We start from the raw sequence: 144179 nt of genomic DNA on the forward strand, positions 1-144179 counted from the left end.
TACCCTGACAACAACCGGTATCCAAAAACAACACCCAAAATGAGCGCAAAAACAGGCAGCCGCGAGGAGACGTCAGCTCTGTGAGGTGGTCCTACTCCGCTCGGTGCACACAGCATCCGAGTTGACGGCGCCCACCGTCCCAGACGGTGTCGGAGCGCCCGGTGCCAGGCCGCAATACCAGTCAGCCCGCAGTGGCACCCGTGGCCCGCGGCCACCCGGCTCCCAGAGCCGCGACTTCATCCGAGTCAAAGAGATAGAAGAAGCTATTTACATAAGAAATTCGGACCACCCACGAGGCTTCCGTACTCACTCGCTTCAGGCATGGCAATGCTCCGCGGGCGCTAAGCGATCGCTCTCCCAGGATGCAGACCACGTGGCTCTCGTACCGACGAATGCCATTAAAAAACACTTGCGAAAAGGCTTAGCATGTTGACATGTTCAAACACACTACAGCCACTGTCGCCTCGCTCAAGAAAGCACGCCGCCAACGCTAGCGATCAAAATCCGCGCTAGCCCTACGCTTCGGTTCAAACAAAGGTCTCGAACGAAGCAAAACTGTTAAATCTGTCGTCCGATGCCCCAAGAGCCCCACGTTGGGCAGCCAGATGTGGGGTTCTCCTCCCGTGCTCTTGGGACAAAGGAACGACAACACAGTAGTGCAAACAATCACCAGGGCATTTATTGCACCTTTCATAGATCAATGCCAGCTAGCCGAGTTGCTATCCACAAAACATGCCGATGGGCGCGCGACAAATCTAGAAGTCCGACAGTATGTGACAGTAATGCAGATTTCACAGTATGTGAAATCTACATTATTTTTTTCGTCCGAGCTTTTGCACTACCATTATGTCTGTTCACAAACTAGCCCAGCAAAGAATTCTGGTAGATGACAACTATAATTGATCCCAAACAGGTGACATCGGAATGTGATTCCTTGCGCAGTCCGGATAGCGAGCGAATATGTTCGCCCCATGCTGGATCCCAACGCCTGGTCGTTCGCGCGTACGGTCACGCGAACGGTGGCGCGTTCGAAGGCGGCCACGCGAGACGGTCTCGCAGAAGCATGGATCGGCGCACGCGCGGCACGTCTGCACTGCTTGCTGTCCCGAACCCAAGAGGAAGCGCCTTGTCTTTCGGCGCCCAAGTAACCCCGCCTGTCGGCGGCGTTAGCAGCGCAACACTCGCGCCATCTCTTGTACTGCGCCTCAACCACTCCGACCGCCGCGGGTGCCAGGCCACGCGAGCCGTGCGGGAAAACAACGTATCAGGGGACGCGTGAGAGTCGCGCATCCCCACAATATATATATATATATATATATATATATATATATATATATAGAGAGAGAGAGAGAGAGAGAGAGTTCCAAAAGCTGGGTAGATAGAAGTTTACTCCGACTTAACAAATTAACAACAAAAGGGTATAGACGTTTCGCCACCTATGCAGGGTGGCATCTTCAATATGAACTGACACAAATGAAGGGAGGTCCATTCTACTCGTCCCACACATCCCTGTAAACGTCCGGAAGGGCACCCCGGTTAGTGTTGCACGCAGATTCGTCACGACGGATGAACCAGGATTCCGGGAGTTTTCCCCCCTTTTATTGTGGGGTCAGCGTCATCGCATTGTCAAGGTCGAAGCTATGGTCTGTCGTCCAGTAGTGTTCGACAAGTTTGGTCTTAGAACGCGTTGCATGGGTGGCCTTGGTAAGGCCACCTATACAACCTAGACAAGAAGACAGGACCTCCTTGTACTTGCTTGTACTTTTTTAAGCAAAACGCCTTATCATTTCCTGTATTCCCAGACGAAGGCCGGACCCCGGCCGAAACGTAGGAAATAAAGCCTGGTTTTTTTTCGTATGTGTGTCCCCAACTTACAAGTGCCTGTTCAACTACCGGATTCAGGCAGACTCTCATATATATATATATATATATATATATATATATATATATATATATATATATATATATATGTGTGTGTGTGAACGAGAAGAAAGTAAACCGAAGGGCCCGATTGTTATTAGTCAAATCATAAGCTAACAAGGACAGCATAGGGGAAATTATTTGTAGTTATTTTTTATTGAAATTGAAGAATGATAAATAAATGTGGAAATGAAAGTGGACGAAAAAGCGACTGGCCGCAGGTGGGGCAGAACCCACGTCTTCGCATTCAGGACCAGGGCATTCAGGACCATTCAAATGTGTCTTATGTCACCAAATAAATAAATAAATAAATACTTAGCCAGTGGCGAGCTCTTTTCGCACACTAAGCCCTACACCAAGCACTCCACCACATCGTGTGACCTCACTCGCGACTGCTTCTCAGAGCGCAGCGATCGATGTGGACATCGCCGAAAATAAAAACCTCTCATTTCTTTAATGCGATTACCATTCCTGGCAGACTTCATGCACTTTCCAGTGCGTCTGAGCATGCGCGTGTGCGTGACAATAGTTGTCCCACAGCGATACTATGACAGGGGCCATCTATTACATCGCTTGTTGCTTGAATATCACGCGCATGTAGCTGCCTCTTCATTTTGAGCTTCGCGAACCTGCAAAACAAGCGCAGCTCTATGCAATGCAGATACCACCAAAATGAGTGCAGGCTGCAAGGAGTCGAACGAAAACAACCTTTGATCACCAGCCATTTTGCTGTCAAAACTTGTGTTCACAGACATTGTACATGGAGATTGAACATAGTATCCCAATTAACAGTCAATAAACATTTAAAAAATCATCAATGAAGCAAAAAGCTTTTCACATAATTTACGCCTTATAGCGCTTTCACCTCTTGAAGTTGAAGAAAGAAAAAAATTTGGCGATGCATACTTCCGTTAAAGATATGATTGGCGACATTAAAGGGACACTAAAGGCAAATAAGTCGACGTGGACTGTTTAGATACCATTCCCGAAACCTCGCAACGCTTGTTTCGGGCCAAGAAAGCACTTGGTTGATGAGGAAATTGCGACTGAAGGGTCTGAATACCTTTTCGAAATTCAAACCTCCCGCCATCCAACTAGGAGAGCGGTGACGTTGCATATGCCATCACCGCCCTTTGCTGTCGTCGGTGAGTAAAACGGTGCCCGACAGATGGCGGCACTGAGCCAAGACAGAGCAGTGAATTTGCCGCTGCAGCTGATTTTTGGTCAAGTGGCGTAGACCGTTTGGGCATCCCGCGAGATCACATGGAAGTTGAATTCTCTGCTAATTGCAGTTTGCGCGAGTTTCGTGAGCCAGCAAAACTAGCACAGCACTACGCGATCAGGAAAGCACTGAAACGCAAATAATAATAATATATGGGGTTTTACATGCCAAAACCACTTTCTGATTATGAGGCACGCCGTAGTGGAGGACTCCGGTAATTTCGACCACCTGGGGTTCTTTAACGTGCACCTAAATCTAAGTACACGGGTGTTTTCGCATTTCGCCCCCATCGAAATGCGGCCGCCGTGGCCGGGATTCGATCCCGCGACCTCGTGCTCAGCAGCCCAACACCATAGCCACTGAGCAACCGCGGCGGGTTGAAACGCAAAAGCGTGGCGACACAGAGTCGAGTGAAAACGAAACATTTCAACCACCTGCATCATTGTCGAGCGTAATTTCAATTAGTTCTTTCTAAAAATGAAATAGAACTGGATAAGGAGCATTTTATTTCGTCTTCTAATACAATACAATGATATTTTTTGCAACGAGTGATTGAGTACTAGTGACAGAATTTAACTGAGGAGTGCTTTTGTCATCGGGCAAGTGCTTGAATGTCCCAGGGGAGTCTCTAATCATGTCCTGCATTTACCTCAGTTTCTCGATTACTAATGCCATGTTCGCAACATTATTGACGCCTTAGAGATTCCCAAGCACTAACCGGCCACTTTAGCTTCACTTAATATTTGTCTTTAGTGTCCGTTTAATGCAATTGGCAATCTATTCAGATTGATGCATAATTTTCGATATTGATACATGCATATTGCGTGTTTCTTGTGGCCAATGCTCGCGGGTGCCCCGACGAAGACAATGAACGCTCTCTGGCTCGAGCTGTCGGCTGAACTGGCCAGCGCTGCAGTTACCCCTTGTAAATTTACTTTGTAAATAGTCTCCAGTCTCAATCCTTCGTTCGCGTAACATTTTGGTGGAGGGTGCCATTCCCCATCGCCGCCATGGAGCTGTGCAGCGGCCGCACTGTCCTGCTTTCCGCCATGGCTCTCGGTGATGACATCTCCTTCTACTCCTGCGACCCCGACAACAACGTACGTTACGGTTACCAATCCCCGCGATCCTGGCATATTCTCCGGCCAAGATAATGTTGGAGTTGAGGACTGGCTCAGCCTGTATGAGCGTTAGCCGAAACAACCACTGGGACCCTACCATTATGCTAGCGAATGTCCCATTCTACTTGAGCGCCACTCCTCGTGTCTGGTTTCAGACACACGAGGACAAGATCTCTAGCTGGGATGCTTTCAAGAAGCTCAGCGACTTCTTTGGCAATCCCAATGGTTGGCAGCTGGTTGTTAGAAAAGAGCTTGCTACCCGAGTTCAGTCTTCTACTGAATCGCATGTCTCGTACATGCAAGACGTGCTCGCTCTTTGCCGAAAAGTCGACGAGAAAATGGCCGAGGTCGACAAAGTCTGCCACGTACTCAAAGGAATCGCGGACGACGCGTTCAACTTGTTGGTTTTCAACAATGTGTCCACCATCGACGTCATTGTCAAGGAATGCCGCCACTTTGAGCTTGCCAAAAGCCGCCGCATCATTCCACAGTTCTCCTGGCTCCCTAACACGGCTGCGACGTCGTCTTGCATTGACCTTACCGCTTTACCACCCTTAAATGAGCACATCACCCGTATCATTCACCGCGAGCTCGAGGCTACAAGTCCTGCGCCGTTCTATCCACGCCCACTTGACCCCACCATCGACCAACCAGCCCCAGGGATCTCTCTCCTTCAGGCAATTGTGCAGTAGAAATTCACAAACATAGGTTTTCTTGCTGCCTGCCCCATCTCCTGACCTGACACCCGACCGGTGCCGACTGCTACGCCTCACGGCGATCTGTATTCCCCTCCCAGATACTGCAACCCTACCGAGTGGAGAACTCCGGACGACAGGCCCATTTGCTGCTATTGCCTCCACATTGGCCATGTCGCTCGCCGCTGCTGCACCTCCTGGATGTCACCACATTCAAGCTCCTTTTCCGTCTTCTCACCCATATACCGACCCATGCCGTTACTCGCCTCAAGCCATATTACTCTCCTGTTATCACCAATATTTAGACATCCTGGGACAGTGCTTCTGCTGCCGGGGGTAATGATACATGCATATTGCATGTTTCTTGTGGCCAATGCTCGCGGGCGCCCTGATGAAGACGACGAAATCTCTCTGGCTCTTGAGCTGTCGGTTGAACTGGCCAGCGCTGCAGTTACCCCTTATAAATATGCTTTGTAGAAGTCTCCAATCTCAATCCTTCGTTCACATGACAATATGTTTCATATGATTATTATTATGAAAAGCAGCTTATACCCAGCGACCTAAGTTTTAGCGTCAAAGCGGTTTATTGAAAAGCGGCACATACCGAGTCGCAGATACCAGTGGCGTAGCCAGGAGATGGCTCACCGGGCGTGTGCACTGACCAAGCCTCAAACGTTAGTAGGCATAGAAAGGTTTGGTTTATTAAAGGAATTGTGCTTTTGATGATGTATATTTGGTGCAATGAGAATGTTTAGTCGTGATTTGTTTTATCACTGAGTGACTCTGTAGAAAACAAGGCCAACAGCCTGAACAGCTATAAGGGTAATAACCATGGTAGTGCTGTCCCACATGCAAACTATTTGGTAATACAGCAGCAGCAACCAGCCAGCAGCCATGGTTGGGAAAGTTGGGGAGGGTTTGCAAAGAAAGCTTGGGTTTAAAATGGCGGCCTTAAAGAAGTGTTTCAGGGCCTTTAAGATGCACATAACAAAACGTTGAAATCGAGAGAAATGTTGAGCCCTATAACGACTTGCGTCTTTTCATTCAGTATGTTCACTGCCCTTACACCCTACCTTCAGACAAGTTGTGCGACCTTGCAACACTCTACAGAATCTCAAACGATAGTAGATAGCCAGCTATCTTGTGAAGTAATTGTGCAACAGTCATTCTCACAGTATGTGAAATCTACATTATTCTTTTCGTCCGAGCTTTTGCACTACCATTATGTCTGTTCACAAACTAGCCCAGCAAAGAATTCTGGTAGATGACAACTATAATTGATCCCAAACAGGTGACATCGGAATGTGATTCCTTGCGCAGCTTGCAGATCAACTTGACGCCAGCTCTGCAGCGGTATTTTTAGAAGCATCAGAGTGGGAACGTCCTTGGTAGAGGCACAATGCAACTTGTCTTATCCAAGCAACACTTGAAAATATGCCACTGGGCTGCCTGACGTTAGTGTCTTCCAAGTCAAATACAATGTTAAAGCAACTGATGGAGTACTTGTTACATGATCATGGAAGCAGCCAGCATAAATTGACAAGGGCCACTGTACTGTGCTCTTGTACAGCTTTGTCTTGTGCAATAAAGAGCACATGGTTGCAGAGACCAGATCAGTGTTTTGCACTTGCAAAGACCCACCACCACCGACACATTGACCTGTGCAGCTAGTCCACGAAATGAGGAACAGAAACTGGTTACTCATTGAATGCCACGACATCATCGTGTCCCAGCGTTAATGCCTGCACAACATTGCAAGGCAGAGAGGAGGGCCAATGCACCTACTGCTTGGTCAAACATGGGTGTGTGTAGATGCTTGCTATCGGAAGTGTTGGCCGACACTCCAGTCACTTTCTTCATTGCACAATGCATTCAAAGCAGCTGTTAAAAAGAAGCCAATCGCCGATCATTACGTACATTGGCAGTCAGAACAAATTCATCGACAGCTGCTTGGACATACTCTTCCAAAGTCAACCGAATGTCTGCTGTAAAGAAATAGACGTAACCTGTTTTCATTGTCTCCTCTGGAAGCTACTTAAGTGTGGTGTCATCATAACTGACCATGCTCCTTGTCATTGTTGTAGGGACGATGCTGTGCCCATCTACGACAGTGCCTATGACACAGGCACTCTTCGCACCAGTAGAAAAGGTTGTTTATCCTACACACTCCCAACATAGCTCACACGTTAGCCTCAACATCTTTCCAAATTTCAGTGCATCCTTACAGCCCCAATGGTTTTCTCAGTGAATTAGCCTTCTTTTTTCCTAAATGCAAAGAGAGCTTGTGCCCTGGCCTCACATGGAGAGGGAGACCTTGCTTGAACTAGTGGAAAACAAAATACATGACTGAAACTGCAAAGCATATTAGTATCTAGTTATTTCTCGCAACTGCCTAACTACTTCTTACTATATCAGCTGCCAAGGATTATCACAGATCAATGGACACACCCAGTGCAAACATGAAATGTCAGTCTGTGCAGTACCAAACAGTGGGAGCACCAACTCGCTCTTTTCAGAATCTTCAGGAAAGTCACTTGCTCCCAACCCCCTTTATGGCTTTGCAAACTGGTACTGCATCCGAGCAGGTGGTAAATGCAAGTAAACATTCACAGTCAACTACAACAGTTTACAGACTGCAGTTTCTAAGAAAACACTGAACACCTCTGCAGCCTGGCATCACAAATTTACAGTTTGTACATGTATACGTATACGCAAACCTATTGCTGTGCAGTTTTACTGGAAATGGTCACACACTGCTTGGAAATTCCACATTTTTACGGATCCTGTGTTCCATGATCTTTTGTTGTTGACTGTAAATCGATTCATAAAGGGACACAAGTAGCACACAGACAAGGTGGAATCTGTTTTTCTAAAAAGTATGTATTTCATCACAAAAGTGCACATGTCAACTGCCACATGCAAACAGTTCTTAAGAGAATGGTCAAAATTTGCTACAGTTACACCTAGCACTGCAGCTTTTTTAAAACAGCATGTACGGCTGACAGTGAAGTTATTCTGCTTCTTGCTAGAATGTAACAGCAAGCAATACTTGTTTTAAATTCGTTCTAAAATGGTTTGTGAAGATCTGGCACGAACCGTGCATAGTAGCTGCTCATTGTTCGATGAGAATGCAGTACCTCAGACATGATACAGAAACATTCAGAGCTTGCAAGCACTGTTTCTTCACCAGAAAACTTAATAGCTTTGTTCAGTGCCAAAGGTGCAAAACCTGTGCATGTCCACTATGGCTCTTTTATGCTTGTAAACCTGTTGCCTGCTCTACAGATGTCAAAGAACTTTCGTTTCACGTCACCTTAGGGTAACAGACAAGAAGCTGGTAATACCAGTCAGAAACTCATAAAAAATTTCTCAACATTAGAAATAAACTAAGCCAAATGTCCTAGTGCAAGTGAATTTATTTGGAGTAATGATGTCAGCAATAAATAGAGAACACTAGTCGCAGCTGATTTCGCTCTTCAAATTCCTATCTTTTGCAAACACTTCTTCCAAAAAACATCAGCTTTTGGTACATGTTATAAAGAACAGCAGCATGAAACCATCTTGTGGCAGATGTCTGAGCACGAAACTTTCTTCCAACTTCAACCAAATTCAATAGTGAACTCTTTGGTATACAACTTCAACAGGCGATAAAAGAACACATCCTCTGCAGAAGTTATCACAAGCAATTTTAAGGTAGCTCCTTTAAATTATGTACCAATAGGCATTGCACAAGGAAAAGTTAAGACAGAATGAAAGTGTTTGGGTGACGTACACAAAGTGCTTACACGGTTTCTCGATTCAGTCGAGCGCCGAAAACAGGTAATAATTTTCCAGCCGATCTTGAGGACTGCAAAGTTTTGAACACTCAAGAGAACCTTGCTTAACACAAGCCAGAACTGTTGACACGACCCTGGATGGCCAGAGCTATGACAACGGTCAACCAATGTCCAGCAGACATTTCACACAATCTAAACATGTTATTTTTCTAGTAGGCACCTCAGTTGTTCAACAACCTTGGAGATAAACATAGTTTGGCTTCCGCTTGCCTTGAAGGCAGTCAGGACGCTCAACACAACTTGTGAGGAACCATCAAATTCCTCCCTGCTGACCTTATTTTTCAAAGCAACAGCCACACGGACGTTTTGGTAGACACGAATCAACACAGGATCTATGTGGCGGTTCAAGAGCAATGCTGCCCAGTTACCGACAGCCTCAGATCCATCCCGGTGGATGTTGCGAATGCTGTACCGATACAGATCATCAATGCTTAACATGATTGGTCCCATTTCCTCTTCATCGAAGCATACATCAAAGAAGTCCGTAGAAGCAAACACCGTGGTTGTGGCCAACTCGCATGTTGCACTAGACAACAGGTCAGCACAGATGTCGGTCAGGAAAACTTCCTCAGCAAAGGTATTCAATTCCCCCTTGTCAAACGGCTGTTCATCATTCTGAAAGATGAAAATATGTTAGGCACAGTGAATACCTCTGCAAGACAGCATGTGGAAACCTGTACAAAACGCAGGCAAGTATGCTGCAGAACTACAGACTACAAGATAATTCTTAAGAAAGGCTATTAAAGGTTACCATGAGCAGATTAAGATGATTATAAACTCACAGACAAATACAGAAAAGCATAGCATGAGAGCATAGCATGAGTGATTCAAGCCTGCAGATTGAAACACTTTCGCTAGGTATACAGTCAAACCTCGATATACTGAACAGTGCGGTGATCGCGAAATAGTTCAATATAGCCAGAATTCTATATATAAAATTACATTAAAAAACATGTCAAAATCTTGTACAAATCAATCAATGAACTGATCGTGGCGTAGTAAGTACTCACTTGAAGCTTTACACAAAGTATTTATTTCTTTGGCTGAAAGTCCTGCAGCAGTGCAGCCTGCTTGTTATTGGCAAATGCGTGCTTAACCACGCATCCTCAACATAGCTTAAACGATCCACAAATGATAGCTAGGTGCCTTCTATTGTGCCGCAGTAGTGGCGTAGAAAGGCCAAAACAGCTACAGCCTCAGTTGAAGTTGGGAGCAAGGCAATATCAGCGCTTGCAGGATCAATCTCGGCAGTGTCTTTGTTTGGCCGCTACTTCCGCTGCAATCTCCTCGTCCGTCAACCGAAGCATTTTGAAACACTGTCAATAAGAAAGTATGAAGTACCACAACCACTGATTAAAAAAAAAAAGGGCGCATTTTCTATGTCGATCCCATAGAGCAGTTTCTGGCTGGCGGCTGCGCCATGGCGGATCACACCATTTTCGATGCACATGGCAGGCCGCACCTTTTGAATGGGCTGTCTTTGTAAATGCGAACCACCATTCCTCACGAGGTGTGGCAGGCGCAGAGAGTGGCACCGAGGAGGAGTCAGTGCGGCAAATGCAATGCGTCGATGTTGAACTAGCGAAGCCGCCGCGTGCGTACACCGCTACATTAAAATGGTGCCCTCGGCGCAATCGATGTGTGCAACTATAGTGCGCAGCAGTTGGAAACGCCCATCGCGTCATCGTGATTATCGAAGGTGTTGCAGGAAAGCTCGCTGCCTGTCAACAGAGCGCACAGGGCCTGGAATGGTGGAGTTCGATATATCCATTTTGCGTCCAACCCCGTTTGAAATAAAAAATTAAGACACATGCGATTTTCCAGGTGATATAGAAAGTGTTCGATGTACACAATAATTTGATATATCTCTGTTCGACATATCGAGGTTTGACCATATATACCCACTTCTAGAGCTCTCTATATCAAGAAAACATGAGAAAACATTTCAAATTTCTTGATGCACAGTGAAAGACCATCCCCCTTTGCATATTCATACTGCACTGTTGGCATAACTTGCATAAGGGAGAGTGAAAGCATTAGATATAGTAAAGTGGAACTTGTTGGCACGTGTCGCTGTTGTGTTTTCCCGGCTATGTTAACTTTTCGCGGTCCCAACCTCAAGCTTGTTGACTCCTATGTATTATGTTCCCATTTGATACGTCCCCATTCTGTAATGTTCCTCCACATTACATTGCATTTGAACGTGGTGGTCACGCAAACTTTTTGGTGTCGACAAATTTGCTCCTGCACGTTGCCGCAAAGACAATAAATGTATACTCACAATTAAGCCTGTTATACCTTGCCTGTGGCCACACCCCAAAATGCCGAAAGCATGCGATCGTCAGTCCGAATAAGTGTGTCTTGGCGCGATTGCATTTTTTTCAGTTCCCTTAAGTTAGCTTCACCGTAGTACAGACATTTATGTGGTGAAGCATATTAAGAATGAAAAGAGGCCCCTGTCGCGGAACACAGTGCGTGTCCCTTAATTATACACATGCACACACTGTCTACGGTCATAGTACAAGCGCCGATACATCTAATAACTGTACGAGTTGTTTTGAAGTTGCAGACCGATTTGGCGCCTTCCTCACTGCTACATCTTCCTAACTGGGAAGTGTTTTTTTCCATAGTACCTTGAAAAACATATCAGCAGGGTTCTACTGTAATCTTACCACGCTTTGCTGACAATAGGTGCCTGTAATAATTACTACCAATAACAGAAATACAAGATTGTATGTCTCATGAAACATCAATCTCATTTTATTTTTCCTTCCTGCTGGCTTATACTTTTCAAAGTGACACCGTATTTAAAGTGAAACCTTGTTACGATGAACACCGCATTACCGAACTTTTCAAAATAACGATAGTTATTCAGTTTCCCTGTGATGTTAACAATGCCCCAGTACTACGAACTAATATTCCGAAATCTTAGATTTCCATGTATCCTTCACAGCAGCTGAAACAGTAGGCTAGCAGATGGCAAGGCGCAGAGAGCGGATGTCGCGGTGCATGCGTTCAGAAAACCTGAGACGATGCCCGAGAAAAATAAATAAAAATATAGGTGATTGAGCAGAGGCAACGACGCATCAGGTTTTGAGAGTGCATGCTCCATCCAGAAAAGTATCACCTAGCAACAGAGGCGCATCTCTTCCTTCTTTCACCTTTCTCTTTGTGCATGCCTTTCTTTCCTGCTTCTTTCTGGGGCTGTACTAGCTATGCGCGCAGTGAAATGTAACCTTCGTACTCGCAGGGATGCCACACGGTCGCACTTTGCACTTTCCACACAGTGTCGTTCACGTGCTCTTGCGCTTCAACTGAGACAACTGTCCGCCTCAACTGAGACAGTTGCGGTGCCCACGGCAAGAAATGCGAAAAACAAATAAAAACAAGAAAACATTGCACTTTAGAGAGGACATGGAGCTACGTTTTTGAAGTTAGTTTTCTCGGCGTCAGCGTCTGTTTTGCACGCGCCACTCTTATTATAACGATGCTTCGGTGGTGCGTGACGGCAGAATCTATGAAAAATAGCAACAGCGTGTGCCAAGAGCCAACTGCAACATTCTCGTGGATAGCTCATATGGTGACAACTTATGAACTGATGGGTTGATGGGTGGAATAGTTAATTTTGGGGCTTTCACTAAATGATCTTTCAGATGAACGAACAATTTACTGCGGTCCCCTGAAGTTCATTATATTGAGATTTCACTGTACTTGCATAGCGAACCCACCAGAGTAATGTACCCACTTCCTTTTCTTGTCCTTGAACCATTTACTTTGTGTAAAAAATGCGCACCTGACCATGAATGTCTATGTAAGTGAATAGCTGAATGCTTTATTTGCTTGGTTAAAGAAATGCTGCACTTAATGGTGCGTAGTAGTGCAGATATGTGCAGATACCTAGGTCGTGCCTGTTGTTTCATTGCATAATTTCTCAGAAGATGGACTCGTTAACCAGCACATCTGTATCAAAAGCATCGGTGGCTTTACTCACAAGCCGATTCAACTTATGCGTGTTGTCTCCAGTGGTGCAAGCCCCACCTTGGAAAGCGACTGCCATCCTCCTCTCACGCCAGAGCCCTATGCCGCAGTCGCCACAGGCAGAGAGGCCAGCTGGAGAAAAGGAAGGGCCAGTCCTTCCCAAGCACTGTAGTACGCCATCTAAACCTTCAGATGCCACAAAGCTCCGGAGCTGGCATTTGGCAATGAATGTGCCCCACAACTCAGCGCATATGTAGAGGCGGTTTTTGTCCTACCCCTAACTGCCAAGTATGAAAACAGGAAGAAGCAGCAAAGAAAGCTATTCACATTAAAAACTGCTCCGGGAGGGTGCATCCCTATTAGCAGATGTCTGATGTATTTTAGATGTGCACTGGTGCGGTCAATCAAATATGTCATTAGAATTGATAAGAACATAGCTAAAAATGCACATATACCTCAGCGTCAAGAGCTGGCATCTGACTAGCCAACATCCAGCTGACCAGACTAGGCACAGCAAGAGCCGGCTCGCAGAGACATGAAAAAAGGCACAGGGCCAGATGAAGTGGGGTCTTTTCCAAAAGTGAGTTTACAGGAAACCCTGGTTCATCTGCAAGCAAGAAGAAAAGGTCACAAGATGCCAACCAAAAACACCCAAAAATTTCCCTCACGAATTTCCTGTCCTTGCAGTAAATGATGTTTATCTTGAAGACTAATACCTGCAGTGGCTAGTATCATTTCACATTAATTTTTTTTACAGCATAGCTTGCATAAGTGATGTCTTTTTAAAACAACATTGCATAGGCACTATAATTGGAGTTACTGTCAGGATAAGACAAAGCAGGTGAAAGTTGAAATAGAAAATGAATTTGACCAACCCTTGGTGGTCAAGAACATTTGCCTCTTTTGAGGTCGTTCCTGTTGGGAACTATTTTGTGCGTTATGGATGCCATGCAGCGAGCACTTGTGCAAACAAACATGGTTTATTTCAGAAGGTTTTCTTTATTGCTGAGGCTCTTGTACAGTGTACAGCCTCCAGCCAGTACTGCATTTTGGGTGATCACCACAAAAACAGTTTTCTCTCAGGCCCTCACTGTCATATTTCAGTGGTTTCATCTGAGGATGCTTGCTGCTCGTCCAAAGGCAGAATATTTCAGATTCACTAAACTCGCACAAATTCTTTTTGTAAAACGCGCTTGAAGGCATAGCCAATGTCTTGGTGTTCCACCATGAAAACCGCACACCAATTCCTTGAAGTGTGCCCGTAAAAATGTGTCGCCCTTGTACACAGACAGTGCTAAGTGTAATTATGAATGATGGAAAGTATTCCTGAAAGGTGCAGCAACAAACAAAAGCATCAAACAAACTGTGTTTGACGCTTTTCAACATCTGACTGGAACCTATAGTTTCGCATGTTAAGAGAGCCCTGACAGATGATTGCAAAAAATTGAAGTGTTGGCAGTCTTATGACCCAAAGCCACTACATGGCTTGTGAAAACCACAGCAATGATAAGATGGGGCTCCGAATTTTGACCAGTCAGGGTTTTAGTGCGCAACCAAAGCATGATACACAAGTTTCTTGCATTTCACCCACATTGGAATGTGTTTGTTGTGAAGAGAAATTGAACCTGTGACTTTATGCTCAGCAGTAGACTGCCATCATGGCCAGCAAAACAAGACGTCCATGGTCCCCATTATGCTAACTTACAATAAACCAAAGGCAAAACTGCTGTCAAATATTCCCATTCCCATAAATGCTGCGGCAACATTTCTTCTCCTTTTGTGTCTCCCGTCAATCCCTGGCATTCTGTAATCGCTGGCATTCTGCAATCCTTGGCGTTCTGCAGGCACGCAGTAGCGGACTCCAGGTTAATTTTGACCACCTGGGGTTTTTTAACGTGCACCCCTGATGCACTGTACACAAGCATTGTTGCATTCCACCCCCATCGAATCAAGTACCTCGAGTTTAGCAGCGCAACACCATAGCCACTAAGCTACAGCAGCGTGTACATTCTGCCTGTATGCTATCCTGTGTTCTGCACAGACCTCATTTATGTACACAGTGCACTATATGAGAACATGTGTCTAGCTATAAGTGGTCATTAAATCAAACAGGTACAGTAAATCCCAAAACTTTACGAACTGCGGGATTTGAGAAAGAACTGAGTATCTTTGCAGCCTCATAATGTAGGTTGGTTCCAGCTTGTGCTAGTAGAGTAGAATCTCATCAATTCGAATCAGTTTAATTTGAACTTCCAGTTTATTTGAACTGATGTTGTGGTCCTGTCATAATTTGATGTATTTCAATATGCTAAAATTGCCAGTAATTAGCACACATGACCGATTACAATGGTTAATTCAGACATACCGTGCTGCCAATTGTGCTCTCAGCAGTGCACCAATTGCTGCAGTGGCGCTTCTGACCTGGGAGTGCAACCGTGCGCTTACTGCTGCTCCTGTTTCTTCTTGCAAGCACTTTAACTTGCGGCTTCACAGTAGCAAAAATTCTGCCTAGCAGTGTGGCTTCACGGCAGCACGTACTGCTTGCCATGGAGCCACGCTTCCAGAACTCATTTTGTGTTAGCTCAGTGGACATGTGTCGCCTAATGCAGTGCTGCACATAGGTCCTCCATTCAGTGAACTTCCTGTAATTCAAATTCCCTTTAATTCAAGCAAATTTTCGGACTCCTTTGAATTTGAATCGTCAAGATGCGACTGCACATGCAAACATGCGATACAGTTCAACTAGCTATGGTCAGAAACTGCATTGAATTTAAATGATTTCCCAGATCTCACATTTTATAAGCAGTTGCAGTTGGCTGTACATTGTGTTTCACAATATGGAAGAACACCGACTACACTGGAACATTTTTCGTCCTTCAATGATAACCACCGTATGTGAGCACTCTACTGCAAATACTCGAAACTGGAATTTCAGCACAGAAGACAACAGATGAGCAAATTTGTTGAGAAATTAAATGTGAAAAGTGTCTTACTCAGCAGCGTGACAAGCTTGGTGACAGCCTTCACACCACCATCTCTCACGCCAGATTCATCGTCCTGAAGGAAGTTGACAAGTGCCCACCAGAACGACACAATGGTACCACCTGAAAAAAAAAACAAGAAAGAGGTTTGTTTAAGAAAGCTTTTAACGTATCTGTCACAGTTGCAACAAGGCCCAAACATTTTTGTCACACACTGAGCTAGTCAGTCTCAATAGCAGAGCGATGAAAAAAAATTTATTATGCAAGGATTTTCCCCCTTGGATTCTATTCATTTGTTATCACCTGCCACAGTAAGTGGCTGATGTTGGCAATAACAAAAGCTTGGTGTAGTGGAGTACCATTTATAGTGCAGACATTTGTAACTCCGGCAACTTATAAATGGTCCATTTCTTTTCACATAAAATGATGCTGCCACTACTTGAGACAAAGCACTTCCCTATAGGGTGGCTGCATAAATAGATTGCATGGAACAACAGTGAAGGAAGCACAAGGCTTAATATATTATTATCATCACCACGGCCCTTACCAGACTGGTACGCTGAAACGATGACTTGTGCAAGAGCAGACATGGCACCGCTTGCCATAAGCCTCCTAGACAGGTCCTCAGTTGGCTCTGACAATTCGAGCAGTTGTAGGATCCAGCGTAGCACAATTGGGTGTTTCCACAGGTCCTGCTGCAATACAGGAGCAACAATGGTTCATCAAACAAAACAAGAAAGAAAAGCACCTAACGAGAATAAATGAAGTGATGTTCAACAGTAAAAAAAAATTTGACATTAAAGAAAAAAATAACTTGAGCTGTAGCCCTAGCATGTTACTCTCAACGCTACCAAAAATAGGCACATCTCACGCACTTTGGGGAATCAATGTAGGCAATGCTTTCAGTAGTGTTTGCATTATTCGACAGTAATTGGCAGAGATGCTGACGGCGAATTTTTAGGTCAATCAACTACAACAGTTACTTACATTTTTCAAGGTAACCAGTTGCTCAGCAACGCTGCATATGAGTTCCAGAAGAGAGCGTTTCGTCTGCTCACTGTTGGGCAAAAGGAAATGTGCAGTCTTTCATACATGCTTAACATTCACTTAAGACGCAAATACTTGAACACACGCAGCCTTCCAGTCTCTCAAATGGCAAGAAGAAAAAGGAGACCTTGAAGACTCATCTACGAAAATATAGACACCATCACCATCAAGAAGTGATTAGAACTGCCCGCCAGTCTCCATTTGTCATTGCAGATTCATCCACTCCACTCATTTATCATTTCCCTACTACGCCGTTAATTCCGTTAATTCGACTTTGATGGGGCAGACGAAACTGGCAGAATTAAACAAAAGACGGAGAAAATGTCGAAACATGCTGTTAATTATCTAGGCAGATGACTTTTAAAGTTTGCTTCGCCACAATAAAACAATGTTATGCGGTGAAGCCTGCCAAGCAAAAAAAAAGTACTATTGTTGCGGGTCATAGCACGTGTTCCTTAATTTACACACGCATATGTGCCATCTCCGGTCACAGTACGAGCAGTGAGATGCCTAATAAGCTTACTGGCAGCCCTTCAGAGTTTTGGATAAACCCCCTCTTTTTCGTTGGCCCTAAATGTCCCCTCCACTTTTCGGAGTTTCCGATCTTTACCGCCTTCCTTCTCGCTAGCTTTCCCAAATTGCAGATGGCTTTTCTCCACTTCTCGGTGCACGGCGCGTGTGCTCGTTATCGGTCTTGTATACGAGACATGCATGGTGGCCGAAATGGGGGCTCAAATGGCCGCAAGAACGTCAGACACAGCTCTGAATGACTGCCAGTATGATTACTTAGCGTCCAGCTGCTTGTACTGTGACCGGAGAGGGCACGTGCTGTAGGAGATATGGGGTTCTCCTCCCGTGCTCTTGGGACAAAGGAACGACAACACAGTAGTGCAAACAGTCACAAGGGCATTTATTGCACCTTTCATAGATCAATGCCTGCTAGCCGAGTTGCTATCCCCAAAACATGCCGATGGGCGTGCGACAAATCTAGAAGTCCGACCTACCGCGACCGCATGGCGAGCGAATATGTTCGCCCCATGCTGGATCCCAACGCCTGGTCATTCGCGTGTACGGTCACGCGGACGGTGGCGCGTTCCAAGGCGGCCACGCGAGGCGGTCTCGCAGAAGCATGGGTCGGCGGCGCGCGGGACGTCCACGCTGTCCCCCGACCCGCCGGGAAAGAGCCCGCGCCTTGTCTGAAGCATGGATTGGCGCACGCGCGGCACGTCCAAGCTGCTTGCCGTACCACCGCCAAAGAGCGAGCGCCTTGTCTTTCCCGCACCCAAGTAACCACGCAGCGGCGCGACGCTCGCGCCATCTCTCGCACCGCGCTTGTACCACTCCGACCGCCGCGGCCCACGCGGCGACGCCGCACGGAGACGGGGGCTATGCGGGAAAACAAGATATCAGGGGAGGCACGACGGTCGCGCATCCCCACAGTGCATGTGTGTATAAGGAGCACTTACTATTTCCTGTGACAGTGGCTCTTTTCTATTCTTGGTAGGCTTCACCACATAACACAGCCGTATAGCGATGAAGCTAACCAATCAAGTTCAAATTGTAAGTCGATGGCCAGTTTTGAGATCGAAATAATGGAAGTTTGAGCCCATATAAGTGCTTGGGTGCCTGCCAGGACCTTAGGTTGGTATCGAATTAACCGGAGTCAAATTAACAGAAGTTTACTGTACTTTATTATATGTTACCAAATATTATGCTATGCAATATTAGTTTCGGTTCGAATGTCAGTATGTGGAATTTTCGAAGCATTCAAAACAATCCATTTGAAAACATGCATAAGCAGTGCTTTCAGTTTGGATGAGCAAGTTGTGTTGCCATTAACATGGCTTAATGCCAAGCCAAAGATGAAGCATTTGTTTTATAGTCGCAGATCAATTTTATTAATCAGTTGGATAATTCAAACATTCCTGCAACACCACATTTTTTTATTGAATTAATGCGTAACCGCCAATGTTCTAAATGCTGCATGGTGTCTCACCCAATTTTTTTAACAGGATCTGCAGGCACCATGCTGTAAAAATGGCGGCCATGAAGAAAGTCAGTGCCACTCGAGCTGACCAACCACACTTTTGCTTTTGTTGGTGAAGTGGTTTAAGTAGTTCCTCAGCTTTCTGAGAACCGTAGAGCTGTTGCGAATAGATTTGTGTCAGCTTGGCACCAAGGCAGTGCAGCTGTAACAAAATTTCGCTGCTAACCTGCATGGTGGCAGGCTGCAAAACCATCATGAGATATTTGACGCTTAGAGAATGATTCGTCAGTGATCAGGCCTGAGATCATGCAAACAACTAAGGCTGAAAAGGCAGAAGCTCTACAGAAGTACACAAGAAAAAAAAAGAAGACTAAAATAAGCCTCACAGCTGCAGTTTCCAGTATAATTGATTTTTAAAAACTGGGTTTGTTAACCCAAAAACAAAACAAAGGAACCCATCGTTTCTTAATTATGGTGCTGAAACCTTGTAAATATATGTGGTTTTATGTGCTTATTTCAATTATCAGATCCATTTTTATCTAATTTTATTATAATTTTATGCATGTTTGCTTTACTTAATTTTTCGAAAAAGTTGCAAGAAGTTAGTCTGATTTCGCGAGACTTAGAAGCAGTCATCCAGAACTTTGAGGTCTCGAAGCCCTTCTTCAAAGGTAAATAGAGCAATAAGGTTGGTCTTATTGGATTTCTCTAATCATGCAGAAGCCACTGTATTAAAAAATTTGAGGAAATGATTTCTTGTAATCTTTTGCAATTTTTTATGGGAAATTAGGCAAGCGAAGTTTACATAAAATTAGACTCGGATGAGATAAACAAAATGGACTTTGCATTCGGACTATGCAGATAAAATTATACATATCTACAAGTGTTCAGTACCATAGGTGGTGTTATAAAGAATTAAAAAGATTTTTGGTTGAACACTCAAAACAGTCACTGAAGTCTGCCACTTTTTATCCCTACTCAAGGCCAGAGATATTTACGAAATCATTCATGTGTCCAATGAGGTCAATGAAATGCTGAAGACATTATGAACACACACTTCAACACTGATGTTAAATCACACATCGCCTCTTACATACATCTTCACCTCTTTTTGCAATGCAAGTGACATGACAAATCAAGTTTTTAAAGAACCAACACTCACTTTTTTATGTTTTCATACCAGTCAAGAAGATAGGACAGCACCTGAAAGATATAGAAGTTTGTATTAGCAAAAAAAACTAACAATGATTGCAAGAAATAAATGTGGTCTACACCGAAGTGCATTGAGAAACAACAGTGGTACCAAGGAAATGAAAGAAGCTATGGGAATTGGCACATACAGAAAAATCTTGGTGATACGAATTTCATGGGGTCATGCAAACTTCGTATAAAAATGCACAAATGAAAAAAAGGTTCATTTATTTGCAGCTGTAAAAATCTCTTAATGTTAATCTTTCTGGGCTTTCTTCTTGCCAAAATCATCAACGACTGCTTTATGGAAGGTGCAAAAATGCGTGCACATGTCCTCTTGGATCTTCTCGCACGCCACTACATGCCTCGGTGCATTGAAAGCAAGGAGTGTTTCGGCTGTAGTGAGCTACTCGTCGTCGCTGCTGCAGCAAATGTCTTCATCCTTGCTGTTCAAAACCTCAGGCTGTGATGTTGAAACTTCCTTCGCAATGTCTTCAATGGTAAGCAAATTGCAGGTCACCAGATTGTCGTCTGTGGCGACTAAATTGGCCTCAGTGCATTGAATGCCGAGCTCATTGAAATATGCAATTGCAACTGCCGGCTTTTGCAGATTCTCTTCAGGTGGGTTGCCAAAGCTTCTAGAGACAGCAATTATTGCCAGAGACGGAGTCCCAGCTCACTGCAATAGTGTATTGCATCTAGCATGCTGATGTTCAGTTCCTTGTTTTTCCGTTATAACTTCACCAGCAAACGATGCATTAGGAGACTCTTAAAATAATACTCGGCATTCTGAATGACAGAAATATCCAATCATCGTAAATGCTTGTCATATGCAAAGGTAAAAAAGTGAGTTTGACATTTTAGAGGCTGGCATCTTTTGGGTAGGCGGCACACTGATCCAAGGCCAAAAAGTTCCATGCCTCCCCTTTAACCAGTACTACATGCAACGCTCGGGGGCTAGCAAGTCCATCATGCCAAGCGAGAGTGCGATGTTGAAAGCCTTCTCGCGCAGCACCTTGCCGTCGACATTCACGCCGACCGCTGTAACCACCTTAAACCATGTTAGAACTTCCTCAAGCGGCACATGATGTGCAGATTTAGCGCTTTAGCATTGACACTGACACTTTGAACGTTTGTCATTATCTGGTTACGTTGAATGGCGATTGTGCACAGGCTGGATGGTGCTATGCCTAACTCCTTGGAGAGGCGAGTCCTTTTTCCCTTCGGATCTTTGTCCACCTTCTGCAGAATGCCTGGCTTCTTGAATGACAAAGGCTTTTACAATGTGATTGTGATGAACAGTGCAAATGGTTCCTTCTAATTCCTGCGTGAGCCAAATCACACAAAGGGAATGTGCAAAATGAACAAACGGAAAAAAAATGTGTGATGTGCACTACCAAAGGGGGGGGAATAGTGAGCCAAGCAAACATTGCATAAGAAAAAAAAAAGTGGTGAGACCAACGTGGTGCAATGGCAAGCGCACACCTGCCCTCGCCTCAGAGAACAAACTTGCGGCCTGATGAAGGCTAGCTTGCCGACATCGTACTCTCTCATGCTTCCTATCTTCCTGCTCTCTGCGTGCGTGCTGGGAATGGTTTGATCTGCTAGACTAGGAGAGAGACTGCAGTCTGTTGATGGCAACTATGGGCGATCGGCATACCACTGCACTGGCCACTCCACTGGCTCTGCCACCACTGTGGCTGTGGCTTGTGTGTTCATATGATCCGCAGTGGTGCAGCAATGTGTTTGGAACAGCCAATGTTCTGTGAATTGTATGCAATATATTTTAGCCGACGAATATCACAAATGTGTCACACCGAATTGCGTACCCATTGTGATTATATCAACAGGGTGTTACTGCAGCTACTACTTCACTTCGGTGCCTCCCAAAATAAAAACCTCGTGCACAATGGAGGCACTCACATCTTCAAATGTTGATCGCCCCTGCCAGTCGAGCTTCTCCAAGTGAGGGCCATTACAGGCTGTAAGCACTGAACAAGCCTGAAAACAAGAGAAATAATACAATAAATCTCATACCTTAGCAACACACATCGATTGAAGTAAGACAGACATTTTTGAAGTCTGCATCATGGACCATCTTTGACAAATTCTACTTATCAGCCATTTACAAGTGATGCTGGAGAATGAGTATGTAATGTTTCACAGTTGAAAACATAAAGAATTTAGACGTTTAAATAAATATACCACTCAATATTAGCAATAAACTGCTCACTTTAGTAGCGGTAGAGACAACCAGCTGTCAATTATCAAGTTTTGTTAAAGAAGTGCACTGAAGCTACTTACTCTACTGCATGCTTTGATTGTGCTTATGTGTAACCTTACAAAATAAGCCCTTATCACAATTTCAGTTTCCAACAAAAATTACTATAGGTAAATTAGGCCCTAGTGCCCACAGAAGGTACAAGAATGGCAATCTCAGAGAGCATGGGAATGATGGGTTACAGGTAGGGGTGCATGAATTCCAAATACAGTTACTAACCACTCATTCGGACATACTTAATTATTCTGGCAGCTCTGCAGCACCACCACTGGTGCCATAGACTTTATGTATAGACGACCAAAATTTCAAGAACCTTACAGCGTGTCATTCGATAATTCGGGCTCCATCTGTGCGACCAAGAGCAGAAATAGCGATATTTTCCTTTTGATAGGTGGCTCGCACCTCCTCGAAACCAAAACTAGTGAAGCCTGGTTGATATACAGTCAAACCTCGATATATCGAACACGGATATATCGAATTATTGTGTATATCGAACAATTTCTATATCACATGGAAAATCGCATGCATTTTTAATTCTTTATTTCGAACGGGGCCGGATGTAAAATGGATATATCGAACTCCGCCGCCCCAGACCAAGTGCGCTCTGTTGACAGGAGGCGAGCTTTCCCGCAACACTCTCGAAGATGGCGGCGGCGCGATCGGCGTACCAGACTGCTGCGTACGACAGCTGCCCACATCTGTTGCGCCGAGGGCGCCATTTGAACGTAGCGGCGTACACACGCGGCGGCTTGGAGCCAGCACGGCCGCCTCGATCACGCGCGCACCTATGCGCGCACGGCGGGGCAAGCCGCCTCGATCACGCGCGCACGGCGAGGCTTGCCCACGCCGTGCGCGCGTGATCGAGGCGGCCGGGGAGCCAGTTGGAGTGCTTTGTCGGTGCTGAGCCACACATCATGTGCATTGCGGACTTCGTTGGCGGTGACGACAGCACCGGAACAGTGGCGGAGTTAACAGAAGTGGATATCGCGGCAGAAGTGACTGCTGAGCGGCCAAACGAAGACGCTGCCGAGGCTGATCCAGCAAGCGCTGATGTTGCCCCGCTCCCGACTGCAACTGAGGCTGTAGCTGCTTTGGCCGTTGTACGCCGCTACTGCGGCGCAATAGAAGGCACTGGACTGTCCCTTGTGGACCGTTTGGACTATGTTGAGGACGCCGTGGTCAAGCACGCGGTTGCCAATATGAAGCAGGCTACGCTGCTTCAGTACTTTCAGCGAACAAAATAAATACTTTGTTTGAAGCTTCATGTGAGTATCTATTGCGCCACGATTGGTTCATTGATTGATTTGCGCTAGTTTTTGACGCGTTTTCTACGTGATTTTATATATCGAATTCCGGCTATATCGAACTATTTTGCGATCACCGCGCTGTTCGATATATCGAGGTTCGACTGTAGTAGTCATCAATGAGAATTCGGTGCATGCATTGACAATAATACCATCTATCTGTAGCAATAGTATGACGACAGGAAAGATACAGGTCGCGATTTTGTAGCAATGTCTTGCGCTCGACGGTTGGTCGATCCCGTAGATAACACATACTACTACTGCTCATACACACATAACACATACGTTTGCTCCGACTACTGACAAAGCATAAAAAGTGTGAAAAGGAATAACATAAAAGGCATTGCTAGAAAATCACGGCCACGAAATGTCTAGGCCAAATACAAGAGTATGTTTGCACACCACAGTGTTAAACATGGGCTGCACTCTTGGACAGTTACTTATGAAGACACTTTCATGTTCGTAATATTTCACGGGGCTTGCACCAGATGCATCGACGGGTGGCAGTGTTTCCATACTGTGATATAAGATATAGTGCTCGGCACTGTGCCAAGGATCTCATTGCTCATAGATACCAATGCGCCTTGGAAGATATCCCCGAAAGTGACGATCTGAGAATATGGCACAACCTTTTAGGCCACTTGTGGAAAAAAAATCACCTCTTTTCCGGCAAGTGCAGCATTTCGGACTTTATATTATGCAGAGCGGAATTTTTGGCAGTCCCCATTGAGTTTGAACTATCGGTCAGCAACAGTATCACCCAAACATTAACAAACCGGCCTGAACAGAATGGGCAGACCCAAACACTGACAACACATCCACAGATGCTATGGATGTGTCGTCAATGTTTGACTGTGGCTGTACAACAGAAGCTTGGATGAGTACAATCACACACATGCGCAACACACAGCCGGAGAAGCACAATATAAGCAGACAGAAGGGAAAAGTGTCTTTCGTCAAGTTTCAACACAGACGCTGAGATGCACAACTGTTAGTCACCTCTGCAAAGCACGCCATGTACTGCTGGTGCTCTCCAGGCCCATCACAGACTGTGCGGATGACACGGTTGAGAACCTGCTGAGCCATCCGGTCGATGTCGTTTCCAGCAGCCAAGCAGCAGCTGCTGCATAGTTGCACGACTGATGTGCGCCTCACAAACTGCAGTGTCATCCAACGGGCCTCAAGTGACATGGAAGACAGTGACCTGAGCACAAAGCCAAAGTATCCATCTGGTCCAGGGAATAGGTCCGGCCAGCGCAGGCCTAGTTCGAGGAGGAAGTCCTGCCGCGTCGTAATAAGAAACTCCTGTCCCGGTTCCTTCCTGAGGCCACCAGAGTGCCTCTGGTCCGACGGGTCTTCCAGCAGCACGGCTGCTATAAGTTTGTATGGCAGTGTACCTTTTGAAGGAGAAGCGAAGGTAAAATTCCTATGAGTTTAGGATCTGCTGTAGGCCTAACTGGTGTACACTTGACAGAGCAGGAAAGCAATAACTTTTGGACAGCATAAAAAAAATAAGGAATAGACAAAGCGCAGCTGTTTCTTTCATTTTGCGGTGTACATGTGCTTGCACATTCTTACTGCTATGTGATGTTAGCTTACAGTCATTCTCTAAGCCATTTCATTTCACATCCTGAAATTGTATGACTGCCTGTGAGAAACTATGCGAATGAGCAGCATGAAAAACAAGAATAATGAAAAAGGGTAAAAGTTTGTATTTCTGCGCAAATTGTGAAGCAACAGTTAATGCAACATAAAGTGCAGTAAGGCATTCACTGCCCTGTACAGTATCAATCGTAGTAAATGGTATTCCTCGTGATACACAGGCAATCTGTACATAAGTTTATTTGAAGTCAAGTTTATTTATGTGGTTAGGGGTGCATGAATACTGGAAAATTTTGCCTACCAGTTGAACATTAAATCTTACTATAGTCAATCCCACATATATCAAACTTGAATGGGATTGCGAAATAGTTCGATATATTGAGAATTCAAAATATAAAATATGCCTCTCTGAAGCTTATTTGAGATATTTGCAAGTATCAGACAGTTTTCTGAGGAAAAGTGGGAACCCACTGATTTGCTTCGCCAAGGCTGTGTTGAAGGCCCGTAAGTTGACTTATTTTTTTGCTCATGAACGTTGCAAGTCGCTCTCACTGTGGGATGGTCTTTGATATACCGACTGCAATGCTAACAAGTTTGCAAAAAGCGAGGGTGCAACTTAGTGCAATAAAAGGGTACGGGGGCAGTTGCTCAAAGAAACTGAACTGCAACTGCAATAAGAATGCTTTTTTGGTGTGTACAGATCTGACGGGCCAATGCACTACATGTCCATGCTGCCTTACTATTCAAACGTGTCAGCTGTCGACCACATGCCCATCTGGCCCCTCAATGCAACACAGAGCAATGGCCGATCTTTTACCATGTGGTGCACTGGAGCAGGATACGGGACTTGTACTGATCCTATGAGCAACTCGCTACGGGCATTACTGCAGCGCATGCGAGCATCGCACTTTGCTAAACGATGCTATTTTATAGACACAAGTATCGGTGTGTTACGTTTTCTTTGCACTAAAGGCTATTTTATAAAATTAATGTTATCTTATATTCAAGTAAAAGTAACTGTACTGCTATAGTCCTGCATGCATGTGGCGCAAAATGTGGACAAAAAGAAAAGACACTGTGTTCTCACTGTTTTTCTCTTTAAGCAGTGGTCACAGCAAAAAGCCTGTTTGTCTCTTATTCCTTTGGTCCTGTGTTTTGTGCTTCATCCTTGACAAACATGCTAAACTACTGATGTATAAATCTCTAATCTAGCCTCTACTAGAACATGCTTCTCCTTGTCTGGAATCTACACAAGCAATGCGACACTAATCAAATCGAGGCCATCCAAGAGAAAGCGATTCACTTCATATGCCCCAGGTTCGACAGAGATTTTTCACCTTCTGCAGTGCCTCCATCCCTAGACTTGCGACCGCTTTCACATCACCGACGCATGATATCGCTAAAGTTTCTGCATTGCATTATTAACTCCCCTTGCTGAATTTCAACAGTTAATTACCTAGACCCTGCTAAACCATCCAATACTAGAAGTCACCATTACCTAAACATTGTGCCTTATTTTGCCCATACAGGCACTTTTAAATACAGTGCTTTTCCCCGTGTTATTGAATATTGGAATTCTTTGCCTGGTAATACTTGTTCTATGCCTCTAAGCTTATTTTTAGAGACATTGAATAGGTAGTTATTTTCATTATGTTTGTATTGTTCAGATCACCTGTGTTATTTGTTATTGTTCTGCTTTTCATATCCACTCCTGCAATAGCCTAATAGGGCTGCAGTACGTACAAATAATTAAACAAACAAACAAATAAATAAATAAATTCTTGACCAACTGGCCCAAAGCACTACTCTTCTAAAGTTCACTATCACTTCATTTTAGTTAGGGGCTAGCACAGCTTCTGCCTTGCTCGTTTGTCATTACATGCTGTGCTACCCACACTCCTGAGCTCATTGCTTGGTGAAAGGTACATCTAGTGGCAGCTGGCACAGGGGCAAATGCCTCAGAGTTAGCTGGCATTCTGATGCTGTATGGTAATGCACAAGTTGGCAACACTAGAATAATATGGGTTACTCAATTTCCTGAATTAACCAAGGGTCATTAAACAAGCTTGCACTGCAACAGCTTTATATTTTTTAATGTTGGCAACATAACTGCAATGTTCTAACATTCTAAACTTGCTAATAAATGCATCTGCATATCATTATTTGATATTCGAAAGTAAGTACTTGTATGTGACTCATATACAAAACTTTTGATGTTCACACCCCTAGTTGCAGTAGGTTATCACATTGTAGCTCGTAGCTGCCTGTTTATAAAATCAAGCAAATGTGTGCCATAATGAATGAATGTTACTTTCCCACTTGCTTTCACAGTCACGGAGACAAGAGGATAACCTAAAGAAACCTAGCACTAAGTATAGTAAATTTACTACTAATTTTTCAGCCACAACACTTTGGAACTCATAAGCGTGTCATATTACTAAGTTACTCTCTCATTTCTACACATTCAAATCAAACCTCCATAAATTTTCGCACTCAATATAATCATTTCATCGTTACCATTATATTAATAATTACTTTGTGTTATTAAAATATTTTACATTGTTAGCTAGTGACTAATTTATACGGTGTCTTGTGTGTTTACATATAGCTGCTTTATATTTACATATCCTACTCATTTCTAATGGGAGGTACCCCGTACAGTCTGTTGAGTATGGGACCTCAGTCTGTATGTATGTATTTATGTGTAATCCCCATTTGTAACCTTATCATTATGCACAAATTAAAAAAAGTAATAATAATAAATAACGTAAAAAAAAAGAAAGAAAGTAAAACCACTTACCCAACTGGCTGGGATCTGAGAGACATTGCAGCCAGGACAAGATAACATCCAAGTACGCTGCCCTTGATACAAAGCACTTGTTCGCCCTACAAGAGATCAAAGTATGAAAAACAGCTAACACTCTATGAAACTAAATAGCTGTATTTACACAAACATAATGGTACTATCAATATAACATGTGGAAGACTGACTGATAGTACAGTAAAACCCCACAACAACGAAAGCCAGAGACAACGAAATTCTCACCCCCACGAAATATTTCCATCACCTCGGCAAATGCTTACAGGATTCAATGCATTTCATTTAGGGGTGTGTGAATATCAAAAATTTTTCATGCAAATGGAATACGGATACTTAATATTGTCACCTGGTGGTGACGCTGAAGAATACAGCAGCAATACTGTGAAGGACAAAACTAACTTTTATCGGGCGAACCTGTGCCCACAAAAACAGGCTACACTTATAGCACAACAATAGCGGCGAACACAGTCGGCGATCGTCGAAAATCTGATCAGCGGGTCAAGCATGTCGCCTTTTATACTTCAGCCGTCGAATGTTCCAGAGTAATCGCTGTGACCCGCCATGCCTTCCACAAAGTTCTACATTATTCGCGTCGCGCACACATGCGATCAGATTACACAAGGTTCAGTCACAGACAGCAGATGGAAGCATCGATAACATTCCAGAAACTTCCGATACATGCAGGCGCGTCCTGCACTGTGCGATAACATTTGTTAGGCGGTGAAACGTGTCGCCCGATAAAAACAAACAAGTACACGTGTCAGTATAGAATATTGAATAATGATATACACATGCATTTATTAGCAAGTTAGTTTATTTTAACATATTGGAACATTGGCAGTTACATTGTAATTGGTAAAACAATTAAACTGGTAAGTTGTTATACTAAAGGATTTTGTATTTGGCTCATGTTAGCTTTGGAAAATTAAATAATTTCTGCTAGTTGTCTGTTCTCGCCAACCTATGCCTTATTATTCTGCATCAATTTCCCTCAAGCTCAGAGGGGTTTAACCCTGTACCAGTCTTCACTCATCACATTTACTTTCAAGCAATAACCTCAGAATTGAGGGTGGAACCTGCAAAAGAGTGCACCCTCGCTATTTGCAGACTCGTGCCCATTGCTACTGAGAGACTCGCTTTTCTGCAAAGCTTAGCTGTCCAGTGGCTAAACGTGTTTTACAGGTTACAGCTTCAAACAAGGCTCGCCAAAGTAGGCAAACATAATTTTGGGAGTAAAGCTTCATTTTGCAGCACATTTCCTGTATGAGCTATCTTATTTCACAGCTCTAAAATTCTGGCCTCTGTGAACAAGCGGCGGAGGCCAGTGGAACACATGGACCGTGTCATCTGGTACAAAGTTGGGCCCTTAGCAGCTTGGTTCAACAACCATCAAACACAAACATGTACAGTAAGCACAAATAAAAAAATACCAATGAATGCTTATCATTGCTTTTTCTGCAAGAATGCAAAGCATTTGTACATGTCCATAGTAAAAGCAGATGAAAAATAATGTTGTGCAAAAAGGCTTGACAGAACTACTGATTTTTCACACTGAAGTGAATCACGGTCACTGTTTGAAGAATGACGTTTCAGAACCGCATACGGGTTCATTATTCACCAAGTAGAACATGCAAACATTGTTACTTACTGTTCGCAACATACGACGTAATGAGCATGCACATACGGATGCATTTTTCCTGCTGTCCGGTTTATCATAGCTAACATGAACTGAACAATTAGCGATTCCAGCAGCCATGGGGATGATACATTCTTTTCCTTTGCTACGACGGTGGCATTGTCCCAGTCAATCTTGTGAGTATGCTTCTGGGCATGCTCAGAAATGGTGTTTGACGTATGAATATTATTTCTGATATCATGTTTGTGCTCACTGAGTAGTATTGAAAACTTTCCTGTTTCACCAATGTAAACTTGATGACAATCGGTGCATGAATTTTTGTAAATGGCTCCTGGGAATGCTTAAACTGGCAACCTATTTTTCCTGTTCATGACCGGCTTTCAGAGCTTCCTGGTCAGGACATGGGCGACGTGCACATTCCATTTTGAAAATATGTGCGATAGTGCCTCGCCGAATCCACTGATGTTATGGATGGCTGCAAGTGCACGAAGTCTTGCTGTGCTCTGTTCCTGGCCCCACTACACTCTTCTCAGTTTTGTGAATAAGATGACCGTAGCAGCCATTACTGGTTAGCTCACAGTGAATTGTCCTCAATTTATTTTTTAGTGCATCACCATCTGAACAGATGTGTACGGCACACATTATCAAGGATGACACTACGAACATCCTGTGGCCAACCGGATGACAAGAAATAAACTTCAGGTAACGACCTGTGTATGTAGGCTTGCTCTGTACTGAAAAGGTGAGATTGCACTCGCTCTGGCGGACCAGGGCGAGTGTAACAAGATGTGTTGATACTCTTGTTTGAGTACACAGAACAGCAAAACAGGAAATAGTGAATGTTTTGTCGTCGTCATCATCATCATCACCCTGGCTACGCCCTCTGCAGGGCAAAGGCCTCTTCTATACTTCTCCAACTACCCCGGTCATGTGCTAATTGTGGCCATGTTGTCCCTGCAAACTTCTTAATCTCATCCACCCACCTAACTTTCTGCCACCCCCTGCTATGCTTTTCTTCTCTTGGAATCCAGACCATAAATAGCCCTTAATGGCCATCGGTTATCTTCCGTCTTCATTACATGCCCTGCCCATGCCCATTTCTTTTCCTTAATTTAGACCAAGATGTCATTAACTCGCGTTTGTTCCCTCACCCAATCTGCTCTCTTCTTATATCTTAATGCTACACCCATCATTCTTCTTTCTATAGCTTCGTTGCGTTGTCCTTGATTTAGGTAGACCCCTTTTTGTAAGCCTCCAGGTTTCTGCCCCGTAGGTGAGTACTGGTAAGACACAGCTGTTATACATTTTTCTCTTGAGGGATAATGGCAACCTGCTGTTCATGGTATGAGAATGCCTGCCAAACGCACCCCAGCCCATTCTTATTCTTCCGATTATTTCAGTCTCGTGATCCGGATCCGCGGTCACTACCTGCCCTAAGTAGATGTATTCCCTTACCACTTCCAGTGCCTCGCTACCTATCATAAACTGCTGTTCTCTTCCGAGACTGTTAAACATTACTTTAGAGTTTTCTGCAAATTAATTTTTAGACCCACCCTTCTGCTTTGCCTCTCCAGGTCAGTGAGCATGCATTGCAATTGGTCCCCTGAGTTACTAAGCAAGGCAATATCATCAGTGAATCACAAGTTACTAAGGTATTCGCCATTAACTATTATCCCCAATTCTTACCAATCCAGGTCTCTGAATACCTCCTGTGAACATGCTGTGAATAGCATTAGAGAGATCGTATCTTTCTGCCTGATGCCCTTCTTTATTGGGATTTTGTTGCTTTCTTTATGGAGGACTACGGCAGCTGTGGAGCCGCTATAGATATGTTTCAGTATTTTTACATATGGCTCGCCTACACCCTGTTTTCGTAATGCCTGCATGACTGCTGAGGTTTTGACTGAATCAAACGCTTTCTTGTAATGAATGAAAGCTATATATAAGGGTTGGTTATATTCCGCACATTTTTCTATCACCCGATTGATAGTGTAAATATGCTCTATTGTTGAGTGCTTTTACGAAATCCTGCCTGTTTTGTGTTTGGCTGTAAACCCAGGTATGTCAAAGAACGGGATAAATTTTCTCTCTCCGTGGAACCACATGATCAGCAGCTGCTACACCAGTGGCGACAGAAAATTCCTGGAAGTAAGCGACCAACTAAAGCAAAATAGAAAATATTTGCACAACACTTCGAGAAGTACATAATTTTTTATATGTAGTTCAGTGAACACAAGGCACGTGTCCTACTAGACGAAAAGAAAGTCCCTCAAATTCGAAAGGGACAATGTCTGAGGAAAGTAAGATGCAATGTGGCAATGCTCAAGACAGCCTTCCTAGTTGTTTCTGTCCTAGTTTCCTTTCTTAGTTAGTTCACTTTCTGTGGGTTTCCTGCTCCTGTAGCTTGTACAAATCCACATAGAACCCCCCACTAAATGCCCTGCATTGAACCTGTAAGGTTGATTAAATGAAATAAAACGAAATAAACACATGCTTCGTATACTAATGTCTCTGCACAAGGTGTGAGAAGCAAGAACTGCACCCTACCGGCGTCAGGGCATCCCAAGGAGACAACAAATCGGATGTGCAAGCAGGTGCTGAACCATGTCCAAGCACGGCTGTGTGCCACTGCTATAATGGCAGAGAGACCACAGCTTGGTCTGGCCTTGCGTCTGCTTCTTCAATTGGTCAAAGCAACTCCCCTCCACCCCACTCCCCTTCAAATTTTTTTTCTTGCGCATAGCGCTGTCTCAGGAACGCGCTGTGAAGCGGCAACCAGTGTTTCAGGATCTGTCCTTTCCAGATGAGCAGAGTCGGCACTCCTATATATCTTACTGCACAGAACAACTCCAGTCCAACGACAACGAAGATACAACTTCCAAGACGAGTGAGAGAGTGCCACAAGCGAATTGTGGAAGCTGCAGGGAAGGTCACTCACTTTCTAGGCATGTCTCTAGAAGCAGTACAGTGTAAAGGGTCAGATTTTACAATGTTGCTATCAGGAGATTGCAGTTCATCAACGCTTCGTTGGGCGGATGACAATTTTCCCTTTCATGGACGCTTTGTTTACATTGTTGCCTATTATCAATGACTAGCAATGATGTTCTGCCTCTTGAACTTCGTAATTTTGTGGCTGAAGCAAGAGAGAAAACTTGACTTCACAGCTTCCAGGCATCAGGTACTGTTTAAAACAGTCATTATAAATGGGTTTGGCTGCATTACTTCCCCAAAATGAGCCTTTTCAGTTAATGCCTAGTTAAGGTGAGATGGACTATGCAGTATACAGCTAAATTTGTGGCTCATACACACAGCTAATGATTTAAAAGGTTGAAACACAAACTTACGAGCTGGCTAGCCAGACTTTTTCTTCCAGCTTGGCTGAGAACAAGGCGACGAATGATGGCTCCATGCAAGACTGCCTTGTGTAGCCAATCACTTGCAGCACCTACATGGTGGCACAAAAACAGCAACCCACACATTCACTTTGTACACAAATTTCTTGATTTTTTGAGGTGGGATACATGCATGAAGATATTTCACCTATAGCTACTGTAATCATATGGTACTTAAACAAACAATATGAGAATGGTAGATGGCAAAATGCTTGGCAATGCTCAGCAAGTCTGGGACACTTAATGGGACACCAAAATGATTTGGTTCGCTAATGCATTTGATTCTAAGAAGGCTGTGCCAAGGATTCATCCCAACTGCATCTTAAACGTGAATAAGGATTCGTCCCAACTGCCTCTTAACCATTATTATGTTTTAAGAAGTACATAACAGCAAGGCTTTACTGCACAAGCCAAACCTAAGCTTGTGCAAATATTCAATATTTTCAATAACCAAGTGAATATTATGCTATTAAATATTAACTTAGGTTTGAGTATCAGTACAGTCACCAACCAATAATTCTACCTTGTTGGAGACCGCCATTCGGTCTGAATAATAGAGAATTAGAAATACCAGGTTCACCTGAATATAAGTGACTATATTCCACAAGCAGCAAGAAAAGGTGCGCCATATTCTCGGATGGTCAGTTTCGGGGTATATCTTCCATTTCGCGTGACTAGCACAAGAGATACACTGGTGTCAAGCAGCTACAGTATTGTTGGCACAGTTGCCAAGCATGCTATCTTTTACGTCACTAACACAAGCTGCATCGGTGTCTATGAGCGACAGCATTGTTGCACAGTGCTAAGCATGCTATCGTTTGCACCACTAGCACGTTCATGTTCTGCATAAGGTACAAGTGCGATAAGATCCTATTGCTTCCCATGCACTGTGTGCTTTGGGTGCGAGTGAAAGTGCGCGAGGGTGAGGCAAGAAAGATGGTGGCTTCACGAATGCCACCTTCCCATGCGAGCAAAGGGAAGGATGGGGAGGAAAGCGAGCTCGCGAAAACGCGATCAAGTGCACGCGAGGGCAGAGTGGGGGGTAAGTTGGCGCGTGTCTCGATTTCTGGTGTGCGTCTTGGCCGTGGCTGCACATAGCCGTAAGCATCGCTGAGGGCATGTGTGGTCCCACACCTTGCTTTAGAGGTAATATGCCACACGTGAAAAAGTGATGTGCCGAGAAGGCGTTAAGCCTGGTATGCTGCCTGGTCAGGCTAGCATGCGGGAACAACACTCCATCTTCAACACCAGCTTCCTGTGCCTATTTGGGAGGGCCCCTCACCTGATTTGGGCCTTATAAATAAACAAGCGCAGCTCTTAGACTACACAACCGTGATCGTGTGGGCAAAGTATGAAACAGCTGTGTGGTGCGAGAATGGCCAAAATTTCAAATGGAAGGCCGCGTGCCCTTCCCTTCGAGGAAGCCACGCTTCGAGTGAGAGTCACACGCACAGATGCCTCTACACTCGATGCACTGCTTGCAGCGTTCCAAACCGTGGCATGCGATTTTAATCATCTAATGCGAGGATCAGTTTGACCGATAGAGAAAGGGATCTGAGCCTGCGGCAGTAACAGGAGAGGACAGTCGAGGGGAGTCTAGTGATGGTGTGTGTCACCTAAGTGAACTCAACGAGCCTCCTGTATATTGAGTGCATACTGAGAGCCTTGCTGCAAATATTATTGCAAATATATATTTTTTTACTAAGAGGTTTCTCGTTATCTTTGGCAGTGACCAAGATCCGCCACCTGCAAGCCTCAACTGGCGAATCTGAATAGCTCATCGTCTCCACATGAGTGGGAGTCATGAGCGAAAGAAGCCACCAGCCTGTGATTTCACTGTAACGATAAATGCTTATGGTGACTCTCGGCAAGCTGGGTATCCTGATGGCCTCACCTGGAGAAGTGTTCCATGGACAGCATTGTGGCTGACGCATTGGTCGGCGGCTCCAGGCAGGGTTGAAATGAGTTGCAGTAGCAGGGTGCGTCGTGCAGAAGGCGCCACCAGCGGCACGAGCGCACGAGCTGCCAGGGCACGCACCTTCCACACGGGGCTGCGGGCGCACCGTGCGACATGTGGCACAAAGTCCTCCAGCCGAAAGCTGCCTTCCACCACAGACGGGAACAGACGTGCCAACAGCAGCAGCACAGGAAATGCATTGGATGACAGAACCCTGGGTGGAAGGTTCATTCTGGGGATTGAACATGTCAAAACAACACTGGAGCTATGAACAAGAAGAAAGGGAGTTAACCGAGGGGACCGATTTTTATTAATCATATCATGAGAAGCCAACAAACAAAGACGCTAAGGAAAACAAAGGGAAATTACTTGTACTTACTAATAGAATGAAATAAATGATAAATTAATGGCAATGAAAGTGGATGAAATAACTTACTGCAAGTGGGGAATGATCAGTCTTTGCATTACACGTGCGATGCTGGGTGCATCGCACGTGTAACACGAAATGAGCCACTGTCACAGGCCCAGCCTTTGTTTCTTAATTTGATAGGCGTGCATGCGCCATTTCCGGTCACAGTACCTTATCAGGCCCTTAGCTGCCTAATAAGCATACTGGCAGCCATTCAGAGCTGTTTCCGATGTTGCTGCATCAATTTGTGCCCTTGTTTCACTTGCCACGCGTGTCTCATATATGAGACCATTAAAGGAACCTAGTATGCATTCCTTAATTATCGGCACACGAAAATGCGCCATGCACTGGGAAGCAAAGAAAAATTATCAGTGTTTTAGGAGAGCTAGCAAAATGGAAGGCTGTAAGATGAAAAAACTCAAAAAGTTGAGTGGACGTTTAAAGCCAACAAAAGAAGCAGCAGTCTATCTAACTCTGAAGGCCTGCCAGTAAACTTATCAGGGGTCTCGGTGCTCGTATTGTGACAGGAGAGGGCACATATGTTTATGTAAGTTAAGGAACACGTACCATGTTTCGCAACAGTGGCACCTTTCAAAGCTTTGTACGCTTCATCGCATAACACAGCTGCGTTGAGGAAAAGCTAACTTGAATGGCACTGTTATGTGAATCATACATACTGTTTATCCACATACATGTTCATCCATACATACTGTTGGGGCGTTTTTTCTGTCTTTTGTTAATACAACCCGCCAGTTTCTTCGACCAGTTTCACCGGTTCCATCAGGATCGAATTAATGGAAGTCGAATGTATAACTGATGGAATGAGTGGTGGGCAAACTGAGCCGAGCCAAGCACTTACAGATCGCGTGAGTAGGTGGCCGACTTGGACAGCTCTTGCAGGAGAAAACGAAAGAGTGGTGGAAAGCGCAAGAAGAAGACATGGCCCGTCAGGCAGTTCTTCCTCTGCGTCTCCTCGCGGCTACGGTTCACGCCGAAGATGCGGGTCATCAGTGTGCTGAAGAGTAGAGTTGCAGAGTTCCTCACCTGCATGCAATGATGGTTTGGTATATAGACCACACGCGTATTCTGCTATAACACAAATTCATGTTTTGAACAGTGCTGTTTGAAACAAATACACAGCTCAAACTAAGAAAGAGCAAAATTATTGCTCCATACTAGTTGAAAAAGGTTCCTCTGACAAACAAAAATCTGCCATGAATTAGTACTTCCATACAAAGCACATTTCTGAAAGAAAAAAAAAGAACAAATTTTGTTTTATTTTTCAAGCAGCAAAGATTAGTTATCTGAAAGAAATTCAATCTCAAGCACATAAAAAATGTTCATGTACAGCTTACAGTATAAAAATCCAGTTCGACAGCACCTAAAGAAAGCAAATCTTTATCTGAAGTGCTATTAACATTATCTGCCCCCCAAAAAAAACCGACACCACACCTTTGCTGGAGCTGCATATAGCACTGCCAGTAAGGTAACCTTAGTAAATCCTTACACAACTCGCACAAACCATGAGAACTGCTCCAAATCTCCATTCCACAGTTGAATCTAAACGTAACAGCAAATGACTAGATTAACTGTAATACTATTATACAGCTCAGGTCCTTTATCATGTATCCGGTTATAGTGCAGGACCAGACATAATTTGGTCTTTTCTGACTCCCACTTATCCTCCCATAGAATTCTGTATATATACATACCGCTTATAGTACACCCAAGCAAGACAAGTACCAATTATAATGCAGTTGCAGGACAAACCCACAGGCAAGCAAAGGCACGCCGGCTAAGGGGAGAACAACGAGGCCAATGTGGAGGAGGAGATGTGGAGGAGGAGATGCAGAAGAGGAGATGCGGAGGAGGAGATGTGGAGCAAGTGAACAAGCAAGAAACAGAAAGGAGGGGGGAATGCAGTGGCAGCATGCTGACTCATTATGCTCGTGGGGTTTGGTTACCTAGGCGACAGAGAAGAATTTTGCTCCGGCCATTTGGCAGCCATGCACAATCCGCATCAAATGCCGGCACATCAGTGCTCTTTCCCTCTTAAGTTAGTATGCAGAAAGTAAACACGGTCACCAACTGATCTGTTTTGGACACGGAAGGGGTTGCAAAAATGTCTGAATTATCGGGGAGGCCAGAAAAATTAATTGCGATGGTAAATTCAATTAGTTGTTTTGGAAACTCCAGCGCGGCAGGAAAATCAGTCGAGGTTGCAAGTGTGTTCTGCATTAAGCCCACCACGATGCACATCATAGCAAAGTGCAGATATTATGCATCCAACCTTAATTTCACAATGCTCTCAGTTTGAACTGTGTTCCATAAATTCGTCAGCTCGGAATGTTGCAAAAGCATCGCAAAATATTGCAAATACAGGCTCCCATGCGCTGCCGTTAGTGCAGCCTGTGCGCATGATCTCGCACAAGATCAACATATATTCGTTTACAGCTACGAAAACATGTCAAGGACAAGCTTCCTGTGACAGCATGACGCCCAACACACCCGCCAACTAGGCCTAACCAGCACCGTCTTGTCGGGAGTTGGTGGCCAAAGTTGTGGTTTGGTGCCTAGTCATTTAAATACTTTGGAGTGGCTGTACAGCACTAGGGAAAACGGAGGAACCACCTCACTAATGAAAGTGAGGGCACATTCTGGTTGTATGCTTCAATTCCCAGAGACACGCAGCTGTCTGCATGTCCTGCACATACATGCCTCTGAAGAAAATATTGTTTTGGTTATAGTGTGGTACCGCTTATAGTGCAGAAATGCACAACTCCAGCAACTTATGTAATAAGCAGTCTATGCTGCATGAAAACAAGGTGCGGGCATTACACACGTCAAAGCATTTTTTTTTATTATTTAGCTACTTTGCCAAGAGAAACAAGAAATGCAGCTTCAACATCATCCAAAAGCTTGCACTGCTTGCTGACACATAAAAAACGAGTAGAAAAAAATGAGGTACTCACAGACCAAATCTTGGATTCAAACCCAATAATAGCCACCTGAATGCCATCAGCAGCATACGGCATCACTGCATCCCCAAGTCTTGCTTCTCGAAACAGTGCTCGTAGCACATTCATAGCATGAACCTGAAAATGATGGCAGTGCAGTTTTGACAGTTCAAACATTGCCTGGTAAATGTGAGAGATCAGAGATGTCACCATCAGGCAATATTTTTTTTCACCTGAAGGTTGCATCAAAAATCAATCTGAGTAGATTCAGTACCTTTGGTTCAACTGATGCCTCAGTGTCCATGGTTGCCAGCACAAGAAGTTCTCTGATGGCTCGATGGAATGTTGCTAGTGCCCGCACCTCCGGCTCCGACACTAAGATGGCCTGCAGTTAAGCCAAGAGCCTAAAATATCTTGACTCAGCATTACAACAAATCATTTACTTCAATGCAATAATTAACACACGGCTCCTTCATTACCTCGCAGGCCTAGTGATACGAAGGATCACATCAGTTTCACATTCCAGAGACAACTAGCTGAAAGGCCATGAAAAAATTTATATGCAAATTTAGCCTTCACGAGTAAATTTAACGTAATGACGCATTCCATTGAAATCACATAAGGCAAAAGTCACTTAGCTCACAGCTCCATTTGGCGTGTAATTGCTTAGAATTTTTGGGGCATCTTGTACACACGAAAATACACTGCAAGTGTTTAGTTGCAGTGTTTTAGGATATGGAATGTTGCCCATGTGGCTTCTTTCAGTATGACTTTTAAACCTTTCAGTGTCAGGCTTTTTTCAGGTGATGTGCACCCAGCATGAATATATTTTTTTTTTATTACAGAAAACACAATGGTTTATTTTTGGCAATGCAGAAGGAAAAAAAATGACAAACATAATTGCAAATGCTCTCTCGGTAGGGTCCTCGCATTCCTATCTGACAAAAGAAATAAAGAAAGTTGCAGACTCAGAAACACCACCATCCTCAGCACTTTTTCATGGTGTCAGGGTCAGAATCTGCATGGTTTAAATTGCCTCTTTCTCTAACGACAACCTGTTATCTTCTGAGACTGAGCTTGGCTCGCATTTGGAGACGGACGAGCCACCGTTCCAATGAACAGATGAAGTTGCCTTCTGAGCAGCCATCTCAATGTGATCATGTGGCCACGCTCAAAGAAGGAGTGCTTTTGTTTATTCAAACATGACCAGGCAAGTCAAAAGGAGCAACAAATGAAACTGAGTGCAACAGATGAAAGGGATATGACAGAGGCCAGAGCCATGCTGGAAAGCGCACATGAACAGAAGGAGCACCCTCAACACTGGAAAGCAGGTGTGCTGTAGTAGTGAATATAGTGAGAGAAGAGAGAAAGAAAAAGCAACCTTCTATGAACATACAACAGATGGCAAAAACATGCAAGAGCGGTGGCCCTATGTACCAGTGCAAATATATGAATCGACATTCTCTGCCATAGCAGTGTGCCAAGTCTAGGAGCCACCCCTCCTCATCTGAGGACAAGCACATAGTGTGGCACAACCACGTCCACACAGGGGCACGTTCTGCAGCCGCTAACAAAACAAGACCCAGCAAACTCAGAGAAAGAAAAAATATGCTTCTAGAAATACAGTCGACTTCCATTAAGTCGATCCTGATGGGACCGACCAAACTGGTCGAATTATCCGGCGGGTCAAATTAAAAGGCAGAAAAAACGTTGAAACGCGGTTGATTCCCTTAGCTGCATTGTTTCTGAAGTTAGCTTCGCCGCCATACTGCGATATTATGCGGTGAAGCATAAAAAAAAAATGGTGCCACTGTTACAGGGCATAGCATGTGTTCCTTAATTTAGACACGCACACGCACCATGTCCGGTCACAGTACGAGCACTGAGACTTCTAATAAGTTTACTGGCACGCCTCCAGGGTTTTAGATAGATACCTGCTCTTTTGTTGGCTTTAAATGTCTCCTCGACTTTGAGTTTCTTTTTTATTTTATTGCTTTCCTGTTCACTAGCTTCCCCAAAACACAAATGGTTTTTATCCGCTTCTCGGTGCATGCCACGTGAGTGCACATATAATTAAGGAACGTGTACTATGCCCCATTAACAGTCTCATAGAAACACATGGCAAGTGAAACGAGTGCACAAATCATCACAGTAACATCAGGAACAGCTCTGAATGACTGCCAGTATGCTTATTAGGCACGTAAGTGCTTGTACTGTGACCAGAGATGGTGCGTGTGCACCTGTGTAATTAAGAAACAGGTACTGTCTTGCGACAATGGTCCCGTTCCATTCCCGGTATGATTCACTGCATAACACGGCTGTTTTTCAGTGAAGCTGACCAGCCAAGTTCAAAATACAGGCAAAGGCCAATTTTGAGATCGAAGAAATTGCTGGCTCTCCCGTAAATGAGAGCAGATGTAAGCGTGAAATGGCAACCAGCAAAGCCGATTGGTTGGAGATTATACTACAGTAAAACCTCGTCAAACCGTACCCACTTAAACAGTAGTTTCGTTTTAAAAGTAGTAAATCAAATCCCCGACTCAGCGGCCATTGAACATAATGTGTTTTGTATCCGCATAAATCGTACCAGCTTATTGCGTACGCATCGGTTAAAACGTAGCGTTTCAACTTTTCGTCGCGCAAACACGGCGGTGAGCCGTCTCCATTGGGCGGCCCGGCAGAACAAGCCTCAGAGATCGAAACAACGGCCTCCAAGCGCCCTGTGCGTTTGCGCGAAGCTACATCAACATCAACACCATTTCGACGCTGTGCTTTCTCTATGGCCATGCCAGAGAGCGGTATGACGTGCTTTCTCTATGGCCATGCCAGAGAGCGGTATGGTGTCGGGCAAGCGAAGACTCGCGTCGTTCGAAGCTTGGATAAAAAAGACGCCGGGTGCTCAGCATAAAAGAAAAATTAGGCATCGTCCGTGCTGTCGAGCGTGACACGAAGAAGTCGGCGCTGGCACGCAACAGGGATCTGCTGCTGGCTACAGTGGGTGGCACTTGGAATGCTAAGAAGTTGTTCGGCAGCGCTGCTGCGACCGCGAAGACATGTCGGCTACGAGGTTCGACTTTTCACTATCGTTGCCTGTGTTGTTGCCGAAGTGTCGACTAGCGACAGTGATGAGGACAACACGGAAAGCGACAGCACGGGCGATTTTAGCCCGACAGTGGCAGAAGCTGCGCGTTACGTCAGCCTCATGAATGCAATCGTTGCGACGAGAACAGGGGCGCGATAACGTAATTCTATTCCAAATGAAAAGTATTCTAAACTCCAGCATCCGGCAATGAAAAAGGCGCCCCCGGGACTTCTGCAGCACTACTGCGCACGTGCACGGAGAATATGTAACGCCAACGAGGAATCTGCCATGCGAGTGTTTGCCGAGAAGAGGGGGCTGGCTGAAAAGCTGGCACGCAGCTTCAGTAAGTTTGAGGCCGCTGTCGTTGTCGTGCTAGGCCGCTGCGGCATCAAATGAAAATAACAATTTTGTCGCGCGAAGTGAATAAATACTGCATGTTTCTTTTCCACTTTCATCGCACTCTCTCTGAGTTCCGTTTTCGACAGGTAAGTGGGTGTTCTCATGCTATTCGGTTAAACAGTACTACCGTTTAGTACGTACTTTTTCCGAGCTCCGGCCAACTACGGTTTAACGAGGTTTCACTGTAGACACAATCTTAAAATGGGTGTAGTGCATGCTTGCAACGACACAACCCACTGCACCACACCGTACCATGCCATACTGTGCACTGGTCCATATGGACGCTGCCCGGCTAGAAGAAAACTGGTTGAAGGCGACACGAAAGGCAGCGAAATACACCAGGGAGAAAGAGCGCACTGCCTAGCTAGAAGAAAAAGGCAGCTGAAGGAGGCACCACGCAGTTTGGCGCCATCTGTTCAGGTGATGCAAAACCCGCGCTGCGGAACTCACGGATTGCTGACGTTCAAAAGAGCATAGGCAACCCCATCTTAGCACCAAAAGATTACACTCAAGTGTATGGTGCCCTGTATCTGCCTTTTAAGCGTCGTTATTGGAAATTACAAATAAAACTTCAGCGTCCTAGAAATACAGCTTGAATGGTATTGTGAGCAAACATTAGAAAGAAATCGGAAGCAATATTTTTTTCTAACTTGTTCGGGAAGTAACTAGCGTAAGTAATGCAGTCTCGATTGGTTGCCTGGATTATCTCGTTTTGTTCTCACAACTTGCCCGGATGTTCTCATTTGAGTGCCCGGATAAAGGCTCTGGCTTTTGGCTCAAGGTCACTTGAAGGTCGCCGACAATGGGAGCTGAAAGCATTTCATGCTTAGTGATGAAGTTTGGGCTCATAGAAATGCATGGGCACCAGCCGGGACTTTCGGCTGGGATAGAATTAACCAAAAAATCTAATTAACTGGAGTCAAATTAACAGAAGTCTACTGTATACCACAGACAGCAGAGCCACCTCGAAACTTGCCAACTTTGTATAACTATGCACGTCCGAATGAAGGGACTGAAGAACATAAGCTGCCTCAGTGACATGGCGGGACAGAAACGCACGAAAGTACAAGTACGTCAGTGACATTGAAAGGGTTAAGAAATGCCAGCTGCCAGTTATCACTTGGACAACCAGTGGGCTGTCATTAGGTATTGTTTAGTTGGTAAGATGGCACAGTTATGTGGTGGGATAAACTGAGTCCCTGAATTTACAAGGGAGTGCTAGTTTACTGATGGACTGAATATCAACTGCTGGAGAGTGGGCAAAGCCCTTCACCTACCTGAACCATAAAGGGAATGCCAGCACTCCGGCGTGTGGCACAGACACCTTTCTCTTTGATGACCGCCATGATGTTCCCAAGCCAGGTAGAAGGAAGCTTCGCCAACTCTGGGTGTTTGCACCTGGCATGGCAACAAAGAAAGATGCCACAAACAAAAAGAGATTGCATTGGTTTCACAAATGCTTCAGCAGCAAGCGAGCATATTATAGTAATACAGAAGAACCTCGATGATACAAACCCATTTGTACGATTTTCTGGCAGGAATGTTCGCAATTGAGAATACAAAAAGTTATTCAAGTATTAGGGGTGTGCAAATATTCAAAAAGTTCTAATATTATGGAAAATAAAAGTTTTAGTGTTCATATTCGATTTGAAAAATATATATATTTGAAAATGTTTTAATATTCAGTTGGATATGAATGTTCAAATCAGATCGAATACATTTCTGGCTCTGCGGGTGCAAACACGGTTCTTAGCATTTGTTTCTATCTAATCGAAGAATATTGGGGCGATATCGTGCTGAATTTTGCGACACTTTTGTGCTGCTAGCGAAATTTCGCCTATACTGCATACTTACTCACTAAACGTTTTAACGTTGCGGGATAGCCAGCCTCTCAACAAGGGGCACGGGTTTGTGGACAGCAGGGTGCACTTTTTTTTCTTTTTTTGCAGCACCACCCTCAATTCTGAGCTTATTGCTTGACAGCAAGTGCGATGAGTGACAAATGGCACAGGGTGAAATGACTCCGAGTTTACGGGCATTTCATGTGGTATAAGGCACAGTCTGACAAGGACAGCTAGTGGGAATTATAAATTTCCCAAGTTAACATGAGCCAAATACATAATGTTTTAGTATAACAGCTTACTAGTCTAGTTTTTTTAATATTTACAATACAATTACAAGGTTCCAACATAACAAATTAACCCAGCTTGCTAATAAATGCACGTGCATATCATTATTAAATATTCAATTCGATATTTGAACCTAAGTATTTGCATTCTATTGTATTCAAAAATTTTGATATTCACACACCCCTGCCAAATACAGTTATGCTTCTTTTTTAATGAGTTAATATGTTCCAATAAAACATGATCTTTTAGCATCAATGTTCAGTACATCGCCAAACGGTGATCATATGATACATTTTGCAGCCATAGATCCCGTGCAAACAAGAAAAGGTGGGAGGCACACACCATCCAGAACAGTGGCCACCTGCAGCAGCAACTTACCTGCAGTATTCACCCAACCATTCATTTGAAAATGGCGGTGTGCACTCAGTTTCCTACTCCGGTACCAGCAAATTCTCATGTGGCTCGTCACACGCAGCGTTCACAGCTATTGCTGCCAAGCTGACTGCGATCAGCATCTTCACCTATCTCTGACACAGTACACGTAGCATAATGACACTAGAAAGGTACTGCATGCTTTTAAGAGGTGCTAAACCAAATGCACGACCATTCTCTGCTGCAGGAGGCGCAGTATGAGTATTACGTCAGTTCTTGTGGTCCCGTAGTATTCCAGCATTGCCCACGAGCTAGATTTCATTTTTGTTTCCTGTTACTGTCTTATAACACATAATGGGAAAACGACAATGCGTGCCTTATGCCACTCTTACCCCGCACCTCGACATTCGTTGGCATTTCATGCTGCAGCAATATGCGCCGAGTGGGCACATGAAAACTTGCAGCCGAAATGCCCCACTCGAAGAAGCTGCTGGCACAAGCCGAATTCGAGCAGTGCAAATGCAAGCTTGCTAAAGCCGCAGAAACGACAGTTTGCATCTCAGGCCGCACAAGCCCGCACAAGCGTGGACATGTCATGCCATGAACAATTCATGCATCATGTAGATGTGAACTGCAGATGAGCCTGCCAAATTTTTTAGCTACTTTGGATTGCACATTTTCCAGGTTAGTACATTTTTTTCTCGCATTCTTTTACAAACGTATCAACAAGGTTCAACTGTACTAAGCAGTAACATACATACCTCCAAAGCATATGGCAGAGCTTTTGGAAAGCAGTGTAGGCTTGCTCAAAGGCTCCGCGATGCCTCACTGTCGACATCTGCTCCATGAAGAAGTCACCAATGGACAGCACCTGTGGAACACACAAATGAAAAGCAAATTGTATGAGCACATGCCACATTTGACCTGCCTTTGTTATCTGCAACGTGGCAGCAAGTGCAATAAAATACACGGTGTGGGTGTAGCAGGCAACAGAAGGGCACCACATTGAGTACTCCCACCTATGAGTTAACAACACTGTTTTATTAGTGCAGGCCTATAACCCAGGCTTGTAACACATGCAGAGCAAATGCTCCATCCACTTGCTTTCTAAGCCTATTTTATGTCCACTACAGAACAAGGTTAGGAATTGCTTGACCTCTCCATATTATGTAATGAGAGAACCTAAGATTGACAAGAAAAATATGGATCCATTACTGCACCAAGGTGGCCAACTCCTTAGCTCACTGGCTCTCAGAAGGTTTCCTCTTCCTTTATCTTTTTAAAGAAGAGCTTTCTTTTTTTCCTGCTTCCTCAGTGTTTGGTGTTTGTCATCGTTTCTTCACCGAATATATTAGTATATAGACAACTTCGGTGACTTGGCAAGTGCTCGAATTAACCATTTGCTGCTGGCAGCTGTATGGCGTAGACGACCACTTGAATCATTGGGTATGTGCTCGAACAGACAGTTTCAGCACTCAGTATGTGTAACTGGGTACCTGCCGCTAGGTATGCGCCCATTCTCAGCTAATCCCCTAGAATGAATTTACCACTGCGACACGAGCAATGTGAAACCTTAATTATATTTAGATATGTGTCACACTTTTCTGTGCATACACGTCACCTTTGCCCTCGCGATGCAGACAGCTAAAAGCTACAGGCAACAAGGCTGTGCTCATGTCATCCACTAGTGTTGCTGCCTTGCTAACTCAAGCAAGCTTTGCATCATTTAGGTTCAAGCACTGCATTGTATCTGTGCATTTTTGTGCCAGAATCAGTTGCCACTCCCAAGCCCGAAGATGTAGTGGCCAGGACAAGGATTCGAATCGAGGACGAGTACAGGCGTTTCATGCCATCACTCACCTGCTTCAACGACAGGCAAACTCCTGCATTGGCAGGTCCAGCTTCCAGTGGGCACGTCTCACAGATCTCACCAAAGAAGAGGGACACCTCACGGTGTGCACGCCAGCCACAGAGCAGCAACATTTGCGCCACTACAGCGGTGCTCTTAACGACATCCACAGCTGGCCCGTCACCATCCTCAGGCGCCAGCTCAAACCTGCGACCCAGACCTTTTTGCAGCGCAACTTGCATTTGCTCCAGAAGACCTGCGCATGAATTCACAGTTTCAGTGCAATGACATTGCAGAGTAGACCCTGGGCACTGAAAGTTATGCCAACAAAAATTATGCAAGACACCAGCACTTCGCAATGCATTTTAATTCACCCAAGACACCATCCCCATTGTAAAACTCAAAAGAAATGTAAACACATCTTTAAACTTCCATGCTCATCAAGTGCGTGTGAACTCTGCACAATTCAAGCCCACAGCTGTCTAGCGCGCAGCTATAGAGCAATGCAACATCACATTCAGTTAATTTACTCAGTCATGTTTTGCACATGTCTACAACTACAGTACAGTCGATACCGGCTATATCGAATTCGCAAAAAAAAAAACGCCTATCAGTTTGATATAGAGCATAATGTGATATAAGCCTGCTAAATAATTGGGTGTCATAAAAGCACATACCATTTATAATATCACTTTATTGATGAAATTAGCTTAGTTTTGCATGAAATAGTCCTGCATTTTCTTCTGCTTGGGCAATTTCGTTGCCTGTGATGCATGCACTTCTCCACAATGTCTAAGGAGTAGGAGCAGCTTAGGCCACAACCTTCCGCATTCGCGCAGAAGCACCGGACTAGTGCGAGCGCACCAATCACTTCGGAGGATGTGGGCAAAGGACCGTCGTTGCTTTCCTCATTGTGCCCAATTTCACTTGTGCTCGGTATGATGTCGGCAATGTAGTTTTCGTTTTTTGGCTCTCCCGTGGTCGTGACACCATCATTTGCACTCACAAACTTGTCCACCACTGATTCGTCAACAGGTTCCGGAAATTCTGACAGCTCGCTCCAAACTTCAGCAAGACCGGCAACGGCTTCATCGCATTCATCAGAATTTAGAGACATCACCAAGCACGCGGAAGCCGGCACGTCTGAAGCAAATTTGGATGAACCACTCATACACGGCCGTGCGTTCGTATAGAACGCCACGGGCACCGGGTCGTGAGTTTGGCCGCTTTAGTTTTAATCTTCCCCTTATTCTTCAAGATCGCGCTGAGAGTGCTCCTCAGAATCTTGCATGCTGCAGGGACATCCGACTTCTCAACGCATTCGACCCGATTTATGATTTCGAGCTTCACGACGAAAGGCGAATTCTGCCGCTTCATCACGGCAACACTGCAGAAGAAGGCCCACAAGGTGCACACACAATGAACTAGAAAAGCAGCGAGACACCTCGCACTTTCACCATCTTGCACGACGAGGGCACAAAAGCCTCCGATTGGCTGCATGAGCAAGTGCTGCGGGTGGGCCAGGATAACTTTTGCAGGAAGGTGTCGACAGCTCGCTCGACGCAGCGCGGTCATGGTAGGGAGGGCAGTTGGATGGAGCCGCGCTGTCAGGTTTCCCCGCCACCATGAAGGAAAGCTAACTTCTGGGGGCATTTTCCTGCCGCTTGACATTCGATATATCAGGAGTCACTGCTATTTTGTTCGATGTAAGCGTAATATTTGCTATATATATATATATATATATATATATATATATATATATATACTCATTGCAACTATACCTTGTCCAGAAATTGTTCGATATATAGAATAATTAGACGTAAATGGGTTCGATATAGTTGGGTTCGACTGTACTAATGCAGAGAAAAGTGACAAAAGCTGGTCATGCATTTGTTGGGTGGCATCTGTCCTAACTGGAACAAAGATATATATCTCATATATAACAAACCACATGAGCTAAGACTAAAGGAATAAATAAAGAAAAAACAGTGTTGCACACAAGTGTACAGTCGGCGTCACCCTTGTGTAGAGTGCGAGAACGGCGGCCTCTGGGGCGCTCAGTAGCCAGCCAGCGACATTTAACACCTAAGGAAGCTGCTGGGCTGAAACGTGCTCAGCAGCTATTGTTAGATGTCGGGTCCAGCAACTACCGTTAGATGTCACTGGCTGCCTCTGGAGCGCCTTGGAGACCGCCATTCCCGCACTCTACATAAGGGTGATGCAATCTGTACATGTCAACAATCCAATATCTGATGAGCCGTGTACATGACATTAAAGAGGTTGCCTCTACAGAGCAACACTAACTCCTCAGAGCAACAGCTACAAGTAACCAACAAGCAAAAGGTTTCAAAGTTGCAATGATATCTATATCCCTCAAACTACAATACACATTCCTAGTACACATTCTCTGCATATATATATATATATATATATATATATATATATATATATATATATATATATATATATATATATCATCATCATCAGCCTGGTTATGCCCACTGCACGGCAAAGGCCTCTCCCATACTTATCCAACTACCCTGGTCATGTACTAATCGTGGCCATGTTGTCCCTGCAAACTTCTTAATCTCATCCACCCACCTAACTTTCTGCCGCCCTCTGCTACGCTTTCCTTCCCTTGGAATCCATTCCGTAACTCTTAATGACCATCGGTTATCTTCCCTCCTCATTACGTTTTCAATTTTTCAAGTCTTTGGCATCCCCTTTCTTATGGATTAGGATTATGTTAGCATTTTTCCAAGATTCCGGTACGCTCGAAGTCATGAGGAATTGCCTATACAGGGTGGCCAGTTTCTCTAGAACAATCTGCCCACCATCCTTCAACAAATCTGCTGTTACCTGATCCTCCCCAGCTGCCTTCCCCCTTTGCATAGCTCCCAAGGCTTTCTTTACTTCTTCCGGTGTTACCTGTGGAATTTCGAATTCCTCTAGACTATTCTCTCTTCCATTATCGTCGTGGGTGCCACTGGTACTGTATAAATCTCTATAGAACTCCTCAGCCACTTGAACTATCTCATCCATATTAGTAATGATATTGCCGGCTTTGTCTCTTAACGCATACATCTGATTCTTGCCAATTCCTAGTTTCTTCTTCACTGCTTTTAGGCTTCCTCCGTTCCTGAGAGCATGTTCAATTCTATCCATATTATACTTCCTTATGTCAGCTGTTTTACACTAGTCGATTAACTTCGAAAGTTCTGTCAGTTCTATTCTAGCTGTAGCGTTAGAGGCTTTCATACATTGGCGTTTCTTGATCAGATCTTTCGTCTCCTGCGATAGCTTACTGGTATCCTGTCTAACGGAGTTACCACCGACTTCTATTGCACACTCCTTAATGATGCCCACAAGATTGTCGTTCATTGCTTCAACACTAAGGTCTTCTTCCTGAGTTAAAGCCGAATACCTGTTCTGTAGCTTGATCTGGAATTCCTCTATTTTCCCTCTTACCGCTAATTCATTGATCGACTTCTTATGTACCAGTTGCTTTCGTTACCTCCTCAGGTCTAGGCTAATTCGAGTTCTTACCATCCTATGGTCACTGCAGCGCACCTTGCTGAGCACGTCCACATCTTGTATGATGCCAGGGTTAACGCAGAGTATGAAGCCTATTTCATTTCTAGTCTCGCCGTTCGGGCTCCTCCACGTCCACTTTCGGCTATCTCGCTTGCGGAAGAAGGTATTCATTATCTGCATATTATTCTGTTCCGCAAACTCTACTAATAACTCTCCCCTGATATTCCTAGTGGCTATGCCATATTCCCCCACTGCCTTGTCTCCAGCCTGCTTCTTGCCTACCTTGGCATTGAAGTCGCCCATCAGTATACTGTATTTTGTTTTGACTTTACCCAACGCCGATTTTCCACGTCTTCATAGAAGCTTTCGACTTCCTGGTCATCATGACTGGATGTAGGGGCATAGACCTGTATAACCTTCGTTTTGTACCTCTTATTAAGTTTCACAACAAGACCTGCCACTCTCTCATTAACGCTATAGAATTCCTGTATGTTACCAGCTATGTTCTTATTAATCAGGAATCTGACTCCTAGTTCTCGTCTTTCCGCTAAGCCCCGGTAGCACAGGACGTGCCCGCTTTTTAGCACTGTATATGCTTCGTTTGGCCTCCTAACTTCAGTGAGCCCTATTATATCCCATTTACTGCCCTCTAATTCCTCCATTAGCACTGCTATATATATATATATATATATATATATATATATATATATATATATATATATATATACACCTTTTTTTTCCAAACTGCAAATAATGCTGGTGAGACCACCTATCTAGACACATGCCTAACACTGGAGTCACAAATAAAATTTTAAGATAATCCAGGATTTCAAGCCAGAGGTTGAACTCCAGGAATTGATAGGAGCACCTTTTTATACCAGCATGTGCATTCCTATCTTCAGCGATTCCTGAGGAAGCCACACTGCTTGCAGATGATAGCTCTCCTGCTGATTAGCCATTGACAGCAACCAAATTCTTACCTGGATCTCCAGCAATGTCCAGCTGACCTTCAGGAGATGCATTGCTCACTACTGGTCCGACCACAGTAGCCACTTCAAATGCTACCTGCATTGACTGGCACAAAACTGCTTTCCACGAGGCCACATTTTCCTTTGCCAATTGCCTGCAAGAGAAACACAAGGCCAACAACATAATCATAAATATGTAATTGCGGCAAATGTCGGTATTCACCCCATTCTCTTACGATTACCTTCTTCCGGGCACTTTTATTCCATAGCAATAATAATCACAGTGGGCCATGAGGGATGTCATAGCAGAGGGCTTTGGATTATTATGACTATACATGGGGTTCTTAAAAAACTGTACATACAAAGAACAGTACACAATTTTTTGCAATCCACGCCCACCAGAATGTGGCCAACAACCCAATGCTCAACAGCACAATGCCATAGCAACTGAGACGCCGCAGCAGGTAAAATACAGTCACCAAACTTTCAGATTTTTAATGCAATAGTAGCACTTTCAAAATGGCAGTGAACACAGGCCAAGACATATTTTGTGTAGCGGTTAAAAGTACTCACTTCCAATTGACTTTCCTCAGAAGAGCACGAAGTGAGATCAGAGCACCATATAACGGACCTGTTGACGAAGCTTCAAGGAGGTTCTTCTTGGCCACCTTCAACTGGCTTTCCAGCTCAGATAGAACCAGGAATGTCGTCCAGAAGACACCTTCGTCTTCGTCCGGGCTTTTCCGCAGCTTCTTGGCAGTTCCAAGCAATGGAGACAGACCAATGAGTGAATTGCACAGCTTTTGCGAGACTTTTGCAGTCAGGTTCAGCGTGGAGATGAGATCGAGGAAGTATGCAGCTGTGACTGAATCCGGAGGCCGGGCACTTTTTGTTAGCGCCACAGTTGCCAACAGGAGTTCTTCAATCCAGCCCTCATCCTGCAGGGTCAAGAATAAAAAAAAAAAACAGACAATGTGGCACAACAATATTGAAGGTGTACTTCCAAGAAAAACCATGGGAGGCCCTGCAATAAAGCTATGAGCAGCTCTGTTATGTCAAACGTGCCGCACATAAGCAGTGCTGTAAAGCGAAAAGGTTCCTAAGGTTTGTGTGCTGTGCTTGCATAGCCATAAGGCCTGTACTTAAATTCCAAGTTTGGTGAACACATCTGGCTATGCTTTTGCTTACCTGACTGCACATTGGCAGTGGTTCTTAAGCTTTTGCTCGTTGTGAGCACCTATACCTTCCCACAGGTTATTCAGAGGCCTCTTTCCACACATTTTTACCATCCCCACCCCCCCCAACAAAATATATTTCCTGACAAACGTAGGAAAATACATCAATTTCGGGTCAGAAAGAGTTGCATCCTGTCATATGAGATGCTGTCATGATTACTTATTTTTTGGATCCACCAGTGCATTGGATGAAGGAAACCAGGGTGTTGACATTAGCTTTTACAAAATACAGTTGAGGTAACAAATCCTTTTAAACATTAAGCAGTGCTATTGTTTTTGATTTGACCTTATTCAATGTGGTGACTTGCACAAATGTGAATTGATGGCGTGCTTCCGCTTGAAGCCCCCGGGGCTTAAACAATCCCTAGCATAATAAGGTGCAACAGGGGAAAAATATTCAGAAAATGCATAATGCATCTTTTCCAAATACAGTCGCCGACTGATTTTTTGGAATCCGAAAATTCGGACCTGCTCGATTATTCGGTCTGCTTCGCGGCACCGCCATTCTCCCCATAGACCATAATGTATAACAACTGCCGAAAGTTCGGACACCTTGCAACCGCTAGTCTGATTTTTCGGACACTCCTTGAGCCAACTCAATCAAGAGCACCATGCACCGACTCTGACCGGTGTATGGTTCGACTTGCTGAACATTTTTGTTTTGAAAGGAGCCTCCTTGCTGCTTCACAAAGTGGTGCTACTACAAATCCCCACTCATCATCATCATTTCTGCCTGGTTCGATAGAGTGGCTACAGCAGTTTCGGCTTCAGCTTAGTAAGCCATGTCAAGACAATCCAGCAGCTGATTTGTTTCTTTTTTCGTGCACGACGCTGCGAGCAGGCCACATCTTTCGTTTGTACGACTGGTGTTGGCGTGAAGGCGTGGTGATGTTTGCTTTGTGTGCTGTGTCGAGGTTGTGGTGATCCAACGCGGCATACGGAAACACAGCGTCAAGTGTCTAATGACACCAACAGTGCCCGCACAGACTGCGCTGGGGAATGCCGGCAAGCGGGTGTCAGAAGGCCTAGGATTTGTTGCCTTCCGATGTGCTCCGTACTGACGCCGAAAATGTTCTGCCGAGACCTGCGCAGTGGTTGCATTGCGATTCTGGACACCGCCTCATTCATCGGGTTTCTGCTGCACCGCCGGACGATGACTCTGAGTCGGAAGATGATGCACCATGTGCTACGCTGCCATCGCATGCGGAGCACGTACAAGCAGTGACTGTGCTTTCAGCCGCCTATAGTGACCGTATGACCCTCTCCGAGATTCAGGCTTATCTGATTGCGTGTAAAGGGAACAGCGTGCAATGGCGCATTCACGATTTCTTCAAGCCTACTGCTGAGCCCAAATAAGTGCGTGGAAATAAAGAATTATTTTTTTTTTTTTGTTTGTCTTAATCTGCTTTTTTGGACACCTGTTAATTCGAACATTTCCGCAGTGCCGTGAGGTCTGAATAAACGGTCGGCGACTGTAAACCTACGACGTTGGTGCCTCCCTATGCGTTTTAAAGAGCGTTTTTCACAGCCTTATATTGCGAATCGAAATGCCTTTAAAACAAAACAACAAACAGCACCAATACATACCTGAGGTCTCCCCTGCATTCCAGGCAAAACAGCGAGAAGCACCTGGAGCACTGATGTCTTGTTGGCCTCGTAGGGATCTTTGAGGCACTGCATCAGGGTAAGCACCGCTTCCCATGACCACTGCACTGACAGCTGGGCACTCTCCCCTGCAGAATGATGCATGACAAAGCTGACACTACTAAATACCATTTTTTATAATGCAGTCAACTCCAGGTAATTCGAGCTCGGTTAATCAGATTTCTCACTTAATTCAAATGCACAGAAAGTGGTGGTAAGAATCCATGGTAGAGTGTATAAGCGCAACTGGACGAGGACGTAGAAAGAAACAGATACACAGACACAGCGCTTCAGTGTAAGTGGAAGCGCTGTGTCTGTGTATCTGTTTCTTTCTACATCCTCGTCCAGTCGCGCTTATACACTCTACCATGGATTCTAACCAACTAGCCCGTCAACGTGTTTTAACCAAGGTGGTAAGAAACCATACATTGCTATGGAAAGATAACTCGTTTGGTTAAACAGGAAAGCAAGCTGCTTCAGTCAATCTGACCTCCACCAACCTCCCCTGGTGCCATCTCATGCTTGCAGGGGTAACTAAAAGCTTGGAAAAAGAAGAAATTTAGCAGACGCAGCTACTCGTTCCCTAATCAATGGCGGTAATGGCAGCAACTTGTCCTGCAGGGATGATGATGAACTGTGCTGCGCCATGGGCAATGTCTCTTTTGGGGATTTTGTCAGCTCGGACAACAGCGTTGAGGTCTTTCAGCTACTTACTGATGGCAACGCGTATAGTTACCGTATATACTCGTGTAATGGCCACACCCATGTAAAAGCTGCATCCAGAACGTTGTAAAAAAAACCCAGAAATATATTTAAGGATTACCCATGTATAGGCCGCACCCTTGATTTTTGAGAAGGTAGGCAGTGTTATCTGTTGTGTGGTGTGAGAGTTCTGAAGCTTCTCTTTTTTTTTTGTTAATTGGTGGCAAAACAAGACAGCGGTGCCGAGTTTTCAGCACCTCCAGGTAGCAAAAGCACAGCCTCCAAGATTTAGCAGCTACCTCCGAGATGCTGCAGTTGCTGGTCTGTACAGTGTCACCATTTATTCCAACCAGCAGGTAATGTGCTATGGGAATAGCCAAGGATAGCCGGACTCAGTACAAGCAACTACTGTAGTTCAATAAAGGCAAATACCAGCGAAAATATTTTTAAAAAATATATATCTATATAGTCTTTTTCTCTGTGTAATGGCCGTACCTCAACTTTCACCCCAAATATTGGAAAAAAGCCTGCGGGCATTACACGAGTATACAGTCGAACCCACTCAAAACAATATTGAAGTGCCATGAAAATTTCATTGTTATAACCGATAACTGTTGCTATAACCGGGTTGCGAAAAAAAAATCAAAATGGGGTTATGGCGTAGCTGTTCCGAGAAAATTTACTTTTTCGAAGACATATTTAGCTCATTCGATAATGGTTTTCAAACTGACTGCATTCTTCTTGATTTTCAGAAAACTATTATGGCAAGGAGGCCAGTTTTTCTTCCCACCACCTTCCTCCACCGGCTTCTGATAGTGTTGACTTATTTAACTGTAGCTCTGCTTCCTGCTCGCTCTGATCATGTGTTGTTAACAAGCTACGGCTGTAAGCATTCAAGAATGGCCCTGCTATAACAACTGCAAAGAGGGGTCATGGGCGGCAAGTGACATACGAACTCTGCCAAGGCATCACTTTGGTGGCCCCAAAAGGCACACTTTAAAAATGCGGGACGGTTGCCGTGGCAGCATCGCTGCTTGAGAAATCCAGAAGAAATACTGGGACGTGATAACCACAAGCATTTCACCGCCTACTTCCTGCTGGCTTGCACTAGAAAACCACTGTTACGATTTCGATCGGGTAAGGCGGGTCTTCACCGCAAGAATCGAAAAACGACGAAGCCAGGCATCGGTGATGATGAGAAAAAGTAGAAAAGATTGTACTGTATTCACTTCATTGGTACTGTCGGCCAAAAAAGTAAACGGACCACGGCTTAGGTGGCCGGAGCTGTTGCGGGGCCACACAAGGGCGCCGGTATCTCGCTCTACGCTCCGACGGCGAGAGTCCCCCGAGTGACGCCAGACTTCGCCCTCAGTCTCCCACAGGGCCTTGTCACGCTTGATAAATTTCTAGTGCGCTGTTCGGTTGCTCTGGTGCTGATGGCTGTGACAAGGGGGACCGTGCATTGCTGGTAGTCGAGCACACGGCGCTGTCGCAAAGTAGCGGACGGCAGCGGGGCATCAAACCATGGCACTGAGAAGGAACGAAGACTCGTTCTGATCGTTGTTTTGTTTATATTCACCTTGTCTTTCATATTAGTGCATGTCGCCGGCATCCACTGCTGTTCCATTTTAGGCAACATAATGCAAGTAGCTGCAACGGCGACTACGATGACGCACGCTCTTTCATGCCGACGCGGTAAGTTACAGGCGCCAAGCTTTGCTGAGGGTACGGCTTTTCTGACGAAATTACTTTTCCGGCAGCAGTGGGTTTAATACTTATATCAGAGAAGCCTCTGAAAACTGCTTTAATTAGCTACTACAATGTATAGGCCATTACGAAGCTTTACAGACGTACAGCCAGGAAGAGATAATTGGGAAGACGAATCGGAATAACTACAGTTAGTAATGAAAGTTTATTCACAGAAGCATTCCATGACTTCAAGGGGTCCTCAGTGCGATGAAAAGTTGCTGTCGACCGGGATGACTTGGCTTCCTCGCCTTGGCATAGAGAGCGCCGCCACTATAGCTTCGGATGTCCGCTCAGCGCTTCCCACTCTAACTTATCGCGCCGACGTGAAAGAGTGCGCATCACCGTAGCCACAGTTGCAGCTACTTGTATGATTTTTCAGACCAACGTGGTGTTAAATCATCAGTGCTAACATCAGCTTCATTGCCATTAATTTTTGCACATTATTAAGGACAAGTCCACATTTAATTAATACTGAAATAACAACCACTTTTTGCAGAAATACAGTTAAGGGGGGAAGAGGGGATCAGAATTAACTTTTTTGTTTCTTGACAGAAACGGCTGAAATTTGGCACACACACTGCACATTGCAATAAAGAGACAATTCTAAAATTTCATTAGGATATCTTAATTAGTTTTTGTTTTATAAGAATTTATAAGTTCCTTGCTTGTGGAAAGCCTGGCACAGTAACGAAACATGATAGGGAGCTGGAAATACTTTGCATGTTTGCCCAGATGTCTAATCTACATCAAGACAGTGTTTGATTTTTTTTTTAGTGCGCTAATAATTTTTTGCTTAACATAACATGCACATGACTGTGCTTCACTGCATGGAGCCATGTAGTAATTGTGAAATAATTAAATAATGGAAAGATAAAGAAACATTTCAAGACTGTCTTTAAGTACAGCACAGCTTGTGGATCACAGCAAAACAAACTGGACCAAAATCAGTCAAGCCATTGTTGTGCTACGCTTTCCACGAGCGAGGTGATTGACAAAAAAAATGCAATTGAGAAAACTGGCTACAAAGTTTGCAAAGTTTTAAAAGCACTGCAAACTTATTAAAAAGCACCAGGGCTGTAATATTTTGAATCATTGCTGTCAGGCATCTTCTTACACCTTTGCCTCTTTATTTGGTGGGCTTTGGATGCCTTCTTCAGGCGTTCTTCATCCTTTTTTTGCGCCGTTTGCAGTAGTGCATGACCACCATTTTCACTGCCAGGCCGAGCCTGGTAACGCAGTGTACACCCACAGAACGCTGTTGGCATCTTGGGCACAGAGCTTTAGCGATCAAAGAGTTCATCGCGGAAACAGGCATAATAATGAACTCGCAGTCACAAGGGGCCTAAATTTGTTCTTGGCATTGCTGCTTCCGCTCAGTCGCTGACACTGCGCGAAGGGAGTCGCGAACGCTGCATGCCTGCGCTTCTGCAGTCACCGCTGACACAAAACGCAGCTCGAGGTGCGTCTGAATCGTGCGACGATTCGTCTGGTGAGCCTTGAGTCACCATACAGTATGTAGCTCGTCGACGGTTGGGGCTCACTCGCAGGCTGCAGGTCCCTGTCGCACGATGCATCGGAAACGCACACCGTCTCTGCCGGCGATGGAGACCTTCGACCCGCGTCGCCTCCAACAACGCGATCTCGGTTGCTGACTCGCGCGGCCGTACGCACAGTTGCGAGCCTCCCTTGGCACGTCTTCCGGTGGCTTAGTTATCAGTATCGATGTCACAGGGCATTGTCGGCTTCGCTGCTGGAATAGCACGGTGCAAGATAACGCGGCACGTTATCCGCGTGTTCAGTCGGGTTCTCCGCTTCTCCCGCTGGCCGCCGTCTTTTTCTCGCCGTAGGAGGCTTGCGCTTCCGTTTTCCGAAGGCATGCTTCATTTAAAAGTTCTTTTCGAACGAGCGACGATCCATCACTGACCTGGGAGCTTTCATAAATCCGAATTTTGCGAGTGTCAAGCGAAGAACGACGCCGGCGTGGTTTTCAAAGCAGACAACTGCCGTCCGCTGTGGTTGCCAGCTTGCCCGCTGCTGCAGCAGCAACCAATGGCGAGACGCCTTTCAGTACGGCAACCAATCGGAGGCCCGCTTTCATCGCAGGGCCCGTGTGACCGCCTTTAGCAGACCCGCGCTTCTTTTGTGTTTGTGCGTTTGTTACAAGATGGCGACGACCGAAGAATTCAGAAACGGAATGGCGAAACTTCGAGCGTTCGAACGATACCAAGATGGCGGCGTTCGGTGGCGGGAAAGACGAGTTAGGGCTCCGCAAACTGCGGTGATTTTACGTGATTTAAAGCTGTTTTCTCGCCCTACGCACTGATAAATTAATTTTTTTCGGGCACTTTTAGTGCGTTTTCAGTCAAACCATATTGATACAATGTAGATTAGGCATTGCAGATACCGAAACGCATCGTTGCCAAAAATCGATCTTTTTTGCGATTTTCGCGATCTGATCCCCGCGTCCCCCCTTAAACCTCGCTATAACGAAGTTGGTAAAATCGGCTATTTGCTTCGTTATATCGAAATTTCGTTGTGTTGAAATTCGACCTTTTATGCAAATAAGTACAGTTGCCGATCAATTTTTATTGCATGGAAGAGGCCGCAGAATTTTCAGAATTATCGAGCCATGGAAAAAAGCAAGTTTGAATGAGAAAACAGTTCATTTTGATAAATTTGGGTGTCGGTAACAAATGATACAGTTTCATGCCACGCACGTCGACCATACCTTCTCTGCAGTACGAATTAAGCGAAGCCAGCCGCATTTTCGCATGCACTCCAACCCCGCCGCTGATAGCGTCGCCCGCTCTGGGACAACGCTATCAGGAAAAGCGCCGGCAGCGGGGAGCGAATGCTTCGCCTGCCTCTCGTTCCAACGGGTGACCGAAACTTGAGATTACACAACCTCCAATACTAAATGCACGGTAAGACATGTTACATGATGCCGCGCCATCTCAACATGCCCACTCTTTGCACATGCAGCAGATTACTTTTAAAGCAGGGTGCGCGGCTGCGTATGCGCTCAGCCATGCGCCAGGAATTGAGACGTACGCCTACTTACCCCCCACTCCAGCCCCTCGTGCATGCCTGATCGCATTACCGCGAGCTCGCTCCCCCCCCCCTCTTTCCCTTTGCTTGTGTGGTAAAGTGGCATTCATGAAGTCACCATCTTTCTTTCCTCACCCTCGCACACTTTCACTTGCACCTAAAGCACACAGTGCATGGGACGCGATAGGATCTTACTGCACTTGCACCTCATATGGAACAAGATGTGGATCTACTTTGGCGGTCGCTCTTGCTGTGTGGCACGTGATTTTGGAGGTCCGTTTGCAAGCAGCCACTTGTAATTCAATCATTTGACCATCTACGTCCGCGGAAGTTTCCATTTATTGTCTCAGCACTAATTTGCAGCGGCAGTGAAATTTCGTTATATTGATATCACATACAATACAGAGCGGGCGACGCTATCAGCCGCATGGGTGGAGTGCACGCAAGAATGTGGCTGGCTTCGCTTAATTCGTACCGCCGAGAAGGTATCGTCAATGTACGTGGCATGAAACCATATCATTCGTCGCCAACATCCAAATTTATCAAGACGAACCGTTTTCTCATTCAAACTTATTTTTTTCGATCGCCTGATACTTTGGAAAATTCTGTTGCCCCTTTCCATGCAAGAAAAATTGATCGGCAACTGTATTTATTTGCATAAAAATCAAATTTCAATACAACGAAATTTAACGAAGCAAATAGCCAATTTTACCAACTTCACTATATCGAGGTTTAAATGTATTTCCGCAGAAAGTGGTCGTTATTTCAGTGTTCATTAAATGTGCACTTGCCCTTAATCGTGTGCAATAATTAATGGCAATGAGGCTGATGTTAGTACTGATTATTTGACACCATGTTGGTCAGCAAATCATATTTTCGATATCTTCATTTTTGCTCCTGGCAGCTTTCACAACTAGCAGGAAATTTGCTTTGCGTATAACCTAACTTACATGTCATTTAACTAAATATGAAATCCAATGTCAAGATTTTTCAAAACAGTGGCCGGTTTTGATCACCTGTCATTTCAGAACTGTGAGCGCAACCATCATTTTTCTTGAAGAGCTTGCTGTCAGAAGGGTTTGACTGGTCTCTGGATAACAAGAGCAAAGCATTATAGTAGCCTGCAACTGCTGTAGAAAGGAACAAAGGAACAAGCTATCTACGTGCCTGTAACTGCCCAACTACTTCAGCATCCTACCATTATGCAAAAGCGTCACTGTTACGACTGTGCATCAGCCACGTGAATCTGAGCACGCCAAGAGCTGTGAAGTTACATCTTCTCCGACACTCTTGCTGAAAACTACAAAGCTCAAAAGGTACAATGTCAGTAGATCTGCAACGATGTAAATCGACTACTGACAAATATTCATCTCCTGGTAATAGCATATAAACTTCTGCTTCTTTGTGTGCTGGTGGCAGTGCGTCATGCTGTGTCCAGGCTAGGGAGCCTTACTTACACCCACTTACACCCCTTTCTAGCTGCCCGTGTTTTCTCTATAATGTACAAGTACTTTTTTAGAATGTTCGTTTTGTTGCGTTAACATAGTAATCACTCGGGGAGTATGGCTGGAATATTCAATGCTAGACCAACACTCGAACTGCTTCAAATCATCGAAGCACCATGGCAAGCATAAGAGCTTCCAGCAAAATTTCCTAGAGGAAATTCTGACCCTAGCATCTATGGGAGTTGCAAGCATGGCGGTTCAGCCAGCTTGGGAACGATGGGTAATGCATGGATTTCCCTAAACTTTATCCTTCTGGCTTCAAACATCTTTGAGACATAGGAAAGCAGCCACTTTCAACAAAATGTTGCATTTTAAATGGAACAAGTCACAACAAGACCTTATTGCCTTGCAATGCTTATTAGAATGGTACGAGAGCTTGTAAATTCAGAAGGACAAGGTGCAATATGTCAGAAAAAAAAGTCACAAGCATAAATATTACACTAATCTGTGTACCAACCATCATTCCCCTGGTAACTGAACAATCGCACCGCCAGAGTTCTCTCTAATGATGTTTGCGGAAAACTCTACCATCACAGCCACTATAATACCCAAAATGCAATATACATAGACGTCAAGGAGATCTGACCTTTTGAAGCGTGGACAGCAACAAGGACCTCCAGGACAGCAAGTGCCGTGAAGCGGCGGCCAAAGTTTGCGCCTGGGAAAAGCTGCTCCATGCACGCGCCGTGCAGCCAGGTCACAAACTCCTGCATTCAGGAACGGTGCAGTCAGTGCTGCAGTTGAAGTCACTAGGTGGCAGACACACTAGTAGACCAAAATGAAATCACAGGGTTTAATGTCTCAAAAGCAGCACACGGGCTTTGAGAGATCCTGCGATGGAGGCTTCCAGGTCAATTTTGACTGCCATAGGTTATTTAACCTGCTCGCAAATATAACTACCCAAGCGTTCTTGCATTCCGCCTCCATTGTAATGCAGCTACAGTGGGGGGGAATCAAACCCGCGACCTCAAACTCAGCAGCAGAATGTCATTAAAATATAAGCTTGTCTATGAACGTATTACCATTTGCCGGGTTACCGGAGAGATGCACGGCAACAAAAATGTTGGTAGCAACAACTTGTGATGCAGAACTTAACCAGACCGTGCACAATGCTAATACTGTAGTGACAGCAACATAATTGTTAACCTGCAGTCCTTTCATGATTTGCTTTCAACAAGAACACTCACACAACACGAAAAAAAGTCCCAGTTTGCCTCAAAGGAAAAGCATTGATAGTGATAGCCAAGCATTAGACAACAAGTACTCGTAGTAAGATTCGCAGTTTTATTGGCTAGGCACCGGGAACACAGCACGCATGAAGCCACCAGCCATCTTGGCTTGCCTTAACATTTGCGCCCAGAGGAGATTACTTCCAAGGTATGGCGCACAGGCCACATAGGCGATCCCTCCCACTCACAGCCTACAGCACGCACGGCGTGACAGGAACTTATTGCACTTGGACTTAATACGAAACATAATGGCAATGAATGCAAAAATTTGCCTGAAATGCCTATAAAATTTCTATCACAACAAAATGTTTCAAACATGTTTTATGTTCACAAAGTGTCACAAGGTGTTGCTAGCAGCTTAGCTGCTGCCGTCCGCAAATCCAGTAACACAGTAATCCGTATATGATAAGTTTCCAAGCAAACTAAAACTCCTTTTCAGGTCTGAGCAACCGCAGTGGGTACAATGATATGCATACTTATGCTAGGAAGCTTTATGCAAGAGGACAGGATCATCCCTGGTACAGACAAGCACAGCTGTGAGGGCCCAGTGATGAGATAACACAACACTACAACTAAACAGTAGGACAACAGGTTCCTGACAACAGGTTCCCAAGTTTTCTGCTAGCAGCTTTCATGCCCAAACTAGTAATACATTTTCTAATGTACAGCGAACTCCAATTTAACTCGACACCTGTTAGTGCTGCTACACAACTTTTGATGATTCAACTCAGCAGAAACTGAGAGATGTTTGATTAATTCAGATTAAATTAAAAGATGAATGGAGAGGCATTCAAACTTCTTGTTGATCTATCGGTTGAGATAAACCCCAGCCAGCTATACCAATTAATGTCCCCACATGCATTGCCTTCGAAAGGTTCATTGTCTCAGTGAAGCGGGCACGCATTGAGAATAAGCGAGCTTCGCACAAGCACTGTTCTAACTCGATTCTAACAGGCCTTTGATTGTACCGTGCACCCGTTTTCCATGATAAAAAGAAAAAGGAGGGGGGGTCGTCCTATACAGTACCCCGCACCTCACGCTTTCACGCAGAAATAAAACTCTCTCCTTTGGAAAAACAAAGATGTACTCTCAATAAGTTAAAGTTGCGATGAATAAAAAGAAGTCGCAGTTTCACCTGAAAGCAAAGCAGCGATTGCGATGGCAAATTAGTAGACAGCCATACAAAGTAAGGATAGTAGCTTTATCAGTTGCATGTTTCAGGAACACCGAATGCCCATGATGCCGCCCGATTTCAGTCCATCTCCGCACATGTGATCACTTTCTTTTTAAATGCAGCATCATGATGAACTTGGTGTGTTTTCGCAGTTGGCACTTGCATGCTGATAGAGCAAACACAGAAAACGGGAAGACAGACAGTTGACTAACCTAAGCACATGGAGGAAGCTACGGCAGCTAAGCTCGAAGCATGTACAAGGCGGCCATCTTTAAATGCCGATGGCGATATGGGAACGCAGTTTTATGGCTGTACTCGATTCATGTGCACACAATTTTTGGACCAGTTTTATCAGAAAAAAGTGCACGTTAGATTCGAGTAAATACAGTACTCTTGGCATCCATGAAAAAGAGGGCTACTGCGGCACAAGACACTAGAATACCACTCAACGATTTCTTGCCCACCTGATGCGCTTCCAGCTGCGAGGGAATGAGCTGTGCTTGCTCCTCAGGCACCTCTCCTCTCCTCAACTGCCTATTGAGCAGTGTGCTGCTGTCGAAGATCCTGTTCAACACCTGCAGCAGTTGCAGGAAACAAAGCAACAAGGACAGGGGTTTAATAACCTTCTAACAAGCTTTCAAGTCATTGCAGGTCTACCAAGTTTAAGCACCAGGAAAAAAATGCCACATCTGCGCAAGCATAACATGACCTTGGTTACAATGCAGGGACAGAGTCCAAGATGTCCAAAAGCTTAGAAAAAAGTAAAGCGAGGTTAGGGTGTCACTACAGACAACATGGCTTTGAAGTATGTAGAAGTGAGCCTAGTAAATACCTGCAAAACAGGTACAGAAGGGCACAGGGCACATCAGTAGACAGTGGAGAATGCCACCAGAAGCACATAAATCATTTTGTTGAGTACTTCAGGAATCGTCTACAACATTCCTCCTTATGTGGACATATGTACACTGCCCAAACAGGTCAGTCTGTTGATATACGCCTCAAAAAACATCGTGCTTTATTAAACAGTGCGTCATTCTCTTACCTTGCATCACGCTGCCAATCAAGCCAATGTAGAGCCATGTTCAAAAACAACGTACAGTAGAATACAGTTATGTTTTTTAAGGGACCGTGGAAAAAAAATGTACCTAACAGCCAGGAAAACGTAACAGTGAGGAAGAACCAAAATTGCCATAGCAACATCAGAAATAGCTCTCAATGGGTACCAGTACAGTTATTAGATGTCTAGGCACTCATACTTTGCCGAAAGATAGCACATATCAAATGGGAACATAATACATAGAGTTAACATGAGGTCAGGACCTCGGAAAACGCGATGCAGCAGCTGGGCAAACGCAACAGCAAGGAACGTATCAACAGGGTTCTACAGTTCAAATGCCCATGAATTTTTCGGCGGGGATCGAAAAATAGTCCGAAAGATTGAGCAGTCCGAAAAACTCGTTCACCCCCAAAATAAAATTTATTAGGCTTAGAATGGCTAAATATCTCTAATATCTCTAATAACGCCCTGCCTCATACTCTGCTTGGGGGTGATTAGATTTGCTTGGATTTGCACAATAGTGACGTAGTCTCCATATACAGTCGACAAGAGCATCCCCGCGCAGGCGATCTTTGTTGGCGGAGATTGCCATGGAGATTGAAGAAACGAGCCAAGTTACTTTGCACCACTTGGCTATCACAAAGGCACATGAGGTGGTGCCAATAAAAAAAATTCGAAGTCGCAGAAACACACACAAAAATGCGACGTCTCCGAGACAGAGCTGGTTTGTGGATACACCATGTGCAAAACAGCAACCAAAACTTTAAAAAGAGATATGGTTGATCCCTCTTTCATAGAAATCAGTAGAACACAAAAGTGAAATGTGTCTCCACAGAAGCTGCTACATGTCTGCTTTGTGAACTCAAGGTCCGCTGTACGGAAGGCGCACAATTTGCGCTTCGGTGAACGTGTTGCAGGTTTGCTTGGCATGTGGCATCCTGTTGGCAAGCGGCGTCCTGCTGCTGAGTCGCTTCGGTGAAAGTACGAGCATTTTAGTCCGACTCCATAGCGTCTTTGGCAGCCAACTGAATTGCGACGCTCTCAGCTTCAGGAATGCGAGCGGCAGAGTTTGCTGCCTGCGCAGCGAATACGCGAAGGTGTTCTGCTTCATGCTGGCGTGTCTCTCACCAGAGTAAAGCAAGATTCGCCCATTGATGTCATCGCTTGCCTGCGTAGCTTAGTGCAGCAGTTTTCTTAGTTGGTGCCATTGCAAGTGAAGCAGTAGGCAGCGTGCAAGCACTACTAATGCATGTTGCAGCTGCACTCCCAAGGCGACAAAGTATGTCAGGCTAATCGAAGATGCAGGAGAAACCATGTGCGGAAACTGCATTGCCACCTCAGCAGAAGGCCTACACCGCCTACACCAGGCTACACTGCGTTGGAGCCTCTTCTGCACCGAGACTACTGAAGCGCCGACTGCCAGAACTCGTTAGTGTCATGATGCAGTACTTTGCTTCACCATTCCTAGATGGCAGGGTCATCCCTGACAAGAGAACATATTTTATGCGTTTGCAGCGACATCACATCCGTTACAGGAAGTTGCTGGTGGACCTCTGCATAAAACGTGTAAAAGAGAAAACTTGTTCTGCATTATGTGATTATGACGATAGTACTGATCGAAAAAAGAAAGGAAAAGGAAGTGCTGTCCCCTGGAGCATTACGTTCTTTCAGCTGAAGTAGAGCGAGCATGGCCTCCAAGACGAGAGGATGGCACATGCTCTGTATTGATCCCGCATTGATAGTGTGCACCTCCCAATCTTGGAGGCTATAGAACAGGCCACTGGAAGCCAAGCCAGTGGAAAATCCAATACGGCAGTCTCCAAGATTGCGTAGCGTGGTTCGGAATGAGCGATTTGGTCTGGAAAATTGAACTCTGGGGTCTGAATTCATCTGAAAAATTAGTTGTGAAAATTAATTAGCTCTATGGCAAGTCTGATGGTGCATTTACGAAGTCCGGAATATCCATGAAGTCCGAATTTTTGTTAGACAGATGCCCCTGATATTTGTTTTTTAGATCTTCTTGACATGCACCACGTACCAGTATACGTATATTTTTGCCATGCATGTAGTAAAATTAGTTGCAAGTTGAAAACTTGTGTTGTGTGTCACCTTTATCTGTGTTTTGTCGCTCCTGTGCCCTAGGTTATTCCACGAAGGCAATATCAACAACATAAAATCCGCAAACTGTTAACCAAGTCTATCTACCGTTTAAATCTACCACCTCTGCTTAGCTGCCTCATAGTGGCCATTAGCAGCACAACTCAGCAAAGTGGAGGGTGCTGCTTTCACTACCGATCCTTGCATGCATTACCAGCATTTCCCGTGCTGCACATTCACTGTGCATCTCTGGCATGTGGAGAGGCCCACATGTCTTGCTTCTTGCATGTCCAATTACCTCGTCCTGCGCTCCGAGTCTCAGTTATTCACATTCTGTCCTTAGCCTCGTATCACTGTGCCATGGTCTAATCTGCTTTGCAGCCAACCTACCCACTACACCCTATTACAACTCGTCTCAACAAAAATGACATCTGTTGTAAACTGGAGCAACAAGGTACCATGCCTTTCTTGTATGCCAGACAAGTTGCATAACTGGGGGCATTCTTGCTTTTGGTGGCCCGACTGTCGAGGGAAAGGGTTCCAAGAACAATGTGACTTCAATGTTCGGAAACTGGGGACATGTTGGGGGCCTCCAACTGTATAAATAAGCGCCCTCACCCCATTCCCCCCTTTTCTTTCCCTTTCTCATTTCTGACTTTCACTTTGTAAACAAATCGTCAGGTTTTGCTAGGCTGAGCCTCATCACTGCCCAGCTTCTCAATGCCAGGCACTCATGGCCACTTTCCTTTGGCCGCCTACCGCATCATAACTCCCACTCTGTTTTGGAACATACCTTTTTGATGCAGGAAATCATTTGCTGCCTGAATGGTGCTCCCTGCATGTTCACGTTGAGATGCAGGAAGGAGCGCAGCAGCCGTAGGCACAGTGGTTTCACGGGCTCGCACGACTTGGGATGTTCAGTGAGCAGTTGAAGGGTGTCCAGCCGCACCTAAACCGGAGAAGAAACAACGAAACAAAAGCTCACTTTTTCATAGCACTAACTACAGAAGCCCTTGTGGTGGTGTCAGAAATGAGTAATTCTACTGCTGTGCTAGAATTGCTCATTCCTAATGGGATGACATGCCAATTTTAAACTAAGGTGGTGACTACATGCAATGTCTCCTAATGTCACACCTGTCATTTTTTGTTTCAACACTTATTGCGTGACTTTTAGCTTCTTCTCAAGCTGCTTTCTTAGCCTGCAGGTTTCTGCGCTTTAGTATAGCGCTATAATATTGATATAATGCAATGCCTATATGCTTATCAAAAATAGGGATCAGCTGCCAATCATAACTTAGTAATACAGCCAGACCTCAATATAATGGACCTCGGTTTCATGAAATTTGCAATATAACAAACTATTTCCATTTCCCAATTTTAGTTCCCCTGAAAACAGTGTTTGTTTTTTTCGCAACAGAACAAAATAATTTCATGACACCATTTTGATTTAACGAAGTTTTTGGCCATTTCAAGCATGTACTTGGGGTCTGCATGGCTGGTAAATGTAGCAAAACGCCATAAAAATGCTGGCCGGGGCCCTAGTTATTTGCAAAAAAGTTTGTGTAGCAAGAATGCTGTCGAAGCGCACGCACCCTAACACGGTATGCAGAAAACAACTGTTGCGGCATTTGTTGCATTGATAAAACAACTTGTGAAGGCCGCAAGGCAGCTCGGAATGCTAAAAAAAACACCAAGAGTTGACGATTCCTTCCCCATGAAGGAGGTGGTGAGGGGGTGAATGTGTGGCAATGTGATCAAGCGTGCGCGCAGAAGGTGGGGGCGGAGTGGGGGGGGGGGGGGGGGGGGGGGGACAGGACATGCGTGCCTTTCTGCCCCTTCCTTTAGTGCAAGCATCTCCTCCTCTACGTTGCTGTGGCTGCGCTTGGCTGTCCATATGCGGGCCACGCATTGTATCTTGGAGGTAATCTGTGGCAAGTAGAAAGGTCGAGTCGAGATGGCCAGTGCCTTGATGCACACTGTATTTCCGCATGTCTAGTGTTGGTGGTCATGTAATCTCACATTTTCAGGACACGGCATAAAGCATTTGATGATGCAGGTCTTCTACAACTAACTGCAAGGAGTTCATAACCCAAAGGACTGCTCAGCAGCGTTCAATTAGATATTAATGCTTTCGCATTCGCAACTCATAAGAAGTGCTTAGGTGTCCTCGGATGTTTTGTTATTATATTTTTCTTCTTGATTCGTGGTGCGCAGAGGAAACAAAAGTCCGCATCCCACCTAGAGCCTTTCTGGCAGTAATTGAGAATTGTGGCTATATTGAGTCGCTGAAGGTGATCACCTGAGAATATGATCCTTGCTTCAAGAATACTGGTTTCGGTACCACCCAACAGGCATAGCATGCGAATTCAGCATCGTCGGATGTAGATTTGCCCGATGGGGCTGTAATCTCCGTCAATCACTTTCGTACGTGTTGGCGTCTACAGGCAACAGCATTCCTGGCATTGTGCCAAGACAATATGCTTATCAGCGTGGAACAGTGTTGCCTGTGAATGCCAATAATATCTGGTGCCACATCAAGCCGAATCTTGCGAAAGTAGTGCGAAAGTTATCCTGGCGGCCCTAAAAGTTATTGGCTAAGAATATCACTCCATGGCAGAGCTGTCATCCCTGAGTAATGCGTGTGGTGAATTTTGTGCTGTCAACAATGCAGTTCCAGATAGTCTCAGGCTCGCCAAAGGAGGCTGACGAAATGTTGACAGGTAAGTTTAATTTTGCAGTGCATTTCCAGTCTGTTCTGTCTGGTTTCACAAGAACGAAATTCTACCATAGTTTCTTTCGCTTTCCCTACCGACTTCGGTATTGCAGAGTTCAACTGTATACAGTACGCATTAAGATGAGGTGCCGTGACCGTGCATAGTGAACATCTGCCCCCTGTGTGCTTGCCAAGACACGTCGACGTCGAAAAAGTTTGCCTCCATCAAGGAAATGAACTAATGTAACAGGTTCGCATATCTAATCAACTTCTGTTTGACTTGAACTGCAGTGTATTTGCCATTGAATTTTTCAATCTGCCAATCGATAAAGGAATCTTGTGCTGGCAGGCAAACTAAATTCATAGAGTGGTTTAGACTAATGTGCAGCATACATCAATTTGCACTACTTACCATTGCTCGCAACAATTAAGCAATAGCAGACTTCATATCTTACCTGGACATCCCTGTGGGACATCCCTTGAAGAAGGACATGACGCCATCGCTCCAGGTTTCCAGACTCAATGAGTGCCTTGTCAAGCAGCAGACACTTCAGGGTGGCCGGGACAAAATCACCTGCAGTAAGAGTTAGTTGCTGAAATCATGTTTTTGCAGCTAAAATCAGCAATTGGACAACACCTGGTCTAGTTGGCAAGTAAATTTATATTACAAAGTAAAGAACATCTGTGTTTGCTAAGGAAAAGAACAGGCTGCAATAGATGCCCTGGCAACATGCTGAATTGCAAACAATACATGCACCAGAAGAAAGGGTAAATAATAATGGGTTTTTACATGCCAAAACCACGATGTGATTATGAGACACACTATAGTGTAGAACTCCAGATCAATTTTAAAAGGTTAAATTGGGATGACTAGAATCTATTCCTGCCTAAAGATGCCCAAGATTGTTGAATTGAACTGATGCTTGGTGCTCTGTAGCTCTTTTCTTAGTAAACAAGGCCACTTTGCTTAAATAAGTGGCAACCAAATATGTCTATTTAACATGCTAACGAAAGGACGGCAAGCAAATTAAACAAAAAACTAGCAATAAGAACGGAAATTTTTTTTGCATGCAGATGACTCTGACGATCACATAAAGTAAGACAACTGAAAAAAATTCCTGTCAGAGAAGTGAACTTGACCAGGAAAAAGAATTCATCAGCCCTTCCATTCTGTGAAGCACTAGCAGTGAAGCTGTGGTGTGCCTTACCTCAATCAACGCATATATGTATACATAGGTATTACGGTCAGCACACGTTCAGTTCATACCAGAGCTCCGTGGAAACTGCCGATAAGGTCGCCTAGGCAACTATGAGGTAACCACAACACACAACGCCCACTAGTGGTAACAGTGTGTATACGACGCAGGTGGAGGTTAAATGGAGCCTTGATGCGAGCGACAATATGTGTTGACCGGAGTGCAGTCAAAGGAGTGCACAAAACAAAACACATTTGTAATTTGCGATTGAGCATACTTCCTAATAACCAGCTGAACGAAACTTGGAAGGACTAGAGTTTTATTCTAGCGAACAAACATGAGGCTGTCTGTTTCCCTCCAGTAGAAACCCATGTATTTACAGCAGACAGGAATTCCACAATATCTACAACATCACTGTGACTACGTAATTAAGAAAAGTAGATGAAACTTGGCATAATGGTAGAGCCGTTTTAGCGGTTAATTGTCATATAATTTGTTTTGGGATAGTTTCGATAAAACAAGAGTTAAAGCCATTTTTCGTAACCATGCTCTCTCCATAGACAGCCATGTAATGACACCAGACAGGAATTCTGTGACGTTTACAACTTCACTGTGAACTAACTAATTATGACAAGTAAATGAAACTCAGCATTATGATAGAGTCGTCTTAGTGGCCAATTTCAGTATAATTTTTTCAAATATACCTACATTAGACTAAGAGCCACAGAGCATTCACGAGAAACTGGAGATAAAAATGTTTTTCTGTCGACGCAACACATAGATGGACAAACATCGACCACTGCTGGAGGGTAGCTATATACACTTTCACTGTAAAAAATGTTTAGACTGTAACAAAAGTGGGCTTCACTGCACACAAGTTGTGTATACTCCCAACATCACATGTAAACGATTTTGATAATCATATAAAGCAAGACCATGCAAGAAATTGGTGAGAAAAGTGAAGTTTATTAAGAAAAAAAATTTTTACACTATCATGAAGGTGGGCTTCATTGCGCACAATTGAGTCAATGCTCCCAATTTAACCCTTCAACAGTTATTTGCACCATCTGACGTTATTTAAAACAAGGACAGAATAAGCCCTTCACAGTCATTTCCATTGCTAAAAAATTATAAAGGTCAATGTTTGCTACGCAGAGTTGGTCAATGTCTGCTATGTAAATATGTTAAATTACAGTGCCATCTACAACCAATGGGTGAGTGCAAATTCTATTATGCTAGCACACAAAAGAAGCAGGAACTGCTTCCTTCAAATAAGAGCTAGCTAAACTGAGTGCCAGTGCAGGGACGAAACAAGCAGAAAGCACATTTCCACTATTTGTTAATAGTTAAACCTCCATACGAAATAGTACAAACATGGATATATAACAAATTATCAGATCAAACAAAGTAAATATAAAATGTTTCTCACCGATATCAGCAGTTGTAATGAATTTACGCTTATAACTAAGGATGTGCAAATATTCGGAAATTTTGAATACTACTATTCAAAAACTTTCGAATGCTATTTGGCTGGATATGAATATTCTAAACTAATTGAATAGGTTGCTCGCTGTGTGGAGGAAAACACAGTTTTTAATGTTTGTTTCTATTTACACTACGTGTCTGATTTTGTACTGAATTTTGTGATAATTTCGACAGCTAGAGAAATTTCGCCTGTAAAGCGCGCTTAGCCAACGGACATCTAAGCTTCGCGGGAAAGTCAGCCTCTCAAGAGCAAGGGGCATGAGTTTGCAGAAGCGAGGGTGCACTTTTTTGCAGCTTATTACTTGACAGCAAATGCGATGAGTGACGGTTTGCACAAGCTGAAACGCCTCTGAATTTACAGGCTTTTGATGTGGTATAATAAGGCACAAGTTGGCGAGAATAGACAGCTAGTGGGCATTGCACAATTTTCAAGTTAACATCAGCCAAATACACTATTTTTTAGTATAACTACTTAATATTTTAATTTTTTTTACCACTGACAATGTAACTGCGATGTACCGACATGTTAAAATAATTCAGCTTGCTAATAAATGAATGTGCATGTCATTATTTGATATTCTATTCAATATTTAATGCTTATTCATATTTTATCTGCAGTAAAGAATTTTAATATTCACACACCTTTACTTAAATGAATGTCTTATATAATGATGAGAAAACACGGGGAAAGCGGGAGATGTAAATTCAAGTCGATGAGCAAAACAAGAACAAGGTGAAAGCAGGAGCGAACGTTTCGACAAATGGACTTGTCTTCTTCAAGGCTGTCTTGAAGAAAGCTGACTTGCCTTGAAGAATACAAGTCCACTTTTCGAAACGTTGGCTCCTGCTTTCACCTTGTTCTCATTTTGCTCATCGTCCTATATAACGATGGTATCTTGCTCATGACGAATGTCTTGTATGATGATGGCATCTTAATTTCATATGCAAGTTTACTATAACAAGGTTAAACTGCAAGACCTGCCAATCGGCCTAAGTTCGCATGCTTCTGAGCTAAATAGATAAGTACTGAACACTTACTCCTGTCCTCCGAAAGCTTGCCAAATACGTATTGTGTAGTCCCAGGGTGAATGGCAGTGAGAACAGGCAAGACATGCTGTCAAAAAAAAGAAACACAGGAGAAAAAAAAGCCGCATTATACAAATTAAAGGAACTTCACCAGGATAAAAGCTTCTGCATACTGGATACATAATGCATATAAGCAGAACATAGCCCAAATCCTCGATAAGGGATTTAAGGCAGCAAGACACACTAACCTGAAACAAAGGTACAAGCAGCTCTCTGGAATGGTTCTTGGTAGCCGAGGAAAACGGCTCTAGCCATGCACGCTCAAACTCAGCTGTGCAGGCTTCCTTCCGATGCAGGGAGGCTAATTTCTGCACTAAGTCTTTAACCTTCAAGAGAAAGAAAAAAAAGAATTACCTGACCACTTTAAACATCACAAAAGTAGAGTGAAAAGGAGTAAGATTGAAAGTAAATAACGCATTACCCTCAGCTGTTGCCCGTGCTTAAACACTAATGATCAATCAAGCAAAGGTTTATTATAGCATCTAGAAACAGCTACTACAGTCGAATCTCGTTAATTCAAACTTTCGGTTTCTTTGAAATGGCGCTGTGGTCGCATCAAGGTTATGTGTATTCCAATGGGCGAAAACGCTCAGTAATTCGAACACGCAAGCGTTTGCGGTGGTTGATTTGAACCTACTGCACTTCGACAATGCTCTCAGCAGCGCGCCAAATCACGAGGCCGTGCCTTTGACCACCAGATCCAGTCGCAGCCATAGGTACACCGCAGCAACGCTAGGCCTAGCTACTTCGACATTCATTTGAAAGTTTATTTAACATATATAGGGTATACAACTACAAAGTACACACTTCTGGAACCCAACAAATTTGTTGAAGGGTTCCTACCGATCGTTATTAGAAAAAAAAAGCACTTCTATGGTAGCTGCTTTTTTATACTGCAAAATCACATAAAACAAAAATAGCTGAAATAAGTATTACAAGAAAATACAGTAGTAGGGAAAATTTCACATGAGATACATTTTTCTAACAATTTCCTTTTTTTACGTGATCGAAAACATGGGCAAAGGAAAAGAAAAAGTGAGAATGTGTACAAGCATGCACAGTGCTACGCATTGTCAATAAGTGAGTGCTTCAATTGTTTAAGAAATGTATGCAATGTTCTTAAAGTGGTTAGGTTACTATGAAGCCTATTCCAAACTGAGGTGCCTGTGAACTGTAGTGTAGAGCGACCGTATTTAGTATTTACCTTAGGCAATAAAAAACAATGGTGAGATGCGTTCCCAACATTGTGAAATAAGGGGTGGAGTGATACTGTTGTCAAGGCTAGTTTTTCATTAACTATTTGATGCATGACGAAGGCGATGTTGTAGGCTGTCAAATCATACATGCTGAGAATGTTCAGGGTTTTAAATAGATCTTCACTCTTGATATGCATATTGTGGGGTGCTATAATGCGAAGACCTCTTTTTTGAAGTGTAAACACCGATGAGACATGAGTTTTGTATGTGCAATCCCAGATCGCTATGCAGTAATTAATGTGAGAGTGAACAAATACGTAGTAAAGATTGCGAAGTTTGTGGAGAGAAAAATAGTTTCTACATTTCGCCAGCACATGCAAGCCATATGAAGCCTTATGAACTACATAACGCACATGAAGGCAGAATTTTGAAAGGTTATTGATAATACCACCAAGAAATTTTGTCTCATTAGATTGTTTTATAGGATCGTTATTGTAAACATCCGCCTGGTTAGCTCACATGGTAGAACGGCTGCCCCGGAAAGGCAGTGGTCCCGGGTTCGAGTCCCGGACCAGGGCGAATTTTTTTTCAACTGCGAGGCTTTTCTTTCAAGGAATCCACATGGGTTTCCTTTGTAGCAATTTCTACAATTGGGTGGATGTCTCATTTTCCCTTAATTAATTACTTCTCTCGACCTTGAGGGTCTCCGCAGAACTATTATGTCAAACTCTCGCCTTTGCTTCGAGTTGTTGACCAATTCGACTTTGCCCTGCCATCTGCTAGCCGCCTAGTTAGCTCATATGGTAGAGTGGCTGCCCCAGAAAGGTGGAGGCTCCGGGTACGAGGCCCGGACCTGGATGAATTTTTCTTGAACTACGAGGCTTTTCTTTCGAGGAACCCATATGGGTTTCCTTTGTAGCAATTGCTACAATTGGGTGGATGTCTTATTTTCCCTTAATGAATCATTGCCTATTATATTTTCTGGAGGATGTTGCTTTATGTCTCGCCCAAGAAAGTGGTTGAGAAGGCACCAGTACTTTTTTTTTAATCCTTCCTGTTCTGTAGAATGCGATTGCTAAAATAAATTTTCTTTGCTGCATAAGTGTTCTATTAAAACCTGCAGGCACCTTCAAAGTGACATTAAAATTAAAAGCACCGCAAATAGTTATACACATGAAGTCAAACCTAGCTTCACTTGTACAAGTTCAGATGTGATTTATATGCTTGAATGCTCCTTCTGTAAGAAACAATATATAGGTGAAACAGGACAATCAATGAACGTCAGATTAAACGGACATCGCACGGACACAGCTAAAAAGCTTCCCAAAGCCGTCGCCGAGCATTTCAACGAACCAGGTCATAACTTTGATGAACTTAAACTCTACATCTTACAGCCAAATTTCCGTTCTGAATGAGAAAGAAAATACAGAGAATCATACCTTATGCATAAGTTCAAGACATTGCAACCAATAGGCATAAACGTTTCAAAGGGAGCTTTAGAATCTATTCGCTATGCTAAATTTCAAGCTACTGTATGGGCAACAACACTTAGTTTGAGTTCTTGGCGTATTCCCCCCCCCCCCTTTTTTTATTCAACCGGCTTGTCAGACGCCCTTGACACCCCAGCTAACACGTGCATTCACAGACCGGGGGGGCCTGGCCTTGGCCTTGTGCACAGCATTTCTTTACTCTCAATTCGACACGCTAACACACCTTCCCTCGTTGCCGCACTTTCCCGCCTTACACCCTCTCCCCTTTGAAGAACCCCACCTATATATACTGTGGCGAGGAAAGCATATGCTGCCTTGAAGAAGACAAGTCCACTTGTCGAAACGTTGGCTCCAGCTTTCACCTTGTTCACGTTTTGGTCATCGTCTTGAATTTCCATCTCCCACATTCCCCGTGTTTTCCTTCAAGAAAGTGTTATAAGGTTGCTTTTTTAATTTTCTATACACGTTATATTTCGTTTTAATAGAATGAAACAATGTGCCCGTTGCCCAAGGATCTCACAGGATTGCATGTCTGTTGCACACACAGTAAGTGGTGGAGGCAGTAGCCATCTCCTCAGTAAACATGCCTAAAAATTGTAACTATTGTTAGAACAATTCAAAGAGTATACATGTGCCCAATCAATTGCGCATACATTATTTGCAAATATGTCAGCATTAAATAATGTCCGGGCAAAACAATGCCTGCTTGATTTCAGGCAGTTTGACATTATAAAAAGCACACGGTAGTAATCAGTATTAACATCTAACACTTGTGCATATTTGCAAACAGGAATGTTAGACAACACATAGTCTATAAGTGTATTACTGTGTTCATTTACACACCTAGGTTTGTCCACAAGCAATAAGTAATCATAACTAGTAAAATAAGAGACATACTCATAACAAGACAAATCAATGTCACCTACATCATGTGATGTAAGTGACGTAAGCTTCTTGCTGTTCAATGGCGTGTTTTTCCTTGAAACAATTCGCCGCTGTTAGCAATGGCACCGACTCCATCTTTGTAATCCTCGCCAATGGTTTTGGAGCGCGGAAAGTATGGTGCATTGAATAATGCCAGTCTCGAAAGTCAGCTTCGCCCCAATACAGAAGTGTTACGCGGTGAAGCATACCATACCAAAAGTTAAAAGGGGCCATTATCACGGGACATGGTACATTTCTTTTAATTATACACGCATTCACCTGCCATCTCCTATCAAAGTAAGACCACTGATACGCCTAATAAGTATACTGGCAGGCTTTTAAAGCTCTTTCGGATGTGCCTGTGGCGATTTGAGTGCTTGGGGAAAGTAAAAGGCATGCATTCATTTTTTCAGACCGCCCAATTTTTCGCACCCCCTAGGGGCCGCGAAAACATCCGAAAAATCGGCCGTTTGACTGTAATTTGTAAATACGTGTGAATAAATCTTCTGGAACTTCCCACCCATGTGTTAGCTCAGTGCGCATGCGCCACTGCAGATAAGTCCTCCATTCAATTAGCTTGCTTTAATTCGAACTTCCTTTAATGCGAACAAATTCTTGGGCCCCTTCGAGTTCGAATTATCGAGATTCAACTGTATAAAGCTTTTGTGCAGGTGCACTTAAAAAAGAACAATGTAAAGAATAGGTAAATGTGATAAACAGAACAACATAAGGTAAAAGAACAAACAAGAAAAAGAATGATGAAGTGGTCTTCAAAGCATGTTGATCATACAACATGGTATTTAGTTTTACACTATACAAATACAAAAAATTAACCACGGAATATGTAAATATAGGAGGAATACATATTGCAGGTTTTTTGAAGCTAAGCCGCAGGACAAAGGCCTCTTGCAAGAACATTTCTAAAGTGTCACAGTTTAGCCTCTTACTGCATGGTGTATCATATACGCTACACATAGAACTTCTAGCATAACAGACTTGAAAAGAAAGAAAAGTCTACATATCCACCCAAAATTTATGTCCTCTCTAGCAATGAAGTATGTACATCATGACTTTAGCACTGGACATAATACTTGAGCTATTTTTCCTTTACAAAATGTATGGCAGCAGCTCATCATGCAATGTGCGAAAGGTTCATAAATAAACATGTTATTTCCATAATTTATACACTTGAAATCAGTGTACAAGAAATATCACGGTCTTTATTAGCTTACTGTGATGGTTTGTTCGAGAAATACATTGGGTGGCTCTGTGAGGCAAGCATTAATTGCTGTATCACATATGATACAGCATGCAGCTATGGGTTGTCTTGCGGAGGGTAGCAGAGATATATTTCTTTGCGAAATAACAAGCCTGGCATCAAAATTTATTATTTGTATGAGCTGATTTTCTCAGAACGATTATTGGGGCAAAATAGTTAAGAAAATGAAAATTCCAGCAGTCCTCATGATGAAGAAAGCAGAGGGCCTGCCATGTTCCAGGAGCTAACAACAGAGGCAACAAATAGAAGAAGAGGAAGGTTTTCTTCTGGCTTGCACCAAACTTGTCAAGACTATGCAAAGCAAAAATGAACATAAAACCAAGGTTTACAAATGATCAGGCCTAGATACTGAAGGTATGAATTAGTCAATCACTGATGACATCATCAAATTTTAATGAAACTTGTGCTATGTGAAGCTGTGACAAGTATGTTCAACCTTTTAAAGCAACATATGGAGTTTCTTCAATAGTATTGATATTTTTTTCAAGTTTCTGCATTTTAAATGTTTATTTTTGATGGTCAAAAATGTACCTGTAACTGCATGGTGTAATATTACATATGATATGTGAAAAACTTTGCTCATACATCCGTAAAAAAGTATTTCTTTATAAAGAGAGGATGGTTTAGGCATATCTGGCCTAAGCAAAGGTTTGTATAATTTTTTCACAAGAAAATAAAAATTCATGCAGTAAGGAATTAGCCCTTGATCACACCCATGGAGAATATCAAGCCCTAGCGACTACTACACGCTGCTCTCCGATTGACCGATAGTAGCGATCTGAGCCCAAACACTCACATATGAGCACATGGTGGGTTCCTCAGCAGCTGACAGGAGGCTAGTGACCAGCGCTGGCCTCAGCCGCAGCAGTGCCGAGCAGCCCATCACCTCGGCCAGGTAGGCAATCGTGTCGTACTTGCCCTTGCGGTGCCATGGCAGGTCAATCAGGAACACAGCCGACTCCTCCAAGAAGGCACGAGCCTCCTGCTCACCTGGCAGCAAGAACAGGCATGATGTTGATCAAGACTTCCTTTAGCCTCGGAATGTCGTCCCATGTAACCGCATGCCTAGAGCACTGTACTTTATGTCTTGCTTGTGTTTCTCCCCACCATTCTAGAAGTGAAGATTTCTTAGTTTTTCTGCCTACCCCTCCTATGTTTGGCATGGCTATCTGGCTAGGTTTCTTGCCATGTAGGCCCAGCGGTGGTGTGTGAAAGATTGACAACACAGAACTCTGTCTCCAGAGATAAATTGGAAGAAAACTTACATTCTGGTTACCAATATACAGGAGAATAAAGGAACATCACAGTGAAAGGTGCAATATGCATTCCATCAGGCCTCTCTAGAATGTCCTTACACACACCCGCAGTTCGCCCCTACTGCAGGCGAAACCTCACATATCCTCCAAGATCCAAACATAACAGATGAGACATGTTGCTCTTTGTCAGGCACTAAAGTCAAAGCTCACTTCTACTGGGATAGGGCTGTCTCCAGTCTTCATTCCGACTGATGAGGAGTCACCTTTACTTTCTCCAGAAAAGCTGTCTGGAGTATGCACATGTGGTTAGAATACAAATACAACAGGGAGCTTGACACTGGCTGTCACTGCATAAAATATTATCGTGATCAACAATGGGACTTGGAACAGGGTTCCCCAGTCCAGCAGCTCAATGCTCCACCCTTTAGGCCACAGATTGTTATGCTTGGCGTATTGACCAATGACCAAATGTAAGGGTCATTGGACTGCTGACAAGACCAGTGTTCCAGCTGTTATGCCTAGATGACAGCAAGGTCAACTTGCAAGGTCAATGTCCATTTGAGGTGTCTACAACTGCCCCATTCTGTGAAACTGGTAACGACCATCAAAACCATGCTCAGCTAATTGCTGCAAGGAGCACCTCCCTTTTTTCGTTGCTGGTGTTGTCTAACGTGTGCTGTGATTGCATTGGGAATGCCCATTTTTGTCAGATATGCAGTTGCCATACTGCAAGTAAAATTGACATTGGCTCTTTTCCAGCACTAGTATAACTAGCGCACAAGATGGTGAGAAAGAAAAAATTGGTATACCTCAATATTGTGAAGAGATTGTATGAAACTACTTTGAATATGACTTCAAGTGTCTTTTCCGCCTGTCTAAGGACACTTGAGGGCCTACTATGAATATTGGCTTCTCTCGGGGACATAGTGACCATCGTTGCTGAATAATGGTGCAATTTCTGTCAGCAGGACGGTCATGTTTTTGTAGCGTCATCTGCTTCATCGTGCCTGCACGACATTGGCACTGACACTCCCAGCAGTGCAGAAAGTTCAGTAACTGGGACCGCTACTTTCGCTGCATTTTTTTAAATTAATGGCACCATGCAGAGGTGCCAGGGTTGCGTGGCTGAACGTCATTGAAACCAATGACAAAGTGCAACACTGTCTGAACTAGTTCACGAAGTGTAGGTGAATCAAAACGGACTTATGGTGTCTGGATTGCAGCTTCAGCGACAGCTCGCTCAAAGATACTGAAGGCCACACGTTCATGTACTGCAAGCTCCAGAACCAATCAATTTTACAAGATAGAAGCCCATGCAAGAGCCGGAGAGACGTGATCGGTGTTATATGTCTGACACCACCTGCAAGGTATGCAAAACTGAAAGCACAATGCAGAGTGCGGGTCTCCGAGGCACAATCAGAAACTAAGAATTATCCGAATGAATGGGTGCAGGGTTTTCAAGTTAACCAGAATCTGCATTGCAAATTACAGTACTATACAAGTTCTACAAATTAACCAAATTTTAAAATAAACAAATCAAATTATCGAGACTTTGCGCCAGGGTGGGCTTTTTGGTTACTACCATGGTGCAGGTGACACAAAGACAAAAAAACAATAAGAACACAAGACAATATGAGCACTAACATCGCCCGTCTTTTTCTCGACCTTCTAACATCTGCGTAGTAGAAGCACAGCCACATACCATGCACAGTACACTTCTGTTAATTCAGCTAATTCAATTATTTGGTTATTTCTATCTCTACCAAAGGTCCCAGCTGATGCCCATACACTTCACTGAGCCCAAACCTCGGTTATTTCAATCTCAATATTGGCCTTCGACGAACAATTCCAACTTGGCTGGTCAGCTGCGCCGCAACACAACCATGCTATGCGGTGAAGCATAAGCATTTTATTGCGGTGAAGTATACAAAGAATGAAAAGGGCCACTGTCAAGGGGTGTAGTACCCATTCCTTAATTATGCAGGCGTGCAAGCAGCATCTCTAGTCACAGTACGAGCACCTAAATGCCTAGTAGGCACACTCGCAGCCATTAAGAGCAATTTTCTGACGTTGCCGTGCCAATTTGAGCCCTTGTTCACCCGCCACACATCTCATTTATAAGACCATTGAACAAATTCCTCAATTACATGTGTGCGCATGTGCCGTGCACTGAGAAATGGAGATAAACCATCTGCATTTTGGGAAAGCTAGAGGTAAGGAAGGCAATAAGATGAAATAGCTACGAAAGTTGAGGGGACATATATAGCCACGAAAGGAGCAGGGGTCTAACATTCTAAAGGCCTGCCAGCAAACTTATTAGACATCTCAGTGCTCATACTATGACCAGAGACAGTGCATGTGTGACTCAAGGAACACATGCTATGTCCTATAACACCTTTACTGACTTAATATGCTTCACTGCATACCTGTATTGCGGCGAAGCTAACCTTAAAGGCAAATACTGCTAGGTAAATCAATGGTATGCTTAGCCATTCTTTAAATCAACTGGCCGGATAATTCGAACAGTTTTATCGGTCCTGTCAGGATCAAATTAACGAAAGTCGGCTTTATAGCTATTTAACTGCATTTTTGTTTTTCAAGTGTTTCCTATTTTGTACACTAAATGACTGCTACTTTTGTTGACATCTGGCAAGTTCGTTCATACAGTATGCTATTGTATCCTCAATATCTCTACTGCTTTGAAGAACAAAAAGAGTACAAAATCTGTCTCAAAAAGAGATGGAAATACAGAGCTATGCACAATACTTACTTGATGCCAGCAGTATGTTCATGTCAACAATGCCCCTGAAGATCAGCCTGGCATGCTGGCTTACCGCCTGAGGATGAATAAAGACAAGCACAGTTACCACTGTCTAAACATTTCCTAACTGTGAGAAAACAGTGTATGCCCTTTATAAATGCTAAAGATATCACACAATTTCATAAATTGCTTCAGTATGCAGCCTTTTATACTAAAAGCATTGTTTCATGATAAACAGTAGAGCCACTGGCATTTTATAACCGTGAACTTTGATAACCAGGTCTGGCTTGTCATTCATGCAAGCTTTCATATTACTGTCAATACTAAACTTCTGCTAACTGCTAGCAGCAACATATTGGCAGTGTGTCTGAACACTTAACTGTAGTAATACAGCATGCAAGGATAACCTTGTTCTCACAGTAAACAGACTCATTCATTCTACAATGACTCACATAATGGGAAAGCTTACCACACTGGTATGGATATGTGGCACTCGAGCTAGCACAACCTCAGAGCAATGCTGAATCAGTGCTTTCACTGCAGAATCAGATGCATAAGACAACTTTCGTAAGCTCTACGATATTTAAATCTAGTGTTTAGTGTGCGCAACATCTGCACCATTCTTTTTTTTTTTTCTTCAATGTACACTAAGGCAAAGACTCACATCAACATAGTGCTCCCAGTACGACCACACAAAGCGAAGGAGTGGCTCTGTCGCTGTATGCCTTTCGCAGAGGAGCTTCCTGGTGAAGGCAACATGGTATTCATTGTGTGACTTGAGCAATTGCCTGAAAAAGAGCCCACAAACAGTAATTGCACACTTAGGTCCTTCAGCATCATCAGCAGCCCATTTTACATCCCCCTCAGGACGAAGGCCTTTCCCAGCAATCTCCAATTAACCCTCCCTTGAGCATACCTGCCAACATGTGAACATTAATATTCATAAAATCCCTGGACACAACACGGAGGAGGGGGAGGAGATTGGGGGCAGTTGCACAGAATTTTTTTTTCTACAAGCTTTCTCGGAGCACACACCTTTTTAGGGATACATATGCACTTCATTAACAATCTTTTACCTTCTTAGAACAGCAAAGACTTAGAACAGCAAAGACTTGAGAGGCAGCACATTATTTTCGGATCACAGTAACTTCACCAGCAAATTTCCTGTAGCTGATTTCAATTGCTTGAGGAACTTGCTTGAAAGGGTTGCCCTCTGGCATCCTTCCACCATCAAAAAACTTTCAATGGCAAGTTGGAAGACAAACGAGTAAACCTTTTTCATGAACAAAATTTATTTTCTGCAATATGTGATGCAAAATTCAAGAAGTCGTAAAACGAACACAAATTTATAAACTTTACAAATAGTTCTGGAGGAAGGGCAAATATGACTGAGTCAACTGACCCAATTCTTTGCATGGAAGTTTCCCAATTTCATCACACCACCTCATTTTCTGTCATCCTTGAGTGCACTTCCCTTCCCTTGATACTTGTTCTCTAACTCTAACAGACCACCATTATCTGCTCCTTGCATTATATGACCTGTAGAACTCCATTTCTTTCTTTTAAACTGAACTAGAATATCAGCTAAACCTGTTAGCCCTTTCTAATCCATACAACTGTCTCCCTGTCATTTAATGTTACACCGCATCATCATCATCAGCAGCAGCAGCCTATTTTATGTCCACTGCAGGACGAAGGCCTCTCCCTGCGGTCTCCAATTAGCCCTGTCTTGCGAAAACCAATTCGAACAAGCACCCGCGAATTTTCCAATTTCGTTGCTCCACCTAGTCTTCCGCTGTCCTCGACTGAGTTTCGCTTCTCTTGGTATCCATTCTGTAACCCTAATGGTCCTACGGCTGTCTAACCTGCGCATTACATGACCTGCCCAGCTCCATTTTTTATCTTAATGCCAATTAGAATATCGGCTATATTGTCCTATTACTGGATCACTCCACTTTGAGTCCAGACTGTATTTTTCTTTTCGCAACTGTGCACAATCACAAGGAAAACTGGGAAAGGCACCACAAGGAAGAGTTGCACTGTTATAAACGAGAAGGCATCAAGCTAATCATTAACTAAAAGCTTAACATAAGCATGAAGGTTCTTCCAGCAAAATCTGCTGGCTGTCTTTATCATGTCTGCACAACTGATTTGCATCCATAAGCTATGCCAAGTTTGTTGAAGCGCAACTTGGTAAAGAGGCTCTGAATTATTTTAAACCCAACCGCTCTTCACCAACTTGTAGGTCTCTGCAAACCTGCTTGCTAGCATCTCTACCAATCTAACCTGATTTACCTCTACTCTTCCCAGTTTAAAAAAAAAACTCCTGCATTGCAGTAAGTTAGTTGCTCTGTTCAGCCAAACCACAAGTACATTTTCGATACCTCAACAACTAAGAAACATCGATGTCAGGTATAGACATGATCCTACATGAACCAAATAAAATTAACCCCGACCAAATATAAGTTAACACTAGTTAACAATAAGTTAAAGAATGCACCTGCACTAACAAAGACACTGTGGAGAATAGATAAAAGCAAAAGGAGCATATACATTTCAAAGGGTTTCTGATGGTTCATTAGCAATTTTTTAGAAGGAAAAAGGGAAACAAAAGCAGTACTTAACTACAGTCAACTCTCGTTACAATGGGCTCTGATAATTCAACAAAAGACGTCCGTCTTAAAATTTCGCTGCGATGTCTACTAACTTTATTGCAAAGAGTGAGTGATGAACATTTAAAGCAAAAAGCAAACAAAAATGTAGCAGTTTCGCCCGAAAGGAAAAGCATCAATAGCGATAGCAAATTAAGCAAGATAAGCATGGCAGCGAGAGAATTGACTTTCGTGCTGTCTCTCGCTTCAACACGAACTAAACATCGAAAGCACAATGCATACAAAGCTAGTACCAGCACTGGGCACACTTTTGTCCACATCGCAGATCGTTTTCAAGATACGGTGCCCGCGCAGGCGAACACTTTGTCCCCATTTCAGATCAAAGCAGTAGCCGCCAGAGTACAACCCCATCTCTCTGGCCTGCCCCACACCACCACCCCCCATGCCTTGTGCGTGAAAAGAAGACGGCGAGTTTCCACCTGGCTTTCCTCCCTCGCGCGTGTGATATTGAGCTGCGATCATCGGCTGACCCTCGCAAGTCAGTTGTTAGCCCGTGTCGACACGGCATAAGTATGTTTTAGATGCCCAATTTTGAAAAAAATTGACGCTAGTTTCGTCCACTGTAGTCAATAGTGTGTCGTAGCACGGTCCATTAAAAGCTAACTTCGTTGCATTAACAAAATAGGCAGAACAAACTAAGGCTGAAATATGGTCTGTTATTCATAGCAAAATATTTAGCACACACAATTGACAAGGACACAGTGAAAGGAGACACACGAGCGCTTGTCGTTGTCAATTGCGCGCGCTAAATATTTTGCTATGAATTCGTACCAACTCACCCAACCATCAGTTCTGCTGATGGCCTGTTATATCCGGTCTGTTGTACACGGGTCCATTGTAATGAGCGTAGACTGTATCACATTGTTACCACACACTGCAGTATACAAACATGGGCAACTTACACTATGCGGTTCACCAACTGAAGAACACTCTTGACGCAGGTTAGCAGAAAGCCAGAGTCCCGAGACCTTGAACATACAAAAAAGGATGATGAAGTTCTGTATGCCATGAACTCACTCATGTTTTCTTTTTTCTTTAGCCTTGTTCAAGCACTCCAAAAAACGCGCAACACAAAAATCAGTACAATATGCATAATGAAGCCAATATTGCAGAATCATCAAAATGATTACAATGCCAATGATGAACACTACAAAATTTACGCTGTTCTTTGTAGTGAGAAATCGGCCCAAAAATATATCAATGTTCCTTGCTCCAGCTTTTTACTTGATTGGACCCCTGTATCCTTTGCCATAACCACCATGAACATGTCAAAAAATGTTTTTCACTATTTTTCCAAGACAGCATTTTGGATGGCGTCCCAATTTTGGAGTAACAATACCTCCAGCTCCATTTATACTATCACAATAATTTTTTTTGTCAGGAAGGTAGACATCGAGAGAGTGAAGTCGGCCTAAAAGATAAATACAGACAACAGCCAATTTTTATGAAGCCCAACTTTTCAGACGGGCCTGATAATTTGGACGCCTTCACAGCACTGCCACGTACCCCATAGAGTGATAGTATAGGGACATCTGAAATTTCAGATGCCGAAACCCTTTGCCGTCTGATTTTTCTAACTTTTTGCTGTGACAGCAGGTCTGAAATGACATTAGTTGAAGCCTCCACAGCCAACATTTTGATTATCTCGCAGCCTCGAACCAGCGCTCTTGCATGCTGGTCTGCTGGCAGTAGTAGTTGTGTGTATCAATAGGCCTAGCTTCTTCGACATTCGATATCAAGCTTCCTGCTGTTCGGCGCCGTGTTTTTCATTTAAAGAATTCTCCACTGTCAGCTATGGTGCTGATTCCACCATCGTCATCTTCATTGATACCATTGAAATGAGGAAAGCATGGCAGTGGTCTAAAGCTTTGCATATGCCGGTTCCCAAAAGTCAGTTTTACCACAATACAGCGGTGTTATGCGATCAAGCAGACAAAATGTATTGCGGTGAAGCATACCAAGAGTGTAAAGGGGCCACTGCCACGGGACATAAAATGAGTTCCTTAATTATGAAGCTGAACATTTTGACAGAATTATCTGTCTGGTTGAGAAATTGATTAGGACTTTCAGACCTGCTCCAACCAAATAAGCGAATTTTATTACCCCAACGTTTCGGAGCCTATTCAGCTCCTTCTTTAGGGGTTATTCTTCGGGGGTGGCAATATGCAGCTTTTGAAGGGTCTTTCGTAAAATGGTGGGGAGAGTAAGAAAGGTGGGGTGACACTTGACAGACAGGAAGGGGGGGGGGGGGCGTCGAAAGGGGGACTGGTGGGGATTATTTGGCTGGGCATCTTTTTCTTCTTTTCGTCATATCACCAAGGTCATGGACATACACCGAGGATAAGTTGCCCTTCACACGGTTTATGTTACCCCCCGTATACTGAATGTGCCATGACAAACCGTGTGTTCGCATAAATTCACGTTCAATGAGAAAAACATGGCTCATTTTAGCCACTATGATAGGGAATCATTCCATCAGTGGAGTTATCTCGATTCATGTTCTGAGTGGTTGTCTGTCCCTTTATCACATTCCTAGAAAACACGGTTTTTTGGCACCAATATTCAGTACATCGGCAACCTGCGACAGTACAATATGTTTTCTGGCTGCTACATTCCATGCAAACAAGAAAAAGCCCAAGGCATGCGTGATTATGAGAAGTAGGCGCCCACCATGTAATCTTCCTCGCAGTACTCATTCACCCGTGTCACGTGAAAATGCCGACATGCACAGTTTCCTTTTCTGGTTATTAAATGTTGCCTTCACAGCTATCGCCACCAACCCTACTGCGATAGGCATCTTCATTCAACAGTTTTAAAGTGCATGTGGAGTAGTGCCATGGAAGTGTACTGTGCACTTAACAGGCGATAACCCAAACGCACTGCCATTCCCTGCTGGAGGTGGTGCAAAGTGAGCATCAAGTGTCGCTATGACAGCATGGTATTACCGCATCAGCCCTGAACTTGATTTCATTTCGGTTTTCTGTCGCAGTCTTAAAACATTACACAACAGGAAAATAGGTATCTCTATGTAGGTGTCTCGTGCTGCAATACAGAGGAGCAGGCATGTAAAACTTCTCACAAAAGACGCCCCCCTTCCACCTCTCCCTCTAAGAAGCTGCTGACAAAGGCACAAACATAAGCTAGCCGAAGCCACAATAATGACCAATGCCAAATTTTCAGTGACTTCCAATCGTATGTCTTCCTGTTCAGTATGTATTTTTTGAATTTTTTCCCAAAACGTATGAATGAAATCCTGCTGTGTATAGGTGTCTGTGAGCCCTTTGCTAGGACCGGGCTTTAACGATGTTATACTTGGGAAAACACACGAACAAGGAACACATCAGTGCTGTTATACTGTATATGGGTTCTTAAGTTCGACATGCTGTAGCTTTCATACAAATCAATCTACTAGAACACTCATTCTCGCAGCCCTTTGAATTCTAATCATTCAACATTTGGTATGCCAGTCTCCTCCATAACAAAAAACATTTAATAGAGAGTTCACCTCAAAATATACCATACAAAAATATAATTTCTTTATATTTTGAAAACTGCTTGTTGCACAAGAATCATTTGCATATTTGAAATCAGCATGTTGAAATAATTAAGTGAGGAAAGTTTGATCAAAATGTACCCATAAATAAAAATAATGTCTTTAACTGCAGTGTTCTGCCTTAAAAGTATCTTTAGGAAGATGAATAAAACTATGAATGCGGAATGCGCAGTTGCCTTTAACAGTTGGCTACTTCACCCCCTATGCATTCAACATAGACTCAAGTTGGCAATGCTTGCCTCTCGTGGACTATGAGAGCCCTCTTGAGCAGGATGTGTAGTAGTACAGTACGATTGTGTTCATCTGTCTGCAGAAGTTCCTCTTCGCTCAGCCCAGAGACAAGGCCACTAAGGAAACAGATTTCAGCCAACGGTGACTCCCGAAACCAATCTTTGGGCCACGGATCAAATGCCTGGGTAGAAAGAAATGCATAACCCATTTATAGATGCACTCCCCCAAAAAAATATGCGGAAGTATTATATGCCTGATTACGTGAAAATCTGTCAGCACTGGTGTAAGTGAAAAATGGTATCAAAGATAGCCAATGGCGCAAACAGTAAAAGCACATCACAGAATGCTGAGATTGATACCAAATTTCTCACGGAGGTTCCTGAAAACAATTGCTTTGAAATTGAAAATTTCAGTCTGAGTGAGAATCGAACCCTGGCCTCCGGGGTGCGGGACAAGCACGCTGCCCCAACGCCACGGTCGCCCCATGGTCCTGGTTGACTGAAGGCATGCCTAGTGCATGCATCATTGCATGCATCATTGCACAGGTCGCATTGAAGTCATCTGACTGACTAAAGGTGCAGCCTAGTCAGTGTGTCTACCAAGCTGACATTTCCAAATTCCCCCGAATTTTCCACGTTTCCCCTGAGTGGCTTTGCAAAATTCCCTAAGTGACACAGAACTTTGTTTTGTGTCAAGACGGGCCAACACCATGTTGCCCGAAGCTGTCACTCTCTAGTAAGCAAGTTAAAAAACAAAAACGACTTAATTCAGTTTTTATAGTAAGGAGTAGTGTTTATTTTATTCATAAAGAAAACTGAAGGGAGGGTTTAGTGCAATGCACAGGAAATAAAACTCGTTCGAAAAAAATGGTAAAACCCATTGTGAATCGAGTCAAACATTCTCAAGTATGAATAAAATAGAGATGCATACAGAAGTAAATATTTTCGAATATGACCTATTTCTATCAATTGACAGCAAGCTCATTGGTATGAGGTATGATTTTTCGGACTTCCTAGGGGCTGCGAGAACGTCAGAAAAATCGAGCAGTTGCTGCTCCAGATTCATTGTTGTGGCTCTTCGTGCCGCAAGTGTGTGATACTGACACGCGAGCAGACGTCTTCCTACATTGACATTGTGCATGACTACCTAAGCGATAGACAACCCTGAAGTGAATTGTGTGTGTTATCGTGTACATTATCCAAGTCCCGTTCCCGTTCTATAAAGCCTCTCTGTGTTCATTGTGCCATCTCGGTGTGTTTGAGGCCTGGGCCCACATCATCCTATCACAGACATGCATGCTTTCAATAGAGAGCGTGCGACATCCTCTAGTCTCGGAGGCCATGCCCTCTCTTCCTTGGTTGACACAATGCTCTAGGGGACGCCACTTTTTCTTGTTTTATTTTTCTTTTTTCGGTCAGCACTGTCATTATAATCACTTATAGGGGATACGTTCTTATTCATTTATTTATTTTAAAGTTTCGATTGCTATTTGCATGTGGTGTATCCACAGAGCAGGTGTGTCTCAAACGCAACACCGGATCTTTGTGTGTGTTTGTGCGGCCTTGCATTTGTGTGATCAGCACCACCTCATGTTGCTTCGCGAGAGCAAAATGTTGCGAAGAAACGTGGCTCGTTTCTTTGATCTCCATGGCAATCTCCAGCAACGGATATTGCAGATCACCAATGCGATGATGCTCATGTCAGACTGTATACGGAGACGCCACTCTTGCACAAATCCAAGCAAATCTGATTGCCTCCCAGCATAGTGTGGGGCAGGGCGTTAAAAACTTTTTTAAGCCGTTCTAAGGCTAATATATATATATATATATATATATATATATATATATATATATATATATATATATATATATATATATATATATTTTGGCTGAACGAGTTTTTCGGACTGTTAGATTATTCGCACTATTCTTTGGTCCCTACAAGGTCCGGAAAATTGGCTGGCGATTGTAGATGACTGTCACTGCAGCAATATCAAGGTACAACGATTACTTAAGGAAATGAAAAAAAAAACTAATTTTTGATTGCCAATGTGGGGGTAGGAGAATTATGCGAGTGCAAACATTATTTATTTATTTATTTATTTCACAATACTGCAGGCCAATGTGGCCCAAGCAGGAGTGGAATTACAATGAAATGCGAAAAGAACAGCACAGAAATAATTTCCAACAACATTTGCACGACAATATAACTGGGACGGTATTTATCATACACACACGTAAAAGAACAGCACATCAATAATTTACAACAGAGCAAATACGATACATGACTCAAGCAATGCAAGGCCACACTCCCATATGTTTGAAATTTTTGCCACAGCTTGAGTGCCAGAACATATGTGACACCGCAATTGCAAAGTATCTTCCAGCATTTGTGCTATGTTGAAACAGGAAAATTTTTTGAACTTGCTAGGTTGATCCTTTGGTTCCTTGAGAATGCAATCTAGACCTCATTTAGTGATAAAGAATAAGCTAGACCAGAGTAAATGCAGTAAAAATCCATGATGCAACGGCAGGCTAGTGTTTTAGGGTGGCAATAGTAGCCATCTTTTTATTTTGGATTTTTTCTGGCTTACGAAACCTTCTCAGCAAAGGAAAGAAGCAATTTAAGAACAGTGCCAGCCAGGGCGTGGCTAATCAGGGCTGCATTAACAAGAATGCACTCAACCATGCAAAATCACCCCTCGCACCGCATCAGCAGCAAAATTTCCATGGTGCCAAGAGCGTACCTTCTGAAGCTGGCCATCATTCCTGACCCTGAGGACCAGTGGGAGGACGGTGCCTGTACTCAGCTTGCAAGTCAGGATTGAAGAGTCTGCAAGAATTTAAAACATTTTGTAGGACTCCCAAAGCTTTGAGATACAATACAGTAGAACCTCATTCATCCGTTTCAGAAAAAAATTCGACAAAATATGTACTATCCGGCAATCGGAAGTAACTAGAAAATTTGACAGAATCAACTAATATTGACTTTTACGTAATGCGAAGTGTCGCACAGATTGTTGTGGCATGAGATGCCGATGTGTGTCGAGGTGGTGGCGCTCCGGTGGCCTGAGACGCGTTTTGTTGTTTTCCTATTACGTGGTGTTTTAAGAGGGCCATGGGAAACCGAAACGAAATGAAGCTAATGAGCGACGTTAGATGCTGCCAAAGCAAAACGTGATGCCCACATCATGCCGCCTGCAGCAGGGAATGGCGGCGTGTTAGGATTATTGCCCACTAAAAGCATGCAGTATGCCACCAATGACACTACACGCTATGTACCACGTGCTGTAAAACAGATAGGTGAAGATGCTAATCACAATAAGTTTGGCAGCGATAGCTGTGAATGCAGCGCATGACCTTCTGGTCGGAGATTTGCTGGTACCACCACAAGAAACTGTGTGCGCCATCGTTTTCATGTGAGACGGGCGGCTGGGTGTTGCACTGAAGCTGCTGTGGCAGGCATCTATATATTGTTATCGATGACTCGTGCCTCGCGCATTTTCTTGCTTACATGGGATCTAGCAGCTGGAAAATGTATAAAAATTTATCATATGATCGCAGTTTGGCGACGTACCAAATGTTGGTGCCGAAAAATCATGTGTTCTGGGAATGTATGAACCGGTAAAAAATTAGCGTAGCTCTACTGGATCATTTTTTGTGTTCTCGATTGCGAATGCTGGTGTCCGGAAAACGTACGCGTCGAGGTCATATCAATGAGGTTCTACTGTATATGCTATTTCCACCTGTCTATATTCGTTCAGCTGATTCCACATGGCACTGCATATTTTTTGAAGATATAAAATACTAGATCACGTTAAAGGACTGGGGCAGACAGGCGGCTGAAAAGCAAGGGTGACAGAGAGTGTGGGGCTGCAGCAGTTTCCACAGCAGTTGCTGCACAAGGGCCTGGAGCTGAGTTGAAAGTTGAACAGTTCATATTGTTATTCTAGGGTCACTTTTTAAAGAAATAAGCTTGTCCTTATTTTTGTGTCCCTGGAATCACAATACGGTGCATACTGCCATGACCAGCACATAATTGCTATCCTTGAAAAGTGTACTATCATTGCATTCTGCCAGTACTAACATATGGGGAAGGAATTTGGAGATTAACAAATCTTGAGGACAAGTTAAGGACAGTGCAAAGAGCACAGAGCAAAGAGAACAAAAAATTATAGGCGTAGAGAAACAGCAAGACAGTCATGTGGATAAGAGGACGAACGGAGAAGTAGGAAATATGTTTTTATTTGTCAAGTTGAGATTACCCAAGAGGAAGGACTAAAGTTCGGACGGTCATGTAATGCATAGAATAGGTAGTCAACGGTCTATTCGAGTAAGTGCAATTGATAATAGCAGAGAGCTACACGGTGTGATGAAATTAAGAAAATATGCAGGCAGAGGGTGGACTCTGCTGATGAGAGATAGTGGTACCATATTTTTCCACATATAACCTGCAAACCCACTTGTAACACCTCAAAGAGGAAAAAAATCTGCTCATATAACCCACAGAAACAACTGTGTATGACACTCAACCCTTTGTAGAAACATTTAAGTATGTTTATCAGCAGAAAGGAATACCATGGAAATGTTCTTGCTTTGAATTTTTAGTCATCACCACTCGCACTGTTGCTCACGCTTAACGTTCCTTGACTGTAGCAATGTCCTGTATCTCAAGTGTGCTCCACTAAAGTGCTTACAGCATTTCTGCGGGATACAGGCCTCAATGAGACACTGCAAATAACCTTTGGACTAGTGCATTTTGCATGCGTTCACGTGTTAGCGCATGTGTGTGCTGTTTGTTTTTTGACAGAGCCATTTCAGCGCAAATAAAATCTAACACAAGACCAGAGACCGCGGACACCGTAGAGCCTGTGGTGTCCCATCCTTGATTAGTTTTCACTTGCACTACAATAGCTTCAAGTATCCACCAACTAGCCCAAGAGCAAGTTATCCTAAGTTTCTGTTTTTATTTCACTCCCTCTCGTTCATCGCTCACCATTTCAGCCAGAGTAGCATGCCAGGCCTGTCACTACACTACGCTAACCTCTCCAGATGTCATTAACGGTACCATCACTACTATTGTAGATAAGATAATCCACAATTTATCTTCTGCCAGAAGCTCTGTTTCCCATCTTCTCACAACGTTGATAATCTTCAGCTTTTGCTGCACTGTAAAGGACTGCTGTTAAATAAATAAAGGTCATCGTGATCCAAGTTCAACAGAGCTCCTTAGCACCGGATTAACTATTCACCAACTACAGCCACACAGTCAGTCCAGAGGGCACATGTGTGCTCCAGTCCAGTCAAGACAGCCAAAACATGAAATGGTGACCCGAAGAGACAAGAATAGGCAGCCATGAAAGAAAGAACAAGGTGTCTACCAAGTTAACATTTTCAAATTCCCCGAGTTTCCCAGGTTTTCCTGAAGTGCCTTTGTAAAATTTCCTGAGTGGCGCAGAACTTTGTCTTATGTCAAGACGGGCTGACACGTCGCCCAATGATGTCACTCTCTAGTAAGCATGATAAAAAAAAAACTTAGTTCAGTTTGAATAGTAAGAAGCAGTGTTTATTTTATGAAAAAAAAAGCAGAAGGGTGGGATTGGTAAAATGCACAGCAAATAAAATCTCTTCTAAAAAAAATGACAAAACCGTTTTCAAATTGAGTCTAACATTCTCAAATGCGAATAAAAGGAGATGCATACAGAAGCAAATATTTTCGAAAATGAGCTATTTCTATCAAGTGATAGGAAGCTCATTGGTATTAGGCCCGAACTTTGTCACAAGTGAGACTCTGTCCAAGCAGCTGGAAAGTCAACTACAGCAGTATTGACATACTCTCAGCATGCGCACAACACCTCAATGTTGCGTTTCATTGCTTTAAAGAGTTTATTTTGGTTTGGATGAGGACACCTGCATCTCGGTATCAGCCAACACTTTGTTTTGTTTTTTGAGCTGAAGCTCATTCAAAGAAGCGGTGGCACACTCTCTTTCATGTTCATACCCCAACGTGTGGGTCCTTCCTGTTCTCATCCTCCTTCCGCCACGCCTTCGCCCCATGGACTATTTGAAGCGTCCTCTTGGTCAGCTTTACAGCCAATGCCTGATTTTTCGGACTCCCCAGGGGCAGCGAAAACGTCCGAAAAATCAGGCAGTTCGAAAAAAATGAATGCATGTCTTTTACTGCCCTTAAGGGCTCAAATCGCCACAGGCACATTTGAAAAAGCTCTGAAGGCCTGTCGGTACACTTATTAGGCATATTGGTGCTCGTACTGTTACATGAGATACCGGGTGCATGCGTGTATAATTAAGGAATACATACTGTGTCCTGTGATAATTGCCCCTTCCTACACTTGTTATGCTTCATCAAAATATTTTCGCGTATGCTTCATCGCATAACATTGCTATACAGAGGCGACACTGACTTTCGGGAACCGCCATTATGCAACGCACCGTGCTTTCTGAGCTTCGAAGCCAATAGCGAGGGCCACAAAGCAGAGTCGGTGCCATTGCTGACAGCAGCGAATTGTTTCAATGAAAAACATGGCACCAAACGGCAAGATGCTTAATAGCGAACATCGAAGCAGCTAGGCCTAGCGTTGCCGTGATGGTGACTATGGCTGCCAGCGGATCTGCGTGTGAGCGCTGGTTCGAGGCGGCAAGGTAATCGAAGTGGCGGCGGTGGTGGCTTTGATTAATGCCATTTCGGACCTGCGATCACGCAACCAAGTCCGGAAAATCGGACAGCGATGGGTTCTTGCAAACAAAATTTCAGACATTCTTATACATTGACTCTACAGGTTACGTGGTGCCGCCGCGAAGCCGTCTGAATTATCAGGCATCAGGAAAGTCGGTCGTTGACTGTACAGTGGAAGCTCCTCCAGCCGACCACAGGGCGTCAAAAACAATTCAATATGATTCATGTCTGTTACTCGAGATAGCATTACCGCGACTTTCGACCCTTTCGATAAAATTACAGCTGATTTTCCCTGATAGAGGCACAAATTCCCTGAGTTTTCCCTGAGTTTTTCCAGACTACTCAAAATCCCTGAGAATTCCCGGTTTTCCCGGTCGGTTGGTTTTTCCTTGAAGAAGGAATCTCCGAAACACAAGGGTAGGGAGAGTGTAGGGTTCCCACGGAGGTAATGAAGTCTTGAAGGGCTGATGTAGAATAATGCAGCACGTGCTACCTTAAAGCCACATTTCAAGACAAAATTTGTTAAACCTACACCTCGACTTGGTTGTTCTTTCTTTATCATTATTTTTTTTCTGCGAGTTATAAGTGCTTAAATTCAATAATTTGAGATTGTCGCTAATGGCCTTGGTCCTTGTAATATGTAAGAAAGGCCGATCATTATGATGATGACACTTCACTATGTTCAACAGTTGCCAAACTAGAATAATCTTTGGTCTTGCTGGAGCACTATTTGATAACCACTGCTCCAGGAAAATTTTGGCATATCGCCATATCGACAGCTGGGAAAGCTCAGGTAGCAAAGGTGCAACAAATCGTGCGATCGCCAACAACGAACCTGATTTGAGAAGGTGGAGTAGAGGTGGAAATATCTCCTCCGTCCAAGCGATGAGTGTCTCTGCGCAGGGTTTTAGCGAGTAGTTCTTGCGCTGCCCTGTGGCAAACTGCACAAGGAGCCCCACTGCTTTAACCACTTTGGCGAGGAGTTGGTAACAATCGCCAACGACTTGAGTGTCACCACAACAAGTCCTGGAAAAGAGCCCGCAAATGAAAGAAAACTGAGCAAGCAAGTCTTATCCACACATTCCTGCAAAAAGAGAAAATACACTCGAACCTCGTTATAACGAAGTTGAAAGGGGAGCGGAAATTGCTTCGTTATATTCATTATTGCCATTTGCTGCAATACGTGCCCAATGGGGTGCACAATTGTAAACCTGGAAATAAGAAAACGGCTTTGCAGCCCGCAGAACTGCTACATGGCCACGCATGCAATGAAATTTGAATAAAACAACAAAAGAATCTTCTGCATGTGCAACATTCAGAGTTCATAGCACCTGATGCGGCAGCCTTTAGATAGCTGATTTCTATTCCATTCTGATGGCCTTTCACATCCACTTTCCACTTTGCTCATCGCAGTCGAGCAGCACATGTCACACAACACAGCGCTCCGTCGTGTGATTGAGTAGCCAAGTGACCTTCACGGCGCCGCCGTGGCTCGGCTGGCTCGTGACCCTCCCCCCCTCCGAGATTACACCGGTGCCAATGTGATTTCGGAGGCCACGACCAGCCGGCAGCCCTCACAGCATGCCACAGGGAGAGGTGAATGCATGGCCTGGATGCGACCTTCGTGATTACACAGGGGAGATGTCGGAGGCCAGACCCAGTTGCGGCTGCCAGAGCGGCACGCCGCAGAGAGCGAGAGAAGTGAATGCGCTAATTTTTCACACCACTGCGCTTCGCTGTGCAGCAGCACGCGTGACCCCAAGATTGCGCTGTGGAGGTCTTGGAGGCGTCACTAAGCTATGCCTGCCTGCTTTGCATGCTGCACAGTAGAAGTGAATGCACTAATCTTATGCACCGCTGCGTGCAGCCACGCATATAGGCACACGCGACAGGTAGAGAGAGTTCAGTGGAGAAGTGCAATAGTGAGACGCTGCTTGTTTGCACGTGTGCAGCTATGCGCAGTGGTGAGAAAGACCAGCATTGCTCGATGGCGAATTCGACGCGGGGAAGTGGGAGTTTTGAACTGCCGTGGCGAACAAGTTCTGAACACTGCGGCAATTGATGCACTCAGCTTGCAACACCAGGTATTTTTGTTTCGGAGATGAATCTAGTTCGTTATATCCATAAACAGGACAATTTCGCTTCGTTAGAACAAGGCTTTAAATACGTCAATCTCTATGAAAAATTCAAGGGAAACTTCATTTACTTCGTTACGGCCATTTTTTTGTTATATCCCATTTCGTTGTAACAAAGTCTGAGTGTATATGCAAATTCATGAGCGTAGCCCTACCACTCTTAACAGAATGGAGGGTTCCTTTTTATGATCAAATAAAAGGATGCCAGCCGAGCCTCACTAGAATAAGTTAGGCTTCCGACAGGAAAATATCTTCAATATACAGTCGAACCCACTTATAACAATATTCAAGTGCCACGGAAATCTCATTGTTACAACCAATAAGTGGTATAACCGGGTTGCATGAAAAAAATCAAAATAGGGGGGTGGCAGAGCTGAAGTGAGAAAACTGTAATGGCGGGGAAGCCAGCACTCTGCCCCACCACCTTCCTCCAACCATATGCCGATTGCCTTCACTCCTGGGCGCTCCGATCACAAGTAACAAGCCACGGCTGTCAGCATTAAAGAATCACGCTGCTATAACAAATGCAAAGAGTGGTCACAGGTGGCAAGCGTTATGCGAGCTCTGCCGAGGCATCGCTTTGTTGGCCCTAAAAGGGGCCTTTTAAAGAATACAAGAAGGTTGCCACAGCAGCCGGTCAGCTTGAGAAATCCAGAAGAAACGCTGAGGCGAGATCGCCACAAGCATCTTGCCACGTACTTCTAACTGGCTTGCATGAGAAAACCCTATGTCCATCAGCCTTGCATGCTTTACACGAAGCTTGCCAACATCCTTTGCCAAGGCATCCAAGTGCTCCACGTAGCACAGAGGAAGGTTCCTGGCAAAAACGAAGCCCCAGAGCGACTGAACCATCTGCCTCGCCTCCTGTGAGGACAATGCTGAGGCAGCTTGCCCGACCGTGTCATCGCTGCTGTCGTCGCCATCACTATCCGATGCAAGCATGTTCTCGACAATCGCCTCATCGGTTAGAAGCACTCAGTTACCATATCTATAGCAGTGCGCTTTCTTTTCACCAGCAACGTTGCGCATTGCCGATGATCAGTAGGGGTTTGATGTAGTAGTTCTGCGGAAACCCGCAAGCTGGAGAGAAGTAATGAATAAAGGGAAAATCAGACATCCACCCGTTCGTAGCAATTGCTACAAAGGGAACCCATATGGGTTCCTCGAAAGAAAAGCCTCATAGTTGAAGAAAAATTCATCCTGGTCTGGGACTCGAACCCGGGACCACCGCCTTTCCGGGGCAGCCGCTCTACCATCTGAGCTAACCAGGCGGCTAGCAGATGGCAGGGCGAAGTCGAATTTGCCGACAACACGAAGCAAAGGCAAGAGTTTGACGTAGTAGTTCTGCGGAAACCCGCAAGGTGGAGAGAAGTAATGAATAAATGGAAAATCAGACATCCACCCGTTCGTAGCAATTGCTTATTCATCATTGCCTTTATTCATCAGCGGGGGGATCAGTCATCTTGTTTCGGCGGCGAGTCAAATGAGGCTGAGAAATCGTGTGGCCAGGAACGATTTCGACACAACCAACAAAGACGAACGGAAGCGATTAAGCTGTTTGCAGAACTGTGCTGAATGAGGAGCCAGCGAGCAATCTTGGAGCAGTGCAGTTGGTGCGGTTCATTCGTGTTTCAGAGGATGGCGCAGCGTAGAGCTATGTGCGCAGCCCATTCGTGTTCGGAGGAGTGGAAGGGCAATGGGAGAGAGGCACAAGGAGAAGGATGGAAAATGAGCGCGCGGCAGCTGTTGGGGAAGCGGGCCATCATGCAGCAGCTTGAATTTCTCATTTATTTTTTATTTTCAAGGATTTCGCATTTCGCTACCTTTCGGCACGGACACGCAGCAGCCAGACTTTATCGTTTTAACTGATAATGCGGCATCATGGCATTGTAGTAAGCGGGCTATTTCGCCATGGAAAACATACAAAAGTTGACGGCACAGCAGCTTCTTATTGTTACAACTGATATATTGTTAAAAGCGGTATTGTTATAAGTGAGTTCGACTATTATCTGATATTTATTATAGGCACATATTCTTGACATGCTGATGTCGGCAACATACATTTTAGATTCACTCCATTATATCAATGTTAGTTATAATTGAGCTTTGTACACAAGCACTGATATCACATATAATTCAATATATTAAAATAAATCTCAGCATCTTTTAGAGCTGTCGAAATTCACACTTGTGGACTGAAAATTTGAAGTTGCTAACCTATTCTTGCCACAGTATATTTTCAATAATGTTGAGAATGTAGGAAACATTTTAAAGCCAAAGTTCTAACAGCGTGCATTAGCACTTGGCAGGGTTCAGCAATGACATGCGGTTTCCTGTCACCAGTTCAACACACCTAAGAACTCACTGAAAAATTCAAGTTCAGTTTGCCCAATGACACTACTGGCAGCCGTAAAATTCACAGCTCAGTAGAATCAGAATGTCTTATAAAGATTCTTGTGTCAATGATATTACTTACCCAATGGTATCAATGCCTAGGTTGAGCACTGACTTGAGATAGAAAAGCACTGAAAAATTGTTAGAAAAATAGAAAAAAAATTACATTTAAGATCGGTTGAGACTCTCATTCTCGTTCCAAAAATCAGAAAAGACACACAATTTATGCAGGCACAAAATCAGTAGCTATGGGTCCAAAAGCGACTTCTTATTAGGCCAACCTCATTTTTATAAAGTACATGACGCCAGACTGTTCACCTGTAGAGGCACACTAAACGGTGATATTAAGTTGAGCTTGACAACATTAAGCTTCTGTAGTAATAAATTCATCATTCGTAGTAAAAACAGAGCCCTTGCGAGCAATAAAATGACGAAAATGAAAAATAGCAGTGGCACCACCCGTTGTGGACTATGGTACCTCTCCCGTGACGTCAGCATTGGCCGATTCACAGGGAGCGGCATAGAGGGAGGTCGCATGGAGATTATGTGAACTTGTCCATTTTGGCACAGGCGGTTCAAATTGAGCAACAGTAGAGCGACCTTCAGCAGTTATTTCCTACACAAGAAAGTGATATCTCGCAGAAAAATATGATAAACTTCTACATGAACAATTTATAGATCTAGTTCAATTTAACATTTTCCTTTATTGTCCCTTTAAAGGAAGTCGAGTGTTGGGCCAGGGAACTTCGAAGAAACTTTCTCTATTGCAATAAAATTGGAAGTTCTCACTTCTAATTACGTTAATTAGTTACAGTGTGAAGTTTAACGTACCAAAACTGCATAGTAGGTTATAAAGGACACTGCAGAAGCGGGCTCCAGACCTAATGCACAGTTCTGACTGCTAGAACTGGTTGACACAAATGAGTTTTAATTATTTCCACCGTGTAATGCATTTCCTCAGCAAAACAGTGCTGCCATCTACGAGTGTTACAGCAAAACACAGCATGCTTGCTAAAAACAGTTACAGACAGTACAGTCACTACATCGATGTGAAAACCTGCATTTTTTATCCAGTACTGCAACAGACAACACACACTTTTGATTCAGTTTCCAAAAGACATGCCTTGCGTGTGTATGATATTTCTTGCATGCATATGCATGTGAAATGTACTACAGTAAACGCTCATTAATTAGACTCCGGTTGAGTTTTTGGTTAATTTGATCCCAACTAAAGGCCCTGGCTGGTGCCCATGCATTTCTATGGGCCCAAACTTTTGTTACTTTGATCCTAAAATTAGCCTTCATCGGATGATTCAAACTTTACCAGTCAGCATGCATGTGCAAAACCCCTATGGTGACCCAATAGCGATTCCTTTAGCGGCAGCTGGTCTCGGCAGCGCTTAAGGAAAAGTGAATACTACATTGAACCCACATAGAATCTCCAGTCGAAAACGCCTGTTTTTGGTCTGTCCTAGGAAGATGTCCAATCAAAAATGGTAGCTCACAATGTCTGATTACGGTATCAACTCGATTCTAACATGCACCATATTTTTCCCCATAGAAACTGGGCTGAGAATTGCCTGCATAGTGCAATCGGACAAAAAACCAAAGCTGTGTTGGTGGCATTTGTGTGCTTTACTGCAAACACTGCTGTATTGAGGTGAAGCTGACTTCAAAAATGTGTGGCAAAGCTGAATTTAGAAAACTGGCTGCCCTCGTGCAACATATATTAGACCTTTCCCATTTTCCTTGCTAAAAAATAGGGTGCCCATTAGATTTCTAATTTATTTAGGAGCTTTAATATAATTTCTGCATTAGTTATTTACTTTGACGCAATGAAGCTGGCGCGTTTGATTCGGGGGGCGCATTAGAATCAGGCAACCAGTGCCAAATGAATCTGTGGTGTGTATAGGCATTTTTTCTGCATCTTGTTTAATTCGACCCGCTGGATAATTCTATCAATTTCGTCGGCACCATCACGGTCGCATTAACAGAAGTCAACTGTATTGCTTGAAAGCATACCAGTTTGTTTTAAGATAGCGGTGTGTGAATGTCTGAAACTATCAAATAATGAATCGAATGTTGTCTTATTTCATTCAAAGAACAAATTGAACAGACACATTCGTAAATGCGGATATTTCTTTATTAGTTCTTGAATATTTCAAATGGCCAAGTGCGCAATTGAGCACAGACACAAAATTGGGGCAAAATGCTGATAAATTTTATCCTAGCAACTACCAGTGACACAAGTGGCAAGGCTTTGGTGCAAAATTTGGGAAGGAAAAGTTTTAACTTCACTTTCTCCAGTAATTAACATGTGTCCACCCTTATTAATGACACCAACGTAGTGAAACAAGTTTATCAGTCCTGATTAAGTTTTTGTCTTAACTATCCCTTTAAGTACTGCACACAAGCCTGGTGTTAGACAAAAAGAGCTCTGAAATGCAAACTCTGCAAATCTGAGCATAAAGGAACCAGTCGTCACCTATCCACAGAAGCCATTCACAGCCGGCTTCCCTAATTCTGTGACCAATTGTACTGCATATTGTTGTGTACTGATATCGCGTGTCACACTGACAATGCATTTTCATGAGTACTGCTTATCAGCCACGCAAGCAGCAGTCGGCTGATCACATGTTCATCACCATATAAAAGGGCACTGCATCAATAAACATTGTCTATTCTACCCTGGCGTCTGGCGTCCGGCCGATACACAACAGTTGGCGACGAGGAAGCTACAGCGATGGCCGTCGGCAGGATCGGTGAGTATCGTCTCGGCACGAACGCGTCGTGGGACGAATACATCGAGAAGCTAGAAATGTTCTGCAAAGCGAACAAGATAGCGAAAGAAGAACAGAAAAAAGCCATCCTTCTGAGTTGTTGCTCTGGTGAAGCCAGCAAGACCGACAGCAGCAACCTACGACGAAATTAAGATAGCAGTTCGCAAGCACCTGCATCCAAGGCCTTCAGAGCTGCACGCAAGGGTTTTGTTCTACAAGAGAAACCAGGCTGCCAAGGAATTGGTTGCGGACTACGTCACGGCGCTTCGGAAGCTAGCTGAAGACTGCGGTTTTGGCGATGAGTAGCTCCCATTGGACATCATGATGCGAGATCATTTCATATGCAGCCTCCAGGACGAAGCATTTCAGCAGCCACTTCTTACAGAACACGACCTTACGTTAAAAGTTACGTACGACATGGCCAAGAAGCGACAGCCAAGCAACAGCGAGACATACGCATGCAAGGCTGAGACGAGACAAAGGACTGCCAGGGCATGATGTAAGCAACCCGCACAAAGCAGGACACCACGGCAGAGGGTTCCAGTTGCTACCGTTGCAACGGTAAGCACGCTCCGCATTTATTAGTTTTAGAAAAGCGCCATGCTTCAAATGCAAAAGGGTTGGACATGTAGCAAGGGCTTGTCGTTCAAAAGGCGCAAGTAGAGCGGCCCGGAAGATGATGCCTGAGCAAGAGAGGAAAGTTGAAAAGAGCAAAGGCGTGTACGAAATTAGTGCATTGTTTTCACTCTGCGAAGTGAAAGAGCAAGAACAGAAGTTTATGGTTAAAGTACAGATACAAGGGCAAGATGGAGGTTGATTTCGGAGCCTCATGCTCAAAAGTGAGTGAAGGTACATTTCGAGTAATCAAGGAAAATCGGGGTGAAATACCACTCCTGGATTCTGGAACAACTCTCGTAACGTGGTCAAAGGAGGCGTTACCGCTGCTGGGTCGAGCGTCTTGGCAGAATTCAAGGGCCGGAAGGCGAAGCTGCCTTTGTTGGTAGTAAAAAATCGGGGCAACAGCCTTGATTCTTTACTACCTACAGCCAACGCAAATAGACAGCTAGTTCGCGCCTTACAAGGTGAGGAAGTCAGAGTTGTCGTTGCATCGTGATTGCATACTGTGGGGGAATCACACTGTAATTCCTAAAGCAGCAAGGAAAAGTGTGCTTCAACTGCTGCATGCAAATCACCCTGGGATGAGTGCCATGAAAGCATCAGCTAGAGGGCTCATGTGGTGGCCAAAAATGGACCACGAAATTGAAGAGTTTGTACGGCACTGTCAGCCATGTCAGAGTAACCGGCAAAGCGATCCCAAGGTTCCAGTGCATTTTTGGATCAAGCCAGATCAACCTTGGAGTCTCCTACACATTGATTTCGCTGGCCCAGTTAATGGAGAAGTATTCTTAATTGTGGTAGATGCGTACAGCAACTGGGCTGAGGTCGAAGTCATGTCATCCATGAAGGCTACAGCTGTCATCACCAGCTTAACGAAGATGTTTGCGACACACGGTGTGCCAGACGTTATCGTTTCAGATAATGGCACAGCATTCACTAGCTTGGAGTTGCAAACGGTTTTAAAGTGTAATGACGTGCATGGTATTTTCACTGCACATTATAATCCTGCCAGTAATGGTAGGGCGAAGAGGATGGTAAGAGAAGTTAAAGAAGCATTAAAGAAGCAACAGGAAGGTTCGACGCAGTGCAAGATTTCGCGGTTCCTGTTTAAACAGCACACAATGCCACATTCGGTCACGGGAAAATCTCCGACAGAATTAATGATCGGACGAAGGCTGAGGACAGCTTTGGACAGACTTCATCCGGACCAGCAACACGCGCCTGAACTGCAATGACCAGAGATTATGAGGTTCTGTGTCAGTGACGCGGTCTTTGTTAAAAGCGTTTGTCCAGGTCCAAGGTGGAAGGTGGCCAGGGTTGTGGCAGTCCGAGGCCCAGTGTCATACATCGTCCAGCTGGAAAACTGTGAGCGCCATCACAGGCACCGGAACCAGTTGAGGAGTGCCTGGATGAAGCTCGAAGCCGATCCAGTCCCAAGTGCAGACTACCCCGTCAGGCTACCTCCTACAGCCAGATGGCCACAACAGCTGCCGGCCAGCACAAAAGCAGCCACAAGGTCAAGTCCGGGGCCAAGCTACCCAAGACACGGTCGAGCCGTAAAGATCAACATGCGTTAGACGGCCTGTCGCACGTTATGGCATTGATGACTAACCAGACATTTTGGAATTGTGTAACGAAGCTTAGGAGAAAGGAACGTTGTGTACTGATATCGCGTGTCACACTGACGCTGCATTTTCATGAGTATTGCTTATCAGCCAGGCAAGCAGCAGTCGGCGGATCACATGTTCATCACCCTATAAAAGGGCACTGCATCAATAAACGTTGTCTGTTCCACCCTGGCGTCCGGCTGATACACAACACAACAGCCGGCTTCCCTAATTCTGTGACCGATTGTATTGCATATGGTAACAGTAAAAGATTGAGTTGAACAACACTGCCAGAGGTGTGCACTTACCATCAGAAAAGCAGCGCTCGACCGATCGCACTCCTGCAATGCAAAGGTCACATTGGGTAGTGAATACAAGCAACAACAATGCAAGAGAACACTATCAGATCCAGAAACCACCACTGACATCAACAGTAAACTGTGAGAGGCAACACTTTATAATAAAGAAAAAGAAAAAAGGGATAAGAAAGAAGAGCGAGAAGGAGAGCATGCATTTTTAGACTTGCAGTTTGTGGGGTTCAGGGCCCACCCAGTCACAGGCGTTTATCTAACAACGGTTATCAGGGGTGCTGTTTCTCACGGACTGCTTTTGTGGCACCAGCATGATAGGCACAAGGGGGGAGGGAGAGAGATATCTCTCAGGGTTAGCATCAGGTGCGTACACGTTTTCTCCTCTCCTCCACTGGCCCTCTTTGTTATGGCCGTCGCTCGGACTTGAGTTCATCTACGGTGCATACCTGGCATTGCTCCTTTTCTGAAAGCTAAGCTAAATAGCAGTGCCTAGTGCTCATGCGTGGTCATACTACGCCGAGCTGCACTTATCAAAAGCCAGAGCTGACATAAATTGTCCTAGCTGCTCTCACAATTAGGCTCATTGCTTATTGAGAGAGTGAACAGCATAGCCGTGGGGACATTTCGCCCTTAGTGGCACTTGGTAGGGAACCATCCTCTGGCGGCGACGTGCTAGCGGCTTCCGTTTCTGGATTTCTGTCCGTGGCACAGGAGCCTTCTTGCTCTGCGCGCCACTATACAGCTGGACGTTTGTGCAGTGTCAAGTGCACCAAAGACAAATAGACCTGTTCCCATTAACTCAGAGCAATGCTGTGTTCCTTGATGCGCAGTGCTGGGTGCCCTTTCCAGGATGAGCACACATACGCAGTAACGTGCTAGACTAAGCGAGGTCACGGCTGACACAGCCCCGAGGCTCACTAAGCCTGAACCTACGGTGGGAAGTGCTCCTGTGAGATACGAGACCTCCACAACTTGCACTCAACAAAAAGGAAATATTATGAGTCAGGAGGATGCCTGGTATGGATGCATGCAAAAAAGTAAAACAATGTGTGGAGATACCGAGTGGCAACGAATGATCACTGTTCTTTTACTGTTACTTTTGCAATGATGTTAAAGGAGCATTGAAATAACTTTAAAGTTGCAGAAACTGTGCCCCCCACTCCTCTCGCACAAAAAAGGATCATACTTTGCTTGTGTGAAGGGTGCGAAACACTTGCAAGATATCATGTGAACTTCATACTTGTCTCAGTAAGCTACACCTGGCATTATCAACATTATCATTGTGTCATGACACAGAGCAAAATTTGGTGACGTCGGTTTAGCAATAAGGTCAGGAATGATAATGCTGATCATAAAAAAATGAACGAGAGCTGCATGTTTCTTCTGAATGTGCTCAAGCATGACAGCTGCAGTGATCACATGAATGGAGCAAGCCTGTGTGCCTTGATGCCATGACGCAGTACTACCTTGACTATCAAAATTGAAAATGGTGAATAGGATAAAGCATATTGGTAAATTATTTAGTGCTCTGGTGCATGTCAGTATTGTTTCTATTTTCTAAGGTATAGAGTTTTTGAAGTGTCACGCTAAAAAAATGAAAAGTGAGAAGTTTCATGTCAGTAGTATTCCTTTAGGTCTCGACACGCATGCAATCATTTCCTGGAAACATCAGCTGCTTACAATATGTATAGTATGAAGCAAATGACCACGCATACATAACCACATGTGATGACAACAAATTTTTTTTAATATACACCGCGAAACAGAGAATTCACATTTTGAGGTATGCAGTTAAAAAAAGGAAAAGAAAGCTTACCTAGCGGTTCAGACAAGCAGTACAAAAGGTTTTCTATATTGTGTGAAATCTTGCCCAAATCCGAATCTGACATAAAGAGAGAGTCCTTCAATGCTGCAGACAGCTGAGGCAGAACAGCAGCAGCAGCAAAACTGGCTCCCAGAACCCTGCAAGAAATAAATTTAAAATTTAAATGAGAATTGGAATGCTATAAACGTTGAAGTTTTGCAGTGGGGTTTCCAGCAAACCAGTTTCAGAATTTCCCACAACTCCAGCTACAAAGTTCAGCTGGATTTCCATGATCGAAAAAGTTGAAAACTCAAGAGAGCCACTATTTTGCTGAGCTCTAAAAGCATATTTTCATAATAAAAAAATTTGTAAAATTCGTTGTTCCAACAGGAAAGTACTGGACACCCATGAGCATAGTGAAGACAACAGGACACATGCTAAACTTTGAACTTTGTTTTGCACGTGGCAAACTTATATTACTCAAACCCAAAGGTAGCTCAGGATCACAATTGCTTTCAATTCAGTTCTTAACCAACTGGTATCATGACAAAATGTAGCACTGTAACACAGAAAAAGAGATTGAGCACCCGTTTGTCGTCACTTTTTCTGCCCGCTATCTGTTAGACAGACACAGCAGAAGCTATTGTTTTCGCTGCTGCTACCATTTAAAAATTATGTTGCAAAGTTGACAAAATGCAAATTTTGTGTTGTTTGATTGCCGAAGTGCTAGGAGCACTAAAGGCTAGTTCTGATGACGCCTTTTGTTGGTGTTTTATTTTTCCAGACTCCAGAATGTGCCAAATATAGTCAAATCTGATGAATAGTTAAAGTGCACTTGTCATTTCATATTTAGCATGGTGTTTTTGAAGGAAGAATTCCAACAGCAATGTTTAACAACCTGCCAAAAAACTGTCAATCAACTTGATTTATTCTTTTGGGCCAGATAAAGGAAGAGTATAAGGGAAGAGTAAGTAAGATGCCACAGTTATAAGTTGAAAGCAGTGTTTTCATGCATGTGAACAAAGTAACCACTCTTTTATGTTTCTGGTTGTGAAAACCATTTTTCATGGTCTAAACACAGAGATGAAGATGTAACTATGTGTGGTACATTGGCTCACTGATGCTGAGCGCGTGGTATTAAAAACACTTTATGGGTGTTTTTCATCGTCTGCGTGGCAACACAATAGTCTATATCAAAGCAGTGTCAGTTTCACAAAAACTGGTGGCAAGAATATGAATAAACCTATTTCTTACAGTTTCACATGTACATGATTTTTTATTCAGGGTGAATTATTTTACGTAATCACTTCCAAGTTAACATTTAGTATTAAAAGAAGACTGAAGAAAACGTGCACAATAATGTACAAGAGGTCTCGCGTGGATATTTTTTAAATCCCCCCTTTGAATGAAACAAGCAATATGAACACAAACAGGTGAAGCTTTTACAACAGCCCCTATGACTGCAGGGCCTTTCAGGATAACGGCAGTGAGTAAACAAGGCCACTTAGAACACTTGTGTATAATGAGGTATAAAACTCTTCTTAATATAATAAATATTTTCACAATGACCATGTCATTCCAAGAAAAGGTCCCAGGATCTGTGTTTCTTTCAAAAACCAAATACAGGCACAAAATACCAACAGCACTGTTAAGCATTCTCACCTTGCACTTCTCAAGCGTCAAAGGTGCTCACTGTTTATTCAGCTTTTTAATACAGCCCATCGTATGGCAAATGTCCTTACACTGCTTACAGGTCCCGTTAAGATCATTTGATTTGCCAATATCTTTGAAACTTTGCAGCACTTTGCAAATTCTGAATCTTTGGGTTGTGCAATGCCACCTTCTTCATTGCAACCACAGGTAGCACTTTGCAGTTAAATCATTGCATTACTGCATCTGTACTGCTGCTTTATGTGTGCACTGCTTTATGTGGTCATTTCTTGCACATTTACTACTGCCTTTTACAGGTGAGCACTCCAATGAACTAAGTACACATGGTTTCAGTCGTAATAGAATAAATACATGTATTTACTAAGTTATTTCGAAAAAGTATGCGATGCTGATGCAAGGGATCAGTGATAATCAAAACATAAGAGTATACAGAACTGTCCACTTTGCTCAGGACAACATTATGAACAGTGTAGACTTCAATACAAACTTTTAGCACAGATATTAACATTTAGAATTACCACAACAAACAATGCAATGTGCACTGCTAATCTGCACTTAACATGTGGCATAACACGGAGACAAGTAACGGAATGTTTCAAATGCTAACAGGCCATTACATTAAGTGTTTGAGTGCCTTCTTTTCATTGTTTCAGTTCCCTTCCGACACAAAAATTTTCTTGCAAACATTATCAACTCGCTCAAAGATACGAACTGCAAAGCAGAACACCAATGCAAACCTGAACGCAGCCTTTTTGACGTGTTGCCCATGGCTGGCCGTGATAACAACATTGGACAGAACTTCCACGGTTAGTTCCTGCAGGACCACATCCTTGCACTGCTGGAGCTCTTGTTCAATCTGGAAGTTGAAAGCTTGGTAAGCTGCACCTAGAACACGCAGAGCAGCTTTTGTATGTGAGCACAACGGCTTTAGTAGTACATAAAGATGAGACAAAACCTTTTTTATGGCAGCCACTTGCTCCACGCCATCAGAGCTGACCAGTGTCTGATAGAGCTCTCCAAGAAGGCTGCTGCTGGGATTCTTTACTAGAAAATCTGCATAGCGACAAGGAAAGATAATGCAATCAATGTTGGGTGACCGGTAAAGAGCCCGCTGTTCATCACTGAAAGGTTAGACATTCTCGCGAGTAACGTGCCGGCCAAGATACATGAACGCATGCCGCTCGTAGTAGTATACTGACAGACCACTGACACGGCGACCTAATACAATGCAATGACGCGCCGCTGACACGAAACGCAAATATGCCGTTTAAGGTCGCTGTGTGCGATCTGAAACTAAATCATTACATCCTTGTATGCGCGTACTCTAAAGCGAGCCATCAAGTTAAATGTTTCATCGCTCCGTTGCTTTCTGACAGAACTGCGGCAGTTGCTCTCGAATGCCGACATTCGATCTCATCCCGTCCCTGTTCAGCTTCATTAAAAACAACAAAAAAACTAGAAGCTTTAACCTGAAAACAAGCCACACATTTCCGCCCGCGGTGACTGTCGATCTGCGTTCACAGAGGTAAATTTGTACCGCGGCGAAGCCAAAAACAACCGTCGCTTCAAAACAAGGACACCTCCCAGCTTCACTATACATATATTCTTAGCAGCCACGCGTAATGTATAAACACTTCGTGAAATAGAGCACAGGTAAGTGAAAAGGAAGAAAATAAACGCGAAGCTTACCATTGAGCCGGTCGAGCACATGCTGAGCCGATTGAACCGGCGCAGGCTTCAGCGTTTCGCCTTTCTTGCGGGCCATATCGCTCTACGCAACGGAAGACTATCGTGTGCTGAAGGCGTCGATGGAAAAGAGATGGGTTCTCATTTGCGTGAGAGCCCTAGGAAGCCTGCGATCGGTGCGAAGATTGACAAGTTCGGCTTCCCATATGACTGACGGCACAGTGCACACGCTCACCATGTGCTCCGACATGGACGAACGCAGATGCTTACGACGAGCCAAGTCGTGCCATACCATTGGCTAATGCCGAGCATGTGATTGTAAAACGCGCTAGAGAGCGCATGCAGGTGCCTTCTTCTTGAGTAGACATTTTTCAGCATTTTTCTCGTAAGCACAAACGTAAAAAATGGTCGCCCTACGTGGCCATTTGTTGGACATTTCCAGGGCGGACACTGAGTTCTGTCATGGAGCGAGCAAAAGAAAAGCTCGCAGAAAATGCCCAAGTGCGCAACCTTGTCATAGTAGCAGGTGGGCTAAATGACGTCCTAAACAGGAAAGGGACAAGAGTAGCCTAGCGCTTGGCGAAGCGGGTGGACGACTTGCGCGAGGTGCAGATCGTGGTGTGCACGGTGCCTGTACGTGACAGTCACGTACAAAGAGCCGTAGTGGCTGCTAATGAGGCAATATGGAAAATGAGCCGAGAGAAAGGCTTCGAGGTTGTCGAAGTAAACAGGGAAGTGAGAAGTTGTGGTTTTAAACGAGACGAGACTCACTTCAATTACGGGTTGGCACGAGAAGTGGGCTGGCGACTTGGTGGTCGCGCTGTTGCTTTTTTAGGGGGCCCGCGGGTGCTCAGGAGGTCAGAGTAGATAGTAATGAAGAAGGTCCCTTAGGGGAACATCAGAAGAGCATCGCCGTCGATAACAGAAAAAGGAGGAAAGCAAGCCATGCCATGCAATAGGCTACTTAAAATTGCAGGGCGGCAGAAGAAAGGAAAAGTGGGCAGAGATTGAGGAGCAGTTACATAGAGAACAAATATGGGTGTATGCGGATACAGAAACGCACCTTAGAGACTCAGAAGAGCCGCCAGTTATTGAGAATTATGTTTGGGAAGGGTGCAACAGAACTATAAAGTCGGAAAGAACTGGAGGGGGGAGAATGCTCATCCATCAGGGAGCCAAATGGAAAAGAGTTAATTCACAATGTCAAGAGCATCTTTGGTTATCAGGTACAATGAGTGGGAAAGAAACTTGGCTGGGCGATACGTATTTAATTTGTGGACCGGAAAAAAATTGTACAGAGAAGAATAAAGAGTTAGTGGTATGCATATAAGCGCTGATATTAAGGGTTTCGGGAATGGTGCTAAAATTGTCCTATTAGGTGACATGAATGCCCACATATAGGATTTAGATGGCTATACCAACAACGGGAAGTCAATGCTAGACAATTGTGAGCAACATAACCTCGTTATCGTGAACACAGGGCCTAAGTGTGAAGGGTAGATCATGTGGGAAGTGGGAAACCGGCAAACGACCATTGATTACTGTCTGATGACAGAAGGAATTCATGGTAAGTTGAGAGAAATAGTCGTTGATGAGGAAGGGCATAGCAGCACAGGGAGGGACCATAAACGCATCATTTTGAAAATGGGATATGTAATTGGGAAAGAGAATAAGGAGCGCAAAATGGCCAGTCCAAATTTGAACGCTGAAAAAATAGCAAATATAGTCACTAGAGTCGAGGAAGAACTTGGCAAATGACCAAGTAAAGAGTGGGAATATGGTGAGCTTCTAAGTGTAATAATGACAGAAATACAGAAAGAGAAACAACATGTTCGTTGGAAAGGAAAAAAAGAAACCGAAAAGCTGGTGGAACAAGGAGATACGAGAAGCGATCGCCGAACGACAGAAAGCATCTCGAGAGCACAGGCAGGCAAAGAAGGCGCAGTTGCCGCATGATGAAGTAACCAGTAAAATATACCGAGAGAAAAAGTCTATGGTTCAAATACTGGTGCAAGCAAAATTAAAAGGTAAAAGTGAACGTTGTTTGTCAGAAATACGTGAGAAAAAGAAGGCCGCACCTAGAATATTTTGGAACCACATAAAATTATTAGGCAGGAAGTCAACTACAATATAACAACATATCCTAGACGAAGATGAAAACAGACTGGAAGGAGAAGGTGAACGTGGAAGGAACGTGAACGTGGAAGTGAACGAAGATGAAAACAGACTGGAAGGAACGTGGAAGAGACGAAGATGAAAACAAACTGGAAGGAGCAGGTGAACGTGGAAGGAAGGTGAACGTGGAAGGAACGTGAACGTGGAAGTGAATGAAGATTAAAACAGACTGGAAGGAACGTGAACGTGGAAGTGAACGAAGATGAAAACAGACTGGAAGGAACGTGGAAGAGTCGAAGATGAAAACAGACTGGAAGGAGAAGGTGAACGTGGAAGGAACGTGAACGTGGAAGTGAACGTGGAAGGAGAAGGTGAACGTTTCAGCACTCAATTCTTGGCCAATCCCCCAGTGTGGGTATGAGCCATAACATGAGGCCATCATCATCATCATCAGGAGAAACATCCGAAAAATAACAGCCGAATCTTTCCAAGGCAATGACGAGGTTGTATCTGAAAAAAAAGAGCATGAAAGAGACCCAGGTGGAAAAGGACCTGGTGCGACAAATTTCAACTGGAAGAAAGCCAAAGAGAAAATTCCTAAGAGCCACAGGGCTAGACGAGGTTCCCGTTAGGCTGATTAATGAACTAGGACCAAAAAGTAAGGAAGCTCTGGTGAAAGCAGTGGAAAAAATTTTAAGAGATATACGAATACCAGACAGTTGGCGACAAAGTAGAATGAATTTAATTTATAAAGGTAAGGGGGAGAAAGACAGAATTCACTCGTATAGACCGTTGACCATTACATCGGTAATATACAGGTTAGCAATGCAGGCAATCAAATTAAAGCTTCAAGCATGGGCAGAGAATAATGGCATTTTGGGAGAGCTTCAGAATGGCTTTAGAATAGGTAGGCGTTTGGATGATAACTTGTTTGTTCTTACTCAGTGTATCGAAATATCAAAAGCAGAAAGCAGACCGTTGTATGTGGCCTTTTTGGACATTACAGGAGCATACGACAACGTAGACCGCAACACATTGTGGGATATTCTGGAAGGGGAAGGCTTAGGTAACGATTGTCTACAGCTTTTGAGAGAGCTTTACTTAGAAAATACAGTTTGCGTTGAATGGGAAGGGATGAGAAGCGCGGAGAAAGTTCAAATCAACAAGGGACTGAGGCAGGGGTGCCCTTTATCCCCGCTGCAGTTTATGATGTACATGGTGAGGATGGAGAGGGAGCTAGAAGGAAGTAATATCGGGTTTAATCTCTCATACAAACAGGCGGGTACAGTAATAGAGCAGCAGCTCCCAGGTTTATTTTATGCGGACTACACTGTGTTGCTAGCTAACAAGCAAAGTGATTTGCAACGTCTGGCTAATATCTGTGGGCAGGAAGGCAACAATTTAGGTTTGAAATTTAGTGTTAGAAAATCAGGTGTTATGGTATCCAACGAAAACATTGAACAGACAGTGGAGATACAGGGCCAGGAAACACCTCGGGTAGCAGCATATAAATATCTTGGTATATGGATAAACGAAGGCAACAGATATGTGGAAACACAGGAAAAAAACAATAACAGTGAAGGGGAAGAGAAATACGTCATAATGAAGCACAGAGCGCTATGGGGATACAATAGGTACGAGGTCCTCCGAGGTATGTGGTAAGGTGTAATGGTTCCAGGACTTAATTTGGGAAATGCGGTTGTTTGCTTTAAATGAGGGGTACAATCAGGACTCGACGGGAACCAAAGGTCAGTGGGTCGCCCCGCATTGGGCACTCACAGAGAGACTACAAATGAAGCTGTTCAGGGTGATATGGGTACTAGTTTTGAAGTGAGGGAAGCTCGCAGTAAAATTGAGTATGAAGAACGGCTGAAGAATATGGAAGAAAGTAAATGGGCTGGGAGAGTGTTGAGGTATCTGTACAGGAAAAACATTGATTCACAGTAGAGCAAAAGAACTAGGAAGCTTACCAGCAAGTATGCGGCCTGTAGGGTGGGCAACACACCAACAAAAGACGTCAAGCGGAAAGTCAGAGAGGCTGAAATAATCTCATGGGTGGCGGCAATGGAAAAGAAACCTGCCATGAGTAACTACTTAAGAGGAAAAAACGAAATCAGGAAAGAAACAATTTATGATAACTGAAAGGGAAGCTCATTACTTTTCGAAGCGAGGTCGGGATGCCTTAGAACACGCACCTATAAAGCGAGATATAAGACGGAAGAAGAAGCATGTGCTTGCTGCGGTAAAGCTAGGGATCGAGACTATGGAGCATGTTTTATTAGAATGTGAAGAAGTCTACCCAGCGGTCGATTTAGGCACCACTGGCCTCCTTGAAGCATTTGGGTTCAGCGAGAGCAGTGGAAAAGTAAACATGTCCGCAATGGGGATTACTAAGAGGCGATTGGAGGATTGGTGGAAGAAAAGTAGGGAAAGGACAAAAAGCGGAGAGGTACAAAAGCAAAGTTCCCAATAGAGGATCTGAAAATTTGGTTGGGGTAGTTCATAGTGTTTTTTTCTCTTTTTTATTGTTTAACCTAGGTAGGACATTAGGCAGTATAATAGCAAGAGCTTGGTGGCGCAACCCACCGCCCCGTTCCAAAGGGGACGCTCATAACATCCATCCATGTTAAACTTGAGAGTGTGCGGGGCCTGAGCTGCCCGCGCAGTAATGTGTAACGTGGTGCGTACGAGAAGTCACAGCAGCATTTATTACATTGGCTGTTGTTTCAAAGCTTGAGGCACTTCCTTGAAAGAGGCTTTTTGGCGAAGTACCTATAGGCATCGTGCTTGTCTGTCACGGAGAATGCATAGTTCGATAGAAGAGGTCGCGGGAACCGCACAGAAATCAGTTCCATGAGTTTCAGCCTCTGCGGCTCGTCACTGTCCTTGCATTTAAACAGGTTGGAGCCAGAGAGCAGGAATTTCACGTTCTACAAGACTAGTGAGGGGTTTCTCAAGGGCATGATTTTCCTTCAGTGCGTGTTCAGCAAACGTCCGCAGGGTGTCAAGGGCAAATGGGAGCTGGTACGAAGGATAAAGCAATCCACCTCGATCTTGGCTGCGAGTGAATATCAGGAGTGGATGATATGTTACTGGCTTTTTGCAAACACCTACACAGTTTTCGCAGTTCATTTGCACTGTTATACCACGAGCAATGTAGCCTCCAATGTACACTGTCGCGGAAATCTGAAGGGAGGGCAAATGCAGAGGCAGGAGCGTAGTGTTCAGTTGTTCTAGAACAGTCATTGCAGTTTTTGCAATTTCTCATCGCGGCTGCACTTGTTCTGCCGGTGTCTTTCGAAGCAATGCTGGAAAGTGCATTTGAGGCAGCAATTCCTGTTTGAAGCACTTTCTCAAGTTCTTAAAGGGCTGCACGGACATCCAAGGTACCATTGCTACCCGAAGACATACGCAATATCCCAAAGAGAGATTCTATGGGGTCACTGTTAAATTTGCGCGTAAGCTCGAATGAAAACTTCTCAATACTCAGCCGGTATTTGCTGCATGCCACAGTTGAACGCGTAGTGGTGAGAAATGCTTCATATGTTTCCTTGGTCAAAAACTCCTTCGGATGGCTACATATTTTTTTCAAATCCTCCAAGTAGAACGGCATAGTAGCTTCAAGCCACTCGAGCCGGTCATCATCAACATCATCATAATGCCGGGCATCTGCAAAGTTCTGACGACGGTGCTAAGTTGTGTTGCTTGTATCATGAAAAACAAAACAAGGGTAAATGTACTTCATGAATGTAACACTAGGGCCTGCGCTAGCAAATGATACGCTGTAAGTGTGACCCGTTTGTTCTTTCAGGTGCTCCAAGGCAGCAGGAGACAGCACCTGCACGGCCCTTCCGACATTCATCTTTTCAATATTGTTTGGGCAGACATGCTTGCGACTGAGGTAGCGCCCTGGTCTTATTGTCAAGTCTTTTTGAAGCCCGTAGACAGCTTTGAGATGCGAAGATGATATTTCTCCTTTGGCCCGATGTCATAGGCCAAGAACTGGGAGCGCAGATTTTTCAGAACATGGCACGGATCAAAGCTTAGGAAAAGGCGTCACTCAGGGTCACAAGTATGTTCAATCCGATAAGTGAGACAGCCATATCCCAGGAGCTTAAACGCATGCACATTTACTTTGTCGTTGTCCGTAACGAGCCTTGTGATGCAAAACCCACAAGTTTCCACTTTCTTCATGATGAAGACAACCAGCTCATGCAGTTGAGCGCCAGTGAGCCCTTTGGTAAAAATGTAGCCTACCGGGATTTTGTAGGACGTGGACAATCCGCTCATCACGAAACACAGGAGCGAGTTTGCTAACACAATATCCTTGTGGTCTGCCGAGCCAAGGTCTATGTGGCCAACAAAACAATCTTGCTGCTTGTGGTACAGGAGTTTGTCTTTCACTCGCATCTCATCAACGATGAGCGAGCACACCTTGGACTGGGGTGCCTGCAAATTCTGGCATTCTGTTCTTAGCCGTGCTTCAACAAGTTTTGTGAAGCCCGTCTCTCCATTCTGAATACCGACATATGCAGATAGAGTGTTTCTGCTATGCCGTTTCAGAAGTTTCTTGCCCCGCATATGCTCGTAGGCCCTTGTTGATAAGTGCCTGAGAACAACACAATGGCGAGTTGTCTCCTCAGACCAAGTTGGTCTTTTCTTCTGGAAGTTCTTGATCTGGTCGAGCAGAAACAACGCAGCAGGTAGTTTCTCTGAGGCTGTCTTTCTTATGTAACAAATTTCATCCGTAAGGCTGTCCTTTTTCAGGCAATTCAGCTCCAGGTTATATTTGTCAACGCTCTGTAGAAGTTGCTGGATCTTTATCTTGAGGTCTCTTTCTTTCCGCTTCCATTTTGTCCTTTCCGCAATCAGCAAGCTTGGTGGCGCCCTGTTATCCACTTAGACGCTTCGATCACGCTTCGCATTGTCTCCGCAATACCGGGCGTCGCACTGGCCCGCCGGCTCATGCGCGCAAAATGACGCCTCCATGGAAGCGTCTTCTTCCACCTCAGCCATCCGTTCGCCAGATATTAAAGATGGCGGCAAGATCGATTGGGACGCGACAGCTTGTGAAGCATCCGTCTGTAGCACGACGGTAACACGTGCTCGCTTGATTACACTGGATAAATTAACTTATCTCCTGTAGAGCTTTTGGCTGAAGATGACGGGGGCAATTGTCGAACACGGACGGCACAGTACCCTTCTTGAGTCTTCGTCTCTTGCCTTCGATAAAATCTTCTTGCTTAAAGTGCCGGCTACAAACCTTTGTGTAGCACGATGAGTCGTTTGGGGTCCATCCGTCCCGCGGGACTGCAGCAAGCCATTTTTCCCTCAACTCCAAGTCCTACGGCACCTCGTGAAACGATATCCCGACGGTTTTCTTTTTCTCGTCAGACTTGCACAGAGGCACACAACGGTATGCCATCTCAGATGAAATGCGCTCATACAGAAAAAAAAATGGCAGTGGCTTAGCTCAGCTATGCCAGGATATACGTAGCGAAAGCTAAGGCATGGCACGGTTTGCCTTGGTTAATCTTGATTGTAACTCCAGGTTAGCCTGGTTGTCTAGCAATGTGCGGCGTTTAGCCAGTCGTTCAGCGCTCTGTTCGTCTGTTTCCTGGGCGATTCGTTTCCTCTCCATCTCGTTCCGATGTCGATTCCAGGCCTCCTCCTGCTTATCAGGATTGTCTCCGTCCAAACTGCCACCGCAACTGTGGTCGCGGCGCACTCGAGCTCTCCTTTTCAATCCTCCGACATGTTATCAGGCATGCGACGCAGCTGACGAAGCGAGCGGAGGCGAGCGCAACGACGAGGAACGCAGTGTGACGTCATACCAAACGGCGACGGCGGAAAGGCGCGGCACTGCGCAGCAGCGGAACACCTGTGGATCGGTGCTACCAGTGGCGCATGCGCAGTAGTGACTAGGGAGCGAGCGAGAGTGAGTGAGTGAGTGAAACAACTTTATTTGGTCCACTATAGACGTAAACAAACTCAACGTCACCTGGCTAGGCCCACTCGGGGACCATCAGGTGAAACCTAGCTGACGGCCCTCTCGCGAGCCCTCTGGACAGCCAGGATTTGAGAGGTGTGATCCTCGGCCCTAATTAGCTTCATAATTTCCTCTTGGGTGAAAGGGGGACTGGCAGAGGCGCAGCCCCAAAGGAAAAGTTCGAAGTCCGCTTAATCACCACCCAAAGGGCAGTCCGGGCTTGGGAACCGTTCGGGGTACATTGTGTGCAGCGCCGCGGGGCTCGGGTAAGTGCTTATTTGCAGAAGTCTGAGAGTGACTGCCTGGGCCCTGCACAGCGAGAAGTGCGGCAAAGGCAGCAGTCTTCTTGACAGATAATAAGCGAGAGAGAAAGAAATATCCGCGTTGTGACGTCATGTGCCTCCTCGGAGCACCGCCACGGCGAAATCGCAAGTTCGCGGCCAGTAAAGCATTCGCTTTAAAAGCGCACAGTGACGCACTCGAACAGAACCAGTGCCTGCTCTGACAATGTATGAGAAAAAAAATGCGAGAGGATAGCGCCAGCGGCGCGAGCTGAATGGATGGATGGAAGGTAGGAGCGTCCCCTTTGAAACGTAGTGATGGCAGTTGCCACCACGCTCAGCATTTATTTTTGTTTAACTGTGTTGTAAGTTATTTAAATTCGCCATTTTCTTTAAGTACGTCTTCCTATACTTTTAACCTTATGTCACCTCTCTGCTTTTGAGCCACCAATCCTCCAATCGCATTTTGCTAATTTCCACCGCATATTTATTTACATGACTATTGTTATCTCTGAACCCTAGAGCTTCAGGAAGCGTCACTGTGCCCGCATCGACACCGGGATGGATACCATCACATTTTAGTATGAGGTGTTCTATTGTTTCTACAGATTTACCACACACAGTACATGTGTCTTCTTCGTTAAATTTATTTTTATAGCTCCGCGTTCTAAGGCCTCCTGACCTAGCTTCAGAGTAGGGCACTGCCTCTTGAGTTAATATAAGACGTTTCCTTCCTGATCTGCTGTTTCCAGTATCGATATAGTTCAACACTATGCTTCTTTTCCATTGAATTTATCCAATTTCTACCTTCCGCGTTTTTAAACTGTCATTTAATGCTCTTTCTCCCGTCCTCACGTCTTGCATACTTACTGGTTAGTTTCCTAGTTCTTTTCCGCCACTGTGAGTCAACGCCCTTTCTGTATAGGTATTTCAATACCATCGCTGCCCACCTGTTATCGTCCATTTTTCTTCAGGCGTTTATCATATAGGATTTTACTCTGAGCTTCCTGTGCTTCGAACGATGCCCAGCCCATATCCCCCTGTACTGCTTCGTTTGTGGTTCTCCCGTGGGCACCTAGTGCTAATCTTCCAACAGCTCTCTGATTTACTTCTAGTCTCTACTGAACTTCTGCCCTTAAGCACAGGACCGCATTCCCGAATGTAAGCCCCTGTTCGCGTGGTGCAAACAGCTACCCTGTTTGCGTGGCGCGCCCGCGCGGCCACCGAGAGCAGTAGAGAGGAGGGAGTACGACCACAGAGTTTCTATGAGTACGACGGCGTTGGGAGAGCGTATTGCCGGACACAAAAGCATAGAGGAGGCAGTGCTCGGACTCACAAACACCCACAAAAAAAAAGGACAGAAGAGGCTGCAGTTTTGACGGAAAGGCGAAGCAGTATTAGCGATAGCGAAGGAAGATTACACCACCGAGAGACGCCAGATTCTTGGTGGTAGAAGAGGACCTAGGCTGTGAAATTTGTCTCCTTATATCATATTAGGCCGACACTTCAGTGAACAATTCTGCGTGGTCACATGAAGTTTCTTCGACTGCAAGAAATATGTGTGTGTATATATATATATATATATATATATATATATATATATATATATATATATATATATATATATATATATCTGGAAAGATGAAAACTTCCCGCCTGTGGCTTACAGGGTTTTATAGAGAATTTATGCCGCAGTATGCTGAAATAGCTGGATCATTGATAGAGTTGACAAGGGGCCAATAATGTAGTGAAGTGGGGCGAAGGTCGCGAAAGAGTGTTTGAAATGCATAGAAAAGCTTAACACATCCACCAGTGCTTTTATCACGAGGCATGCGAAAGGAATTTGTATTACGCACCGATTCCTTGGACAAGACATTAGGGGCAGTACTCCTGCAAGAGAAAGACAAGAGACTCCATCCGGTATTTTATGCTAGTAGGAGACTAAGTAATACAGAACAGAATTACTCAACTGTAATGTCTTGCCCTTGTAAGGGCAGTAAGAAAATTTCACATCTATGTTTCGAAGACAATTCCGGGTGCAAACGGATCACCAGCCCTTAGAATATTTGAGTTCATATAAAGCTAAGCTGACCAATGGCAGCTCTGTAGTATACATGCTGTGGTAAAACTCTACGAGCCTCTCTTCTCTTTCTTTAGTGGCGCTAGTACGCAAGAAAGATTTCTTTCCCAGCCCGTAATAGGAAAGAAACCGCGTGAGACGCAGCTGCCATACTGCCTTCAAACGCGGAGCGGAGCGGTACCGGACGAAGAACGTTTTTTAAAGCGAAATCTTTACTGGCCGCGAACTTGCGATTTCGCCGTGGCCATGCTCCGAGGAGGCACATGACGTCACACTGCGTTGCTCGTCGTTGCGCTCGCCTCCGCTCGCTTCGCCAGCTGCGTCGCATGCCCGATAATATGTCGGAGGACTGAAAAGAAGAGCTCGCGTGCGCCGCGACCACAGTTGAGGTGGCAGTATGGACGGCGACAATTCTTATAAGCAGGAACTCGGAGGCCTGGAATCGACATCGGAACGAGATGACGAGGAAACGAATCGCCCAAGAAACAGACGAACAGCGCGCCGAACGACTGGATAGACGACGCAACGTAGCTAGACAACCTAACCTGGACTTGCAATCAAGATTAACCAAGGCTAACTATGCTATGCCTTAGCTTTCGCTACGTATATCCTGGCATAGCCGAGCTAAGGCACGGCCAATTTTTTTCAAGGGGTGGCAACAAAAGTTGGGCATGTTAGCAACTAAAAAAATGGTTTCGTGGACTGGTTTGTCACCGCGCCCACAATAATCACAGTGTATTTGCGACTTCGTCAGTGAAGCTGAGATACCAGCATCAGAGGAAGGAAGCGTACGCCTCACCTCCTAAAAGAAGTGCCGATTACTGCACCAGTATATAGCGTTTGCTTTCTCCCCCCAGCCCAAACAGCAGCAAGACGCAGCCGCCACACATGGATGCCAAAATATCACTCCACGTTAAAAAAAGAAGAAATGCAACAAATACCGCCAGCTACAAACGAATTCTTACCTCAATCAAGGCCAGTTAAACAGGATCTTCCCAGATGTTCACACTACAAATATATGCGAGATCTGCAGATCGGCCCCGGCCACGATAAATCACTTTTATGGGAGATTATAGGCGATAAGACAGTCACTACACCCGAGACTCTTCCGTCAAGGTAGACCACCGCTCTGCGTAGTTCCAGCCTTGACAGCCAGCTTTGAGCCATCCAGCAGGCCCGATAACCTCAAAAAACCTCAAAAAAGCTGGTTCTTTATTCAATCTAGGCCCGATCGCGTTAAGCCCGGCAGGTCAAAAGAAAAGTTGTTCACCACTACCATGGTAGAAATTTATTTCAGCATACGCAAAACAGTACCGAAAAACGCGTCTGGGTGCATGTCAAACGGTTCATGTCCTCGCCGCTGCCGTCCTTTGTGAAACAGCCGCCACACTTTTATGACCGCACACAACGCTGACAAACTGCCAGGAGTCCGCGCGTTCTGGAACTATTCCTTCGGCGTAGCTGGTTAACTGCTCTTGAGCTGCAGCTATCAAATTATAGCGGTCCTTCACGATCTCGGCAATCGTGTTTCGACCCACTCTTTTGGGAACATCTGTTCCATTTGCGACAAAGATGTTCCAGAGGCTCTGGAGCTCTTCAATCGTTTCAGAGTATTCCGGGAAGTTTAAACTGTCCCCATTGCGCAGAGACGCTGCAGAGACGCTGCGGGGGTTTCCTCAGTCGGCGCGGTCCAACCCAGGCCCAGGTTCAGAGCCATTACGAGCTCGTGCTTGTCCACTTCACCATTTTTCTCGGTGTCAGCAGAGTCGAATGCTGCCTTTAATGTTGCAGGAGGCACTGGGTTAATATTCATCACCCGGTCTCAGATGTCTTTGTCTTGCGAACAGTAAGGCACCGAGGTCAGATAAGCTTGTACCGTGAGCCAAAGTTACCACCAACGTAACGTTGATTACCCCACATTTCTCTCTAGCAACCACTGCTTCTCGCGCATGCGCAGAAAGAGCGGAAAAATCCAATTATGATGCGCTCGTGGGGAGCACCATAGAGTTTCCTACAAAAATTACTAGAGGGAACTCTGGCGCTGCCCGTCGTCGTTGCCCTACTAAAGCCCTACCATGGGAATGATGGGAAGTACATGGATTTGTCTGATCTTCGTGCTTGTGGATTCAAACGTTCTTGTGGCTTTGTATATTACGCTATATAAATCTTATTGTCGTATTTCAGCGCAATCTATATTCTTCGAAGTGCAGAAGACGCCGGGAACGCGTACAATTGCTATGAATTGCAACGATTGAGCTTGTCCAGGTGGCCAAATCGAAACGCGCCAAGCGTCTCAAGGCACTGGCATGCCCGCGATTAATTCATAAGGGCGTTTCATTCGTTTGTGGATACCTGCGTCCGCGGCTTAATGGTTCAATATCAGGCTACTGTGCTAAAGTCCCTGTGTTCGAATCCTGCTTTCGGGCAACTTTAATGACGTTTATTTAATTATTTGTTACGCAATACACTGTTGAAAACACGACCTACTTTATACAGTAGGTCGTGGTTGAAAATTACGAGTTTACAAAGCCGTTTGAAGCCAAAAGGACGAAGTTTAGGCAAATCCATGTACTTCCCATAATTCCCATGCTGGGACAACCACTCCCATTGCAGCTCCCATAGACACTAGCGCCAGAGTTCCCTCTGGTAATTTTTGTAGGGAGCTCTATGGGGAGCACCGCGTTGCACGAGACGCTGCCCCACGCCTTTCGGGCCCCAATGGCGGCTTTGTTTCGGTTCCGTGCGCTCACACGTGTTGCTCCGTAGGTTTCGTTCCGTGGCAAAGGCGCCGTGCGGGCAGGTTTGCATTGGTCTCCGTGTTTTGTTGCGCTGCGTTATCTGGACCGTACTCTCCCGGATGTTGCTGTGGCCAGGTGGGACACGAGGAACTAAAGTTCGTGAAATGAACGCGCATGCAACGCTGTACGCAATGTACCGCACCACGGCAATGGCAACGACGAAGGAATATCCGCGGGAAATATATTGCCCTCTTTTGTGGAATCATGCTAACGTGCCATCGCAGGCCGAAACCGATGCGGTTCAGGATCTGTACAATGAACGCCTTGCAGGTCAGTGATGCGCACGTGGACGTACGTTATGAATGCATAGTTCGTGTGCGGTAGCAACTTGCTTTTGTGCATATTAAAACACGTGTTACTTAACTGTTGCTTGTTCCTCGCAGTACGCGCGACAGCATGAAGTCTTTTAAGCAGAGCGCATTCGAGGTTCATGCACCCCTGCACAGCTGTACCTCAATACACGTGCTGATAGAGCGTTACGCAGACTATATATGTGCGTTTTGCTGCCCTCGGCACTGTGCGCCTGCCAGCCGACGCTTCATCCTGGAAGATGGGAAAGAAACGGTTGCTTTGACTTAAGGAACGAATCCTCCCTACGGCAGGCGTATCTTATCTGTGCGCGCGAGAAGCGCAGGGAAGTGAAGATCAGCGGATGCGCTGCAAGAGTGAGCAACGCTCCACAGAACGTACGCCTGCGAACACATCAAACGGCTGCTCCATGGTCGCACGTAGACCGGTTCTACGCGCTTACTGTTCTGCACCGCGCGCCGGCTATCGCAAAACTTCAGTTACGTGATGCTTCACTTACCGTGGTAAGAAGGCACCTCAGGCGGCAGTCAATGAAACTAAACGCGGAGTCGGGAATGACATTTTGCCTCCTCGCCGGCGCGCTGTCATAGTGATGCGCGGCTACCCGAACCTTGTTCAATAAAGCACGACGATTACTCAAGCGAGAATATGTTTGTGCTCATAAACTCCAAATGGATCGCAAATGGTTCGGTGTGTCGTACGTGTCTCCAGTGCGTTCTTGCAGTGCAGTGAGAATGCGTACATTTTTTTCCGTATCGCCAGGCGTCTAGCTCGCAAGACCGTCTGAGAGCCCCAGGGAGTCCAAGCAGAGAAAAGCAAGTAGAAGGCAGCGATAAAGGTGACCTTCTTTAAAATCGCGCAAAAACTGGACAGCGGCCGGTACCCGCGGTTGATGAGAATAGCTTATTTGGCTGGCCTGATAAAGCATGCTTATTTTCATAAAAGCCGGTAAAAGCAGCCGATTCGACCCACGGCCCAATTTGCGAAGTTCATTATGAACTTCTTTCAACATGACTTCGGCAACGGTAATGCATTGAGACATCGCCATTACATTATTCTTAAATTGCTGCGGAGCGCGCGCGTCCGAGCAGCCCGGTTGCGCGCAGCGCGACGTGGTTTCACGAGAAAGGTAAACACGAGAGGAGAGCTGGCCCGAGAAGCGGAGCAACGCCATGAGCAACGCCAACTTCTGGCTTCACTTCAGGCCACGAGAGCTTTGGGCTCTCAGGGAGTGGGCGTCTCCCACGACGGAACCGGGAGGTTGAGTTTCCTGGCGGCGTCGTGGACCTGCTGGACGGCCCAGAGTTGGGGAGCTAGTTCATTGCTACGGATTGCTTCCTAAAACTTGCGCTTGTCCTGTTCGCACTTTATGTGAGCTTGCGAGCACGGTCAGAGTAAATGATAGACGTTAAGGGATGTATTGCAATTGGTGCAATAAGACTTGTCGTAGAGCTCAGGCATGTAATGGTGTAGTCTGTTTTGCGTGGGATATGTGTCTGTAGCATTCTGAGTGTAACCGCTTGAGATCGAGTGAGCGTGCGGTGTGGCGTGCTATACTCTCTACGTTGTAGGTTGTAGTGTTTCGTGATTTCAGTGTATGTAGTGGGGGCGTCCTTGTTCTCCAAGTGGTCGGGTGAAGCCGCGCGGTTTGTAAGCGTGCGCGCAGCCTCGTACGCCGTCTCGTTAAGGTTGGGGACGTCGCAGATCTTTGGTCCTAAGTGTGCCGGGAACCAGTATATGACGTGTTTTTTCATCTCTTTCTTTGTAAACATTCTGAGGGCCTATGCGCAGACCGTGCCCTTTGGAAAGCTCTGATAGCGGCTGTGGAGTCGCTGTAGATATGGGAAAGATTGTCGTTGGTGAGCGCAACAGCGATCGCAACCTGTTCGGCCTGTTCAGGCTTCCTTGCAATTACCGTGGCTGCATGTCTTGTGGATCCGCGCCCGTCCACAACAGCCACTGCGAAGGCTTTGTTTCCCGCGTATGCAGCCGCGTCCACAAAAGCTTCACTTTAGCTTCACAAAGAGTGACGTCAGGGCCTCTCCTGAGTTTCCTTCCTCCATGGTCACATGATTGCCCATGCTTGTGACGACGGTATCGCCGCCTTGCGCAAGGTTGGATCGCGTTGATGGGTTGTTGAATATTGTAGAAGCCGCTAAAGAGGCTGACGCGCCGTAGTGTTGTGCCTTGGTGTGCGCGTCTTTAAAACCCCTTGATAAGTAGCGACACCCTCCTCCTCACGGCGCTTTCCTCCTCGATTCTCCTCGCCCGCCGGCTGCGCACGGCGCGCTATTCCTCCTGGGCTCCCGCGGACGGGACGCAGGATTCTATGGAGGTGTGTTATTTTGGGCCAGTTGCGCGCCTTAGTGGGGTTGAAAATTTTGAGAAATGCTAATAACAGCATCGATAATGCTGGAGGCAACATTTATGAGGAGGTTGGTTTTTTCTTAAAGCCGTATGAACGGGGTATACTGATTTAAAGGGAGCTTTGAGGCGAGTTCTATACTCCAGACAATTTTTCTGCCTCATGATCAGATGCTTTACTTCGTGCGTCTGGTCTAGTATTGCTTGTGACACATCCCTTTGTGTGTGGCTTATTAAGCAAAAGCCTTAGACCTCTGTTTCAAGGTCCCGTTGTGAGCTACAGAAAATATCACGTGACCGAAGGAAGGCGGGAAGCGAACCAAAGCATGTGCAGCCGCGTCATAGTGAACTCTTCCAGAACACCATAGCCGCGTGTAAGAGATGATTAATGATTACCAAAGTAATGATTGATTAGTGATTGGATTGTTGTTCATGCACCCTAATCAACCCCAATCGGTCTTAATACCCTTTCATAACACTTCACCTTAATCCACCATAATCCGCCTTAATCCACCTCCACGCACCTTAATCTTTATTCATGCATCTTAATCCTTCGTAATGCACTCTAATCCACCTTAATATTCTTTAATACACTCTAATCAACCTTAATCCTCCCTAATCCACCTTATGTCAACCACTATATATAATGATTCATTCATTAACTTGGGTAATCATTCTCTTATACAGGGGTGGACATGCTTTGGGTCCCCTCTGGCCTTCCTTGGGTTACGTGATACTTCCAGTTTACAACGCGACCTTGAAACATAAAGATCTAAAGGCTTTCGCCTTAAAGCTTAAAAAAAAGCTCAATTTTGACTAGTTAACGCTCATCACCTACAATACTACGGGGATACTTGCCTCTAATTTTTTCAGGGCGCAAAGCAGAATCAATAATACTGCGCTTCCGACTGAATAACAACAGTTAGCGACGTGCGAAGTGATGGAGCCGCCCCAGAATATTAAGCATACTGAGGACAACCGCAACAAAAACGCTGGTGAGCAGGCCGGAAGAATGAAAAAAAAAATGCAGCATTACGGGATGCTTTGCTACGAGCTATAAGAAAGACTCATCAGCTCGCAAACAACGCTGTTCTTTGCTAGAACAAAGTTGCTTCGACCAATGTCATGCAGCCACTGCTTCCTACGGAAGCCGTTACGCTTTCGTTGTGGTATCATAAAAACGGCATAACCATCTTCAGGCTTCTTGCTGCAGTTATATGCGCAACAACCCGGCAGAGCGCTGGCACATAGACCAGAAACACTGCGCACAACGTTCGCTACGCCGAGCTAAAGCGCCGAGCCAGCCGTGCTCAGGAGGAAAATGGCGCGAACGAAAAAGAAAAACACAAGCAAAACTCAAGACCCGCGCGTTTCCAAGGGCAACGGCAGGGAGACCAGAGAGAGAGAGAGAGAAGTTTAATGACACGAAATGCTGAGAGGTCGGCCTGAGGTATATTCCTCTAGCCAGCTACTCGGCATTGGGGGAAGGGGAAGAGGGAAAGAAAGAGGGAAGAGGTGCATGAAGAGGTGCAACATATCACAAGCAATTTGGCATGATCAAAGTCTGCAATCCAGGCCCGTAGTTTTTAAAAAAAGTTCAGTAATGCCTGAATGGCCTTGAAACTCGATTGAGCATCTGGCCAAGGGCCTAAAATAACGTCCTCTGACAACGGTGCGCTGTCGAGACGCGTAAGGTAGTTGTCCAACCTTTCACGCTCTTCCACGTACTTAGGGCAGTCACAAAGCACATGACCTATAGTCTCAGTCACATTGCACACCTCACAGTGTGGAGACTCGGTGCGTCGCATGAGGTGCACGTATCCGCGCGTAAACGCTACCCCCAGCCTTAATCTGTGCAGAAGACTGGCACAGCTTCGTTGAATTTTCGGTGGTAGCCTAAAATTCATGGCAGGGTCCAATCTCTGGAGTCGTCTGTGGCGATTATCCGGATTGTCCCAGTGCTTTGCTGTCAATTTTCGGATGACACTGGAGAGGAGACAGTTGGCGTCCGCTCTTGAAAAAGGAATTGAAAGCAGTGACTCTCGTTCTTCGAGTGCTTTCTTCGCTTCGGCGTCGGCCAGTTCGTTGCCCTGTATACCACAGTGACCGGGAATCCACTGAAATGTGATGTGGTGGCCGTTTTCTTGCGCTAAAGTGTAGAGCTCGGCAGTTTGAAGAGCCAACACTCTGTAAGCGCTTTCTTTCAACACCACTCTTAAGTAGTTGAAGAGCCGATTTTGCGTCGCTGAAGACTGTCCATATTTGAGGAGGCTGTCGCGAAATATATTGAACGGCCTCTCTGATTGCCACTAGTTCCGTATATGTTGAAGTAGTCTTGTTATGCAGACGAAACCGTCGAATGACTTGATGCGCAGGCACGACGAAAGCCGCACCAGACGCATACGCCGATACCGATCCGTCTGTATACACGCTCACCGAGGAGTCATATTCTTTCGATATATATTCAAGTGTTAAATGTCTGAGGCCGACGGTACGTATTCGCGATTTTTTCGAAATTCCCGGAATAGATAGACGTGCCGGTATTTTGGACATTACCCATGGGGGCATATGTGGAAGGTCAGCCGGGGCAAAGTATGCTGGTATGGCAGATTCTTGCCATTTAACGGCTCTTGAAAAAGTGGAGTCCGGCTGTATATCGCGTAATGTCGATAAGGGATGGCGTCCATGACGACAAAGCAGTCGCAGGAATACTCGAAGAGGTTCGCATCGTAGATAGACAGGTAAAGGGGTGACGCGAGCCTCCTCAATTGTTCCGTGGGTTGAGGTGCAACGTGGAACACCGAGACATGTTTTCAGTATCTGTGCCTGGGCACTTTCCAGCGTGCGTAAACATGACGGGCTCATACCTGACAAAACTGGCAGGCTATACCGAATGTATCCGACGTAGAGAGCCTGGTACAGCCGGAGTAGCGAACGCTCAGATGGACCCCACTTCATACCGGCCAGAAAGCGAAAAACTTGAGCAAGCCCAGTTAATTTTTTCTTTAACATTGCCAGATGTTTCGACCATGAAACACCGCGGTCAATGACAACGCCGAGGTACTTGTGGTGGGTGACATATGGGATGGCATTTCCATTGATCATAATTGGATACCAACACATAAGCTTCCGTGTGAACGCTATCGCAGCGCACTTGTCTGGGGCCAGTTGCGGTCCTTGGTACTGCAGGTACTGAGACGTTAAAGAAACAGCTCGCTGCAATCTGGCACAAATTTGCGGTCGCGTGACTGCGGATGCCCATATGCATATGTCGTTGAGTTGAGTTGAGTTGAGTGGTTGTAGGCTACTGGTGGGATTAGCCTTGCAGTAGCTGCCGGCAATTGCTCCACCGTAGCGACACTTAAAATACATAAATCATATAAATCAGACACAGACCTCACAACTACACTACACATAGTCACACCTAAGGTCACCATGTGGAGGCCAAATCCGTGTCCTGCAGGTAATTTAAAAGAAGGCGAGAAACCTCCTTCCTATCTAACCGGTTCCCGCGCGGGAAAACAATGTCCTGTATAGAACTGTGGGGAATTCCTGTCCTCTTGAGGGACCCGAATAACACGCTCCTTTCCGCGTCATACAGAGTACAGCACATAAGGTAATGTTCTATGTCACCGCACACACCACACGTTGAACATAATGGTGACAACGCCAGGCCAGTCTTACACATCCACGCAGGGGTACGAGCAGAGCCCGTGCGAATGCGGAGCAGTAAAGTGGCTTGGTTTCTTTTGAGACCCTTAGTCACACATGGCTTGTGAGGTGAGCTCCACAAAGAGTGGAAGTGGCACGACACCGCTTCTCTGAAGAGTCTCTTGTCCTCTTGAGGCACTTTTCTCAAAGGATTCCCAGACAGCGCTCTATGGGCAAGGCTGTCCGCCATCTCGTTGCCTATGATACCTATGTGCGAGGGCACCCATTGGAATCGTATGGAGAAGCCTTTGATAAGGAGAGTGTGCACCGAGCGTAGGGAGCTTAGACATAAAGCATCAGTAGGGAACCCATACTCTAACCTTTGAAGGGCGGATTTCGAATCTGTAAGAATGACTACGGGTTGAGGCGTACAAAGCCGTAGCTTTTTTAGGGCTGCCTCAATGGCAACGCTTTCGGCCGTTGTGGAGGACACGACTGTAGTGAAGCGAACCGACCAATCATACTTTAAAGCGGGAATATGAAAAGCAGCTGCACTAGATCCTCTGACCTTGTCCACAGAGCCATCAGTAAAAATTTGAAGATGACGTGCATATTCAGTTTCAAGATGTTCCAGTACGAGCGAACGTGTTGCCGCCAAAGGAGAACTCCGCTTAGCACGAACGTGAGGAATTGTCAACGAACAATCGAGGCTCGCGAAAGACCAAGGTGGATTCAACCTCTTAGTTCGACCTCTAGCGTCAAGACCCAGGTAACCAATAGTATTAAGGGCCAAGTACGCTCGGGACTCGGATCTCTTTCGAAGGCTCTGTAGAAGGGCTCGACCGGCTATCGTCTGTTTGAGGCGGCCAATTTGCATCAATAGCCTTTGTGAAGCGACTAGGCTAAGAGGTCTCGATAGAGACTCATAAAGTACTGCATTATTAGGAGCAGACTGCGGAACGCCAAGAGCCCTCCTTAGGCCCTTTCTGTGCAAAACCTCAAGTCGTTCCAGCTGTGATAGTGAGGGGGAAATTAAAGGGAGCTGGTACATTATTCGACTCGTCACTAGTGCATCGTGCAGCCTGATCATTGAAGAAGGGTGATTTCCCCATTGCTCACTTGCAACTCTACGGATCACATTGAGACGCGGAGATAGTGATGTCACAATAGAGTCCACAGCTCGTCGCCACTGTAGACGGTAGTCAATAATTACGCCCAAAAAGCGTTTGTACTTCAATTGACGAAGGCAAGATTGATCAATGTCTATCTTCAGCCGCGCATACCGTCTTCCTCTACCTGGAAACATGATGAAGCCAGATTTTTCCACCGAGAGAGTCAACCCTACACCTTGAAGGTAATTTTGAACTGAAAGTAAGGCCTGTCGAGCTATCAGAGCTAAACGTTTGTGTTGATATCCGCTTAACCAAATACAAATGTCGTCCGCGTATATCGACATATGGATATGCCTGCAATGTTTTTGCACTTCAGCGGGAAGACCAGCCATTACAACATTAAACAGCGTCGGGGAAAGAACACTTCCCTGAGGTACACCTCGCGATACCGCCCTTTCGGTGCTTATGGTACTTCCTAACCGCACTTGGATTTTACGATCACTGATAAGTGAGTGAATGAAGCGCAGAAGATAGCCCTGTACGCCTATGTCCATCAAGCTATTTAGTACTGAACTTTGAAGTACGTTGTCATAAGCCTTTGATACGTCTAGGAAAATAGCTAGTGTTGAGAGGCCGAAAGCTCTTTGATGTTCAATGTGGCTTATCAAGTCCAAGACGCTATCTTGCGCGCTTAGACCTGTGCGGAATCCAGTCATGCATGTTGGCAGAGCCCTTCTATCTTCAAGCCACCATGATAAACGCTTACTTGCCAGCTTCTCCATGAGCTTAGCCACACACGACGTCAATGATACAGGTCGATACGAGGCCAAGTCTGTCATTTCTTTGCCGGGTTTCAGCACTGGGACAACACAAGCCACCTTCCATGAAGGAGGGACGTCGCCAGTCTCCCATACTCGATTGAGAAAGCTTAGGAGCATCTTCCGGTGTTCTAGAGGTAGGTTCTGCATCATCTGGTTGGTAATGTCGTCAGGACCTGGTGCACATCGACGCCGCAGGCTGCTGAGTGCTGTCTGTAGCTCTCGAAGTGTGAACGGGGCGTCCATAACAGACGTAGATGTTGCAGGCCGAGCGCACTGATGAATTCCTGAGCTTGCACGTACAAATGCATCTGCAAATTCCTCTGCCAAGCAAGCGAGAGGTTTCTGCTTTAGCAGTGCAAGCGCTTCGAAAGGCTTACGAGGACGAGAATCACCAGCAAGGCTGCCAATGACTCGCCAAATTCTCGTCATTGGTGAAAAAACAGACAAGCTGGCGCAGAAGGACGCCCACTGCGACCTACAGAGCTTGTTCGTATGGCGACGAATGGCAGAGTTAAGCCTGTTATAGGTCGTCTTCAAGGATCTGTCGTCCTTCTTCCGCATCATTTGTCGCTCCGCCCTTCTGCGCGCTGCGCAAAGGTTCCTGAGTTTTAAATCTGGAGTCGGAAAATGATTAGGCAACTTGACCGCCGTGGTAGCTGCCATCTTGCCATAAATCATTTTTTCTATCACATCTCCAGAAACATGTGCAAGTTGCTCCCTGTATTTGTCCCAATTAACAACATGGCTTCTTTTAGTGCCGCGCGTATTGAAGTCGGCAGTAAACACAAAAATTGGGTAGTGATCACTTCCCATGCGGTCAGGTGCAGTTGACCACTTCACACGAATGTCAGGTGAATGCAGAGTGAGGTCTATAGATGTGGCTGAGGCGGGAGGCCGGAAGAAAGTGGGACTTCCGTCATTGGCCACGCACAGGTCCAAACTGTCGATAACTTCTACCAGTTCGCGTCCGCGGGAGTCTGTGTTCCTGTCACCCCAGACCGAGTGATGGGCGTTGAAGTCACCGCAGATAATTCGGGGCGCTGGGCAACGGTCACAAAGCTGCTGGAGAAACAAATCCATTGCTACCTTCTTCCGCGGAGACACGTATACGGATGCAACTGAAAGAGTTCGAAAGCCGAGCCGTATCTTCACAGCCGCTACCTCAATGCTATCGGTGCAAAGATCGGTAACGTTCACAGCCACATGAGGAATCTCTCTTCGTACGTAAAGGGCGGCACTTCCTGTGGGAAATGACTTTATGCTGCAATTCTTGTGCGCAACATATCCAGTCAAAGATCTCCCCCTTGGTAGGCCAGCCTCCGAGAGCGCCAATACTGGAACACAAGTTTCTTTCAAAAATAATTTCAGTTCTGCTAATCGACTTAGAATCCCAGCACAGTTCCATTGCATAATAAACGGCACTTTTCGGTGATTTTTGGTTGCACGAGGTTGAAGAAAACTAGCCATATTATAAGGCAAAGTTCGCTGCGAAGGCGGTAATCATGGACTCAAACGAAAGAACGAGCTGTAGAAAGGTCTTCAGGGTGCCAGCCTGCATCGCTTGAACATAGGAGCGGAGGACTTCAAACAGAACTCGCAGAAGGTCGGACAGATCCCGATTTTTGAGCTCCTTATTTTGTTGAACGCACTGCCTCACCACTTCAACAAAAGGTGCGGACTGGGACTCACTCTTCGTCGCTGCAGCTGGTTTCTTCGTCTCTTTTGAGGCAAGGGAATGTCCTCCTTGTCTTCGAGTCTGGTTGTGATCTGGTCGCTGAGGAACTTGGACAGTTTTGGTTGAAGCAGATCGAACAACCGACTCACTCACAGAGGACTTTGCCGTCTTGCTAGGGTCAGGTCGCTCACTGACGTCGCTTGTTACCAAGCCACGAACTTCCGACTCTAACGCAGGGAACTCAACTTCCGACTCTAACGCAGGGAACTTGTCACTTCCAGGTGTCGGCTTCTCAGTAGGTCGTGGTTTGGGACCACTAATGAAGGACACTCGACGGTGTAAGGCGCTTACACGGAAGGGGCAGCCACCGAAACTCGCTGGATGGTCGCCCCCACAATTAGCGCAAGCAAAATCTGCCTTGCAGGCTTTGTAATCGTGGGCGCCACCACATCGTTTGCAACGTTGATCTTTGATGCAAACTTTGGCTACATGCCCAAAGCGTTGGCACTTAAAGCATCGGGGAGGAGTTTCAACGAATTCTTTGACTGCATGCTTGGTGAAACCGAGGTTAATTTTCTCTGGGCGCTCGGTGTTGGGAGCAAACGTTAGCACAACAGAGGTAGTAGGCTTCGCTGCCCATTCTTTTTCTTGAGTTTCCACCCGGCGCATCAAACGTTTCACGTGCAATACACCTTGCGGTTTCAAGTAGTCAAGAAGGTCGCTTTCTGAATACCACACTGGTACTCCCCTAATAACACATGTGTTCGTCATGTAGGAGTGGGGCAACCGGGCTTTAACTCTTATGTCACAAAGCTGAGAGCACCGGAGAAGAACGTCAACTTGCTCTTCCGTTGCGATATCTAGATGAAGAGCACCTTGCGTAGTGAAGCGACTGCGAATCGGAGCAGATCCCAGCAGCACTTTAATGGCTTCGAAGAGCCTGATAGGGTTCTGCTCTCTAAAATCAGCACCTTTCTCTGTTGGTAAAACTATCACTGGGATTCCGACCGTTCTTTGCTTCCGATGACTCACCACCTTGAAGCCGTCGCTGTCCACTTCCGCCATATCAGCCACTTCCTCGTCAGGGCCGACGATAGTGGAGTCGTCCCCACTGAGCGATAATGACGTACTGGACTGCTGATCGTCCCTGATGACTGGCAGCTCCACGCCTTGCGAGGCCATGGCCGCCTCCGCCACGCTGGCTTCCTTCGGATGGCGCTGTCCCTTTAAAGATGTCGGCGCCGGAGCAGCCGTACCCTTTCCATAGGGACAGTACCGCCTTAAAGATGCGGCCGTCTTCCCAGGATATAAATAACTCACTCAATGAATAGCAAAACTTAGGGAAAATTACAGAGCTGAGGTGACAACAGATCGAACAGCGTCCATATGCATATGTCGTCTGCGTATGTACTGATGCGTACTGTATCAGGAATTATTTCCGCAAGGCCAATAAGGGCAACATTGAAAAGAGTCGGGCTGAGAACTCCTTGAGGCACTCCACGGACCACAGCGTGTCTTGTCGTTTCGCCATCATTCGTGGACATGAAGACTGTACGACCATCTAGGTAATTATCAATCCACATGTAGAAACGGCCGCCGATGCCTAAATTACTGAGGGCATCAAGAATGGCTTCGTGCAGTACATTGTCATAAGTTCCTTTTATGTCTAAGAAAACTGCTCCTACAAGTCGGTGTCGCTTTTTTTCGTGTTCGATCGTGGACACGAGATCAATGACCCCATCTATTGCAGACCGGCCACGCCTAATTCCGGTCATCATTTCAGGATAAAGCTCATTCTTTTCCATGAACCATTCTAATCTAGTGAGCACCATCCGTTCCATCACCTTACCGATACAGCTAGCTAAAGCTACTGGCAGGGAGACCAATCGGGAGACCAATCGCAGGGAGACCAATTGTCGTGCAGAAAAACGGGGGCAAAACTGGTTGCCGCGGGGGAACGCGCAAGGGGCGAGGAGGAGGCGAGGAGGTCACGCGGTGGCGTCAGAGTTCAAAGAGTGTCGCTACTTTCAAATTATCAAGGGACTTTAGCGTCTTGCGTGTCGTGCGCATTGCGCTGTTGTGTGTTCTCTGCTCGTCGGCCATATTGCAAACAGTCGGGCGCCTCGTTGCACGTTTCGTTCAAGCAGGCATCACGAGCAGCGGGACGAGCAATGGCAGCGGGACGGGCACATTGGAGCCAAGCGGAAACGTTTACGCAAATTAGAGTTTGGGAGGACAACCTAAATGACCTGCGTCGTGCCAAAAGGAATCGTAAAGTGTACGCGCACATTGTGGAAGAACTTTTTAAAGCCGGCATCGAAAAGAGTCTGAAGGAAACAAAAACAAAGATTGAAAACCTGGGAAACAAATACAGGCAAGTACGATTTTTATTTTTGACGCTGTGCATGTTCGTTAAATAAGAAAGAAATAACGGGAATATATCGGGCGAAGTAGCGTCGCATGTTGTTTTCTAGAGCGGACGCTAGTATAGTCACTTGGCGTTGTCGAAAGAGCTAATAGACGCGGCGCACTTCTTTTCTTTCACGCAGCGCATACCTTCATCGGACGCATTGTGTAGCTTTTAGCATACTGGACCAGCAGGCGTACAACAATCCGCTGATGGGGACGCTCCGAAATGTGATACACCAGTCCTTCGGGACGCGTTCTGGATCGTGTCCGCTCGAGATTGAAAGTGCCCTGTGTGACTGGTATTTTCGTGCTGCGACGACTTTCATTTCCAAATAGCAAAATAAAAAGAACATTTCTAAGCGAGTATCTCGGTGCGCGTCAGGGAACAGCTAATTTCAAGCAACGACATCTTTTTGCTACGTTGACCTTCAGAGCGTGTGCTGTACCTGTATTGTACTGCTACTGCTATTCGGGTGTTCTATGAACCTATGGCACAAAATATGAACTTGATAACCGACAATGCTGTTGAAACGTGGCTTTGCTTTATTTCTGTTGCAGATACATCAATAAAAAAAAAAGGGCACGGGCTATGGCCAGATAATGTGGCCCTTTTATTGGGATATACACAAATTTCTCCAGGCACACGGCCGGCAAAGGCGGCCATATTGAATATTGCTCTAAAAAAAAAAAAAGCTGCATTTCCGCTTCCTGTTCTTGCAGCGCCTTCTGGCGTCCACCTAGGTAAGTTCCATGCACTGCCGCTGCTTATTTTCGAACCACTGCGAAAGGTACAGTTTCCCTTCTCTAAATTTGGTTCTTTATTCTATGTCGTGCCCTCGAGCGCGATGTTGAGGTGCGGCATCATTTTTTAGTCGTATTCGGTTGTTAAAGTTCGTTTGTATCTCCACGGTTGGCACCACTGGTGTGTGGTTTTGTCAAGAACAGCTACAGCAAAGGGCGGTATGTACAAAGTCAACGACCGATTTTCCGGTCGCCCAATGGAATGGAATGGAAAAACTTTACTGCTATATATCTCGGAGAGATTGGCGGTGGGCCGGTGTCTTCATGTCTTACGTCCTGGCCGCTTCACAAGGTGGGCGCCCCTATTCCAGGGCACCGCTAAGTCTTGCTGCCTCGCAGGCGTGCTGCACAATTGCCCGTTGGGCTGCGAGCTCGCTGCTGGTGAGCAGACCCTCCCATTGTTCCGCACTTGGGTTACTTACGTTATGGAATGCGAAATTACGCTTGCATTCCCACGTGATGTGGTATAACGTGGGGGTTGCCCCGCACCACGGACATGTATCCCTGTACTGGGTAGGGAACATATTGTGTAGTGTGTGCAGCTTGAAGAATGTGCCTGCTTGCAGTCTTCGCCAGCTGACTGCCTCGTGTTGTGTGAGCGATGCGTGGGGCGGGGGGTATTTAAGTCTCCTTCCTCTGTAGTGGTTGAGTATTTCTGCATACGTCGGCTCCACCGTTATTGGTCGCCCAATTTTTCAGAAATGCCCAATAATTCGGACGCCTTTCGCGGTACCATATAGAGTCACTGTATAAGAACGTATGAGCATTCGGATGCAAAAACCCTTCGCCTTTTCGTTTTCTGGACTTTGCCATGACCGCAGGTCCGAAACGGCATTGAGGCCACCACCTCTGCCATTTTGATTTTCTCGCCGTTTCGAACAGGTGCTCTTGTACGCAGATCCACTGGCAGCCGTAGCCACCAATGCGGCAACACTAGGCCTAGCCACTTGACGTTCGCCACCAAGCTTCTTGTTCATCATCAGCATCATCTTGGTTATGCCCACTGCAGGGCAAAGGCCTCTCCCATACATCTCCAACTACCCCGGTCATGTACTAATTGTGGCCATGTTGTTCCTGCAAACTTCCTAATCTCCGCCCACCTAACTTTCTGCCGCCCCCGCTACGCTTCCCTTGGAATCCAGTCCGTAACCCTTAATGACCATCGGTTATCTTCCCTCCTCATTACATGTCCTGCCCATGCCCATTTATTTTCCTTGATTTCAACTAAGATGTCATTAACTCGTGTTTGTTCCCTCAAACAATCTGCTCTTTTCTTATCCCTTAACGTTACACCCATCATGCTTCTTTCCACAGCTCATTGCGTTGTCCTCAATTTAAGTAGAACCCTTTTCGTAAGCCTCCAGGTTTGTGCCCCGTACGTGAGTAGTGGTAAGGCACAGCTGTTATACACTTTTCTCTTGAGGGATAATGGCAACCTGCTGTTCATGATCTGAGAATGCCTGCCAAATGCACCCCAGCCCATTCTTATTCTTCTGATTATTCCAGTCTCATGATCCAGTTCTGCAGTTACTACCTGTCCTAAGTAGATGTATTCCCTTACCACTTCCAGTGCCTTGCTACCTATCGTAAACTGCTGTTCTCCTCCGAGACAAACGTTACTTTAGTTTCCTGCAGATTAGTTTTTAGGCCCACCTTTCTGCTTTGCCTCTCCAAGTCAGTGCGTATGCATTGCAATTGGTTCCCTGAGTTACTAAGCAAGGCACTATCGTCAGCAAATCGCATGTTACTAAGGTATTCTTCATTAACTCTTATCCCCAATTCTTCCCAATCCAGGTCTCTGAACACTTCCTGTAAACACGCTGTGAATAGCATTGGAGAGATCGTATCTCCCTGCCTGATGCCTTTCTTTATTGGGATTTTGTTGCTTTCTTTATGGAGGACTACGGTGGCTGTGGAGCCGCTATAGATATATGTCAGTATTTTTACACACGGCTCGTCTACACCCTGATTCCGTAATGCCTCCATGACTGCTAAGGTTTTGATTGAATCAAACGCTTTCTCGTAATCAATGAAAGCTATATATAAGGGTTGGTTATATTCCACACATTTTTCGATCACCTGATTGATAGTGTGAATATGGTTTATTGTTGAGCAGACCTTACGGAATCCTGCCTGGTTCTTTGGTTGACAGAAGTCTAAGGTGTTCCGTATTCTAGTTGCGATTACCTTAGTAAATACTTTGTAGCCAACGGACAGTAAGCTGATCAGTCTAAATTTTTCAAGTCTTTGGCGTCCACTTTCTTATGGATTAAGATTATGTTGGCGTTATTGCATATACAGGATGGCCAGTTTTTTAGAACAATCTGCCCACCATCCTTCAACAAATCTGCTGTAACCTGCGTTACTTGTGGGATGTCAAATTCTTATAGACTATTCCCTCTTCCGTTATCTTCGTGGGTGCCATTGTTACTGTATAAATCTCTATAGAACTCCTCAGCCACTTGAACTATCTTATCCATACTAGGGATGATACTGCCGGCTTTGTCCCTTAACGCATACATCTGATTCTTGCCTATTCCTAGTTTCTTCTTCACTGCTTTAAAGCTTCCTCCGTTCCTGAAAGCACGCTCAATTCTATCCATATTATACTTCCTTATGTCAGCTATCTTACGCTTGTTGATTAACTTAGAAAGTTTTGTCAGTTCTATTCTCGGTGCATTCCGTTTTAAGGCTTCCTCCATTCCAGAAAGCATGCTCAATTCTATCCATATTATACTTCCTTATGTCAGCTATCTTATGCTTGTTGATTAACTTAGAAAGTTTTGTCAGTTCTATTCTCAGTGCATTCTCGGTGTTTCTTGATCAGATCTTTCGTCTCCTGCGATAGCTTACTGGTATCCTGTCTAACGGAGTTACCACTGACTTCTATTGCACACTCCTTAATGATGCCCGTAAGATTGTCGTTCACTGCTTCAACACTAAGGTCCTCTTCCTGAGTTAAAGCCGAATATCTGTTCTGTAGCTTGATCCGGAATTCCTCTATTTTCCCTCTTACCGCTAACTCATTGATCGGCTTCTTATGTACCAGTTTCTTCCATTCCCTCCTCAAGTCTAGGCTAAGTCTTCTTGTTCGGTACCGCATTTTTCATTAAAACAATTCGCAGCTGTTAGCAATGGTGCCAACTCCACTTTTGTAATTCTCGCCAGTGGCTTCGAAGCTCCGAAAGCATGACACGTTGAATAATGCAGATCCCTGAAAGTCAGCTTTCCAATACAGTAGCGTTATGCGGTGAAGCATATTAAGAATGGGAAGAATCAATTGTCAAGGGACACAGTCATCATCATCAGTCTATGCTTAAAAAAAGATTTTGCGCTCACCGCTGCAGCTACGAAAACGGCCCCACTGGAGGCACAGTTAGAGAATGTAGACAAGCTTCTACACATGTGGGAAGCTAAGGCAGGGCTGAAACGGCAATAAAAAGAAACAAACATGACCAGACAGTACGTAGAAGGATAGCCAAATTGAACAGGGACATAGAACAGTATGCCTAGCAGCTATGCAGAAAACAGTGGGAGGAAAATGCAACGACATGGACAGTCAGGTAGGAGTGGCAAAACCGTGGAACATGCTTCGATATTTGTTAGACCCAGACGGGACATAGGCAAAATATAAATTGGCTAATAGAAGCATACCAAGGGACAGAAGAGGACTTCCTCAAGGAAATCGAGAAAAGATACATCTCGCAAGTGATGCCCATCAAACGCCCTGACTACACAGGGCAGGCAAATGACAAATTAGACAATGAAATTGGCGAGTCAGAGGTTAGGGCAGCCCTACAGAAACTCAATATTAAGTTGGCACCTGTACTAGACGGGATGACGAGCAAAACGCTAAGGAATTTGGAAGATGTGTCTATAACTAAGTTAACAGAAGACATTAATAAATGCTGGGAGGCAGGGCAGATTCTGCAGCAATGGAAGACCGCACAAGTCGTGTTGATACCTAAACCGGGCAAGCGACTGCAGATTGAGAACTTGAAACCTATATTTCTCACTTCTTGCATGGGGAAACTCGTGGAGCATATGGTCCTAGCAAGGTTAACCACCTACCTCGAGGACTGGGACGTGCACCCACCCACAATAATAGGATTCAGCAGAAACCTCTCGGCGCAGGACGCTATGTTACAACTAAAACCTCAGATCATAGAGGATCCAGGCAGATTGACAAAGGCAATTCTAGGGTTGGACCTAAAAGAGGCCTTCGATAACGTAACATATGCAATGATACTAGATGGAGTAGGAGAACTAGGACTGGGAAAATGGATGTACAATTACATACGCAGTTTCCTAATGGGCAGGAAGGCAGAGATCACGATAGCGGACCTAGTTTTGGAGGAGATCGAGATAGGCAACACAGGTACGCCACAGCGCTCGGTATTATCATCGATGCAATTCAATCTGGCACTAATCAGGCTGCCAGCCAAGCTACGAGAAATTGATGGACTCAATCATACCTTATATGCAGACGACATCACCCTATGGGTGAGAAATGGAAGTGATGGGCTAATCAGAACAAACGTTTCAAACAGCGGTCGAAACAGTCGAACGATATCTAGAGGGGACAGTGCTAACCTGCTTGGTAGAGAAATCGCAGCTTTTGCTGTACAGGCCGACTTGCAGAGGTCAAGAACCAGGCAACTACTGGAAAGCTCTCACTTATAGAGAGGAGATACAGTTAAAGACAGCTGATGGGAAACCCATAGCCTAGGTCGACAAGATCAGGGTATTGGGGCTCCTCATCGAAGTCAAGGGCAACAACGGGGAAGCCCTCAGAAGACTGGAGGGAACTGTAGGGCTAATCATGTGACTAATCAAAAGGATTGCAAACAAACACAGTGGGGTGAGAGAGGAAAGCATGATTGGGTTAATACAGGTCTTCGTCATAAGTAGAATAGTATACGTAACGCCCTACTTGAAATGGCAGGTCGTGGAAAAGATCTAGAATGGCTCATTTGGAAAATATACAAACTAGCCATAGGGCTACCGATCAGCACCAACATGGACAAGTTGCTACAATTAGGCCTACACAACATGATAGACGAGCTCATAGAAGCGCAATGTATGGCACAATACGAATGCCTCTGTAAGACTAGAGCAGGCAGACACATCCTAGAGAGACTAGGCATAGGTTACCATACACAGCATGGTGTCAAAGTTGACATCCCAAGAGAAATGAAGGAAACAATGGTAATACCCCCCATACCAAAGAACATGCACTAGGACCACAATAAGGGCAGACAAGAAAACAGCGAAGCAGATACAGAAGAAATTCGGCAGCGCCAAGGACGCAGTCTTCGTAGACGCGGCTCGATACATTCGCAGGCGGGGGTTTTACGGCAGCCATTATCGGTAGCAAGAAAAATTGCAAGATGTGTGCGACCATACGCACCACAAGTAACAACACAGCAGAAGTAGCCATAGTGCTCGCAGTAGCTCACACTAACATAACCGTGATAGTCAGCGACTCTCACATGGCAATAAGAAACTTTGCCAATAGCCGAATTGCCCCGGAGGCACTACGCATTCTTCTTGAAGGAGGTCAAGATAGCAAAAGAAAGATATATGTTACATGGACACCCGCTCATGCCCTCGCAATGGACGGCAACAGCAAGGTGCCACGCAATGCACCTCGAGAGATTATGGACCGAGCCGTGGTCGCAAGTGACACCCCGGCACCCTCCGAACGTGATGGTGCGGTAGGTGAGTGGGAGTGGGGAGAACAGATTGACCACATATGACATCACAAAACACTATAGGTTACAGAGGGGCATATTCCTGCGACCTCACCCAAAATCGACAGAAAGCAGTCTGTCACATGGCGTCAGTTACATACTGGGACGTATCCGAATCCTGCGCTCTCGCACATCATATATCCGGTTAAATACAACAAATGTAAATCCAGAGCCACTCTGGAGCATATATTATGGCAATGCCAAGCGATGTGTTAGAATAACAAAAATGCAGCCTCTAGCAACAACCTTCGCATGTGCTGGAAAGCTGCACTGCTCAGCCCCGCCCTCGATGATCAACTATGGGCCGTCCAGCATGCCGAGGATGCCTCCAGGACCCACGAACTCTAGGCCGTCGCCTAGGCGGGGCCTTTGGCCCTGCCCACCAACTCGCAGGACAGACAATAAAGTTATTCCCTCCTCACCGCTGCAGGACGAAGGCCTCTCCCTGTGATCTCCGATGACCCCTGTCCCGTGCCAACCGATTCCAACTAATGCCTGCAAATTTTCTAATTTCATCGCTCCACCTGGATTTCTGCCATACTCGACTGAGCTTCCCTTCTCTTGGCACCCATTCTGTAACCCAAATGGTTTACCAGTTATCTAACCTACATTACATGACCTGCCCAGCTCCATTTCTTTCTCTTATTGTCAATTAGAATATTAGCCATCCCCATTTGCTCTCTGATCCACATCGCTCTCTTTCTGTCTCTTAACGTTATGTCTAACATTCTTCGTTCCTTCGCTCTTTGCATGGTCCTTAACTTGTTCTCAAGCTTCTTTGTCAGCCTCCAGGTTTCTGCCCCATATCCTAGCACAGGTAAAATGCACTGATCGTACACCATTCTTTTCAATGATAATGGTAGGCTTCCAGTCTGGATCTGACAATGTCTGCTGTATGCGCTCCAACCCATTTTTATTCTCGTGCACAATATGCATTCCTTAATTATACATGCATGCACCCACCGTCTCCTTTTACAGTACGAGCACAGACACGCCTGATAAGTATACTGGCAGGCCTTCAGAGCTATTTTGGATGTGCTTGTGGCGATTTGAGCCCTTGGGGGCCATAAAAGGCATGGATTTGGACATTTTTGCGGCCCCTTGGGAGTCAGAAAATTGGACATTGGCTGTACTCAACTGTATGAATTGATTTGTGAACATTAAAATGATTCATTTTTCAACTCAGAATCAGAATCAGTTGGACAAAAACAGGGATAATTACATGAGAAGGGTAGAAAGGAGGTCCCATAGTTAGAAACTGAAATGGGACCCCCTATGCATGATGACAAGAATTAACAGTAGAAACAGTAATGACAACATGTAAAATTTATGATAAAGTTTTTAGGAGACAAGGCGTAGATGAAACAAAAATAGGAGTACAATGCATAAACAATAACAAGGCTTCGGATTAGTCAATAATAAGAGAAACTACAAGAGTTTTTTTAGAAAAAAAATGCAGGAGACGTAAAGAAACAGTTAAAAATACGACATATGCTACACTCAAAAGGAAAGCCGGAGGAAGCTAAAATAAAGTGCTTAAGTTATGTATGAAATGAGAGAGCTTTCAGCAATTTTGTCCACTTTATTATCTACTAGTACTCTATATTTCACTTATTTGGCGAAATACTCAACCGAGGTCGATGCATTGCATGCAGCATTACCACGGCGATTAGTTGATTTCAGGACAAAAGAAAACTTAATTTTTAAGTGTTTCTGTGGCAAAACCGCCATCTGATGGTGAGGCATGCCTGTCTTGGTACTAGGGTCGTCCGGGTCATTAACTCCAATCAAAACAATTCGTATATCTGACACGGAAACGGCAATGAAAGCAGCACTTATGTATGAAGGTATAGGCCCAATTAGCCACTGGGAGGTACGCAGATTGTATCGCATATGTGTGTTCATACACGCAGATTCATGCGTCTGCACATGCAGTTTGGAACTTTCTGTCAATCTGCAAACATCTATGTGTGATTGCAGTGGTTGCCGGCTCTGACTGTTGTCGAAAACACATATGTATGATCTTCGAACTGATCGCCGGTTAGCCACTCATACAAACGTATTAGTTAGCGGCAAGCGTGGAAGGCTTGCTGGTCAGATTGGCCAACAGCTAGTTTTCACCATGGCACACTGCCTTGCCCGTTGGATCCAATTGGTAGTACTTCGAAAGGTTGGTCGGGTATCAGCGACAAAAGTTTGGTTTTACGCCGCATCGACTGGTATCTATTCGCAGAGGCCGCACAACACATGGGAAGCCGACAACCCGCCTCACAGCAAAAAATGAGTGTACGGGATGGTACGAACATTGTTCTCCACCGCCATCACCACCTTTGCGACACACCGTACAGAGGCATATCATCTTTGCACTGG

The 144179-nt window shown here is 44.9% G+C and overlaps 2 protein-coding genes and 2 pseudogenes across 4 annotated transcripts in view; 2 read left to right on the forward strand and 2 right to left on the reverse strand.

The window, feature by feature from the left end:
* Positions 1 to 7818: 7818 nt before the first annotated feature.
* Positions 7819 to 109918, reverse strand: THADA (Thyroid adenoma-associated protein homolog). Of its 2 annotated transcripts, none has more exons than XM_050192686.3 (39): positions 109655 to 109918; positions 108921 to 109018; positions 108703 to 108821; positions 106307 to 106452; positions 104488 to 104520; positions 99257 to 99305; positions 95481 to 95671; positions 90699 to 90784; positions 87961 to 88133; positions 85071 to 85136; positions 82161 to 82284; positions 81506 to 81572; positions 78276 to 78469; positions 72779 to 72916; positions 72543 to 72618; positions 69279 to 69397; positions 66904 to 67059; positions 63421 to 63531; positions 61140 to 61260; positions 53493 to 53638; positions 51244 to 51608; positions 50683 to 50825; positions 46180 to 46424; positions 45081 to 45190; positions 43096 to 43216; positions 38612 to 38722; positions 38353 to 38475; positions 36240 to 36424; positions 34909 to 35185; positions 32967 to 33067; positions 27966 to 28051; positions 24563 to 24960; positions 21902 to 21979; positions 19950 to 19990; positions 16741 to 16810; positions 16301 to 16445; positions 15766 to 15876; positions 13228 to 13379; positions 7819 to 9409 (listed from the first exon to the last, which is right to left on the reverse strand). In XM_050192686.3, the coding sequence occupies exons 1-39, from the start codon at positions 109728 to 109730 to the stop codon at positions 8936 to 8938; spliced, it is 5625 nt and encodes a 1874-aa protein (XP_050048643.1). In that variant the 5' UTR covers positions 109731 to 109918; the 3' UTR covers positions 7819 to 8935. The 2 variants fall into 2 exon arrangements, with proteins under 2 accessions (XP_050048643.1, XP_050048642.1); XM_050192685.3 differs by having other exon boundaries at positions 16301 to 16448.
* LOC126545056 (uncharacterized) lies at positions 101321 to 102848 on the forward strand (annotated as a pseudogene).
* A 4533-nt stretch (positions 109919 to 114451) lies between the features above and the next one.
* Positions 114452 to 116782, reverse strand: LOC140213485 (uncharacterized; annotated as a pseudogene).
* An 18130-nt stretch (positions 116783 to 134912) lies between these two features.
* LOC129388114 (uncharacterized) overlaps positions 134913 to 144179 on the forward strand; it is a 19563-nt gene continuing 10296 nt past the window's right edge. The window contains exon 1 of one of the 2 annotated variants that reach the window (XM_055078183.2): positions 134913 to 135220. In XM_055078183.2, coding sequence (XP_054934158.1) covers positions 135018 to 135220 — 203 coding nt within the window. In that variant the 5' untranslated portion in view covers positions 134913 to 135017. Of the gene's footprint in view, positions 135221 to 135505; positions 135997 to 144179 lie in introns of those variants that run through there. The other variant, XR_008615138.2, reaches the window with a different exon arrangement.

This window comes from Dermacentor andersoni, chromosome 10 (genome assembly GCF_023375885.2).
Source record: "Dermacentor andersoni chromosome 10, qqDerAnde1_hic_scaffold, whole genome shotgun sequence".
Lineage (NCBI taxonomy): Eukaryota > Metazoa > Arthropoda > Arachnida > Ixodida > Ixodidae > Dermacentor > Dermacentor andersoni.

Excerpts from the sequence above, each read along its gene's own strand:
- THADA (XM_050192685.3), bottom strand. The coding sequence starts at position 109,730 with ATGGCCCGCAAGAAAGGCGAAACGCTGAAGCCTGCGCCGGTTCAATCG. Across the intron at positions 104,521-106,306 it reads CTGCTTGTCTGAACCGCTAG|GAGTGCGATCGGTCGAGCGC; the intron begins GTAAGCTTTCTT and ends TTTGCATTGCAG. Across the intron at positions 81,573-82,160 it reads ACTGGGAGCACTATGTTGAT|GCGGTAAGCCAGCATGCCAG; the intron begins GTGAGTCTTTGC and ends ATTCATCCTCAG.